Source organism: Centruroides vittatus, unplaced genomic scaffold (assembly GCF_030686945.1).
Source record: "Centruroides vittatus isolate TY-2023 unplaced genomic scaffold, ASM3068694v2 contig_717, whole genome shotgun sequence".
In the NCBI taxonomy this organism is placed as follows: domain Eukaryota; kingdom Metazoa; phylum Arthropoda; class Arachnida; order Scorpiones; family Buthidae; genus Centruroides; species Centruroides vittatus.
This window is the reverse complement of record NW_027122456.1, coordinates 5093544-5219269: the sequence shown is the minus strand read 5'-3', so window position 1 is coordinate 5219269 and position 125726 is coordinate 5093544. Positions and strand designations below refer to the sequence as shown.

Below are 125726 nucleotides of genomic sequence, written 5' to 3'. Positions count from 1 at the left end.
CGGGGAAAATGCCTACTTTTTGATATTTTCAAACGGTGACGTCAGATATTGTCATGTGTTTGTATGATGAATCGTTGGGCCAATATTGAGTACGAAAAGCTGTAGTTGGCTACCGTTACCTCATTTTCTACATCTGAGAAGAATAAAAGCAAGATAAGAACGAAGTTTTTGTTGCGAAATGTTTCTAGAATCATTTTAAAACTAAAAGTTAAAATAGAATTTATTAAAAATTGCGGAATTAATGTGTGATGTAGTTAAGGTTCTAAAGTTTCCATTGTGAGGTACCGCCGATCCCGATCAGACATGCTAGAACACGTACAACGTAGGTATCTTACCCTGACAAATGGAAAAGATGCCACATTTTTCTTGGGGTAACATGCCTATTTTTTGTTAATTGAATTCCAATATGCCCATTTTTAATGAATTTTTGTTTTCTCGTTTTATTGCAGGACATGCATAGAAATTATATAAGGACTTTTCAAAAAGGTTTTTGGACTGAAAAAAGCTTTCAGCTAGCTATAGAGCACGTTAGAACGGGCGGAAACTTAACAATACTTATACTGTGCTGTTATACTTACTATGAAATACTTTGTACTACATATGCAATAAATTAAATTTGGTTAACATATTCTAAAATTAATTTTTGCAATTATATTTGTTATCTTACCCTAATGGTATTTGGCATCTCAACCGGATAATAAGGGTGAGATGCCTAAAATGCCAGACAGAAAAAAGTCGTCATTGCAAACGCAATATACAATTATTTTTCATATACTCCAAAGTTTAATTTGAAAAAACATGCTCAAGAATATGATATTTTCGTTAGAAGCCTCCAAAACCCAAATTATCGCTATAATTCCTTTATAAGCATAATGTTAGGCATCTTCCCCCGAATCACTATACATAACTTTATTTCCCCCAAACATATTTATGTAGCTAAAATTAGTTTTAACTAATGTTAAAAGTTAAAACTAGTTTTATCTAAAATTAAAACATGTACAGCAGTAAATTAACTAGACAAAACCCGTTTTGTCTAGTTAAAACTAGAATTTACTGCTAGTCAAAAATGAATTTGAGTTAAAACTAGTTTTAACTAGACAAAACGGATTTTAACAAAGACATCCAGTATAAACTAGTTTCAACTAGTTAAAATGCGTTCTAACTAAAAACGGGTTTAGACTGTAACATATATAACCGACGAGGAATCATTTAGTCCAACAGACTAAGCAGTTCCGAAGAACCGTTCGTCGGAATAGTTCCCATCTGTAGTTGGTTGGTTGGTTGGTGATGATCTGGTCGAGCTTGAGCTACTAGGCTATACGGCCCAGCTATATTTCCACCTCTAGAAACACGTAGGCATGGGCACCGTCTGGCTCTTAATAAATTTAATTTTGATTTAAAAAATAAATAAAAAGCTTTAAAAAAACACGAATTTCAATAAGTAAAAATTACAATATATATCAGGCTCATGACAAAGTATTTAGGGCTAAACTGCAATAAGAGAAATAAATTATTTATTTGAAATAAGAAAATATATTGTACCAAGATCGGACAACGTCAATATTTCTCTTCGTCTGGTGTGCGGCCCACCAATGGCCAAGCAGTCTTCGTTCCCTGAACACTGGGAGTTCGGTCGTGGGTTCACGCCTCGCTCGGACGGGCTGGCCACGTGGAATTTTCCGGGTTTTCTCTACGTCCGTAACGTCTAAATAGGGGCCAGTTCCCCTTAAAAAGACCTCCCGGAAGACACCCCCCCAGGCAGATCGCCTAAGTGTTGCGTTGCCATAAATAAACAAACAAATAAACAATTCCCTATTTAAATGGTAAAATTGCATACTTATTTCTAATTAAAAGTATTGTATCAATGATTTGTGCTTTATCGACAGGGTTCCTGTAGATTCGGAACCAAAGTTTCTGTTCAAAATTTACTTCAATATTGTTAGATATATAGCCCCTGCCAAAAGTATTAGACAGCCCTTCAAAAATGTTGATTTTGTAGTTTTTATTGCATTTAACTATTTTCAGTTACGTTTTACAAATTTCCTGTATTTTTTCTTAAAATTCATTATTTATTCAGCAGAAAAAATTCACGCAATAGAATTTTAATATGTTTCAACAATAGAAAAATTTAAATCATTTGCATATGTCAGACAAAAATTTTAGACCGGCAAAATTCCTTGACAAAAGTATTAAACTATATGATGTATATCCAAAAAGATTTCACAATAAAACTTGATAATTATTAATAGAATATATCTGAAATATTCTAACATGTTCAGGGAGCACTAATGAAACCAGAAGTAAACCATTTTATCACGTAAACTGTAAGTATACAACAGCATCATGGTCGTAATAAGAAGCTGAGAAAAGATTTAAAACTTCAAATAATAATATTATTTAAACAAAACATGTTTGAGAAGAATTTGCAATTCTTCTCAAACATGTTTTGTTTGAGAAGAATTAAGTTTATGTAAAAGTGGAGTTCAAAACATTATTAGAAAATTTAAGTTTTCTGGATATGTCAAAATCAGCATTGTTCTGGCTGACCTAGAAAATAAGCAAAATTAGAAGACAAAACCCTTCAGAAAATTTACAAAAGAATGGGAGAAATTTGAAGTCAAGTGTCTTCAAGAACAGTTATTACATGTTTGGCTTCTATGATTTAACACTCCAGAAAAGTAAAAATTAAACCAACGATTACACCCAAACTTTTGAAACTGCAACTAAATTAGGCCAAATATATATACCATATATATATGGTAGTTTTCTCAGATGGAAAGTCTGATTTGTTTGAGATATTGTGACAACATAGGCAAAAAAATTGTGGAGGCAATCAGAATAAAAGGCAAAGCATGTCTAAAGTCAAATGTGAAATTTCCACTCAGCATAATGATTTAGGACTGTGTATCAGCAAATGGAATAAACAAAGTTTACATTTTCAATGGTACTGTAACAGTGACGTATATTAAGATATTTTAAATTTCTGTTTGATTCCACCTTTTGAGGAAATATTTGGAGACAATGAATGTTTTTTCAAAATGAAAATGTTTCTTGTCACCGAAGCAAAACAGTTGAGGAATGATTACTGTAGACTGGCCACCAAACAGTCCTGATATAGATCCAGTTGAAAATTTGTGATATTTATTAAAGAAAAAAATATTTACGATAAAACAAGAAGGAATTGAAATTAGCTATAAGCAGATGTTGGGAAGGAAATTACACCAAATGAATATCAATATCTTGTAGATCAAATGCCAAAACGAATTGCAACTTTAATGAAAGCCATAGGTGGTCCTACAAGAATTTAAACAAGTGTGGTCTAATATTTTTGTCGAGGAATTTTGCCGGTCTAAACTTTTTGTCGCACACACGAAAAATAATTTAATTTTTTTTTTGTAATGTTAAAACACTTTACAATTTTATTGTGTGAATTTTTTCTGTTAAATAAATATTGAATTTTGAGGGAAAAAAAGGAAAATTTGTAAAACATAACTGAAAATAGTTACAGTATATGCAATCAAAACAACAAAATCAATATTTTTGAAGGATGGTCTAATACTTTCTGCACGAGGCTGTATAGCGTTGTCTCATAACGTTTGTGTTTAAATAAATCGGTAAAAATAATCTTTTTTCTGATTACATTTATTTGTACGTGCAATTTTCGATTCTGGTATCTTTAAAGGGGCTTTGTACAACACCTTATCAATCCTTTCATTATATATTCTCTTTGTCGACCTCATCACCTTTAATACAGGTATACCTCGTCTTACGTCGGTAATTGGTTGCAGGAGAGGCGACGTAAGTCGAAAAACGACGTAAGTCGAATTTACTTGTGTAGTTACGACGTAAGTCGTAGTTTCGACTTACGTCGTAACTAAACGCCAATAATGGAGGAAACGCCAATAATGAGCACTTAAAGACCGCTAAATAAGACGACAACAGAAACACAGATGTTTTCATGTTTCTTTCTTTAGGATTTATGATAATTATATTAACATTTACTGTAAATATCATATTTTAATATGATTTTATATGCTTTTAACGCTTTTATAGTGATATTACGACTTCAATATTTGTGGCGGACGGATGTAAAGTCGAATAAAATGACATAAACTTGATTTTTATTTTTCCATATACTTTTTTGACAAACGACATATAATCGGGAACGACGTAACTCGAGAGCGACGTAACTCGAGGTATACCTGTATATGAATTATGTATGTACAAGAAAAAGTTGTCAATAATAGTTAATTATTTAAGAATGTGAAATAATTTTAATAGGTAAATAACAACAACGCTTTTTTGATATCGAATCATGGAAAGTATATAATTTTGGCTAGGAAATATGTCCTACGTTACAGCCCATCATTGAAAAATAATGACTTATCTTGTTTGGAAAGTAGTATTATTAAATTTAACGAATAATACAGGAAATACACTGTTTTACAAATTCTTCAACAGGGTATACACTATGTTGTTATTAATTTCAATAAATTGAAATTAATAACAACAATGAACTCTTATGAAGAATTTAGATTATCGAAGACAGTTTTGGACACGCTTTTACTATCAGGTAACCAAAAAAGTTCTGTCGTTTTTTGTGAAACTACAAAGTTTAAACAGTGTTACACGCAATACACAATAGATGGAACTAAAATTCCAGCAATATGTATATAATGTTAATATAATATGTTAATCAAGATTTAATGGTGACTCATCTTATATAAAGAGAAGTGGAAAGGTTATCTCTTAATATTATAAAAATTGATCTGAAGATGAGTACTCCAAACTCTACAATTCATGCTTGTATGTTGTATGAGTTTAAACTTGGAACAAATGCTGTGCAAACGGCTCAAAAAATATGCCAGGCTTTCGGACAAGGTTCTGTCAGCACTCGCACCACCCAAAGGTGGTTTAGAAAATTTTCTTCCGGCGATGAGTCGCTTAAAGATGTGCCACGAGAAGGGCGGCCATATGTCATTAATGATGATGAATTACTGGCTGCAATCGAAGAAGATTCTGCTCAAACTTGTCAGATGTTAGCACAAAGGTTCTTCGTAAATGATGAAATTGTCCGTTTACATTTACATAGTCTTGGGAAAGTTTACAAGCTCAGCAAATGGATACCTTATCAATTGACACCTGCCAATATTGTGCGTATGGTGGACTGCAAATGGAATTGTTCACTATGAACTTATACCATCTGGTCAGACTATTACTGCTAACGTCTACAGTGACCAACTCCGTCGAGTTCACCAATCACTTTTGAAAAAACAGTCATCTTTAGTGAACCGTAAAGGCATTCTTTTCCTACACGATAATGCTATAGGCCTCAAATCGTGTGTGTGACCTCTGACACAATTCAGACCCTTGGATGGGAACCTCTTTTGCACCCTCCTTATTCCCCTGACATTAGCCCTTCTGACTATCACCTATTTTTAAGCCTAGATAATCATCTGCGAAATTGACAGTTCAGAAATAGAGAGGCTATGGAAACGGAGTTAGAGAAGTTTTTCAACTCTAAAGATGGTGACTTTTATAAAAATGGAATTTATAAGCTTGTTTCCCGTTAGGAAAAGGTTATTAAATGTTGAGAGTGGCTATTTTAATGAATAAATTGTGTTATTTCCTATACATTTTTATGTTTGTTTTCTTTCAACAAAAAACGACAGAACTTTTTTGGTTACCTGATAGAAGAAAAGAAATGATTGGAAGTATCAAAAACAGTGTCGAATGCAATTTTTTTTTTTTTTAACTCTTTCCGCCCTGTGGGCACTAAGAGGGCCTCTTTTAGTAGTCCCATTATGGGTTCGGCCAGGCCCACAATGGGGCGACCGGGTGGTGAGGGACGGGGCCCGACATATCCGAACGGACCACCCCCCGAAAAATTCCTGGGGATTATTCGACCCGTTCGGATTCGATCCCGGGTCCCCCAGAGCACTCTGTCAAGGAGTTTTGATATAAATGTATACTAACTTAATGTTATATAAAATCATTGATAAAATTATTTAGTTTAAATAAAACAGTAAAATACAGTCAAACCTGTTTTTATGCGGTGGATAGGGACCGCATAAAAAACGCATAAAAAATCGCACGAAACTTCACGAGTGGCTATAAAAAATAGTTCTCGCAGCACAATTTAAAAAAATTTTATTTATGCGGTGAATAGGGACCGCATAAAAAAGTCTCACATAGAAAATAACTCGTTTTAAAATCGTAGTCTTAGTCTCTAAGGAAATTACCTTCCTCTTCGCTTTGTTTTTGCCCTTATTCATTTTCAGGGATTATATCTAAACATAAAATAAAAATCCTAAAATTTTATATCTAAATAGAAAAAAATAATATAGTACAGTACATTTACCTTCAATTTACGCTTTGAAATGAATCTTATCTTAATGGTCCAGGAATGTGAAAGCACTTTAAAGGTTTAATTAACGTAATTAAAACACACGTAGAATTTATTGACAACAGATGTCAGCACTTGACTGCATCGTCTCGTCTATCGTCTGTTTTACATATTTTTGTCCAGGTGGTGTTTTGTTGACTTAAAAAATAAATTATTTAATTTTTCGCATATTCATGCAATAATATTACTATAATAAGTTTATTTAGCTATAATAAGTCAACGTGAGACATGACAAAACGCATGAGACTAGTCGCCAACTATACCGCACAAATAAAAAATCGCACAAAAAAACCGCACAAATAAAAAATCGCATAAAAAATCGCACAAAAAAAGACCGCATAAAAACAGGTTTGACTGTATTCTTGGCTAATAGATCACACAACTTAATAATAAGGAAAAAATCGAATTTTTATTATTGTGATATCAGCACAATATAGGTTATAATTTTAAATCATATTTTAATTTAAAAAATCATGTGACTTTTTGTCTAGACTGCAAGTTCGTATAAAGTTCCTTCGGTGATACTGCTCAATGATGCTCTAACGTTCAGCCAAATTATTGTAGGTGCAACGATTTTGAGGCAGAAAGTAAAGCTCGAAACCTTTTTCTGTGGCGATACTTGTTTTCCCGATTTATTATCGTAGCAGCATTGCTTCATCTAAAACTTCCCGTGGTTGTAGTCTATGTAATGTGCACTTTATTCACATGTTAATCTTACTGTCTTCCAGTATTCCTATGCCAAAACTTTCAAAAGTTTTTTCTTTATTTAGATGTATCTTTGCGGATTTGTATCGTTTATTACATCAATTTGTTTACAATTATTTAGAATTTATTTTTTTAACGAACCACATTTGGAATTCTTTCGCATTTTGTCTTCTTTTCCCTAATTATTCGTCAAAGGGATTATCTTCGTTGGTGTCAAAAGTAAAGGCGATCATTATACTGCCAAATCAAATAAATTAAAACGAGAGAATTCAATAAGATTGAAACGTGTAATCATTTTATGAATTATGTGATGGTAGAAATTATTTTAAAAATATTAAAAGTTCAGTGTTTGTAACTAGACAAACAAATACGTTTTTGTAACAAATTTTTCTATAAATGAAGGTATGCAATAAAATGCCTTTAACATAACAATTTTTTTGTGTACAAGTGTTATTTGTAACTTGTTATAACAGATTTTATATGTAGGCTAATGGATTTTTCTGAAACTTGTAGCTTGTTACCAGTGGCGTGCCGTGACATTTGATGATAGGGCAGCTGTGTTTCTGTAAGAAGCCGACTTCCAGGGGCAATCGAGTTCACTTGCGCGTCGATTTATGGTTTCTGCCTGGCAGTTTGATATAAACAATGGGTGTCCGACTACAAGCGACTTTTACTTATGTTTTTTTAAACTAATAAATTTTTCTCTAAATTAACCGTTTTTTCGCGTCTTTCGTGACGGGTCAGACCTGTCCGGTACATGACATTTCCATAAAAGTTTTAAACAAATACTGGAAATGACAAAAATAAACAATTTATGTATTTTAGTTCTAAAATACAAATAATACATAGGCCACTAATACAAATTGATACGATACAAACAATGATAGAAAAACTTTTTTAAAATTTTTTATAAAACTAACTTTATTCGGCGATTTTTTCCGCAAAGTCGTTAATTACTTTATCATAAAAGTCGCTGGTCGTCGACTCCATCAACGCATTTGAAAGCTCTCTTTCTATCGAAAGCAACGCTAGCGACGACAATTTTTCCTCCGACCGAGTGTTCCTGGCCAATGTATGAATTTGCTTCGTGGTCGAAAAACTGCGCTCAGCAGACCCACCGGTAAATGGTACCGTAAATATTAATGATATTAAATCATATAATTCTTTTAGTACGTCTTTGTTCAGATCGACATTAATTATAATATGTTTTATGTTTAAGAGTTACTTGTCGATATAGTCCGGACACGAATATAAATACTGCGATTCGCTACGTAATTTAGATAAATCAAAAAATTTCCCATAAAATTTACTTAATTTAAAGAATTAAAATACGCTCGGAAAAATTGTTAATAATTTTAATATTATGAAAAACATCTAAAAGTGATAAAAATTCTAAAGATTTTGTCTGAAAATCTGTCAATATAATTATAATTTTCTTTTAACTATACTGTAATTAAATATAACTTTGCAATAAAACGTGCATAATGTACAAATGTACAAAATGTACATAAAAATAACATTGAATACTCTTTACTTTTTTAAATCTTAAACAATTCACTTAGTCAGATAGCTCCCTACCAAGTGGCTAAGGGATAGAATCGTTGGAAGTGTTACACGTGTGTAGTTTCCACCGGCTAAACCGACTGAGGTTGGTGCTCTGTAAAGCGCATGCGCCAATGCCCTCTGGCCGCTTTACACCATTCAGTTATCCTCGCCTTGAAAGCTGTCTTGGAAGCGCTTCCATTCCGCCACTGACATTCGAATATACAATAGCAATCTTATCGTTTTTTTCACATATAGTATAAAATTTTTTAATAAGATACATAATGCAGTTATAATGAAATATTAATTTTAATTAATTCAAAGTACGTTAAAATATGAAAATTTATATTTTAGAAAATACAAGGGAAGGTCATTGGAAGGTGGATGCGGCGCTTCCACCGCTTCCAATGACGGCACGCCACTGCTTGTTACAGATTATAAGTAACTTTATGCAAAAATTGCGTACGACTAGTAGCTTGTAATTTTTTGCAAAACTTTTTATTCGATACTTTTGTAATTTGCAACTTGTAAAGATTGCATCAAGTACAGCCTGTACGCGAGTATAATGCAATAGTATCATAGTAACAAGTTCACCATTATAAATAGAAAGAAACACACGATTGACCGGTACCACTTCTGTCTGATTCTAACGCGGCATCGTCCATGTTTCTGATCAAATTGATTAACGCCGTCTATCGATGTATTGTAGAACGTCGATCTTATTCTTGTGTTTATATCTCCTTACATTTCAATATTTGGTAGAATGTGTCATCGCTTCAATTTGCGCAGAGTAACGATGATATTGGTTCTGCTAATCAAGGTTTGTCTAAATTATTAAGCATAACTTTTCTTTCCTTGCTCATTTCACTTAGAAGAGATTCCTCAATCTGGTCCATCCGATTAGCCTCGTAATAAAAGTCGCTACTACTTTCTCCTTTGAAGTAGAGGAAGGAAATTGATAATGATCGATCCATTAGATTACTGTCTGGCAAGGGCGTCGCCAGCCAATGGGCCAGGGGGGGCAAAATGATATAAATTGATAGAGGATATGAATTGTATGTAGGTAAAATAAAAACGATTCATAAATTTTAAGAAGCTTAAGAAGATTATTTTAATTAAAACATAATTTTCTTGGGTTTTTCGCGCGGGAATTATAAATCGGACAATAAATGACAGCATTTAAATAATTTTTTTCGCATGTCTAGGGAGGGACAACTGCCCCTCTGCCCCCCTCTGGCGACGCCCTTGCTGTCTGGTACTCTCAGAGGGTCATATTTAATGCTTTTACCACTGTAGACATAGATTAAAATCCCGGTTTTTCTGACAAACATTAAATTACTAACTCGGAGTTTAATTATAGCATAAAAGTGTTTAAATTTAGTTCATTTTTTAAATATGAAAATACACTGGTATCTCGTATTTCGAATAACTCTAACTTCTAATGTTTCACAGTTCGAACTCTAAATTCCAGAAAAATTTGCTTCGGATTTCAAACGATGCTTCGGAGTTCGAACTGTGCTTGCACTAAAAAAATGCGCTCAAACGCAAGTCATCTCTCGCTCTCGCGTTACGCTCGTATGTTTTCGGTACGTTTGGTTCTATATGTTGTGTATTTTTTTATCTATTTTTAACAATTTCTTCCTGCAACTTTTCTCTGTCGACATTTTTTGAATTGTTTGTCCGTTAGTTTATCCGTACATTGTTTATCCGTTAGTTCAAAACTTTCTGAACAGAACTTTAGAATCCACATTTGCATATTCGAAGCTTAGGATCATCTTCCCCATACACATTACGGACCTTTTTACTATATGTACGGTGTTATATTCTTTCTGAGATTCATAAAGCGTAGCATTTTATCTAAAGACATTTCGACTGTATTTTATTCAAATAAAATATGAAGTAAAAAGTTTAAAATAAGCTTCTAAACAAAGAATATGATCTCTCATTAGCAATAATGTGTTAAATTTTACGACTGTTACAATTAAATTACACAACTACGTTAAATAACGCCACTTTGAACAATGTTTATTGTAAAATACTATAAATATTGCATATAAACATTGGAAAACATTGAAATTTTTGTAATGTTTATACAATGTTATACAATGCATAAGATTTAAACCCATTTATAATGAAAAAGATCTTGTGTAAATATCGTTGTAAAATTTAAATATACTTATTATAATAAATATATTGTTAAGCAAATAATACACAATAACAACCGTTTTTAAATATTGTATGTTTATTTTAAGTTCTGATTTCGTAGTAAGTTACATATTATGAAACAAGAGTTTTTAAGATATATTTTATACAATTCAACAATTTATTGGAATTAATGATTTTTTACAAACTTGAAAGGATTGATTGAGTTTGATTTCAGTTTTGAAAACTAAAACGAATGCAATACGCAATATATTTAAATACATTTTTATAATTTTAAAACGTCGACAGATACTGAACATTTTAAATGAATACGAACTTTTGATTTGTACCGGAAGTCATGTTATTTCAATTCAAAAATTTTTCCCTGAAAGGAGTTGGGTAGATGACAGTCACGAGTCTATTTCTAGCAGGAAACTATGATGTACAGGGATTCAGAGATACAGGGTCCACACTCGATCCCGGGTAAAACTGACACCTTAACCGCAGTGGGGTGTTATAACTTCATGGGCGCCCAGGCAAATTTCAATTAAGTGTTCTCCATATACAGTGTTGACTTCAGACATTTCTCTTCGAGGGTATTTTTGGAGGAAAATATTGTCTTATAAAAGATTGGTTTTGGGCTCCCTGTTGGTGGGGGTCCCAGGCAATTGCCCCGTTTTGCCCATAGGATAACGCGCACTGGCCATCCGGCGGTAAAGCTTCTGACTTTGAGATCTCCCGGAAGAATTTTCAAACGTTTTATTTCTTTGGCGTTTTTTCTTATATCTGTCCTTTCTTTTCAATCTCTACAAAATAAATGAACACAACACGCGTACTCATATATTGCGAACAGTTTTGCCAAACTTAGGAAAAATTATTTATTTTCTGAATCAGCCTGCGATTTCTTTATATAGTTTGGATTATTTTCTAATTTCTGTACTGCAAAGTCTGAAATCGACTTAAAACTTTTGTTGTAAACTAAATTCTACAATTTAGACATTACAACTTTTGCAAGTTGTAATGTCTAAATTGTAGAAATGACGACAAAACTTAGTTAGTTGTATTTACGCTAAACATGTTTTTCTTTTTAATGCCGTCAAAATATACGAATTTAAACTCAAATTCGTCGAGTTTTAGATCGAGTCCGAGTAAAAGTAAAAAGACTAGATGAATCAGAGTCTTAGTTACAAGAAATCGAAAAATCCTATGTAAAACATATTATAGTTCAAAATGTAACAATATATATAAGAAACAGAAAAGTAAACAATAAAAAAATGAACGCTGGTTTGTATTTATAAATTTATTTCCAACTTCTACGTAGCGCCGGCTTCACCAACGTCCTACGAGAGAATTTTCTAATTAGTGTATAAATTTTAATTTTAATAATAAAATTTGTGCACAATTATTAAAAATTACTGCGCAGAAAGAATAATGTTTATAATTTAAATATATTATTAACTTGTAGAAATTTTACTTCTATATTCTGTGCACATGCGTTCGATTATGCCTAAAGCTGGCTGTTCCCTGATCGTATCATATGTATGTGCATGCTTCAAGAAACTTTCTTCTCAAAATTACCAATTTTGAAGAATTAAAAAATTATATTTACTTTTTACAAATTATACGCTAATTTTTGTGGCAATGAGTGTAATTATTATTTTTAGGTTTAATTTATTTAGTATTAATCTAGTTTTTATAATTATTTTAATGATTTTTACTTATTTATTATTATTTAGTTATTTTTGCTTGCATTCTTTTTAAATCCGTAATTACAATATTTTTAATTAATTACAACTCGATTGTCTTTTGCGACAAAATTGTAGAAATTGTTTGTGTTCTTTGGCACAAAAGGTAATAAAATTTAAATTGATTTTAATTTTTTTTAGTAATTTCATTAATTTTTGTTTTTGAATTTTAAGATTCGTTGAACTGTAGGGCTATTTAGTATTGTTAAATAGGTAATACGTAAAATAAATATACAAAACTTTAAAACTAATTTCGCGGAAAATTACATCATTGGATAGGTTAATAAAACAATAATTTCTAAGATCTGTTTTATGCAATTTCACACTCACAATTAACCATTTGCAATGATTTTTCACACACACACTTAAAGAAAATGGATTGAGTTTGATTTTGATTGAATAAATTAAAGATTTTATTTTACTGATTATTTCCTATTGAGTACAATGGTTCTATGCATAACAATCGCTTTTACTCGTGCAGAAGATATTATCGTGCAAAATTTAATAATATATGCAAAATACAGAAGCACACAATAAAAAGTAAACGATGATTTGTATTTTAAAAAATCTACTCTTGATTTTTACACATTGTCGGCTCCAGCCTTGCCGCACCAGCGTCACATGCGAGAATTTTCGGTGCGTGCTCGAACTTTCTAGTTGTACAAATTTGGGTATTAAAATGTTAGTATATAAATTTAATTTTAATAATGAAATTTCTATTACAATAATTTTTTACAAGACGTATTGAATCTAACTATAATAATAACTTGCAGAATATTTCTTTTTTTTTTTTCCACTCTCTGTTCTCACGGTTCGATCGGTCCTATCGTTCACTATTCGTTGATCGTATGACATTCTTGGGCATGTTTTATCAGTGTTACTTCTCAAAACAATCACTTTTAAGAAATTAAGATATTACATAAAAGACTTAAAGATGTAAATAAAAAGAAGAGAATTTCTTGTGTTTACATTGAGTGCACAAATATATATTTGATCTATACTGCTATGAAACAGGTCTAAATAATTGTGTCGTTGGTAAAGAGGGTCGGATGTAGTTTCGAAGTACATTTGTTCTTGTCAAGCACTCCTGTTAGTTCAATTAAAGTCGAGAATACCGAATAAAAACTACTGACTGCCTGTAAATAGCATAAAGAAATATTTTACTACAAATTTTCTATAATTATTTAAGACATTATAATATTTCTATATGGTATTTTATATCAAGAAATAAACTGGTTTTGCCCAGACAACTGAGATCTTACCCGAATCAAGAAGTTCTTTTTCACGAAGAAAAATCCTCCAATGGATATTCCAATGGGCATTCCTCCGAATATCTTCATGAAACAAACAACCTAACATCAATAATTTGAATTAAAACATAAATAAAACAAAATAAAATTTACAGTATGATATAATACTTTTAATTTATATGTTGACGTCAGAGGAGAGGAGAAATATTTTTCCACAGAGATGAAATTGTCGTATATCTGAAACAATATTATTAGATTCTAATAAAAAAAAAATAAATGATTTAAGTTGATTTTTACTTACGATTGAAGTTAAAGTTGATAATCCCCAGGAGTTTAGTAAACTAAAACCTAATAATATTAACGCAAGTGTAGCCATGAATAGGCGTAAGAAAAGATTCATTTTGGCAAAAATGGCTTCGTATAAAACAAAGCAAGTTTCGTATACAAAATGGATGTAAATGAAAGGCAAAAGCAGCTCCCATTTTTCGTTCACTTGTTGAAAAAATTCCCACAGCTCTATAAATTTTTCGATTAGATCTTGGAGATAATATTTTGTCGCTTTATTTACGGTTTGTAATTCCGAAGAGATTTTAGATAATCTTTTCGATACGAGTAATGTACAGAGCATGCTTATGAATAACACAGAGACGATATGAATAAAGGTAAGCATAAACCAAATTTGAATACTGACCAAACATGCAATTTGTCTCATTCTGTACTGTTCTCCAAAATCAACATATGAATGGCCAACAAACGGCATTAAAATGGCAATCAATACCATTGAAAGGACAAGATGCAGAAAGAAATTCCGCAAATATGGTTGAACTTTATCAAAATATTTTTCGTCGCCTTCATAACTACTTTTGGACATAGAATGTACTTCGAACTTTTTCCTTCTTATAATGCTGAATTGCAACGCAACGTACAAAGAACAAGTTAACGGCAAGAGTTTGGCATAGAAAGCGTGTTCTTCAAACAAAAGAAATATTCTAGCGCATGGAATATCGACTACAAGAATTACGGCAATATATATTACAGCGAGCCATAAATATATTTCAATTATTCTTTCGTAAATTGAGAAAAGAGAGGCAGATATTTTACTCTTTCGACATTTACAAGGTTCTACGAGGTTCAATCCGAAAATTTCATATACGGAAATAATAGGATCAAATAGACCAACGATGCAAATGTTACTAGGATAAGATTGCGTACAATTTGCCATAATAGTTTTTCTGCGAATAATTCGAAAAATATTTATAACATCAAAAGAACTTGATCAACGACTCGAAAATTATTATATGAAATTTTAATCTTAAAAACTCACCTCACTCTACAAATGTAAAATGAAACTTTTGTTTAACGATAAAAACTAAAAGCAATCATATCTAAAAAGTTACGCGTAAAATATCTTTCCTAATTATCTTCTACAATTAGTCCTACTAAATGAACTCGTAAGCAGAAAACACACTGTCTGATGAGGTAACATTTTTAACTTTTAACTTCAACTTTGTCTGTACAGGTTTACATCAGGTGTATACCTATCTTTAATTCTTTATACTGTTTAATAATTCATTACAATAATTCATTACTGTTTAATAATTCATTCGAGTGTTAATATTTACTTTTTAAATGTAAACGCAACCGGATTGTAATGTTTACTTCTCTTCAATATATTACAGAGAATTTATTTAAATCAATCTGAATAAATTGAATGTGCTGTAAAAATACTTTTTATTTCTTTAAATTGTTTTATTACGCTTAGACATTACTGATTAATTCATTATGATAGTTATTGTCAGTGGCGGATGAGGCACTCGGTGGGCCCCAAGCGCAGCTTGGTTTAGAGGACTCCTTGTTCTGAATACTAAGTAATACTATGAAATCAATTTATAACATTAAAAAGATTCAGTAGTTGTATAACTTTCCCGGCAAAAACGTTAAAATTGTGTGTAGCCGTCTGTTATGCGATTTTATTAAAAAGTAACTTTTACATTATTATTATTATAAAATGGCAAAAAGCTTAATTTTGAAAGTAGAGAAGAGTTTTATCTCTCTCTCTCTCTCTCTAATATCGTAAATGCTCAACGAGGAAAATCTTGATTAAGACCGATCCCACTCGAGATACGACATATGACCCCATTTATTTCCTTACGACCTTGACCTTTAACCACAAAAAATTAATAGCATCAATCTACATAAACCTCTCTGCAAAATTTCTCAAATTTTGGATAAAAAGCACAGGAGTTATTAAGCTTCAAACAAAATCGTGCCCCCACGCACGCAATCCATAAAAAAAAAAAACCCGAATTTTTCTTTTCGTTTCTTGACATTTTAAGGTGTCCTAAGTCCAAAAATGTAAAAATCTTGGGAGGTCACTTTTTGACCGATTGCCATATTTTTCTTCTGTTAAATATAACAGCTGGGAAAGTATTATTAATTAAGCGTTATTGACATTTATATTATCATAGTGATCATTTCAACATTTAAAAAAAATAAATAAATTATAGCTGAAATTTTTGATTATTTTTAATTTTAAACAAAATTTTGCATTAGTTTTCAATATTCAATGTATAATAGAGACTGTAAAATTTAATAAAATTAATCGGAATTTTTTTCTGAAAGCGAAAACAATAATACTTCCTTTGTCGGAGCGTCTTTATTCAAGTTTTTGACGAGATCAACGGAATTTAGAGAACTTCTAACTCCACGTAATTGTTTCATCTTGTTTATATGTTTTTTCACTTCCTTCTCCTTTTCTTCAACATAATATAGGAGCATAACGGAAGAATCGCTTTGAGATAAAGTCAGTTCTACTTCTGATTCATTTTTCTTTTCTCCATTATCTCTCTGATTGGAAGTGGCCACAAGCAAGCTATGAAATGATTCGCATCCGCACCTTTCGTTTCTATTTTCTCCCTTTCCTTTTTCTTGGAGCATCCCTAATCGTTCCGCAATACTTACTTTCTTATTGGATTCTTCAGTTCCTCCGGACTTCAAAATCAATTCTTGACCGAAATTCTCTCGAATATTGTTACAAGCTATTTCTGCTTTTTCTAGACGCTTCTGCAACCGTTGCCTTTCCTCAGAAACTTTAATAAGATCAGTTTTTTTATTTGAAGCTTTCAGTTTTTTGCCCTTTCGCTCTCGATATTGCTCTAGTTTGGTCTGCAGGGCAAGCAATCTTTGACATTTTCGGTATAAATTTCCGATGATGCATCCAATAAACACCTCTACAAGTAATCTACAACATATAAAGTCTGTAGAGTACCACGGAATGACCAAATTCCAAAGCTCTGCCATGTCCAACAAAAATCAATTGTTATCTTCACGCTACAATATTTGCAGTTTATTGTTTACTTTTATCATTTTAATAAAATAATTGTAAAGTAACTTATAATTAATTTTATATTACATTTTTTAAAAAATTATTCAATTGTTTTTCGATTACATTTAAAATTGTTCAAAATTTTTAAAACAAATTTTTGAAGTACAAAACCGAATTAAGAAATAGTTTCCTGATAGAATAACTTTTGTAATTGTGTAAATGATATACTGTATGTCAAAACATCCAACTTTAATTTCGTCTGTGTAAGTTTAAATTAGATGTGTTCTTTGTACTGTTTCTTAATACACGAAACATTTCATTACGAAAATGTCAATGTTTACATTTTAAATCTATATGCAATGGGATTGTAATGTTTACTTCTCTTCAATATATTACAGAGAATTTATTTAAATCAATCTGAATAAATCAAATGTGCCGGAAAAATAAACTTTTAAATTGCTGTATTGCTCTTAATCAAAAATATTATTTGTGATAGTTCTTGTATAATCGAGATACAATAGCCAATTATTTTAAATCAATAAATGTGTCCGTTATGGTCAGGGCCGCATTAACGTAAGCAAGATGTGCTTAAGCTATCTAAAATTTAAAGAAAATAAGTATTAAACAAAATTGACAGTGTAAATCACAACCGTATCCAGCAGAATTAAATAAAAAACTTAAACCAACACCTTAATGTTCGCTGAGAGATTTTTTAATGTAACAAACGTTTTCGATCTATTCGTTAGATCATCGTCAGGTTAAAAATCCATTTAAGAAATATTCTTTTTAACCTGACGATGATCTAACGAATAGATCGAAAACGTTTGTTACATTAAAAAATCTCTCAGCGAACATTAAGGTGTTATTTTAAGATTTTTTCTCAAAATTGACAGTATTATTCAATTAAAATACAATCAATGAGCACAATCAATGTGGCGTGCTCAAACAAAAATCGTCAGTACAGCAAGTGTTTTCTTTCCTTCTGCAGGCGATTCGCATCTACCTTTTCTCCCATGCCACGAAGCTTCTTTCAATTTTGTATACAGGTTCTAGGATTGGCATCCATCAATGGGCAGTAAGTAATGAATTGAACGGTTAGAATCATGTTTTGGTCTCATCTTGGAGTAACGATAAAACGAAAACAGAGATTGGCGCTCAAAGTTGGTAGATGGCGCTGCCATCATTAACACGTAATTAGCAAAAATAAATAAATAAATAAATAAAAATAGCAGAAATTCATGAGCAACGGTTTGATAAAATACTAAATCGTTAGACGGCGCGCGAGCACCTTTGCCTTCCCGTAGACTTCACAGATATCATCTTCATTCAGACATTTTACTACTTAATAACAAAGCTTTTACTACTTAATAAGTGACAAATAAAATTTCCTTTTCGACCTTGAGAAAATCTTACACAAAGAATTTTAATTATTATTACTTATTTAAAATACCTAGTGTCCGTTCAAATAAGCGTAGTTGGTCTTCCCTTACAAACTGTGCGAACAAATGAAAAAGTTCTTAACTGCATGCGTTTCTATGGTTAGTGTTTTTAGTCGCTTTTCACTTTCCCGGCTGTTATATGTGTAAGTTCGCCGACCTTTAGGGGGGAATCGTTAATCCCGCGACAGGATGGTCTAGGGTCGTTCGCGTGTGGGTGTGAGGAAGGTGACACAGACGACAAGTGTCTCACAAAAGTCGTTTATTTAGACATAAAATACCTCGAACGATATCTCGAACGATAAAACCTTTCGAAAAGTCTCAGTCACCTCGGCGTTTTCCTGACGTCTTCTACTGTAGGCCCCGGGGCAGCAACAGGTGGAGATGTTCGCCTCTGGTCACTGGTGGTCTGTCCTTAGTGGCACTAATTTGCAGATCGGCCTGATGCAGGAAAAATAAATTGTCTTTGTGCTCGTATTAGCCGTAAGCAGATTCACAGTTTTTTGTCCGGCCTCTCCGCACGTACAAGGAAGAAGACTCCTCTTCTTCCTCGCTCGGCGATTATCTCGATCTCCCTTTTTTGAATTGTGCATGTTGATTGGCTCTACGTCCCTCCTTTCTCGCTTCTCGATTGGTCCCTCGCTTGTTTTCAAGCGAAAAACGACCCCTGTTCGAGTCACGAGAAAGAACCGCCTCGACAAATCTACTTGACACCCTCCGTTTACTCAGGTTGGAAAGAATTGATGGAACTTTGAAACTTGCGCTCATATTTTCCCCATTGTTGGCTAGTCTGAGAGATTTTTGAAACTTAATGCTTTGATATGATGTTTCTTTTTTATTGAAAACTTTTTCCTTTTTTCAAATTTTGATGATCTAAATTTCGTACACGAGCGACTTATCAAAGGTCCATCTCTGCTGGAGGACGTTCGTCTACAATTATTAATCATTACAATTATTGCGTTTTATTTTACATTAGGCCCTTTTTGCCTTTCGACATCCTTCTCCTTTTTTTTCATGCGTCGCGGTTTCAAATGACTAACGCGTCTAATCCGATCTTTGATCGGTTTTTGTCCCCTGTAACAATGGACAATTTTCTACATTCGTTTTAACAATCTTCTAATATAAATAATTAATGTTAACCCGTTTTTGGGACTTCACATATGTACAGTACATACAGCGCCGGATTAAGCCTCTAGCGGGCCCTAGACAAAATTTAAATTGGGGCCCCATTTAAATAAGTTGCTTCTAAACAAATCGTATATAATGTGACATTAGCGTAGTGACATGGGTGACACCCGAATGTGACATGGGTGACACCCGGTGCGGATATCGTGGTGTCACCCCAAGTCACACCGTAGGGTCACCCTTTTTAACTCTTTTATAAAACACAATTGAATTGTAATATCTTCGCACTCGAGCAACTTGAACGCTATATCGAATATGCGATGTCGCGACGTATAAGTGTAGATTTAGAAAATAAATCATAACCATCCATACACTAGTACTACCACGAGACGTGGCCCTAGGAATATTTCTAGATGGCGCGAGAGATCCCGTGGCGTGTGAGGACCCAGACGAGGTCCGAAATCGCAAAAATGCAGAATTCTGTTGTGAAAAAAATAACGATAAATTATATAAGAGAGAGAGAGAAAAAAAAACTCTTAATCAAAACAACGTAACGAAAAATGTAAACAACGAGTCTCGGGATGACGTCAACGCGTGTTAAACGACCTGTTAATGTTTAATCCAAAGGTAGAACTCTGACACACGCACTCATAAAGAGGTATAAGTTTGACACAAGTATTCAAAGAAAAAAATTGAACTTAGGAAAACAATTTCAGAAAAAGGGAAAAATTGGAGAGATAGAAAAATATCGCGTGATCGTTAGAATTCCAGAATGACATCAATTGCAAACAACGGATTAAGTTATGAGTGCAGGTGTTGTGGTTCTATCAACAATCTTGGAGCATAGTCGACAAAGGGTGTCAAATAGACATCTCGAATCGGACCTTTCCCGCGACCCGACATGGTCTCGTTTTGTGTTTGAAAACAAAGGGGAGACCAATCGGGAAGCGAGGAAAGGGACGAGAGACCAATCCGCAAGGTGGATAGGACACGAGAAAAACGTATAAAAACTGGGACTTCAAGGTCACAGGAGGGAGAGTTTTTCGGAATGACGGACATGCCTCTTGTGGATTAAGACAGTGTGTGTAGTGTCGTCGCTCGAAACTTTAAGTGTGTCACCGCCCGTCAACATCGTCCAACGGCCCTTCTCGTCCGCCCGGGACTGGATAGCTCTACCTGCCAAACTCTCACGTTCTGAAGATCGCCGAGATTTGGAACAACCTAACCGATGTAAGCATGTATTCGTCCAAATAAACGGTTTTCCGCATGTAAACACTTGTCATTTTGCCTCCTTCGCAACCGCCCACATACACGGGTTCCCTTAAGCTCATCCTGACGCGGGATAATTTAAGCCCAGTCTACACCAGTCCAAATTTTACACTGGTGTCAGTGACGCGGGATTAATTGTATCCAGCGCCGGATTAAGCCACTAGCGGGCAAAATTTAAATTGGGGCCCTATTTAAATAAGTTGCTTCTAAACAAATCTTATATAATGTGACATTAGCGTAGCTAGCATCGGTGACACCCGGTGCGGATATCGTGGTGTCACCCCAAGTCACACCGTAGGGTCACCCTTTTTAACTCTTTTATAAAACACAATTGAATTGTAATATCTTCGCACTCGACTTGAACGCTATATCGAATATGCGATGTCGCGACGTATAGGTGTAGATTTAGAAAATAAATCATAACCATCCATACATCGGTACTACCACGAGACGCGGACCTAGGAATATTTCTAGATGGCGCGAGATCCCGTGGCGTTACTTTTGACCCACGGGAGGCTGTTGACCTTTTTTCTTTTTTCTTTTCTTTTTTTTTTTTTTTTTTTTTTTTTTTAGGCAATGGCTAGTCGAGAGGAGCTTAGTAAGAAAAGAATTGTTAAGTACAGCATTTTCTGTCCTATCGAATTTCTTAAATTTAACTCATTTTCAAACAGAGAAATCTTCTGCACTGAAGCCGGGCCCCTCCGACTTACGGGCCCTAGACATTTGCCTACTTTGCCTATTCGATAATCCGGCCCTGATTGTATCCCCCTTTAAAGTCGGCGAATCTTACAGGCGTACTGTATATAACTTCTGACGCACGGGTGGCTGTTGTTTTTTTTTTCTTTCAGGTAATGGCTAGTGGAGTGGAGCTTAGTAAGAAAAGAATTGGGTGTATACTATAGATTACCACCTATGGAATTTCAGAACTTTGATTATATATTTCAACTCAGGGGACCGAGACGAGTTCAACGGTATCCTATTTTTGGACCGGAGACGAAAAATAAAAAAAGTTATCATACTTTTTAAGTTACCATACTTTTTTAATGCTCTCATGCAGACGGCACCGTAGTTGCTAGTACTGCCATCTTGCAGTAAAGTCTGCAAACCATGACGTCGGACTACGGTCATCTCCAGTAGGGTTAAACACGCGATACGAAAGCGGAGAGAGCGACGCGACTTCCGATCATCGTGCGATCGCCATTTCGGTTAATGTTACTTATGGCAGCGAACATGGCGGCCGTTCCCACTGTTCGTGCTCCCGACTGACCTCCCGGAGGGGAGCCGCCGGCAGGCCGCCATGTGCTAAACGTCACTAGTTATTGATTCACGATAGTTATTGAACAAAGTAAAAAAAGGGGGAAACGTCTACTAAAGGCAATTTTAACGGCAAGCGACGCGACTCCCGATCGCGATAGCGAGGCCGACTTAGCGGAGAGAGCGACGCGACTCCCTATCATCGCGCGATCGCTGGAAAAAAGTATGATAACTTTTTTATTTTTCGTCTCCGGTCCAAAAGTAGGGTATCGTTTAACTCGTCTCGGTCCCCTCAGTTCAGATATATACTCAATGTCCATAAGAAATTCCATAGATAGTAATCTATAGCAGTGGCGTAGCGTAGTAGGGGCGGCAGAGGCGGCCCGCCCCAGGCGGCACTTTTAGTGGGCGGCAAAATTTCACAATAAATAATATTATCTTGTAAAAATACCTAAATAAGGGGGCGGCGAAATTTTCCTCCGCCCCGGGCGGCTGACACCCACGCTACGCCACTGATCTATAGTATCCCCAAAGAATTGTTAAATACAACATTTTCTGTCCTGTCGAATTTCTTAAATAATTTTTAACTCGTTTTCAAACAGAGAAATTTTCTGCAGTGAAGCCGGGCCCCTCCGAATTACGGGCCCTAGACATTTGTCTACTTTGCCTATTCGATAATCCGGCCCTGAGTACATAGGGAAAGTATGGCAATCAGTCAAAAATGACATCCCCAAGATTTTTACATTTTTTTTTTGGTTCGGTTTTGGACGTTTAACACGTCGAGAAATGAAAAAATAAAAACATGGGAGCAGGGCCGGATTTACATAAGGGCATTTGGGGCCTGTGCCCAGGGCCCCCACAAAACTAAAAAAATTATGTTTAAACATAATTTTTTTCTATTACCGCGACAGCCTAGTGTGGCCTAAGCATGAGGGCAACAGGCAGAGAAAACCAAACCCGGGAAAAAACCTATGAAACAACGGAAAATTTCGGGAAAAAATTTCACATAGGTATTTTTCAGTTAAATTAAAATAATTAGTTTTACGCTATAAAATATATATATGTTTACAATAACCTTATATTTAAATGAAATTTACAACTTCCTAGTTCAAATCTAATTGAAAGTACAGTATTTTGTGTAAACTTTCTAAATCATCAAATTTGCCTACTCTTAAAGAGGGGGACCCCCACCGAATTTGTGCCCAGGGCCCCTGGATTGGTAAATCCGGCCCTGCATGGGAGTATGGAAGTTAGTGTGTGGAGCACGATTTTATTTATCCAATTTGAAGTGTAATAATTCTTCTCTTTTGTCGACATTTTGCAGGGAAGTTCATATATTAGGAGATTGATGCTATTAAAATTTGAAAGTTAAAGGTCGAGGGTGGGAGATGGGAAGTGTGTGATATCTCGAGTAGAGTCAGACTTAATGAATAATTCATTTGTCATTAACATTTATAATTTCTTTCTTTTTTTTTTTTTATAAAACTCATCCCTACTCTCAAGATTAAGCTTATTGCCATTTTGTAATAATTGTATTTAAAAACGTATATAATCTCATAACAGGTGGCGCCACACGCAGGTTCAAATGTTGCCGGGAAAGTTAAATAACTCGTTGCTGAATTTTTTGTATTAAAATATCGTACTATTTTAACATCATTCAAAATTAGAATTAAAATTTTCTTAAATGATAACACCCATTTTTTTTTAAATTGCATATTCCGATTCTATATGAAAAATAAATTTTTATCATCATTTTACATAAAACTTTTTTCAAAAGATGCATTAACCTTAACCCGAGTTATCTCGGGCATGGGCCTTATGGGGCCTCGACATAACTTTTCCAAAAATGTACGGATCAGCATATATACATCGTTATCTATGCAAATTTCATGAATTATTTTGGTTGCAAAAATATTTTATGACGATTTTTTAATTAGATAATTAATCGCGCTATTATTTTTTTATGGGAGTTTTTAAATCAAATTAATTTAATCGTTCTAAACTTCTATTTGACCGATTTGACTTCTGTAAAATTTTTTAAAACGCTATTGGATGTTTTTTATGACATCAGCAGGTTTTTTTGTTTTTTATTCAGTAAAATTTTTTCCCATACCTTTTTTTCGGTCTCCTCTTATTTTAATAGCATAAAAATCGAAAATATTGTTATATTTGAACAGATGCGGTAAGTTAGCACCCCTCCAGCTTTAAACCGTATTCCCCTGAAGTATACATGAGAACTACTCGGGAAAGCTAACACCAGTTGTTCTCAAGGTCAACTGGTTTGTAAACAATGTAGACTGCACGTGTAAAATTTTACGCCTTATTAAATGAAAGAATCTGTGCAGCTTTATTTTTCAAATAAAAGCATTCATTTTAAGTTATTTTTAATTTTTTATATAGTTTTTCTGTAAAAAAAACTTTCGGGGGGTGTTTATTTCTCGGCATTTTTTTTAATGTCAGATTCGCATTTGAGTGGAAATAATTATTTAATATAAAAAATAAAATCTTACAGGATTTCAAAGTGCCATTAGAGATTAAATAATTAGGCCAGAGGGGTTAATCAGAAGTTATGGGCATTTGAAGTTTTGTGGTTACCACATCGTGCATATCTGAATCTGTGGATGCCTGTGAATTTCACTGGAAAAAAAGTGCTTAAAAAGTCATTAGGAAACTTCAGATTGACCATTAATCCAGCACTAATTTTGACTAGCATAATTTCAAATTTTCTATGTCACTACACCAACCTACCACTGTTTGAGAAACTCAGATGTCAAATTATATACATTGGCTATGCTATGTTCATTTAACGTTTTTTCTTTATTAACCAACTTGTACTGATTTAGTGTCTTTTAAAGATAGGATGAGAATGTTAGCAGTTGGGTTATGTGTATTCTAATCCAACTTTCAGTAATCTCAGCACACTATTGGTCCCAATGATGTCAGATTAGTCATGGTAAACCTCTATTACTTAGTCAAATCATTTTTTTTTCTTTTGTTCAAATAATGAACTGATGCAAAAGAATGTTAACGCATCAAGTTTGTAATAAAGAGAAGACATTGATCTTTGTTCCAAGTAATAGCTTTAACTTTTCCTTGATTCAGTGAAATTCAGACATCCATAGATTCATGTGTGCATATGGTAGTGGCCTCATAAAATTTCAAATGCTTGTAACTTCTGAATAATGCATCCTTTGAAACAAATATTATAGAAAAAAGTTTATTTTTTATGTAGAATCAGAATATGCATTAAGAAAATGAAGTTGACCCCATTTTCACTTATTCTAGCACCATCTTGTGGCCCTCTTAAAGGCTAACAATATTTGGTTTGACTTTTCTTATAGGATGCATATTTTTCACATTATTCCTTTGGATTAATTAAAATAGTCCAACCTGTAGACCTAATAGCTTCACAATGGTAAAATCACGAATACATCTTTATATTTGCTAGCAATAATCATTACTGATCTTATTTTGTCAGATTTTATGTTGGTTTTAAATATATAAAACTGAATGGTACAGTTTGGCTAAGTGGACCTCATGCCATTAGACAATGTGACCAATTCAATCCTGCTTGCATCATTATCCTATCCACATAGTTGCTATTTCCCATATGGCTGTACCATTCATAAGCATTCATCAACACATTCTCATTTCTATGTTTCAGGAAAATAGGACATATGAGATGGTAGTCAGGTCTGCAATCATCTATACACTTTACTGACTCTGCTTTATTTATGAAACTCGTAAATTAGCTAATAAGTATCTTGCATTACTGATTTTATTTTGTGGAATAATGAAAGTATTAATTAAAACAACACACTTTAATATATTTTTAAAAATAATTTCATCCAAATTTCACTTATTTGTATAAATTTTGTATTGAATGAGCAAAATGATTTTTCTATCTCAGAAATATCTGATACTGACCATTAGATATATCTGTTTTTGACAAATTTAATGATTCTTTTAAGACTAAATTGTAGCAAATAAATGATAACACACCCAGCAATTAGGAAACTTAGAATTTTCAGAAGAAAATTACAGTATAGTCAACTAACTGAATACAAAAAGAGCCCCAAAAGAGACACGAGTTTTTATTGAAACAAAGAACTGTACAAATCTAAATGCAATTTAGCTATTGATATTTAAATATTGAAATTAATCTTCTTTATCTCAATTCACATATTCTCTAGCTCCTTCTGCTTCCTCTTCTGTTGGAACAGATGCTTCTTTTCGTCCTCTTCTCTGAGGCTGAGATAAAAATAAATAAAAATATTAGATTCTAGAAAAATAAGTGAACAAGGTACACGGTTCTTACTCAAATTTTTATTCTAAATTCCATGACTTTCCCTGACCCTCATGTCCCTTCAGCCGTGTTCTCAATCTTTTTGAAGTTGGGGAACACTTACAATACATCAGCTTTAAAGCAGAGCTGGCAAACCTTTTTGAAATCAAGCACACTCAGTCTAGTATATGACATCATTGACATTTGCTGATTACATTCCAATACAAAAATTATTTTGCTTTATGCTGACATAATGAAGGCAGGTTATTCATCTTTATTCAGTTAGTGAATAAAGATGAATAACCTGCCAAGTGTTTGAAAGAAGTCACTTCATTGTGTCAGCATAAAGCAACATAAATCACAACACGATTTCATTAGTATCAAAAATAATTATTTTACATTGTAGTGATTTTTCTTTTGCAACAATTTCTAATTGTATATTTGATTTTTTCACGGAGCACCTGTGTTCCATGGACCACAGCCTTACAGTATGTATGGCACATTAACAAAATAAAACATCACTTGACTTATTATGCACATATACTATTGCTTCTCTACTTAAGTTATATATTTTAATTTTACTAATTCATGAATTATAAGAAACTAAAATAAAAAGACACGATAATGGCATGTCTTCTCTACATAAAACATTTTAAACAGGATAAATTATTTTTATTAAATAAAACTTCATGGCTCTGAAAAAAGAAAAAAAGCCATTAATTATTATTAAAAAATTCTGTATAATCCATGTACAAAAGTATGAAATTATTAAAGTTGTCCCTTAATAAATTTTCCAAACTGGGAAAAAGTTTCAGAAATTGTTTTGTTAGGCAATGAAAAAAATGATCATATTAATAATTTTAATCAGTTCATTAACACCTTCTCTCAAATTGAAAGTAAATATTGTGAGAGATAAAATATTTCAATAAATTTTTAACTCACTCTTAATAATTTAATGTTGATAATTAGATTTTTCTCTCTAACTTATAATACTGCATAATTAATAGTGTTTTAAAATCTAAAATATACAAGCATACAATGATATCAATTGTTATTTTCGTGTGCTATAATTATGGGGAAATTTTGTGTATGTTTCAATTAAATTTTAGATCCTGAAAATATTCTTCACCCCTTTTCATAAGTTGCATTGTACTACAATATTTCTTGCTGCCTGCAGACAGCTATACTTAGTCAGACATACTGTCAGCAAACAAAATCAACAAGGCAACCAAGGAAACAAAGTCCCTGACTTTTTCTAAACAATAATGAAAATCCCTGACTTTCCAGTGCATAAGAACCCTGAAGGTATCTTCAAGAAGTTCCCAGAATTATGCTGTGTTAGTCAATTAAGGCAATGAAAAAGGGAACAGGTAATGTATGTCTTAGCTAAACATGTCAGGAATAGAGAAAAGTGTTTAAAAAAATCCATAATCACTGCAAAGATGACAACGATTACCATTCACTGAAAGCCATGTTAGTGAGACATCATAAAATAGTCTGGCAAAAATGTCTGTGAAAGAACAATGTGTGTTATTGGGGAAAACACCCTCTGAGACCTTGAAGATGCTTCAGGACACCAATGTTAAATCTGCCGTGAAGCATTCTCAAGTTTATGACTGGCAAAAATGCTTTTGTGTAGTATTGCTGATGATTTGCAAAGTGGTTGTTGTCAACATCAATGTATGAGGAGGAAGTGTCAGTTACATGCAAGATTGTGAGATCAGACAAACAGCAATCAATTGAGAAGATTGCCAAGACAGCAGGAATTTCTGTTGGAAGTTGTCATTCCATCCTGCATGATCAATTGAACATGTACTGTTCTTGCCCAATACACACTGCCACGAATACTCATGGCAGACCTCACGTGATTTCTACCTTTTCCCAAAAGATGCCATCAGGGGGCACCACTTCAATGAGGTTATACAGTGTGTGACATCTGTGTTGTAGGTGCTGTCATGAGATGCAGCTGCTGAAAACATACTTGGAACTATCAGCATTCTTGACAAAGGACAATACTTTGAAGGACATGTTGCTTAATTTGTGAATTGTACACATACTTTTGAGTAACAAACCAATTCTGGTGTACATAAGATCTGCAGGTGTGATACTGTATTTGCCTAAATATAAGTCAATGGCTTTTTTTTCTGAATTTTAAACCCAAAATCCATTCTCAACCTGTATGCAGATACTCAACCTAAATGTGTGTGTGAAAAAAATGATCATTTGGTGCACAATCATGTTCCAAAAGTATTTCTTTTTACATTCTTCTCTAACTGCACTTCGTTTAAAAAAATCAACCTCAAACAAAACCTTAAAATGGCTGCATATTAAATTTTGTTTGAGGTTGTTGTATAATTATTTACATATAAATTATGATATTCTAACTTTAAACTAGGTTATAATATTCTATGTTCTATATTTTGCTCTCACAAGATTATAGGAAATCTGCATTACAGCATTATGAGCAGCTCACATTTTTCTTAATTAATGGACAGAAATCAATTGTCAAATAAAGGTTAGGCCTGAACAAAAACCAACCTAGTGAAAATAAGTATTTGAACATCCCTGCAGAAACATTGATGTGAAATTTAAGCATGTGCATCAAATACAATGGGTACATTCCAGTATGCACCAGTCTCAGCAATAACTGATGCATTGGTGAATGGCTTAACAAGTTTTTACTAGAATGTCTGGCAACCTAACAAGATAGAAGAAGCAAACAGCAATACATTGGCATGTGCAGGTGTATTTTGTCAAAATAACTTTGGATTAATACAGATGAGTAGTAAACATGATGATAAATATTTTGCTATGATAAAACCGAAGAGAACTTTTCCCTATACAAAAATGATAATGTTTCTTACCACTAGTGACACAGGCTATATGTTTCAATTAAATATATTAAAAAATTTTTTAATTGTCAAATAATCTATATATTTAATTATAACATATTCATCTCATATGCTAATCATCTTATAATTATTTTATAAAGTTGCTAAATATAACTGCCTCCATAGCTATATTGCTTCAGAATCCACCATATCCACACCCTGATTAGTGCAATGTGAATTGGTTGCTGCTTAGGTGAACAGCTTTTTGCACATCACAGTTCACCAATGCGCTGTTTGATGCATACTGAAATGTATATACCCAATGAGAAAAACATGTGTGAATGGAGAATAATGAACACCTTATTAGATACAGAAACTGCTTTGTGGGCCTAAAGCTAACTACTTTGTAGAGTTTTTATATGAGAAGCATCACAAAGGCATAGAAATAACAATGAAAGTCATGCAAACATACATCAAACAAGTCACAAGAGAATTTGACATTCCTAGGTAATGTCAATTTTGCAATTTAAGTGTTATACAGTCAAACCTGTTTTTATGCAGTGGATAGGGACCGCATAAAAAAAGTCTCACATAGAAAATAACTCAAAACCGTACAAAATAGAATTTATTGACAACAGATGTCAGCACTTGACTGCATCGTCTCGTCTATCGTCTGTTTTACATATTTTTGTCCAGGTGGTGTTTTGTTGACTTAAAAAATAAATTATTTCATTTTTCGCATATTCATGCGATAATATTACTATAATAAGTTCATTTATGCTATAATAAGTTTATTTAGCTATAATAAGTCAACGTGAGACATGAGAAATCGCATGAGACTAGTCACAAACTATACCGCACAAAAAAAGACCGCATAAAAACAGGTTTGACTGTACTTATCTTATTCCTGTTTAAACATTTGATTTTTATATTAATAGAGAAATTTGAGGCAACTAATAATTGGTAGATTAGTCTAATGAGAAAATTTAGTCTAACCGTGAGGCATAGAATATCACTTGCACAAAGATTACTGGAAGAACATGCTGACAAATTGTAAGAATTCCAATAATTAATCACTACTCTGAGAAACATTATTGTAGGTTAGGACAGATGAGAAATGGAAATGAAAAACCCATATACTTTTAGATACCTGCAAATACAACAATAGATGACAAGAAAGTTAAATCAGTTATTGTGAAAGCATCAGCACATTTCTTGCTGTGTGCGCTTGGAGATGGCAATGACTGGAGGTTTTCTGCCAAAAAATTTTCCAAATATGAAATAATTGTTAAGGTGCCACACAAAAAAAAATACAGATGAATCTCTGACAAAAGGATTGCTTAATGCTGTTTGGAGACAGCAACTTAGGTCACTACTGGACCAGAAGAATCTTCCAATTTTAGATGATTTCAGAGGCCATTCATTTAACTGATGCAGTGAAAACAAAATTAGGAACCTGAATATAGACTTGGCCATAATCTGGAGGAATGGCATACTAATTACAGTTAAGTTTTTGTTTTGCAGTGTTAGTATGAAACTATTGGTAGAAAAACAGTACTCAATAGATTAATGGTATTTAATAATTTTAGGTACTAGATGTTGAAGTAAATAAAGCCTTTAAAAACTGTATATGGAGTGGATGATGCTCTGATTACCAATGGAAAAATTTAAAAGCTTTCAATATCACTGCTATTAGAATGGATTCCGATAGCAAGGAACAAAATTAGCAATGGGTCATTTTATTATTTTTACAGTACTTTGGCCAAGTTGTACCATAAAATGAAATAAAGTGACTTTTGCACCAATAAAAGTTAACGATAAATATTATTCAAATAAGATGCAATTTATAAAATAGTATGAAAAATCTGTTATAAGAAATTTAAAATCTAGTAAACAATTACATATTGACAGTACTCATCTAAATATTATGCACAGAATATTTTTGATCTCTAAAGCTCTTTACAGGATGTATGAAAATCTTAGTCAATTACAACTGTTTACTTATTAAAAGTTATTTCCTTTTAAAAATAAAATAGTTAAATACAAGTAAAATAAAAATATACTTTGAAAACTACTATAGAATTTTTCTTAATGTAAATCTGTTATTGACTTCTTATTGAAATCATTTATTTTTCTACTGTTTTGAAGAAAATACTACTTTAATTTAAATTTATTATTATACATACCTTGGGAGGAAGTTCAAATGGAACTGTTTTATCTATTGAACGGAGACCAGTATAAAGATTGTAAAGTGTACTGTAGAAAAAATTTGTCAGTTCCAAACCCAATTCTTGACCTTCTTTGAGAACTTCAATGGCTTTGTCAAACTGTTTACCTTGAACTGCAAAACATTTTTATATTTTTAACAATATAAGTAAAAGGTGTGTGAAGAAACAAAAAAATATATATTTCTCAAAAGAATCTTATTAAGATGCCTAAAAGTCAAATTTACTTTGACATTTAGTACATAAATAATAATAATCTGAATGTTTAAAAAGAAAAGAATATAAAAATTAAAGCATGATTAAATAAGAAACAATTAAGATATAGTAACTTCAAAAATGATAAAATAGAAGATAAAAATGATCTAAAACAATAAAAGTTTTGCAATTTCTATATACATATGAAAATAATTTTGCATTATTTAAAATACAAACATTTTTTAGTAATTCAATTTTATTTAATAAAATAAAAAACAATTCATTATTTTTCTGATTTTAAAATCAATAAGAAAAAAACTATATTAAACATTATACAGTGGTGCTGCGTATTTTGAACACTTCAGAGTGAAGCAAAATTTTCTCAAATTTGGCATTCAGAGTTTTAAATGCACAGAATGAAGAATGCATTCAAAAGGTAAAATAAGCTTCTGAACAAAGGATATAATCCCAAATTAGCAGTAATGTATTAAAATTCGCATCTATGTTAAATAACTAATGCTTTTAAAAATACTTAAAAATTTCTGTTCAAGCTAGTACAGTGAAACAGGCAAGGAACTACTAGTTTTTAGTTCATTGTATCCAAAGTTCATTATAACCATGTATCAAAAGAATGATTATGATTCATTTAAAAATTTAATAATTCACTCAATATTCAGTAGAACTGCATTTATGAAGCATTTTATTGTCCTTTATGACCATCTAATTTTGTACAACTTTGAAAAAAAATTTCTAATTCACTTTTGTTTGTAATTTTTAATGAGATTTTCATTTAGCACTCTTCAATTGACAAACATTGTTTGAAAATATATTTGTATCTGATTCTTCTTGATATTTGGCAAGTCCCCACATTCATATTATTTCCAGTGCCTTCTTGGCCTCATTATTTCCTTTTTCTTCTTCCATTTTTTCTTCCTGGGCAATCACAGATCATAAAATTTCATCTGTAAGGACTCCTGTAGCAAGATCATTGTCAAAGTTAAGAATGTGAGTGAATACAAAAGAGTGAATAATTCTAGGTTAATGGATAAATGTGAGTCATTGGCTATGTTAATATCAGTAACTAATATAGTACTGTACTTCTAGTAAGCAACAAATGTTTTCTAGGAAAAGGAGCAGCACATGGTTTACCAGATGTTTTGGCATTCACTGGAGGCAGTTCACTGTAATTGAGGTCTTTCAAATAGAAGTTCAGAATAATTTGGTTCACTATATCCAATGAAAAATGCATTAAAGACATAGCAGATTTTCTGGAACTAGACTGTTCAGTTCAATAAAACAGAGGTTACATTATATCAGAGTTCATTGTATACAAGTTCCACTGTATAACCTTTAATTCATGGTATCCAAGAAGTGTGTGGAAGCTACAAAGTCTAATTAGTAAGGGAAAGGCTTGAAAAAGACTAAGATGAAAAAAGAACTTATTGTGAAGCATGAAAGCAGTACACATGTGCCAGATCCGGCAGCCATGTTTAAGATGCCAAAGTTGATGGTGTGCTACCAGTGAATTTTCATTTTATTATACATTATTTATGTATTTTATTTATTGTGTTTCCATGATTTAATTTATTACTAGGCATTTGCTTGTGTTATTTTTACCTTAAATTATGTGTATTTGCAGTTTTAAGTTTATTGAAATGGGTATCGTTTAGGGTCTGCGAATGGATTAACTCTCGTTCTATTATTTTTAATGGGAAAAATTGCTTTGGACTTTAAATGGCCTCCTGGAATGAATTAATAATGCAAACCATAATTCCATTCTATAATGCACTATATGAGTTAATTAGCAAAACAAAATATAATTCAAACATTAATCATTTGTGTATTATATTTTAAATAATTTTTTCTTAAATCACTTTTCAATTTTGAATTTTTAACATGGACATTATAATTTATCCAGGGAACACATATATTAATGGTTGAGTCAATGAGTCTTCAGATTCACATGGATGAAGAAAACAAACTTTTATTAGTAAAAAATTTAATAAAGCACTATTATATACATTTATTTTTCAATGTAGGAGTCATTTTGCTCTACACAGTGGCAGTGTTGGTTTTTTTTCAGAACATTTTTCCAGTGGCAGACAAGGTCTTCAAATGCCTTTTTGAAGAATATTAGGAGTGCTCAGAAATTGGTCACTTCTTCCCATTAGTTGATGAAGTGAAGGAAGTGTTATTTAGCCAGGTTTTTTTTTCAGCTTTTGAAACAGAGAAAAGTCACTGGAACAAGATTAGGGCTGTTTGGGTGGTGTGGAAGCTCTTGAAATTTGCTTTGTTCAACTGTTGCTTTTGAGACAAGGCTGGTGTTGACCAGTGCATTGTTATGAAGGGAAAAAAACAAACTGTTTTTGATTTCCAATGCAGTTTGTAGACCTGGGTTACTAGTTCTGAGAAGTAGCTGCTGTTCTGAACTGAAGGAAAAAGTAACAAAATTTCCAAGCACTCTTCCTCCAAAATTCTTCAAGAATGCATTTAAAGAATGTTATCTGCCATTAGAGAAAATGTATATAGCAAAATGGCTCATACATTGAAAAATATACAATAATGTTTTCATTAGATGGAAAAACAGAAAATTATTAAACTCTTTACTATGTGAGTCTAAGGACTTATCAATCTAACAATATATTTTTAAAATACATTTTAAACTATTATTATATCCTTTAAAAGGATTTATGTTCATTTTTGCAAGAATTTAGGATGGTAAAAATACTTGTCATTATTACATAATCTTCAATATGATACATTTCCTATCCAATTCTTATTCTTCATAAAGCTAAGAATTTGTTTCTACTTTTAAGAAGATTCTCAGTTATTATATTGTATTGTAGTTGAGACTTTCCATAAATAACTCAAGGTTTTGAATAGATAGTTTATTCCTAAGAAACACCCTCTCAAGTTTCATATCACTTCACATAACTAAGACTTTTCTTAATTGGTTCCTGAACATTGATTTTTCCTAAGTAGTTTCTTGATAACATTTGAAGGTTATCAAGAAACAATACTCCTCATTCTAAATAAATCTAAACAGTTTGCTGATATACAGAAGGGATTGCAAACCTTTTTGAGTCCACATGCCTAAAGCTAAGTATGCTTACTATATAACAGGGGAGAGAAAGCAAGAGTTCAGTGGGAGCCAAAATGTAGGTTTTGCAAAATGCATGGGAGCTGCAGTTCTGTACTGTCGTGGCAAATAGTATGGTAAGGCGCGCAATTTTGTTATAAATATGTTTATTAAAAAAATTCAATATTTGTTTTATATTATATTTTCACAAAATTATAAAAATAAAATTGTAATAAAAATAAAGATAAAAAAATAAATTAACACTTTCAGCAAGAGCTGCATTTGCCCATGTCTGCTATATAAGATCTTTATCTGAAGTTTAAAGCTTTGGCATGCATAATGATATTTTAAAAAATTAAATGAATATACAGTCAAACCTGTTTTACGTACTTTAATTAGAATAAATGTAAAAAAGGATGATCACATAATAAACTGAAAGGATGATTGTCACTTTTTGGTAAATAAAGCCAACAAATGGTAAAGTATTTTAACATAGTTTTAATTTTAATTAAGTTTACATTTATGTGTTAAAATACTTAGTTTTTTCTTTTTTTACAAAAATATAGTTAATTTTTTTGTTGCACAAAACAATTAAAAAATGTTCTCTCTTCAAAATATGCTTCACATTTATTAAGAGCATTAAAACACCATCTACATCATGTAAATGCAAGTTCTAGCATCTTTTCCTGTAGGTCTTGCATCATTGGCTAATTGCAAAACAGATTTGCAATTTATTATTATGTTGACTAACTCACAGACATTGTAGCAAAGTTTGGAATTCCTATTTTATTCAGTCTTTATTCCCATAACACAATAATTTTTTTATTAATGCTGAAACATTATATTAACAGCTCTTCAAGCTCCAACTGGACGACTTATTAAATAAAATAAAATCTTACAAACCTCAAAAATTAGTCCAGCAGTTGTCAAAATTATCGCCTTTCTAACATTTTTCCACATTCGTTAATTGTAAATTGTTTATCTGTCAATGAAGGCATTTGGACCTCTCTTTCCCTTCTTTACAACTGACAGCTTTTAAACCATCATGTAATCTGTCCCCCATATGGCTAACAACCAGTTTTTCTCACACCTAGGCCACAGTTTTATAAAGAATTTACAGATTGATACCTGACCTAGAGGGAGTAATTGACTTTTAATGGTTGACAGCCCTTCTATATAACAAATTTTCTTTTATATGCAAGTTTAACTTTGCTCTTTCAGTCGAAAATATATGAAAAATTGCTTCTAAATAACAGTGTACAATTCAAAAATTCATTATATGGAGAAATTCATTATATAGAAGTTTGACTGTAATTATGTACTTTATTGGATGGATTTGGTAATAGATGCAATATCTATTGTAAACTTCTACAACTGCAGTAATGTATTTACCTTTGCACCATGCCTTGGTAAAATATGTTAACACAAATACAGATTATTATTGAGAAGATTTCTATTGAACATAATATAATAATTGCAAAATAATAAAATGTAGTAGTACTCACTGAATGCATTCATCAAGCCACTAAAAGCAGCTCCTTTAGTCATTGGGGAAGTTGCTGTTGATTTAACTACTTCAATAAGTTTCCTTCCCATAGTTTCCTGCAAAAAAGATTAATGTCACAATGCATTTAAATTTTATTACTACTCAGCAAGTTTGTCAATACAATTCACAAAGTACTTTTAAATAATAAATATATTTAAAGTTGTTTGTATGTTATATTTATAACAATTGTAACAAGAGTAGCACAGTATAAAAAATTATGATCTTAAATTAAAATAGAAAACTGAAAAATTTCATTCTTTAGCAGTTTAAAAATATTAATGGTAAAAAAAAAACAAATTTAAGTATATATAAAGTTTTGGTCCAATTTCTGATTTAAGTGGGAACACTATTGGCCAGTGCTTCCCAAAGTGCCACCCCTAGAATAGTGAATAAATTTAGGGGGTAAAAAGAAGTAAAAGAGTGGCAGGGAGCACTGGAGGCAGAACCAATAGGCAAGGGTTGAGGTCACTGACAACCTTTCCCTTTCCTCTGTTTAAACAGGTAAGAAGAAACATTGCATTTAATGATTTTCAGATGTTGACAACAATGTATGGGTTGTAGAAAAGCTTTTATATAAGAGTTTTTCCAAGCCTTTCTTACACAAGAAAAAATGGGTTGAGAATGTTGGGTATGAGTTTATGAAACCAAAGAGATAGTGGCTCAAAAAAGTTTGGGAATCATCACCACAGGCCATAGTAATGTCCTTTCTAAAATAAAAATATTTATACAATGAATATTCAAACATAGTTCCTGTAGTTAATAGTTTCTTACTATAATTTTTTAACAGCCAAATTAAGATTAATCAAATTTATGTTACATATTTTGAACACATGCAATTAAATCAGTGAATAAAATTATATGGATGAATTTATGTTATCATCTGCAGAATACATTCTTTAATAAAGCCTAATGTGTATATACACTGTATGTATATATATATATTATTTACAAGTTTTAAAAATTATAAGTAAATTGCCAATTAAACAAATTTCAATCACATACATACTAAATCAATTGAAACTTTTATAAAAACATATTATGTATTTATTTTTAAATATTTTAATTATTTATATGAATAAAAGTTATTTCAATCATAGATATATTTAAACAAACATTTTATAATAACTATAAAAGAATTAAGATGTATCAATTATGTGTGAGAACCAGGGACTCCAGAATAACCCTGTTCCACATTCAGGATGGACATGTGGAAAGATAGAATGTGGTTAAATGTATCCTAACTGCTGTCAGGACGCTTAAGAGAAATATTTCTCTGATCTAACTCACACTATCTTTCCAAGTGGAAAAAGTCTATTAAAAATTTGCTGGAATTTTTAGGAGGATTTAAGTTAAATTGTTGATAATCATGAGATGTGTGGAAATCATGGAAAAATGACGGAGTTAGGCACTAATCAAATCAATATATAATAATTAAAAGATAAATTTATTAATAAGGGATGAACAAAAACTATTATAAAAATGTGATTATCATATCATAGAAATAAACCTCTAAAATATAAATGATTGTCATCATCTTATTTCCTTTTTAGAATATATTCCGTAAAGCTTTTCTGAGAGAGAGAGTTTACAAAAATTCCTACTACCTTTAATACATTCATCTTAGACATGGAGCAAGTAAAAGTAAAGAACTGGGGATAGGGATGAGAGAACTGGCTAATTGCAACGGCAAGGATGCTGACAAAAAACGCTTTTGAAAGTGAGAAGTCTCACCTTTATATGAAAATTCCATTCAATTAGATTGTTAGAAAATAAACCCTCCATGCTTCTGACATGTGGTGGGAGTCATGCAGTATCACAGATAGTTAGTGTGAGACATCTTACATTATCATTTTTAAAACTAAACTGTTTTCTGCAAGTTGAAGAGAAAGTTCCTTTTTCAACTTTATCAAATTTTACGATATTTATTTTCGATAAATCATTAATTTATAAAATATCAATTCTCTAATATCATGTACATTCAAAAGTAAAATGTTCATTATTTCTTTTATCTGTACAACATACAGTAGAACTCTGTTAATCTCGAATAAGATAAATAGTTCTTTTGCATATATAGGTTTCTGTATGTCTAACTTGTAAGTAGTACATTCTTGCCTGAGTATAATGTTACAGCTGTAATTATACTGTTTTTCTTTGGCTCAATGACAATTTTGAACATCTGTAACTTTATAACCAAAGATCTGGTAACAAAAATAAATATAGTACAGTATATCAAAATTACTTCAGTTTAAATACTTTTGGTTTCCCTACAGATCATTAAGCCAAATTATTGGTTGAATTTGAAAAAGGTCATAAAGAGAAGTTCTACTCCACACAAATGGTCAGGAAACTATGTACTTGTGCTGTACCAGCTGATAGAAAACAACTGTACGTAGATATGCATTTTGCTTTATACTGTTAATATTGTTGTAAAAGTATATGTAATGTGCAATAAATAAAATATAATGTATGTACATCTAAACTGTGTTATTTATGTTAATGAATTTTCCAGATTAGGCCAGTTCCATTTGAGCTGGATAAAGGGGTTCTGCTGTATTTGGGAAATCTAACAATCAAATCATTCTTAAGAATTTGAAATATGGAACAGTCTCTTAGTTTTTAAAAAGTGTCTGAAACAACATTAAGTAATTAATGTTATGCTTCTTGTCCCACTATTATTAATTAATTATTTGAGAACTATAATTAGCACTTATTTAGGACTTATCATGCACTGTTAAAAAACGCACTCTGGAATATTCAATGTTCATCAATTGCTATGTTAATTAAGGATTACAATTTACATTGAATATTCAGTGTTAATTAACAATTAAGTAAATTGTAATCCTATTCTTAATATGCTGAACAATTTTATTATTATTATTCTGACGATAAAAAATTTCATCAACCAATTCATTAAAAATTTTTTGTGAAGCTTCAGAAAATGACAACTGCTACTATAGTTTCAGAAAAAGTTTTATTTTGTAGGTTAATTCAGAAAATCATATGAGTGATAAGCAAACATAATAGATTACAAAAAATCACATCTTTAAAAAATCCAGCAATAAAATTTACTAAATAACATTTTTGATTCAGCTTTTGAAAGCTGAAAGTATTCTCAAAAAATAAACAACAACAGCCAACCCGTAACATATAAAGCTACCACCAACCAAAGCCAAAATCATCTTGTAATTTATAATTAATATAGTTGTTTCCAGCCTGATAATTTCGGCTTTGGTTGGTGGTAGCTTTATTCTCAAAAAATTTTACTACTTTAAAAAGTAACAGAATTTCTTAAGAATAAATATCATAATCAAATATCTATGACTGATAAATTTTTTAAGGTAGGAAAAGATTTGAAAAACTCCAAAGTTTTTCAAAAATTCCACAATTCAGACAAAATTCATGTTTATGTATAAATTGTATTATATATTACTTAAAATGTTTACTTACATCTTCATTATCTCTAATCTTATCCAATATGTTAGCAAAAAGTAGTTTTTCCGTCATCTCAGGACATGACTATTAAAATAAAAGACTTTGATTATATTTATAGTTTCATCATATCAAAATACAAATATTTACTTGATTTTAATAGACATTTTGAGATTATTATATATTACAAATGTACCCAAATTTATTAAATTGGCACAAACTAGAATATTATAAGTCTCTAGCACATTTCTGACTAATAAACTGGCTATTTAAACTAAGGAATTTCATAAAATTTAAATGGTATTTTCTCATGAAAGCATGGCCAGTGCCATATAATCATTTTTCAAATATGACCTATTTTGTTTCAAAACACCAGCAAAATCTGTTTCCTCATCAGATTCTCTCCTCTCAGTATAAATTTAAAAAAATAAAAATAAAATTACTGTAAATAATTTCATAAAAAGTCCCCAAATTTGTTTTTTTTTTTTAATTTTTTAACAACAAACTTTATGTAGAGTTGAACTGGAAAATCAGTAAATATTTGTACAGGTTGCAAACTTCCAAAATCCAGAAGGTTTTTTGATTGCTGACATAATATACCACAAATGGAAAAATTTCACAAAGCCCTGGAAATATTTCATCATTCACACAAGGTCTTTTTGCCAGTCACCTGGATGATAAACTTCATGAGAAGTGTATACACACAAAACATGGGACTTTTTTGGTACTCTAAATATAGTTCCATCCAAAATTTTGGAATATGTTCTGGTAAACAAATACAAATCAATCAATTAATGCCACTATGTGAATATCTTTTAAAATTATTTTTACACATCTACAGTACATAAACAAATTTTCACACATTGTTTCTAGTTTTTAGTATGTGAATATAATGTTTTATGGAAATTAACAAAAATATTTAAATATGCAAAATATATTAGCCTGAATGACTTATTGTTTTATCAAATAGGTGCAAATATACCAAAATCTGAAACACTTCCATTCACAAGGATAAAGAATTCTCAACCTGTAAAGGGTCTTTTTCTTGAGAGGAAAATTTTTATTATAAGATGAATTTAATTATTTTTACATTACAATAATGAACTTTTTAATTTATTAATTTAATGAATATTAAATTTATTAAAAATTAAAATCAATCAAAACATTTGCAATTAGAATATTTCCACATGTGACTCATATCATCAATAATTATTTACATAAGAAATGGATTCTGCTAATTCTTTTGGACTTGTTTAAAGAATGACTTAATACAAATGAACAATTCATTAAGGAATGTTCAATAATAAATTGCCCTGCTTTAAACCACTGAAGTCATGTTCTTTCTTCTGATTGGTCATCAAAGAGTGATTTTTGTAAAGAAGTACTTTTTCCACATCGTTTTTGAGTTGGCAATAAAATATTAAAGCATTTTTAAGTTCTTGGAAATAATGAGAATTTTTTTAGAATGGAATAGTTCTCAATTCTTGCATTTGCATACTTCCATCTTCAGATGGAATCATTTTGGATTAATTCGGCCTGAGAATTAATTTTGCATACAAAAAAATTATATTAATTATAAAAATTAACATAAGTTGCAAAGTTTATCTCGTGTAGTTTAAAGATAAGATAAAACTACTAAAACACCTGCAAAAACAAAAAATTCAGTATAGTGCCATTCCAATTTACACTGGTTTTCTATAATACATATAAAGACACAAAGTATGGCTACAATATAAATTCAAATATTTCACAAATAAATAAATTTAGTTTGGAATTTAAACAATACCTGTAAAATTTCTTCTGCTTTATTGTAATTTTCATTAAGAAAATAATGCATCCAAACCATATTCTTTGGTATTACAAAACCTTCTTCTTTATGATACCTTTCTGCTAATTTCACAACTGTAATAACAAACATGAAGAAATTATAGAAAATCTAATTAATAAAATATTTTACTTTAAAAGTTTATTGATATAAGATATCAGATTAAATTAGAAATACATATACTCCATTTCAAGACAAAGGCAAACTGTTAAAAAATTAATTCAAATTTATTAGTTGAAATTTTATAATTAGAGAAAAAAAATGATATGTGCAACTTTTTAATATAAAAAACAAAACCTCTCTTCCACACATTTCTGAGTTTTGAACAATATATTGAAAAAGAAAAAATTGCAGAGAGAAGGGAAAAATCATTTTCTTAATACTTTGATATATTCAAATAGATGCAACTACATTGTTTTCTTTTTTTAATAAATGTTATTTACACAGAGAAGTTGATTGTTAAACTATAGATTACCAGAAGTTGTATTCTGTTTAACATAAAAACTGTATATACTTACTTCTTTCCTCTATTTCTGGATGATCTTTGAGAAGACCCAATATTCCTCCAGCAGGAAAAACTAGTTTGCTCTTTCCAAGATCTTTCTCTAATTCTTCCAGCAATTCAAGATGCCGTCCACTTGAAATTACAACAAATACATATATATAGAAATTTTTAATTCTTTCAAATCATCTAAAATAATAATTCACTTCATATGACTGAAACTTTCTTTCAGTCTATATCAATGAATATAAGGAAGTATATTGCAAATTCTGAAGAAGAAAATCAGATACATTAACAATTACATATTTCAAAACTTTTACAGCACTTCTATTAGAAAATTTAATTAATTTAAATGTCATTCAAAAAATATGAACAAAACTATTAAATGTAAAAATATTTTTTCATTATGACTTATGCTAACCTATTGGAATACGCATTGCAAAGCAGATTATGATACGAAACTACTCTTAGCAGCCTGGCAGGCAAAAGTTTATTCATGGTGGAAATGGTCTCCACATCTCCAGCTTTGGCCAATTGACTGAGAAGGTACTTTATTATTCTCTCTTGAGGATAAAGTTTTTGTGAGAAAAGTTCTTGTGCCAAATTGTTAGCCTCTGAAACAAAAAATTAATAAAATATTGGAAGTGATAAATTGATGAATACTTCAAAAATTCTTTGTAACATATACATACCAATTAATCTATCCTTTTTGACCAATATTTCTATTAGTCCTGAAGTGAGACTAACACTGATCTTTTCCCCTTGATTTTCCAAACTTAAAAAATAATAATATTGTTATACATTTTAAAAAATTTCCTGATTATATTACATGAATTATACATAAAGACTTAAATTACAAAAATATAAATAATCAAAAGATAAATGATTTCTAAATATAATTTTTAGTTTTAAAAATAAATGATATTTCACTAAATTCTCATTTAAAAATGTTTTTATTAAAATAAAGAAAAACAGCAAATATATACATTTTAAAAATAAAACAAACTGAAAATTGAAACAATTAATCATTGTTAATTTATTGTATCAATAGTTTAATCATTATTTTATGAAAAACTAGCTGACCCGGCCACGCGATGATAAATCTTGAACCAAACTGAAGAAATATTAACAATATGGAAAATGATTAATATTTAGATTGATAGTTCTAAACCTGTTATAAAATCACTTTTAAGTATACCAGGAGAACAATTACAAAATTGAAATGACAAATATTAAAATATCTACAAAAATAACAAAATGTTCTACACTTCAACTAATTTTAGAAATTGTACCAGCCAGATATCATGAATTTGGAGAACTCCTGCCTAATACTCCTTTGACTGCATGATTAATTTACTATAACCATCTTGTAACTGCCCATTTAATGTCCACAGGATAAAAAGAGTCATGTGGAAAAAACCTCCTCTTAATTGCTATCTTGTTTTAAATTTAATTTTTCCATAATTCCTGTTGTCATAAATAAGGTAGTTAAAATATGATACAAATTCAAATGTTTGGCTTCAATTACAATTTTGCTTCAAACTTATAGTGTCTGCAAATAAGGAGAAAGATTTCCTTATCAGAAAACTGGAAACAGCTATGCCACTTTTCTACAGAAAATGTGAACTAGGCTTATAGTATCAAAATTGAATGTTATCACGTATACATTACCTGGTAAAGAGGCCTTAATATAGCTGGATAAGCAAACCAATGACATACTGTAGTTCATTTCAAATAAAATGGGTTGTCATTGGCTTACTTATTCAGCTGTTCTAAAACCATTTTAACAGACAAGTGCCCATTGCAACCGTGTTAATTCTGAATAATTTAAACATTTAACATTATGTAACGTTGAGTAGTTTAAATATTAAAGTAATTTAATGTAATATATTAAATAAATATATTAAGTTAATTTATAATTAGATATTGCTTAATGCTTAAAGATAGGTAATTTCTTTTAAAGACTTTTAAAGACCTTAAAGACAGGTTGTTTACTTTCTTGATTGTTCCCATTCTTACTTTTGTCAAAACATTCATTTATTGATCTTTGTTCTCCCTTTTGGGTTGGCTTAGCTTGATTTGAACACAGTATTATATCATCATATTTGAAATGGTTGTCTGATTAACAGATAAAGTGCTAATTTGACAATCAATATATTTATGAATATATTATAAAAATACAAATAGAAATATCAAAGTCTTCCTTGTCATCCATTTCATTATCATAGGAAACATGATCCACATTGGCAGAGTCTGTGATGATGAAATGGATGACAAGAACTATTTCAATATTCCTTTATTATTTGTATTCTTACAATATAAATTTTAAAAGTATATTTCATCCTGGATTTTTTAGGAATTTATTTACAATATATTTATGTTTATAATTCTGCTGTCCGAGTGTTTTAGTGTTAGTAACTACCCTGAATTTTATGACTATAAACTGCAGACCCAAATTTAGATCCAAGTTTATTTAGATATAGTTGTTTTATTACCACAAAATCTCCTGTATTCACTTAGAATTTATTTCACCATCTGTTGCTCCCACATTCTGCATTATGTCTATTAGCCTTCTCAATGTTCTCCTTACCTTGTTTCTGAACTTTACAGCATATGTTTTTTTCCCTCAATTCTGATAATTTGATTCTGATCTTTCTGTTAAAAATGAATTCTGTTGGCAAGATCGTGATTGTAAAATGAAAAGTTGTTTTATATGCATGTAAAAGAGTCTACAAGAATGCATCCTCTGCCATATCTGTTTCTTTTAATCTAACAGCTCTGAAGGCTTTGAAGAAGACTACTTATTTGTTCTACTTGCCACAAACTATTTATTCATTTAGATTATATCACCATTTATGATGATAATATAAAACGATTAGGGAATTTTTGAATGGAAAATGTGAATTTTCTTGAGAATTGCAGATGTCATAATTTATAACAAATGTGTAATAATAAAAGAAAACAACATTACAAGGATTGAAAACAAAAACTATTAGTAACTAAAAAGAAAGTAAAGATGTTTTAATACTATGAACAATACCAGAATACCATCTTGTTCCTTCTAGAACAAATATCCAAACAATAGTTTATAAATAGCCCAGAAAAATAGCCGATATATATAATATATTCAATAATCTGGAATTGATATTATAAGTTTAATATATATATATATATATATATATATTTTTTGGTTTATATAAAATATTTTCTAGACATTTAATACTATACTAGAATTTTCTAAAATAAAAAAAATAATTCTTCAAATATGTATGTATTGTTAAATGTTATTGTTAACACACAAACAAGAAATGTTGCTATTACAAATATAAACTTTCATATTACAATAATTACATCACTTTATATTATTGTATTATACAATATAAAAATATTTACTTTCTTTTAATTTCCAATGCTTGATCAGCATCTTCTGCCTGAATACTCTCAAGTAATGCATTTGTCTCGTGTTCACCACTGCTGACATCTGTAGGTATTGCAAATGGAATGGGTTCATTATTTTTCTTTAAATATTCTCCTAAAAATGACAGTGTCTGAACACTAGGTTGTACATCTTCTTCTTGCATTGCTGTCCAAACACCCAAGGCTTTTTGCACATTGTTTTCTTTTGCTAAATGAAAAATTCAACATTGAACATTAAATTAAATTTTTTGGAATAAAAAATATACTTTTTTGTCTTGAATGAATAAAGTTATTATATGATGTATGCTATAAAAACAAATTTTTAGTTTAGTGACTTAATTATAGAATGCAGTACTAAAAGCAATATAATCAGTAATGAAATTTTACAATTTAAGTTTTGATTAAAGAAATAATATTAACTCATCACAACCTTTTCTGAGAATATTTATATTGTACTTTATTTCTTATCATAATTTTGACAAAATTTTAACTAACATTATCCAACATTTGTTAAACTTTCCTAATATTTGAAAAACACTAACAGAAATAAAAATAAAACAGTAGTCTTAAGATTGCCAATTTGCAAGCTATTTAATTTTAGATTTAAGATCAAGAACTATTCCTCGTAAAAATCAACACATCATTATTTCTCATTTTCAATTAACAACATTAAACAATTGAAATGATAAGATATAAAAATATAAGCCAAACAATCTGCTGGATTATTTTCAGGCTATAATGCAATTTAACAAGAGTCAAATTATCTTTTATCCAATTATTAAAATTAGTCTTATGTTAATGAAATGTGGTCTATATAATGTTAATATATAAAAATATACTATATTTTATTTGCAAAAGACATTTAAGAGGCTTAATATTAATAGTAATCTGAAAATTTGCAAAATAGAAATCTTATTATTCATTTAACTTTGATAATTTTAACATTATACATTTAAATTGTAATTGGGTTCATCTTTTAAAATTTTGTTTAAAGGAATTTTTTGAATTTCATTTCTAATTTCAAAATAAAAATCTCAATCTCTCTTCACAATCTCAATCACATATAAACATTATGGCTACATTTCATTAAAACTGAATCAAATTATAGTGAGTACCTCTATTTTATAATACTTATACTTTACTAAAATTTTTATTACTAATTATTTTTGCCAATCTGTTAAGTCTCTTAAATAATGATTTTTCTTTTATAGTTATTGTAACTACACTTACATTGTTTATCATCAAGTTATATTTATTTAATCATCATTAGTTTTCTTCTATACACATTTTTCTTATATTTAGTCTAACAGAATAAATGAATTTATATAATTTAGAATTGTAGTGATATTAAATATCATACAACAGTCAATAATAATCTGGAGACATCAGTTTCTATGAAAAACCTTAACTATTTGAATGGACTAATACATATCTGTACTATACACATCCTAAGAACAAATGTATGTTAAACTGTCTTAACCATTATTATATGAGTCTATTCTTGTTTAAAAATAAACTGGACTTTTAATTAATTTGTTCATTTAATATAATTACAGTAAATACTTTCATAAAAAACTTGCACACTTACCGTAAGCACGAATTAAATAATAATACATATTATCTCTGTTGATATCAAAGATATCTTTAGTCAATTTAATAAATTGTTCTAGTTCATTGACCTGAAATTACAGTATTATAAATTTTTTTATAGTTTAAAAGTTTTAAAAAATAGTAAAATTAAATTACCATATCAAGTTGCACAAATCTTTCACAAATTGACTTTATCTTCTTATGATGTGCTCTTATACCTGGTGTCTTAAAAAAAATTATTTCTTTAATAAGTGAATAATTATGGGCATTATTTATAAAGTAAATTACACTTACTTCAACAATCTTACGAGCCTGTTGAATCCTTCCCGCTTCAATAAAAATGCAGATAAGATCAAATAGTGTATTCAATTCTCCATGTATGGAAGTATTTAGATCCACCACTAGAATTAGTTATATAGAATTAGTTAATTCTCCATGTAATGTAAATCCATATAGTCCAAAGAACTTTTCTGAATCTATATATAATTTTTTTTTTATTTAATTAATACCAGATAATAATTTTGTCAAAAATCTCTGGAATAAAATTGGAATAATGAAGTTATTTAATAAAAAGATAATTTGTATTAGAGAGATGAATATGTCTGTCTGTAGTAGTAATAATTAGTAATTTCTAAGGAATTTAATTAAAATACATATAAAAATAACTAAGTTTAAATTCAAACCCATTACCAGTTACATAAATCACCGTTATCCAAATATACATTAACAGCATGATTATTTACTATATATTAATTATAACTCAGATTTTTGGTCAAGTTTCTAGTATTTGGTATTTCAATATTCAAAGTAATAACCATCTTTTCTATATTTTTAAGATTTTAAGCTATCAAAATAATTTTTAAAATTATATAAGTCAAATCGTGTTTTTTAAAATACTCTTCTGAATATTTCTACTCTACAGCAGAATTCTCTGAGAGCTTGAAAATTCCCTTACACTAGAACTCCATTTCAGTAGGCCTACCGTGAAAAAACTGATGCACTGCTTTCTTGATGTCCACTGTTTTGTAGTGTTTGCTTTCGTGGCACAAAAAAAAAAATAAAAATAAAAAAAAAATAATCAGAGCTGTAGGCAGGAAAGAACTTCCTCCTTCCTCCATGGTGTAATGAGCAGTGTGGGGCTTCATGTTATGCTGCAGGATGATCATCTTCCCAGAACATTTATTATGCAGTGCACAACAGAGCTTATAAAGTAATATGACATACCAAGTAGCATTAATGGCTTTTCCAGGTTCAAGAAATTCCACCAGAATCACTTCATCTGCATCCCAGAAAATAAAGCCCATAACTTTTCCAACTAATGGAATGCCTTTGCCTTTTTTCTTGTTGGGAAATTGAGATGGTGCCATTCCATACTCTGCCATTTTGTTTTGGGTTCATAATGGTGGAACCAGCTTTCATCAGCCATCACAATACTCATCAATAAACAAGCAATTTTTTATTTTGACATCATCACAATGCCAGGCTGCAATTTTTTTTAATCATAGTTTTAATTAATTTAATTTAGAACATGTTCTTCAAATTATGATGTATGGGGGCTTACCCTCGAACATCGTAATTTGAGTCTGCATTGGATGTTCCTATAATCAGGGTCTCCTGCCCACAAGGTTTCCATATATAGTCTCGGATTCCATCTATCTAACTCCATTCTAGAGATTTAAGAAAAGACAGACAAATGACAGTGGAAATTTATAAGTCTACAATTTTTTCAAATTACAGCCCAATCATCCCCTTCATTTCCATATCTCAAGAAGTTCTTGAGTGACGGTTTCTCTAAATTTTGTTATCATGAGTCAATAAACAGAGAACCCAGCAGGCACATGCTTTCCAATATCCTAAACTCTTGATCATCTCCTTGATTGCACTGTGGCCTATACCAAAATTTGCTGAAATATCTTCCAGAGTTCTTAATGATCTTATCCACTTTTTCTTTGCTGCATTCGTCAGAGGCAGCCCACAGATGACGGCCAAGAGCTTTATCTTCGATGCTTGTGTTTCCATCTTTAAAATCTTTTACCCATCTCCTAACACTGCTAGTGTCCATGCACACATCTCCAAATGCACTCTGAAGTCTCTGGTGAATTTCTGCAGCTGAGATTTCCTCTTTAAAGAGAAATTCAATTACAGCATGCTGGTGAAACAAAACATCAGTTGCAGCCATTTTGTGATAGAAACTAGTGACAATATTCTTAGTTTTTCATAATTAATAGAATATGATTTATAAAAAATTGTTGCTCATGACTTTTAGTATGACCTAAATATATTTATGTAACTTCTAACAGATTCAAAATAATTTTAATACAAAAGATATATTAGTATCAATAGAAAAAATAAAAGGTAAAATGTTAACTATATTTATATTAAACACAAATTCTTTAAAATATCAAATAGTTTATGACAGTTACACACAGACTTATAATAATTTTACAGTGTAATAAAACAAAATAAAATGATAATCATGCAAATATTTTCAAATTATCTTCATATATACAGTAAAACTTCAGAGGGCTGAAATATCCCTAAGACAACTTGTAAAAAACAAAAACTTTCAGAGATTTTGCAATTACTGTCAAATTTTTCTATACCAAATAACCAAATAACCTGTCTAAGGCAGAATCTATATGACAGGGATAAACAACCTTTTCTCAAGAAGGGCCGGGTTAAGATTAAGTTTACTGACCAGGGGGAACCAGACCATTTTACAACTCTCTTTGTTGACACAAGGAGTCTAATTACTTTAGCCACTGACAGTGTTGATAATCATGGGAAGTTTACGACTCAACGGGGTTTGAAATAATTATTAAATCCAAAACTTTTTAGTGTAATCGGCTTCCTTTTAGTTGTATGACTATTCCAGCTATTAATTTTCTTGGTCCAACTTAATAATTAAAAATTTTTTCTATTGATAGTCTATGGAGACACTTTGTTGTAAATAATTGGTTGTTATAGCTTTTGTACATTCGATTTTGAACTCCAGTTGGTATTTTCTAGTTTGAATGACATTAGGTTGACAAATAAGTGTCTTTTCAGAAAAGATTGATCCAAATTTGACTATACCAATCAGAATCTAAAATGTAAACAAATGCTAAAAAATGCCTATTTTAGTGGTTTTCAGTGCTATTTTCACTTATTTTTATGTTATTTGACGTTACTTAGACGAAAAAGCAAGTTTTCCCAAGCATAAAATTGAAAATTTCCCGCCAAAATAGAAACTTCCTGATAGCATCAGAAATGACGTTCTAACATCATTTTACTCTATTTGATTCTTCAAAAAATCGTTATACTATTATGTATTAGACTTAAAATATTCGAAATCTAAACCAGAACGTGTGTTAGCTAGAAATAGAACTTCAATCCCCCCCATTTCTCACCTCAGGGAAAGTCATAAAACAGTTGGGTGCTAATGACTTTGTGAAAAGGAAGAAGTTCTATACTCAGAAACTTTGAAAGAAGGGATTTGGCCTGTACCATCCGCGGGTCGCATAAACATTGAAAGGGGGCCATATTGGCCCCCGGGTTGCAGGTTGTGCATCCCTGTATAAAACATAAATGGAAAGCTTTGTAGTGATAACTCCATTATTAATTTACATTAGCTATAACCAGTCAAAGACAAACACTTAAATATTGAACCTAAAAGCTTAAATAAGAACATTAAAAATAAATTAAAAATCTATAAATGTTTATTTTCCTTATAACTACAAACCTGTCTGCAATTTTTCAGAATCTTCTAAGTCGATCAACTTTTTACAGATTTCATTCTTGTAAGGTGTATGTTTATATTTCTCAGCACATCTTTTAAATTCCTCAAAAGCATCATTCAAGTTATCACTGCAAAAAAGAATTCCTATAAATATTATTTCATTAATTATTTTAATATTAAATGTGAGAACTATAATTTGGCAATTCACTTGTATTCAGTGAAATAGTTGAAAGAATACAATTTTAAAAACAAATATTAATATAATAATTTACACCATTACAAAAAATAATTTCAATAATGATCATTGATTATGATGATAACGTACGAGATTAATCATTTGATGAGGTTAATATTGTAATTAAGTTAAAAAGGTACATATAAAAAGGTGAAAATCTTTTCATAATGGGATAAAATTTATTCATTAAAAATAAATTGGTCATTTTTACTGCATTTAACAAAACCAGACAAATGTTAAACTTAATGCATTTTAAAAATCATATTTCCTATTTCAATCATTTTTTGATGAGCAAGGTTTATAATTTTTTTAACAGTCGTGAATTTATATTCTGCATTTTACAGGACATGTGGATCTTGCATATGTAATGTTTCCATAATTCTATGTACTTTTTTTCTATCACAGTATTTCTTCAGTTCATATTCTGGAAGGTAAGTCTTATTTTTGTATATTTCTATGAATGTATTAAATATTTAAAAAGTTGTTTTAAATTTGTATTTTTTAATGATTATTTTATACAGATATTTTGTATTTATTTAATAATATGATTTTCTTAACTAATTGGCTAAATATTTTACTTAAAAAATACACGAAATCAAATTTTCCATCTTTTTATCGTTCTATAGAAATTAAAAGATTTGGTTTCGATTTTAGTTATTATAACAAGAATTTTTCTTACTTTTCTTAACTTTACCATTTCATAAATAAATTATTATTAATATTAAAAAAAGTATAACTTACTTAACAAGATGTACTTTAACCAAAGGACCAAGAACAACATTGCTTACATCAGCATAATTATATTTGGTAACTAACAAATCAAACATTTTCCTTGTAAGATCCGCATCTCCTTTGTTGGCAATAGTTGTAAGAAGACGAGTGACATTTCTTTCTAGACCATCTTCAGCTTTTCTGTTTGAACCAAACTTTTTGTAATGCTCATCTAAAATCTGAAAGGCATCTATATATTCAAAGGAAAAAGTAATGCAAACTCAATAAAATAAGTAACAAATTTCAATTAGTTAAATCTATTTAAAAATCTTTAATAATTTATCATTTCATAAACTTACCATCTATTTTATCATTTTTGATCAACAAATTAGCAAGATTTAACACTTTGTGATCATCAACAGGAAAATCAGGTTCTATCTTCTGTCTAGGTTAAAAATAGTTTATAAAAATATTAATTTGAAAAAGCCAATAAAATTAAGTTCTACTATGAAACCATTACAATTTCAACTTACAGGAGGGTTTTGTAGTGAAGTGCTTCATCTAGTTTCTCATGATACACAAACAATTCCATTAACTGGGCATATATGGATCCAGTATAAAAGCTATTTTGATCATCAAATTCTTTCTTAAGTTCAATTACTCTCTCTAAATTCTGAATTATAAACCAAAACAACACAATAGCTTTCAAACATTTTATAAATAAATCAATAAATTTTTACTAATCTAAGAAAAATTGAGACCACAATGTATTTATAACAAGAACCCTGTTAACTGAAACAATTAACCAGTCTTATTTTAATATATCAAATAGTTTTGATCTAAAATGCTTTTTGAAATAATTATCATCATATAAGATTACATATACTAAGGAAAATGTTTCATTTTATTAAAGTGTTGTGTGTTTTAACTGATTCAAGTCCAATAAAAGTTTTTTGTTTCACTTTTGGTATGTTAATGAATATTTTATTAATTTTTATTGACATACAGTAAATAAAAATTTAATCCATTAATTACATTCTAATAAATAAATAAATATATTATTTATTAGAATGTAATTAATGGATTAAATTTTTATTATAAATTTTTAATATATATATATTATTATTATTTATATATATTTATATAAATTTCTTTAGACATTAAAAATTCAATATATACAATATTAGGTATTCTATTTTCTTTTCCATCCTGTAAATTTATTCTTTTTTAACACGAAATAAACTTCTAAACTGTTATGTTTAAAAACAAGTTTTGTGTCTTCCTCTAATAAACAGAGTTTTATACAAATTAAAAGTAACCTAATTTGAAACTGACAATTCAGTAAGTGTCCCAAGCTATTACTCTGTACTTATATAATTAAAAATTATTATTTAAATAATAAACTTTTATTATTTAAATGTACATTTAAAAAAATAATTTTTAACTTGTAAAATATTATTTATAAGAAAACACCTCTCTCAATCTATTTTTCATATTATTTGTATTTGTAATAGATATTAACAGTAAACCAATGTTTACATTGCAATTTGCAGATGATCAGGTGATAATGGCAGATGATAAGAATGATCTAGAATACATGACAAGAAAAATAAAAGAGGAATATTTTAAAGGAAGTTTATATATAAACATGAATAAAACAAAATATTTATGCATAGGAGGGACTAAAACAGATATGGAACTGGAAGAAGGAGAAAAGATTGAGAGATGTAAACATTACAATTATCTTGGAATACAAATTTATCAAGATGGAGAGATACATTAGAAATTAATACAAGATTAGCACAAGGTAAGAGAACAGTTAAAAGATTAAATGGAATATGGTGGAGTGGAGAAATAACTAGATCAAGAAAAAAATAAATAAATATATAATATATAATGCTATTGTTAAAAGCATTCTGTTATATGGGGTAAGGACATGGAGAATGACTGGAGAAGAGAAAAGAAAAGTAAGAACAGTTGAAATGGATGCATTGAGATTGTGCAGAATCTCAAAAAGAGAAAGAATAACTAATGAGAAAATCAAAGACCTAATGATAATTGAAAGAGATGGTTTTGGAAAAAATAAAGAGAAAACAACTTATTTGATTTGGACATGAGAAAAGAACGAGTGATGAGAGACTCCCGAAAATGTCAATGGAATGGAATACATTCCACAAAAAAAAAAAAAAAAAAAACAAAACAAAACAAAAACAAAAACAAAAACAAAAACAAAAAAAGAAGAAGAAGACCCAAACATTATTGGTACGACAGAGTAAAGTTAGAATGTAGTAAAAAAGGGATTAAAGAGGAAGATGTATGGATAGAGAGAGATGGAGAGGGTTCCTGAAGATCAGAAAGAGACGTCAGACGCCATAAATCGAATATAAATAGATTTGTAATTGTATTAACCTCAATCAACAAAGTCAAAATTTATCACTTAATGTTCCTATGATATTGTATAATATGTGCAGTAACATTCAATAAAACTATCACCTAAATAAAATTAATATATGTTGCATTTTCAGACTCATTATATTTGTGTGTTGTAACTAAACACATGTATTGCATCATACATCATTTGCAAAAATGTGTTACAGTAGTAACTGGTGACATTGCAATATCTATCTTTCTTAAAAGCAAAGCAGCTAATTCTATATTCAGTGATTTGTTTTGGCCCTAGTATATAAAGAGTATATGTATATACAGTTAACACAAAGAAAAAGTATGTGGTTGCTATTTTGAGTAAAGAAAGTTTTTTTTTCACATCAGTTAGTTTTTTATTAATAGTTGACTTTCAAAAGTGTCTTTCTTGCTATCTAAGTTCTCCATAATAAGTTCTGTAGCCAGAAGAGAAACAGAAAATAGTCAAAGAAATGCATTTACTCCAATCCAGGCTAGTTTTGAGGGATTTATGTCTCAAAAAGTAACATTTTTCATCTATAGATCTGAAAATTGACTTGAAAAAACAGTGGAGTAAAACCAAGTTCACTAACATGAGGAGGGGATTATTTCAAGCAGAATTTAAAGATTATCATCCCAGAAAAAGCCTCTGAAAATGTAGCAGCTTCAACAAACCAAGGAACATGCCATTTGGTCTGAAGAACAGTTAAAGAAAGTTACTTTTTAGTAGAATTACAATTCAATCTACATGACTCAGATGACAAACTACATTTCAAGATGGCAAGAAAGAATTCCAACCTGTAGAGTTGCAAGTGAAACATGTTTTATGTCAAATAGTTTAGGGCTGTATTTCTCACAAAGAAATTGGCCAACTATATTTTATGAAGAGTTCAATGAATTCAAGTCCTACTACCTATAATTTCTAATTACTTTGACCTATAAATGCATTTTTCAAAACATGACTACTCCATGCCACAGAGTCCACACAGAGTTAAAATGGTAAGTACTACTAAACAAAACAGCAAAAAGCAGCTGACAATGTCAGTTGACTCAAGAAGTTCAATTATACAATTTAACATTCATTGAACATCCCAATTTCTTCACGCTAACATGCTAATTTCAAAATTTTAGACATTTTTGGATAAATGTTATATATTTAATTATTTAAATTTATATCATAATTCTCTATGAAATGAAATATAGCTTCAACAAATAATAGTACATTAGCATTACTGTAATATTATGACAATTTGTAAAAATACAATAATCTTAAACTGAAGAAAAAATTATTGTGTTGAATGACAATGATTTGGAAAAACTCTCTGAAGACTAATAAAATTATTCTGATTGAATGAAATATTTTTTTTGTAAGTCAAAATTTAGTTGATGAAAAACTTCAGATAAAATTATAGCCTACATTCAGGCAAATTGAAAACAATTGACTGATGGCTATAGTTTCCTTCTGTTATATATAACAGCCAACAAAGTAAAAATAATAAAATATAAAATAATATAATTTTCTTGTAAAATGTTTTCAGCCTCACTCTGGGTCATCTTCAGATGTCCAAAATGTTTCAAAATAATTATTTTTGGTATTTTTCAATTATTTCAATGTATAGAAGTTCATAATATGGAAGTTCGATTGTATATTTTATTAATACCAAAAATTATTGAAATATTTTAAAAAGATATATGTCACTTCTCGAATTTAATCTAACATTTAATGAAGATACGCAAAGAAACACACAATTAAATATTAAAAAAAAAAAAAAAAAAACAGGAATACACAAAATTATTTACCTTCATGCGACAGTGTAGCATCAACAGACGTCTGAGAACACCTCTTGTATTCAAACCTTTACTCTGGAGGGAGGAAAAAATATCTTATTCTTTCTAACCCTAGTTATACAATATACTTTCATTTTCAAACTTTTTAAAACTAATCTTATTTTTAATAATAGTATAAATTTTAGGTTTAAAATTGTATGTAAGATCTTTTTATTTACATCATAGACAGTTCTCATTTAAATTTTTGATTTTTTGAAACTTTTTCTTTTTGGAGATTGAATATTTCTTTAAATGCATATCTCTCAAAGTTATATACAAAAATTGTAATTTAGTCAATGTCTTTAATTTACATTATTATTGTAAATACAAGTGATCTCTTTATTTGTTTTGTATGTTTAAAGTTTACAAGCATAACTGTCTCAAACTGAGGAACAGAGGTGTAGAGAGCAACAGCATCCATTTTGTAGAAACTGTACCTAATAGGGGACAATTTATCTAACACAACAGATAAAGATGCTTTAGCCACAATGGAGGAAGATGTAACAAGAAAGGAAGAAAGAAGGAGCCCACTTAGGAGCTTGGCAAATGCCTTTTCAAGGTGGTAGGTTGGGTGAGTCCTTTTGTTAACCAGCAATCTCAGTGGCCAGCCCTCCAAATATAAAGTTTACAAACATATTGCACTCAATATTTTTAATAAATGAAGTTTTCAAGTAATAAAAATCAGCAAATTACCATTAAACCAGCAATAATTGTCATCTAAACAAATGTTTTCATCTGTTTTAAACAGTCATCGTCAGGTTTAAATGGAATGTTCACAAAAGAACATGAAATTCCAAAATTTAAAATGTCACACATCTTGAAGATATACACATGCTCAATAATGTGTTTAAAAAAAAAAGTCTTCTAGCTGGATTCCAGTTTTAAAATATTAAGTTCATATAAAATGTATAAAAACAAACTTGACAAGGATCGTACATCAAAGGTAGCCACTAACATGTTCATGTCCTTAAAATTAATAGCTGTTCCCCTCTTAAATGCTTTAAATATCTCCACTTGTTCGAGATATTTGATGTTGGTTGGGTCCTCGCATTGTTATAGTATTCGGGCATTGTCAAAGTCAATCCAGACATCATTATCGACAGTGAAACAAGCCAATGCTGTAGTGCAAAGACCTTTCTGAATGGTGTATTTATGTTCCTTGATCTTTATATTTAGATTACATGCAGTAGCACCAATATATTCACCAAGTCGATCTACTCTATGATCGTAAATAGGGATGGTATAGACCCCTGGGATACTATTTCGGTCCAGTCAGTCCTTATTGTTTCTGACACAAGAGAAAATAGTGGGAGATCTGTAAGTGATTCTGTTACTCGTAAAGTGGGATATTTCTTTGTAGATGTTGGTAAGTACCTTACTGTAAGTAACAGGTAGAAAGGACTTGTCTCTCAACAGTGTTGTCTCTGTTGGATGTTCCTGGTGCACAATCAGAGCATTAATAAGGCGTGCAGGGTATCCATGCTGGCTTGCTATGCTTGTAATGTACTCCAGTTCCATTTTTCTATTGTCCACCATCAAACAATGGGTGTAAGCCCTGATTACAAGGGCCTTAAAAGCAGAGATCTTATAATTATAAGGATTATGTGATTTTGCATGGATGAAGAGCGGAGCATACGAGGTCATACGAAACACCTTTGTTCTCAATTGGCCTTGCTATAAAGGCCTGGAAATATTTAAAGCATTTAAGAGGAGAACAGCTATTAATTTTAAGGACATGGACATGTTAGCAGCTGCCTGGAGGGCTACCTTTGACATATGATAGATTCTTGTCAAGTTTGTTTTTATATATTTTATATGAACTTAATATTTTAAAATTGGAATCCAGCTGGAAGCCGATTTTTTTTTTTTAAAACACATTGAGCATGCGTATATCTTCGTGATGTGCAACATTTTAAATTTTGGAATTTCACGTTCTTTTGCAAACATTCCATTTAAACCCAACGATGACCATTTGTTTAGACAACAATTATTGCTGGTTTAATGGTAATTTGCTGATTTTTATTTATATATTAACCAGTAACATCATGGTGATTGTTTTCAAGTAATTTTCATTTACAATACTTTCTTAATTTCTTCTATTATCCTGTACAGTTTTACATTATTTAAGTAAAATAATAAATATAAAAAATTACTAATTCACTAACAAATTTCATTGAAATTCTATTGGAAATCCTGAAGAATACAAATAAAAATATAATGTATATATTATTATTTGTAATTCTTCTAATGTTCCTCAATCTTTTCATTTCTTGCCCATTTATTACAGCAGATTTAGTCTTGTTTATGAAACCTTTAACGTTCTTTATAATTACTTTGTAGAACAAGCATAACTATTAGGCTATTTTTGGGCTACAAGTATTCTGATTAAATGAATGAATAGGGACTACAGGTCTAAAGGAATATGGACTACAGCCATGCCACAATCTTAAAAGAATATTAATAGTTAGAAATTAAAATGAATTAATTAGTTTTATTAAAAACTTGGTATACCAATTAATCTTATCAAAAATCCTTATTTTTTTAATATAATTTTAACACATTACAAAACAACATAAATGATCTACTTATTCAGTAAGTGAAATATTAAATTTTTAATTTGAATACCAAACACGGAATTAAATCTTCAGACAAATAAAACTTTCTTTTCTTTAACTAGACATTATTGTAATAAATTTTACATGAACTTAATATTAAAATTACTTGAATAATCCAATTCAAAGAAATTTCATTAAAAGGAAAGTCATCTAGAAATATAAAGAAATGATAAAAAATAAAAATCAAACCTTTAATTCGATTAGATGGTTTTCTAACTCTTCTCCATCCATTGTTCTCTGAAAAGGTAAAGGAAAAATTTATAAAAAAAAACTATATCTTTAAATAGTATTCAAAAATTTCAAATTAGATATGATATGCCACCTTGAGATTTTTTTTTAACACTCTGTACTTATCATATCATCAAAAATTCATAAAAGCATGTTTCAAAAATTTAGTTCTTATACCATGACAAATAAATTTCTCATTTAAAGGGATACTTTTAAAATATTCCTTTTCTAATATAGCAACAAAATATTTTCTTATAAAATTTAAAAAAAATAATAAAATAGCTAAAATATTTTGAGTCTTTCCTCACTTTAGATTTATCAATTTATGTTTAACAGAAATTTTATGTTAAACACATTAAATTTTATGCTACTATACTCAATTTTTTATTTTTATAACTTAAATAATTGATATTCAAATTAATATAAAACTTCCACTTTTTATTAAATCTCTGCAAGACTCATCCATCAGTAGTTCCAAACAACATAAATAACAGATTATTTTTTGTTAAAATAAAATTACAGTAGCTTGTTTTTGACTACTTTCGTGAGTTTACAGACATTTTACATTCTGCTTCAGAGTATTTACAGAATTTTAGCCACTTTTCTTATTCAAATGGCAAGCAGTTCCTTTTCTGGAATGAATAAAAGAAAAAAAAAACAATTATTTTGATAGAGCTGACGAGAATACACAAAAAGATAAGATCTTCAATAAAACGAAGAATTAAAATCCCACAGGTATTCGTGAGCCTGAATAAGCTCAATCAATCTCGATTCTGTAAAAGTATAAATCCTCTAACTATCCGCCATGAGGATGAACTATTTTCAATGTTGTCACTGTATGACTTGGCACAAAGTGTTTGCTGATTGGATGCGTGTTTGCAACCAGCGCGAGTAGAACAAACTTTTTGTTTCTAGCTGCGGTTGCAGTCAGTTTTCGAAGCAGGTTTACTAGTTAACAGGAACAGCCGTCACGGTTGCAGTTTCCTGCATGGCTGGAAGTCACATGGTGTGACCACGGCTTTAGAAAGAAGGATTTTTTTTAGGTGTAATAAAAATTTTAGTACCAAAATAGCTACATTTCTTGCCATAGATGGTGCTGTAAAAAACTGAAATCATTTGTCAATTTATTAAAGTAAGAATAAAAAAATTAAAATGTTCTTAGTGTAAGTTCTAGTAACAACTTCACAAAATTATGTAATCTTATTAAGCACCATCTATGGCAAGAAATGTAACTATTTTGGCACTAAAATTTTTATGACCCATAAAAAAATCCTGTTTCTTTTTAAGCATTTCTGTAAAAACTGCATCATCTTACTGTAGTTTGCAAGTTATTAATTTTTTAAAATTTCTGTGACTTTTGAATCACCCTGTACTTCATAATAAATTGCTAGTTGCAAAATTGGTAGATAAACAGTTCCATTGCATGAACTGTACCCGATTTCAAACTAAATATTTTATATGTATAAAAATACAGATAATGTGTGTCAATTATATAACTAAAATTTCATATTATTCAAGACATCATCATGCCTGCAAGATTTTGCAATTACTTCATTCTGAATGCGATGATAATGTAAAAAATGATAGCCTCAGTTAATTGGCTCTAAGTTTGTAATCTAATACTGTATTTTATTACAAATAAAATAGCTTTGAGATAAAATAATCATAAATAAATAAATAAATTTAAAGTAACTTACTGGATGTGGAAGAACTGTGTAGTCATCAGATTCCTCAATAAAAGAATCAGTTGCAATTTTCTCAAGAAGCTACAAGAAATGTATAAAATAAAAAATATGTTGTAAATTCATAAAAAATTGTTATTAATATTTTAAAAAATTATTTTACCATACAAGCTTGTTCTGATAACTCATTTTTTAATTTTCCAAGTATAATATCCGCTGTATTATTTGAAATTTTCAAATCCTAAAAATACAAATTTTAGTCAAAATTATTATTACTAACAAACTTTAACATTTGTTAAACATATTCAATTATATTAACATGTATTCTAAATTATTTTATAAACACAAAAATATACAAAGGAATCTTTATGATTCACAATTGCACAGAACAAAGAAAGTTAATAAGCATACTTAAGCAATAAAAAGTTTAATGCATACTAAAATTTATATTAGAGAAAAAAATAAAATTATGACGACACCACTTTTTATAATTGAGTGAAGGGTTAAGATAATGTGATACTAATGGCCATAGCAATTGTAACAGACAGTATTGCTCATCGGTTACAAATCCATCATGAGCTTTTATCAGCTACAAATATATGGAAAATGCAGTGGAATCTTGCTTAATGAGCAGCTCGCATAATGAGTGTTTCGAATTACGAGTAAGGTTCTGGAACGAATTATGTTTGTTAAGCGAGGTTCCACTTTATTTGTTTTGTATGACTTATGATTAAGAATCTATGCTGATTTCTTAACTTTAATAACAAATTTCTTGAATTTTTATAAAATTAATAACAGAGCATTTGTCACATAGTGGTCGTATCAATTTTTTTTCAATAAAAATGTCCACATATTTAAATGTTTAGAAAAGCAGTATTCAAATTGTTCTGTGAATTTTTGGAAAGCATTGGCTGTTTTACAATACATGTTTCTGAAAAGTTGTTTCTGATCATCATCATCATCATCCAAAAATAAAGATATGAAAAAATTTTATTGTTAAATAAGGAACACAAGGTTTATTTTCAGCAGGTTCATATAAATGTTTCATTCTCCCCTTTTATGGTTTTTTACTACGATTTCTGTAGAGCTATTTATACTAATGTATTTTATTCTTTAGTAGTTTAATATTTTTACACATTAAAAGAATCAAAACTAAATAATTCAATGCTCAACATTTTATGATGTACCTCTAAAAGCCTGTTACCGGTGCATATTTAATCATCAAAAAACAAAAAAATTAGATTTGATGAACATTTTCAAACCTTCCAATGTTCTTCATCAGGTTGCTAATTTTTTCGTTTTTTGATGATTAAATATGCACTGGTAACAGGCTTTTAGAGGTACGTAATTGACTATCTTCCGGTGTTGAGTAAAAGGAAGTTATTTTATGATGTAATTCAAACCAAACAAAAGCTACAAATAATCTTTGTTTATTTGTAGCTTTCTTGAAACTTGCAACTAACTAGCAATACCAGTAACAGATGAGAGTCTGCAGTCTTTTTGCAAAAGTTCATAGCACAGAAAATTTATAAAAGATGTATTTTTATAAACTCAATAAAACCTAAGAAAAATAAATTTATTTTTACATACTTTGTATTTTAAAAAAACATGTAAAAAAACATAAATGTAAATTAATTTTTATTAAGTTAAAAATTCATGAAATTTTAAAATCAAATCAATGGACATAGTGAGTTGATTACCAAAGATAATCAGATCTTCGGTAATTGGAATAGATCTGATATTTACTAATGTGAGAGTCTGAAAGAAAATTTTAAAAAATATCACTCACCATTTTATCCAGTTCTTGTAATAAAGCTTCAACTCCAGACACATTATTTCGACTAACAACTAAATAATTCAATAAAAACTGGCCAGCAAAATCTATTTTAAAAATTTTTAATAAACAAATTATCAAATATTTTAAAATATGAATTATGAATTAAATGTTCTAAGAATCTTATTACTTAAAAACACTTTTACAATGTTTCAACATTTTACAGTAATCTGTTTGTTAAAAAAAAATAATTTTGATTATAAAAAACTAGAATTTCAAACATACTGCATATGCTGGTGTCCCTCTCTAGATGACACATTAAAAAAACAAACAAGTTACATCACACAAAAACAAATGAATTCTGTTCTAAAACTGTGAGCATCAAAAGCTATGATTATATCTTTAATTTCTTAATTTTGTCTTCTTTTTAATGACATAAAATACTTGTGAAATTCCAAAAGTGCTTTTTTATGTGTATTTTATTATTTGATTCAAAAAATGCAAAAAGAAACATATTAAATTTAAGAAACTGGTTAAATTATCTCAGCCTACACCATTAACATCAGCTTTTGTGTAAAACTTGAGGGGAAGATGTTATATTTTATTGTACTTAATTAAATGTGAAAGAAAACATTCTTTTAACAACTGTTTTGTTAGATTCAATTTATTTTATATTTTAGTTGCAATTTAACCGACAAGTCAGTAACCTTGGGGTTTCTGGCATGCTGGTCTCCTCCATTTATATGCAGCATGCCAGTCATTTCCATTCCTATTCCACAAAAATACAGTAATATACTATCCCATGTGCTTTTTTTCAACAACTGAAATGTCAATCATACATATCTGATACAAATGGCACAGTATAAACAAAGGTGTAGTATAATATAACAGTGCTATCATGATAACATGCTACATAAACTGTTAGAATTTTATCACAAGTATTAATTTTGGTTTTAATATTTACCAGTAAACCTGAAATATAATTTAGTTCTTACCAAGATGATTTACTGAAGATTTTTAGTAGTCACTAGATGTCCTATATAGATAAATGCACTAAATACTGGATAATATTCAAAGCACACAACCAAAAATCCAGCTTGTGAAACACAATGTTGGAGAAAAACAAATGTTTCCAATTGCTTTTAGCAATCATCCTCAAGTTAAAGAACTTATTCAGAAACTAAACACCAACCAAATGCCGGATAGCATAACTGGCAACGCATCTGCACAGTAAGCAGGAGTTGTGGGTTCGAGTCCTGCTCCGGGCCAATTTTTTCTCCCAGTTCTAAATTATTTAAATTATTTAATTAAAAATTATAATTATTAATGTTAATATGAGATGGTACCTAACGCCTCTCTCTAAAGTCAAATTGCTTACGTAATTTATTTAGTAATTAGCCTTAAACTAGCCTGATAGAATTTCGGCATTTGGTTGGTGTTTAGCTTTAATATATCGGGTTTAGAGATGTTGTTTATGTTTATTCAGAAACATAATCAGAATAGAATATATGATGGATAATTTAAAATATAAAGCAAACATCTGATTGGCCATCAGATCTCACATGCTTGTATCAAGATATAATTATCTACATTAAATATCCAATAATTTCCTCCAAACTGGGGATAATGTATTGCTGTCCTTGTAGTTGATAGCTGTGTTGTTTCTATTGGCCTTGTAAATTTCCAGCATTTCCAAGTACTTAAGTAGAGGCGACTCCCATTTGTGGTGAATGAGATGTACATTATTGATGTTTACCTGCACATCCTCATCCAAGGCATATGTGGCTAAAGCTACAGTTTGCCCTTTCTTAAATAATATAAGATGTTCTTGTGGATGCTGTTTTAATGAACATATTATGTGTGTCGACAATCTCTGCTATCCTGATGTGGTATGAAGTATACTCCTAGAAGGAACATCTCATTTTCAGGGTCCTTGATGTTTCTAATAAGCATATAGATGGTGGGATTCTTTCTGTAGGCCAAGGAAAGGTTGTCTTCTCTCACTTCTTGGTATATAGGCATCAGGGTCTTGTTATACTGCACAACATTGAACTATTACATTTACATTCCTGGTGCCGCAATGCACAGCCAGGATTACATAGGAGCATTGTTTTTGTACATTTGGTAGAAGTTACAATGGTTGAACAGATGACAAGAGATGAGTGGACTTACAAATCTCTGGAATGCACAAAGAATGGCACGTTACATCTTGCGGTTGAAGAACAGCAGCAGTCACTTGTGGCCATACACTACAAAAGGTTTGAAAAGGCATAAGGCAATTAGACATTGGCAGTCATTAGTTCACTATATTTCTTAGTAAGGTTATAAGAAGCAGCTGTAGATTTCTTTGTTGCTCACAAAGTCAGTGTAGTTACAAGGTCAGGAGCATCTATGGTCATGTAGAATCATTTTAATATCATGACGTTTGCATTCTAACATAACATATTCATAAATATAACGGTGACTGCCGTCACAACTTTGGCAGGTAGTGCAGAGTTGAGTTATGTTCTGTAAACATAGCAAGATAGCTGTGAAATTTGCCATGGTTCATAAAGAATTGTGAAGAATAATGGTCTGTTTCATCCAATGATATTTGAAGATTTCTCTGACATCAGAAAAAAATTTATATGTGATTTTTTCACTGTGCTTATTCCAGCTCTCCTGCCATTTATTCAATAGTTTGCTTCAAAAGATTCTTTTAATGGTATTTAGGCTTAGTTTGCTGTAAGCAACTGGGAGCTGGTTGTTGTTTGCTGCTGTTTTTGCAAGGGCATCTGCCCTTTCATTGCCAGTTGTTCCTTGATGCAACTTTGTACATATAAGCTGATATTTATTTGTAAGTTGTTTGTAATTTCTTTGATGTTTGTTGAAATTGGGTGGAGTTTATTGGTTTTGATACAGGCCAGAGATGAGGCACTGTTGCTGACAATTTCAATGTCTGTTGATAAATTCGTAATCTGCCCAGAGAAGTGCCATTTTGATGGCTGTCAGTTTGGTTTGGAGGATTGTAGTTAGTTTGCCTAATTGGTACTGTTGGTGGGCTATTTCAGCACCATCCAGAAAAGCAGCAAAGGTACAGCCAATGTTATTAGAAATTTTGGAACTGTCAGTAAATATTCTCAGTCCCTCTGTGGCAGGATGAGAGTCATCATACTGTATGGGTGCTCTCATATAGCTGGAGAGATGGTAGGGTGGAGGGCATTTGAGATCTGTAGCAGATATGTTTGTTTCATTGGTTTCTATGTTTTCTCCCATTTTATTTGGCAAATCTGGGTGTAGTAAGTAATCTATCACTATCTTCAATTGGTGGCTTTCGGGCTATTATCTGGAGAAATGCATTAGAAGTGGCCCGATAAGCTTTAGTGAGAAGAATAGTTGCATTTTGTTGTGCTGCTGTTAGTTTTCTGTTTGGATGGCTTTGGAGGCTGCCCATTCCCAGGTTCCACAAGTGTATGTAATTATAGTCTATTACTCACTATTACTCAACAACAACCATAGATTTGTACTGGCTGTCAGTTTAGATATTAGCAAAGCATTTGACAGTGCGTGGTGGCCCCTCACCCTTCTTCAACTACAGCACAAGAATTATCCTGCAAACATATGTTGGCTTCTAAAGGACTACCTTAAGAACAGGAAAGCAACTATGCACCATGATGAACATGCAATTCAAAGCAAAATAGAATGAGGATGCCCACAGGGCTCAGTGATAGGTACACTTCTATGGAACATCACCATCAACTCTTTCTCAGGAATTTGGACATGACCACATGGTCACGTACACGGACGATGTGCTTATCCTGGTGGGGGCCAATCCAGAATGGAACTTGAACACAAAGGTACAGTCCTGCATTTGTCTCATTGATTGGAGGCAGAATATCGCTTGTTCTACCTCGTATTTTTCTACTAGAAAAATTCTTTGATAGTTTGTCTATAAGATTTAATCTAAATTGGATTGGCTTTAAAAACTGTTTATTCAGTGGATTGTTAGTTAATTTATATAAAACATAACTGTTTTGTATGTCAGTATCCAGGTAAAACCAAAATAAGTAGAATCATCATTTAACAGATTTTCTTGGTATTGAATAATATTTTCGATTTTGATCAGATAAGTCCACACCTCCCATATTTTTATTATAATTTGACAATATGAGTGGACATTGTACCTCATTGACTGTTGCTCCTGTTCATCTTTTGGTGTTCACTATCATCATTTTTCTCATTTGTTCATGCCATATTAATTTGTTTTTTGTCATGATAAGCCAAACATAGCAAATTTCTTTTTTCTACAAGCTACTGAACAATGATATCATGTTTGTTTGTTTTCAAAGTTTTCAGACCAGACAATAGATACTTTTTATTTACTAGTATTGTGCCACACGCATAATTTTTTTCTTTAGTAAATCAAGCAACAGTGGTATGCTGGTAAATGTGAGGACCGTATTAGGCCGGTCCGATTTTAGATTTTAATTATTTCGAAGTCCCCTCGGGAGATAACGATCGAGATCTGCGATAACGATCAAGTTTCGAAGGATGTACAGTCTTCCGCCGTCAAACTCACTTCCCTCCTTCTCAGGATCCGACCTGAGTCACAGAATTCAAGTCATCATCCTCTATCGCAATTGGTGATCGTGGCGGAAGGGACTTAGAGTATAAATAGGGGGGAGATCTCTAAGAACGGGATAGCTGACGTCCGAAGAAGACGAACTGCCCGGCGACACCATATCCGACTCGAAGGCCAAGTCGAGACGCCGAAACCTCCGCCGACAAGCCAATCCTGCCGCCCACCTGTCGCTCCGCCAGGAAAGACATCCGAGTTGAAGTATATTCTCGATCAAAATCGATAACCGAGAGGTATGAATCCCCTAACAATTGTGAGCTCTCTCTCTCCCGCGATTAGGGATGGGATGCGTAGCGTTTCTGTAGGAGTTCCTATGTTCCAATAAACCATTATCTGTGTTGTCCTGTTATACGGATATTGCCTTTCTTTATCGACGACCCCACACACACTCCTCCACTCAACCTGACAAGTAACTGACCGATCCCAAGTCGGGATATCGCGCAAAATTAGCCATCCTTGACAGTGGGGCGGGTCTTGCCGACCTATTCGCCGAGAAAAAGGAGGTCCGACTTCCGTCCTACCTCCTGGCGTTTCCCACATAAATAATCAGTCAAAATACAAGTGATGATACTGGTCATGCAAAACTTTTGTTAAATTCATATCATCATATGAGAGCCCCTTTTCACTTCTAGGGATTTTATCGTTTTTTTCCACAATATACACTGAAATTGTATATGTAACTGCTATTCGAATTGCATAGCATCCACATTTAGCTGGTTTTAGAGGCATATATTGCACAATTTTAACATGACCTTTATATTTTAGTAATGCCTCATCAATTGATATATCACAGAAAGGAGTCATACATGCTTGACAGTATTTTTCAACATCGACATGAATGATTCTACTTTCTGCACTAAATAATAGTTAGGATCATTCCAACTAAATTCCTCTTCTCTATTTGATAAATGTAAATACTTTATTATCTGACAGAAACAATCACGTGTCATTATCCTTTTTATCTTATTATTCCCGAGTCCAGGAGGATCACTAGACCAATACATATACATAGCAGGTAACTTATTTATTCCCATTAGAAATATAATTGAAATAAATGCCCATATTTCAGATATACTTGCAACAGGTATCCACAATTTATCATAATATCCTGTAGTTCGAGCAACATATTCTGCATATTTGTTTGTATTTTCCTTTATAATCTCTAACATTTCATCAGTGATAAATAATTTAAAATACGAAGAACATGGTGAGCCCAGAGAAAGATCATGATTTGGACCAGAATTAGTTCGAAATTTATGTATAACAAACTTGGAATTGTCTACCTGGGTTGTCCAAGACAGTTTAGCAACATCAACCAACGTACAATCTGATTCCAATTGTGAATCTGGATCATCTTTGTCGGATGTACTCAATTCCATTATATTTTCATCCTCAAATAATAAATCACCATCGCTATCATTTACATCTCCAATTTCCTCATCTGTATCACTTTAATATATAATTTTTTCAATAGCTTCATCATTTCCATATATGCGATGAGTCATGTTGAAATTAATATTACATATATAAAATAACAAAAAACATAAAAGCACAGAGAATCACCACATAACAGAATAGCCAGCTCACTAAGAAACAAAAACCTACAGTTGAACACGACACCTGATACTCTGTAAAGTCAATAGAATTGTAAATAAATTCTTGACATAGTAGATACATGGAATAGTTTGCTATTTCTAGAAGACAAGTTAATAATATATGATTTATTTCATATACAAAGCAAAGAATGAGCATTTCTCATTATATACAAAAGATAACATTTATAATCATGTTAATTTTTAAAAAAATTGACAAAAAACAGCAACAAATATCACAAAACTTCACAAATGGCAAACTCCCCAATAATATATTTGAACTGTTCCACAACTGGAGAGAAACTAAACCACATATCCCCCACTAAAGTATATCCTTAAGGTTAAAACTATTTAATCTACAAATACATAATAAAAACAAAAATTTTAGTGCTTAATTTATCAGTACAGTTTTGTTATGAATCCCAAAGGGCTCATTGACACCTTGCTGCAGTAGCTTCTCCAAGAGGTCATCTTTGATTTCCTCCTTGTACAGTTTTTGGTGTGTTAAATAGTTATTTCTGAGGTCTGTCATGCTGGCTTGTGTCTGCATTTCTGGTAATTGCGTCTCAGTCAGTTGTTTACCTTGAGAAGATCAGTGACTGTGAAGTCCATCAGGGGACTGACCACCTTCTCATTGGAGTTTTGGGGATATACTTGTCACAAGCAATCTGTATAATATCTATATTCTGGATTAGTTGTTGTCTGGCTTTGGCAGGATCACTGATGTTGTAGTTCACAAGGTTTGTGCTAAGATAAGAATAAATGTTGTTCCAATTGGCATGAGATATATTATCTCAGGCTCAGGTCATAATTCCTGGCTGTACATGTTGTAGTTATTATGAATTAATAAAAGACAAACTACTATGGCTTTAGCCACAAATGCATGCACATCTCATTCACCAGACATAGGAGCCTCCTTTACTTAAGTGAAAATGCTGGAAATTTACAAGGCCAATAGAAACAAACTGCTATCAACTACAGGACAATAATATGTTATCCCCAGTTTGGAGGAAATTATTGGATAATTAATATTACTTTTACATGTAGATAATTATATCTTGATACAAACAAGTGACATTTGATGACCAATTAGATATTTGCTTTATATTTTAAATTATTATATTCCATCATATATTCTATTCTGATATATGTTCCTGAATAAGTTCTTTAACTTGAGGATGCTCAAGTTAAAGAACAATGTTGGAGAAAAACAAACATTTTCAATTGCTAAAAGCAATTGAAAATGTTTGTTTTTCTCCAACATTGTGTTTCATGAGCTGGATTTTTGGTTGTGTAAGTCTTTTGTCTCCTATATAGATTCTAGTGTTCACATTCCTTTTTGTATGATCTATATAACGTGTATATCATACATTAAACAGTAGTATGATTAGTGTTTCAATGAATATATTGGTGCCTTATATATAAATTTATACCATAAGCTACCATATACTCTATCTGTATGTAGTTCTAGCCTATCAGCTGCAATTGTTTTGTCTTTAAATTTTTACAATCTATAAATGTTTCATCCTAAATATCAATTTTATGCAGAGCCAATCAACAGGAATAATTTAAAATAATTCTTTACTTTATTAACATATACTAATTCGTAAATATACTTAAAAATATTTAACTGTAATGAAACCAATATAATCCACATTGCAACATAAAAGGAATTTAACACACAAATTATATTATGTATGTATTAACAGCATGATTGCTCCAAATGCCTGTAGTATTATAATAAACAAAATTTGTAACTCCACACTTAAAAGAAAGAGAGAAATAGACAAAATTTGTGGAGTCATGTGTGCATGACCAAAGTTTTTGTGCATGATTCTGAATTGTTAAGCATGATATGTTTGTGCATGTAAACCATCAGGATCATAGATCTATCTTTAAAAAAATTTAATGCACAGCTCATTTTCTTAAAAAACAAGAATTGAGATTATATATACTGGCAATTTAACACATTTTATATTGCTTATGAATAAGTGTTTTTAATTTAAGCAAATATAAAAAATAAAAGTCAATTTAAAAATAAAAAATTTAAAAACACTAACCACTCTTAATAGGTTGATCTGTACTATATTCTGGATGATGAATAAGAGTTTTCAAAATCTAAAAATAAATCATTATACTGTAAAATGATATTAAAATTTATTAAAATTACAATTTAAAGGAAACATTCATTACCTCTACAGTTGATTTTGCATCTCCCAAATTTTTAAATGCAATTGGAAGAGAGCGAATAAGGGAAGCACTTAATCTAACAGTATATTTCTCCACTAAATTAATACAAAAATTATTACAATCAAGAATATAATTGTTAATAATAATTATTTTTTATAAAGACATGAGATTTAAAAGATATTGCAATAAAATATTGATAAATGCACTAGAAAATATATAACTTGAATCATGTTCATTTACAGATCATCTACATAATACAGCAGACACTCACTAATCTGGTCATTCCTTGGACAGAAGATACCAGAATATTAAGAGTGTATAGCCTAAAGCCTGCCTAAAGATGATGAATGACATGATCTATTGCCCTTTGGCACTTATTCTTTTTGGAAGCAGGCAGGCAAATAAGATAGCATACTGAAATATAATACAGTACACAGAAATGAAACCCAAGTAAACAGGATGTGTGACATGACTAACATTTTCATGGAAATGGAAGTACATGGGCAATCACACTGAAGAGTTTTATGATAGATAACTGAAAGGCCAAATTAGTGAGTCTACTGCATTGTATTTTTCATGCATAGTCCCTTCTAAATTTTGAATATGTTATATTAAATTTTATGTGATGATACTTTTAACAAGTCAGATTATAGAACAATTTGAAGAAAATTTCACAAATGAATTATAATGCAAATTTGATACTATAAATATCAGGCAATTTTAATTAAATACCCCTATTCATAACTGCTTACCACTATTTATCTGTCCAAATACAATCAAATTTGGCATAGTAACATTTCAGGACATACAAAAGACATTTCCGCAAAAAAAAAATTTTATGGAAATAAGCTACAACTGTTGAATGTCATTCTTATCACCTTGTTAAAAAGCACAGTTCTAGTGAAGTTGTTTTATGAAAACAACAATAATGCTGTGATGCAATTTGAGAATTTTGCTGTTGTAAAAATTTATGTCTAGGATCATTGATTCCACAAACTTTCGGAAGAATGATCACTCAAATTCAGGGAAACTGAATGTTTAGGACTTCAACTCAGTTGAGGGTTGAACTCAGACATCCAATCCAAATTATCACTTCACAAGTGATTGCAGATATAACTACACCTATTGTTGGTCAATGAATAATACTGCAGTCTCCATAGTGCAGGTACACTGTCATAGCAGTTGGATGTATCCCATGGCACAATGTAGAAAGTACAGTACTTATACAAATAGCAATGCACCAACTTTCTAAGACTGGCCACAACCAAAAGTTGTTTGCAACTAAAGCTTAGTCCACACTGAGCGAATAGCAAAATCTAATGAGAAAAGCAAAAAGCAATTGCAAATTTTAAGGAGCCAATCATTTGGAAGCAAGAGAAAATGTCATCTCAAAAAACAAAACGTCTGCTTCCGTTGTTAACCATGTTTGTTTATTTATAGAGAAAGGAAGATACATCAAAAAGAAAATGATGCTGGGTGAGAGGAATATTTAAAATCTGTAATTACAACATTTACTTTATTGCGTGAGAGAGATTCTGTAGCCATCTTGAAAACAAGAAGAACCTTGTGACAACTTAACAGGAATACAATTGATGGCAAAATTTTTTCGCTAGCAAAAAAGCTTGACAGTTCTGAACTTTGAAGCAATTTGCGAAATGGTAAAATTCACAGGAAACAACATCATGTCTGATGTGTTATTCGCTTTTGCCACTGAATCATGCACAGTGTGAACTAAGCTTAACAGAAACCCAACAGATCTTTGTATTGACCTTACTTACAAAATGGAAATGAATATGTTGTGACCACAGAAAGATCATGCAGAGCAACATTTTCACCTCAGTGAAACAGTGAACATCAATAACTGTTACACTTGGATCATAGAAAACCTTTATGTTTTCCAGCAGATTTTCCTGCACTTGCCTAAAGTTGCAGTATGGTATAGAGTCACAGCCACATTTATCCTTGAACCCTTCTTTGAAGAAGCTAGTCCCAATGGGCCTGTGATATACTCTATAATCACCTAGAGATATAAAGATATTGCAACACTCGTACAAGAAATGCAAGTGACAATGCCTTAATTTCATGCAAGGTGGAGCACTTCCATTTATTAAACACTAAATACAGTAGTTTCTGTAATAACATTTCACCAATAGCAGAGTGATTAGTTGTACATTTCCTCCCACTTGGCTATTTTGTTCCCTGATCTTAATTGATTTTTGATTACGAGGGCACTTAAAATGTGTGGTTTATCAAAGATATGTTATAAATTTAGCACACTTGAAGAACAGTATCACTGCATATAAGAATCACTTATGGTTGACCATTGAAGATACTAAACATTGCCTTAAGGTTTAATGACTTAAATTTGCTTTACTTTCCTAGCATAGTGTCTGCGAAAGATATAAATAATCTTTACAGGAGAATGAGAAAATTATTACTATTATTTATTCTTAAAATTAAATTTGTAAATTTAGATAAAAAGTATATTAATGATATAAATTAATGATATAAAAATAATTGTAATTGAAAACTTTACCTAATTTTTTTGCTTTTTCAATATCGGTTTTATTTAAATAATAATTAATTAATGGATTCACAAATGTACCAACTGACTGACTAGAAACTTCCTGAAAAATTATAAGAAACCAATAATTATAAGAAAATGTACAAAGCATAAATTTGATTTAATGATTCTTTAATACTTTCATACCTTTAATTTTTCAACGACATAATTTTCATCTGATGTATTTATTGCTGGAAATACATAGTCTAAATATGTTTCATAATTTGGAGGACATTCTAAATCTTCCATCACTTTCAAAGTTCTGTATATACCTAACATATTAAAAAAATTATAAGTATTTTTATTTACTGATAGGTAATATATTCTTTAAACTAAACTAAATGTATTATTAAGCATAATAATACACTATTTTAAGCATAATATTGAACTCTAATTGAAATTTTTCTTAAATAAAAAAATCCAAAAATTTTGAAAGAAAGAAAACTTAAGAATATATGAATATATAATTTCACACACATACACAATATATTTATTATTACTTTTGAATATATTTTATACAAGTTGCATATAAATTTATTTTAATCACATTGAAATCCAGTAAAAACTGTTTATGTACAAAATTATCATTGCTTTATATTATTTTAGAATATCAATTCAAATTTTACATCAAAAATTTAAAAAATTTATTACAACTTATAATTTAAAACTTTTCATAATCAAACCATTTTTCTCAGAAAATCATAGCACACTGTTTAAAAAAATTCAGATTTAAATAATTAAGAAAATCTTGTACCCAAGATTTCAGTCAAAAATAAAGTTATAGTTTCTTTATATAATACATAAATTAGTATAAAACATCTATCAAAAATAAAATTTGTTATATTTAATAACTGAACAAATAAAACAAACATTAAAAATCAGATATTATTATAATATTGCTTTTTAATTAAATTTATATATATATATAAAAATTTACTTAGCCATTTTCCAAAAACACTTATAGTTTCATTTCTTCAAATATAATAGATTTTCTGCATTGTAAAATATATTGTCATTTTATTTTGTGCTGTTATAAATGGAAACCCACTGGAAATTTGTTTCATAGTAGAATAATCAAAAAATATTTTGATTATGTTTAAAATGAATTATTTCTGTTATTCACCAACATAGCAAAGTATTTATTCTTAAAAATCTATTAAAGCAATCTATATGCTTAAGAACTGAATAACTGATGCTAAAATTTAAACTTATTTTTTAGATAAATAGAATATTTTGATAAACTATAGATATTTGATATATATGTTACAGTAAAAACCCGTTTTTAGTGAAAACACATTTTAACTAGTTGAAACTACTTTTTACTGGATGTCATTGTTAAAACTAGAATTTACTGCTAGTCAAAAATGAATTTGAGTTAAAAACTAGTTTTAACTAGACAAAACGGGTTTTAACAAAATGGCTTAGTAAAAACTGTTTCGACCAAGGTCATTCAGCTAACACGTTCCTATAGTGTATGATGAATTTCACATCGCTTTAACCCTTTTCCCCTGACATCTTGTTTATGTTTATTTTGCGATCCCTCCTAGGGCAATATAGGTCAGTCAGGCGATATTATTTTAAAAATTCACCAAAAATCAAATTATCCTTATATCTATATGAAAAAAATCACTTACATTTATTAATATCTTTAGTTTTAAATACGATATTTTTCAATGCATTTTATTAGAAAAATTTATAAGAAAAAAAATAATACACCTATCCCTCGTTTTACACGGTACTTCTTTTACACGTTTTTGCTTTTACACGGTTTAAAAAATAAATGTAAAAAATAAACTGGCTATGATCAAAAGGAACAATTTTTGACTCTAATCTACATCTATATTCCAATCCACCTTAATTATATGTTATAGTTGATATTTAGGATACTAGGTGACAGTTTTATTTCAATCCGTCAAACAGTAACCGATAAACCGATATAGGGTACTCCCCCATACGCATGGAGTTGCATTCATTGCACATAGTTTTAAACCAGAAAATTTTAATTTTTCATATTTATAAGTAACAAACGATTACATTATTTTTAATTACATTTTTTACATTACATTACATTACACAATTACATTACATTTTTATGAATCTTTCAGATTTTATTTTTGTTCCTTTGTACTTTGTATTTAATTAATAAAAGAATATATATTTTTTTCTTTGCCTTTCAATATTTTTGTTTGATTTATGTACCTTTAAAAAATTGAAAAAATTTCATAATTAATAAACAACGAAATTATGCGTTTCTTGCATACTTCTCGATTTACACGGTTTTACATTCAAAAAGATACAAATTCGATTTACACGTTTTTCTCAGGAACCTATCTTCTGTGTAAATCGAGGGATAGGTGTATATATCAGAACTGACACTTAAACTTGATAATTTGTAACATTTTGTGAAAATTAACATTGTCTAGTTACATAGTTGTTTGCTGGCACTGAGCCAGAAAGACGTAGAATATTGTTTTGTACAATTCGATATAACACTTATGCATGTATGTTTATTCGTTGTGAAATTATCACACATTATATCAAACATTTGTTTGAAATCAAAATTTTATACTGCTATCAACTAATATAATAAATTATTATACTTTATTCACTTCATATTGAACGAGATTATATCTGTTGTTAATAAATTTTACAAAAATCGATATTTACCAAAGTAACGATGGATCGGTACCCTCGAAGTTTTGCTTAAAAAGCCAGGGTACCGATCGATCGGCGCCTTCAGGGACAAAGGGTTAATTAATGTTAATAACACAGATGTGTGACCAATATTTTCAATAAATATCGTATTAAACAATACAAATGTTTTAATCCCAATCATCACTTTATTTATTTCTCCCAAACATATTTATGTAGCTAAAATTAGTTTTAACTAATGTTAAAAGTTAAAACTAGTTTTATCTAAAATCAAAACATGTACAGCAGTAAATTCTAATTTTAACTAGACAAAACAGGTTATAACAATGACATCCAGTAAAAACTAGTTTCAACTAGTTAAAACGCATTTTCACTAAAAACGGGTTTTTACTGTAACATTTATATATATATATATATAACAAGAAAGCACTTACACAAAAAAAAAAAAAAAAAAAAAAAATTATTATTAAGTTACATTTTAAATAAAATCATATAATTGCTTTCTTATGATGTCAGACTATAAAATGCAAAATATTCATTTCAATATTTTCAATACATTCATTTATATAATCAATGTATAAATGTAGAATTCACAAATTATATAAACTGATTTATACATTTTGTGAATTCTATTCCTCTCTAACTTTCAAGGCTTTAAACTTGTTGTTATTCAGTCTTGTATTTCAAGATGTGCTATGAACTGATTCAGCTTATAAAAACAAGTAAGATATCTTATTTTATTTGTGACTGCAGTTTATAGCCTTCATCTTATCACTTAATCACCTTATGTAAAGCTTATAACTTTGCAACTGATTTCATTAATTCTAATTAATTACTAACTCTAATCGTAACTGATAATTAAGTTGTCTGATGTTTTTTTAATTTTATATTTACATTATATGAATTACATTTACTAAACTACACCATCTAAAATCTCACCATTTTCATCATTTTTTCTTTTATAATGTAACAGAATTGGCCAAAAATAATGACTTCGTATTGGCAAATCCTAAAAATAATTTAATCATAAATTTAAATTATATATTTTTGTTACTGCTGAAAATAACACGCTATTCTAAATAATTAAATTTAACTTACTTCTTTTTTCATCTCTTTCAATAATGCAATTGCATGATCTATAAAAAAAAATATTTTATATAAAAGACAATTTATTTTAAAAACAAGATAAATGTTAATTAATTGGTTTCAAAATAATATAAAAATATAATAATTTCAATTTTAATTAAAAATATTATTTTTACAGCAAAACGTAAGATGTTCAACTTTGTCAATTTAAAATATATGAATTTCTTAACATAGAAAGTTAATCATATATATTATAAAAATTACAGTAAGACCCTGCTTAATGCAGGAGATGCGTTCCTAGACAACAAAGCGCTAAGCAAAACAGTGTTAAATGAAGTCAGTTTAACACAGAGGAAATTGGAAAAGAGGAACACGCAACCAAAAATAAACAAATTTTACTATAATTTTAAGTTATTTTTATATTAATTTGCATAATAATATATGTTAAATAACACAAACATATCGCTTTTTTTCTTTCCTAAACAAATGTCGGTAGCAGATCCCATCCCATCGCCTCGTTTTGCTTTTGCACTCCTTTCAAATTCTGGATCACCCGCTACAATTTGATCAATGATTTCGGTTATCATTACCAAACTTTTACTAAGGAAATCTGTAGCAAGTTCTTTGGGTACTTCGTTTTCAGAATCTTTATTTTCAATTCTATATCAATTCCTTGTTATGAAGATCATAATTGGTCCAGAAACCTGCAGTAACTCCTCAATGTCCTGCTCATCTACATCTCCTAGTCCTGCTGTATCAATTAGGTTGACAATCTGGTCAACCTAACAATACAGCAATAGGCTCTTCTTGTTGAGAATTCTTGGATACCTTCAGTCATAACTTCTTCCACACTTTGTTTGTGCATTTATCAGTTAATTCTTGCCAAGCAAAGTCGATATTGCATATGGCATCCATGATGTTATATTTTTTCCAAAATTGCACCAAATAAACGTAGATTTAAGGCTGTGATGAATTGCCACCTTTCACTGATTGGTTTGTGTTTGGGAATAATCTTACTATATACAAATCAATGAAATGCCACATTAATTTGAATCAGTGTAAATTTTGAGCGTTTTTAAGCTTCGGGCAGACTGCGTTATATCAAATCAGCATTAATTGAGGCAGCGTTAAGTGGGGTCTTACTGTATATGATTAACTTTAATTAATAATTAACAATTTAATTAATTTAAACTGATTAAATAATTGGAAAATTGTTTTCAGCTTGACTGTAAATTTTTCATTATATCTAATCAATTTATATATATGTAATGGCCAGGACAGTAATACACATTAAAAATTTTCACAAATTAGAAGAAACTAAAAAATTATCCTCATATCTTGTCCTTTGTCAACACCTCAGAAACGAGTCTTTATGGGTGGAGTCAAATCAGCCTTTTATTTGAGGCTATTTGTCCATCTCAATTTTATTAAAATAATTGAATCATCGTTTTATTATTTTATAACAATATGAATTAGTATGTTTAATACAACTGTAACTTAAATAAATACTAAAATTATCACAAAAATTTATAACTAATAAATTAATTAAAATACATTTATTTATTATAAATTTATGTGTAAGTAACAGACAGGATATATTGATAAAATAATAATAGTGAACCCATCCCTTTGGATTACAGAGTCATATTATGGGGTAATTTTTGATAACTTTTACATGTTTTATGTTTAATTGACAATAGTACACCAAGAACAAGAAATGCAAGCAAACATGTAAATAGGTGCAATTGTTGTTATAATGCTTGTATACAACTATTGTATATGCTTTGGTAGATATATGTCCAATTATGCCCCAGGAATTACAGCGTATGCAAGCAGACATCTGAAACTGCATTACAAGGTGTCTTTAGAATGGTTAACAGTATCTCAATACTTTGAACATCTGTCATACTAGACAAACTTATTTTCTAGTACTTTTAACAAACTTATTAACTAGTACTTTTACTAATGTGCAAATATTTTTTTATTATATTTCTAAAATTTTAATTATAAACATATATTAAAAAATTTGTTACTTACCAATTTTTTGAAAATATAATGCAGTGTCAGTAGCTTTCAATAATCCAATTTCATTTAGCCCTTTATTTTTCATATCTTGACAGAATTCAATTATTTTTTGAACAGGCTAATAAAAATTTTATGAAATTTTATATTTGAATTTTTAAATTTTATTATTTAATTACTTTATCATAAGCATATGATTATTATACCAAATAAATTGTTAACAATTTTACATAATGAATTCAATATAAACCAATCTATAATCTCTTGGCTAAACAATCATCCCTATTTTCTATTACTTTAAATAGGAAAAATTATAATACAATCTAAAACATTAACAATTTCCTAAAATATAACTAAAACACAACAAAATGCCTACATTAAATACTATTATATAAAAAATGAACAATATGATTGCTAACAAACAGCTGTTTTACGTGAAGTAGCATGTACAGTTTTGGTTTGCTGTACCATAAACATTACATTTATGATGTCGCAAGATAAAAAAGAAATTTGGTAGAAAAAAATCTAGACAAAAATTTAAAACAAGAAAAACAAGGAATAAATTTCTACACATCTAAAATAATTTCTCTGATATTTCTGTAAACAGTAGAATTGACTGACTATTGTTAACAAGTTCTCAAAAATATAATTAGACTTCCTTTCCCATGGGATATTGATATGATGATGTGATGCCTTTCCCAGTACTAGCAATATACAAGATACAAATCTTGTTTGTTGATATTCAGTACATTTTTCAAAACATCTAAACATAATTTTGATACTCTATCAAGAATATTTTAGAATGTAACTTGAGACTTTTTCCACACATCATTTCTTAAAACTGTAGTACTAATGCAAAAGTAGGTTTTCCTTGTAGGCCTCAAATATGCTGCAACATTTTGGAATAAAAGTTGAGTGTTGATAAAAGTTGAGTATGCAATTTGCTGTCAAGTGTAAAAATTATAAAATACTACAGGTATATACAATTTAGACAGCACATCTGGATAGAAACTTTATATCCAGGCAGTTTCACATTTACACTTATTATTGCAACATACATGCTTTCAACTCAGATTCAAAAATAAAAAGCAGCAGTGATTATTTTAATTGGAAAAAACACCTTGAGACTTTATATATATATGAAGCGTGCAATGCCATAAGGTTATAAATGCCATTTTTATCAAAATACATTTTATTGAAGAAATGAGTTTTAAATGCAATGTTTTTTCCTACAAAAAAAATATTGTGGCGATAGTAGTGCTCTAAGTGGCTATAGTTTGGAGATGAATTTATGTGCAAGCCATAACATTTTAAGCGCCAAAGTGCAACGTGACTTTTGGCACGTAAAATGTTATGGTTTACATTTACATCATTTTGTTATTCCAATTTGTAACGCAGTGAATTTTTTATGCAGAACCGGATAATCTGAGGGTTTTTATGCAGAACTGGATAACAAATATTGCTAATAAAATGCCAGTTTATTAGTAGTTAACCTGTATCACCTTATTATTTGATATTTCAAAATGATATTCAGACTTCCATTAATCTTTCAAATTTGAAGTTTTTAAATACATTTTAACTTTTATTACACTAAATTAATACCTTATTGTTTATATTTTCCTTTATTTATCATAATTATATTACAATTGATAAAGATTACAGCTCAGTTCAAGTACCAAAACTGTGGGCCCAACATTGTTGAAGTCAGGAAGCAGCCACTACTAGATTATTACCAGTTTTTAATGTTAAAATTAATATTGAATTTGTAAATTGTGTTTAATAATTTAAATGTAAGTTTTTGGTATTCAAAACTGTTTTTCAGCTGTAGAAACATTAATTTTATGATTGCAATTCTTTTTGGCATTTACAACTTTATGCACTTGCACAATTTTGGCATTTACAACGTTATGGCTCTAATCCTGTTTTTAAACTTTTTTTGTTTCCTTACCATCATACTTAGGTGTTTGAAATTAAACCCAATGTTTTATTCCAGAGTGTAAATTGTTAAAATAATTTTTATAGCATTTGATTAAAGTTTGTTCATTAGAAAAAGTGTTTTTTCTCTCTCCTGAAAAGTTTGTTTTTTGGCATTTACAACATTATGGCATTGCATGCGTCATATATAAACATCTTAAGATGTTTTTTCCAAGATTGATGAGATTTTCTTCTCATCAATCTTGAAATTTCTGGTTTATAAATTTTACATATATAATTTTTATATTTTGTATCATCTGCAGTATATAATTAAAACTTTTTTACATCTAAATACAGAAGAAATTTTTACAAAATTTACTGTGCAATAATGTTTTTTTACTGTAAGATTACAATTTTTTCAGTGACAGACTATCATAAAAGAACATTTCTTTTAATGAAATCACTTCCATAGAACTATAATTATGGCTTTGACAGAAAATTTTTTCAAAGACATATTCTTGTTAATTATTTGCACAATATATTTTTTATTTGAATTTATTGGAATTCAGATTTTAATAGTAAACAATAATGTAATATTTGTGAATACAGTAGAGAACCGAAAATCAGAATCAATTGGGGACTGGGGTTGTTCAGATTAGTGATTTGTTCCGATTACCGATTATGTACAAATAAATATATTAACCTGTCTGATGTTCAAATTTTTCTCCGTTGCGTGTCGCTTCGTGTTGAATTTTCGTCGATTTTAAGCCTAACAAAAATTTTTATAATAATAATCGAGGCTATCGTATTGTTAAAAATTATTTCTGCATTTTGTACAAACAAAATAAATATATTGAAGAATATAAAAACATGAAAATTATACTTTAGAAGTAAATTTAGTATCAAAAACGTTCGATTCAGCACGACACAGTCCGACTGAAAATTGTTCCGATTACCGACGATTCTGATTACCGGGGTTCCGATTAACGAGTCTCTACTGTATATTTTAAGTTGTTAATACAGATCTTTTGTTATAAATATGAAGGCTGTTCAAAAAAAAAAAAAAAAAAAACTGAACTTTTCCTATGAAAATTTTATTATTTATGTACAAGTTTATTAGGTCTTACCCTCTCTCAACTACTGACAATATATCATTCCCAATGTTTATTCTATGATTGGAACATGTTTTCTGGGATAGTGCACAGATCTCCTATAGCATTTTCCTTTATCTCCTGTGGTTCAAAGGAGATGTCCCTTCAAGGTTTTCTTCAACTTGGAAAACAAGAAACATTCTGCTTTGGGTGATATCTGGAGAATAAAAGTGGGTAGAACACAATGCTTGTCTTGTTTTCTTTGTCAAATAACTGCAGCTCAGCAGCAAAACATTGTTATAGCACAACATCAGTGCTCTTCCTGTGCACAGCTTCCTTCAAATGCCTTAAAACTTCCAGATAAAATTTTATACTGGTGTCTGGTCATGGTCTTCAAGATATTTCAATTTCACTTTGTCAGAAATCCAACACACACTATGCACACATGTTCATTAAAACAGTCTTATCTCAACTTCCAATACTATATACAGTAAGACCCCACTTAACGCAGGGGATGCATTCCTAGGCGACAAAGTGCTAAATAAAACAGTGTTAAACGAGGTCATGTTAACACAGTGTAAATAGGGATAGGGGATTATGCAACCAAAAATAAACAAATTTTACTTTAATTTTAAGTTATTTTTATATTAATTTGTGAAATAATATATCTTATACAACACACAAACATGCACACAGAAATGTTAAGTTCATTTTTTGTGATGAAGGTCCTGACTTTTCTGAAATTCTTATTTTTTTGCAATAAAGTTGTGAAGTTTCATTTGTCACTTTTTTCTTTCCTTAAGCAAATGTCAGTAGAAGAAGATCGCATCCAAAATACCTCGTTTTGCTTTTGCACTCCTTTTAAAATTTGGGTCATTTGCTACAATTTGATCAATGATTTCGATTATTGTTACCAAACTTTTACTAAGGAAATCTGTAGAGAAATTTTTTGGGTTCTTCGTTTTCAGAATCTCTATTTTCCAGTTCTATGTGAATTCCTTGTTCTGCAGGTTCTTGAAGGCCGTCATTGGTAAGACTCTCACCAGAAATCTTCAGTAACTCCTCAATATCCTGCTCGTCTACATCTTTAAGTCTTACTGTATTGATTAGGTTGGCTTTGTTCAACCTAACAATACAGCGATAGGTTCTTCTCATTGAGAATTCTTGGATACCTTCAGCCATAACTTCTTCCACACTTCATCGTGCATTTATCAGTTAATTCTTGCCAAGCGAAGCCGACATTGCCTATGGCATCCATGATGTTATATTTTTTTTCCAAAATTGCACCAAACAAACGTAGATTTAAAGAAAGTACACCTTTTTCTGATTGGTTCATGTTCGTAAAGAATCGTATTATATACGAATCAATGAAATGCCGCAATAATTTGAATCAGTGTAAATTTTGAGCTGTTTTTTAGGCTTCAAACAGACCATGTTATATCGAATCGGCGTTAAGCGAGGCAGAGTTAAGCAGAGTTTTACTGTATTTCTATCTACTTTCTGATTAGCTCAAATTTTTTTCAACACCCATTGTTTATTCAAAGCTTATCTATCCAAAATAAAAACTTATACAATTCAAAATTTAAAGCTTGCAGTCTGCAACAAATGTTAGACATGCAGCAAAGTTAAAAAACTGCCTTTTTTCTTTTTTAAAATGGGAAAATCCTTTTCCAAAAATTCTCAAAAGCAAAGTTGACAGAACTAGTTTTTTTGCATCAGAATCCTATTTAATTCTTCTATTAACACACAGTTCAGGACTTTGATTTTCAAATTTGTTAATTTGAAAGTAATAGAATCAAACAATTTTTTTTTGTCAGAATCATGTTTAATTCTATTAACATATCATTCAGAATTTGACAAAAAAAATTGTTTGATTCTATTACTTTCGTTTTCAGAAATCTTTCCAAAAGTTTTCCCCTAAAAAAGAACATTGCATTTTTAATGCCATCTGCAGGAAATCACATGCATAACCAAAGAAAATGCAATCAGTCTTAATCCAATAATCATTCTGATCTAATTATGTCAAATAAGTGTTTCAAGATAGTTATTGTTATATTAAATAAAATAAATAGTAATTTTTGAGTTTGTTATGTTAAATAAACAGTAATATTTTTATGCTTACTCTTTCAGCCCGAACAAGCTGTCTTATAAAAAACTGTCCAATTTGAGATTTGGTGCCAGGAGCTACTACTGGTTGAGACATGCTAAAAAGAAGTTTATAACCAACATCTTCTAATTCTTTATTTACTAATTCCAATATAGTATTAATACAATCTTGATTATATCCAGCAACTTTTTTAATTTTTACCAGAATCTAAAAAAAATTTTATTTTAATTCATAAATTATAATAAGTTATTTAATATAATTAAATTTAATAAATATTAATTAAATTAACTTATTTTCCAATAAATTTTGTAAGTAGTATTAAAAAAGAGCTAGAAAGTAAACCAAAAAAATATTTTAATATAAAATTAATTTATTAGTTGAATTTACACCATTAATTTATTTTTATGAATTGCAAAAATAACTGGGAAATAGTTTACAAAAACTTACACTTTTATAAATCCATCAATAGAATTTAATAAAATAAGAATGTTTTTGATCAGTTTCATTGATCTTCCTCACTTACAGAATACAAAAAATTTAATGGAACAATAAAAGAACATAAATACAAATTTAAAAGAACAAGAATTTGAATTTAAGGGCATTATCTTAAAAATAATAAAAATATATGAAAAAATAAATAAATACAACAAGTATGTAGAAAATTAATAAAAATAGAAATAAATGAATAAATATCTGTTAATAAAGCAACAAAATAATTAAATTTTTTAAATGGAATGCCATGTGTTAGACAGGTTGTCCACATCCCTATGGTTGATGCACACTGATTGTTTTTTATGATCCTTATAAATTTATAACTTTTCTAGATATCCTGTAGTATGTATATTAGATTATTTGATTATCTGATGAATTTTGCTTGCTCCCAGTTTACTCGTATGTCTTGAAGTTGCAAGTAAGCTGTCAGTGTCGTGTTGTTGAGATTTTTTTCAATTGTGTACTTATCGTCGTCATCATAAATTATGTCCAGTGGCATCTGTGTAACCAGTTTTGATTTGAAACGTTGGTCATTTATCAGGATGGAATAAAACCCCGAGTCTGAATTGCAGTTCTTGGGGCTTTATTCCATCCCCATAAATGATCGTTTCAAATGAAAACTGTTCTACACAGATGCCACTGGACATAATTTATGATGACGACGATAAGTACACAATTGAAAAAAATCTCAACAACACGACACTGACAGCTTACTTACAACTTCAAGACATACGAGTAAACTGGGAGCAAGCAAAATTCATCAGATAATCAAATAATCTAATATACATACTACAGGATATCTAGAAAAGTTATAAATTTATAAGGATCATAAAAAACAATCAGTGTGCATCAACCATAGGGATGTGGACAACCTGTCTAACACATGGCATTCCATTTAAAAAATTTAATTATTTTGTTGCTTTATTAACAGATATTTATTCATTTATTTCTATTTTTATTAATTTTCTACATACTTGTTGTATTTATTTATTTTTTCATATATTTTTATTATTTTTAAGATAATGCCCTTAAATTCAAATTCTTGTTCTTTTAAATTTGTATTTATGTTCTTTTATTGTTCCATTAAATTTTTTGTATTCTGTAAGTGAGGAAGATCAGTGAAACTGATCAAAAACCTTATTTTATTAAATTTTGTGCTGGGTTTATAAAGGTGTAAGTTTTTGTAAATTAGTTTTTTATATAGCAAGTTACAAAAAAAATATTTTTTCTTTTTTACAAGAAATATAATACATTAACTAAATTAATTATTATAAATTGAAAATTTCAAAATTTAATTTATTAACCATATGTAATCCTAATTCATAAATTAAAAAATAAACCATCATCTTATTATAAAAATTTACCAAGAAAAAACTAAATAGATAAATAATAATCATACACTTGCAAAATTTAAAATTTTTATCTAATAGAAAACACAACTTCAAACAGCAGAAAATTTTTAATAGTCATAATTAGACTTCATATCCAATATAAATACTTAGATTCAAAGTCCAATGGTGGCTGGCTAGTAAAACTAAAAACATTAGCCAATTAAAAATTTTTCCAATACTTAAAGATGTGTTTCCTATTAGTTTTAACACACATTGGCTCCTGATTTAATAATAAATTTTTAAAAGCAATCTAATAAACTTTAATAAAATAACATTAACTTAAAAAACAAAAACATTCAAAACAAAATTGCAAAGGACAGTTCATTTTACGACTTATTGTAATCTTAGTTAGTTTTCTCTATCTTTTGAATCATTATCAATAATTGTATCCAATTATTAACAAAATTGTCAATGCATCAGCATGGTAAGCAGGATTTGTCCCCTATTCAGAGCAAATGTTTTCTTCCAGATATTCTAAATTTAAACTGAAAAATTAATTTATTTCTAATTGTCAAATTAACCAAGAGATGGAGGCCTAACCACTTATCTCTAGTCAAATTACTTTATATCTAATTATTAAAGTAGCCTTAATATAACCCAACAAATCCAGCAAAGTATTTGGCATTTGTCAATAACTTTTTCCTGTAACTACAATTAATTCTACTGTATTTAGAATATAATTTTAAAATAATATTGAAAAAATTTCAAATCTAAGATAATTTTTTAATAAAATAATAAAAACCTAAGCTGAAATTTCATTGCTTAATTTTGAAAACAGGCTCAAAATATATTAATTTATAATCTCATGTACATTAACATCTGATAATTAAAAAAAATGCCATTTGTACTGTACATATTGTTAGAAAACTCATAATTTGAAAAACTATCATTTAACCTTAACATGTTAATTATGATGATATAGTTTGAATAAAAAATGCTCATGACAGTAATTCAAATCATCACATTGCTTAACCCTTTCCATGCGGAAAACCTTTAGCATTAAGTAAATAGGTGGAATTCATTATGCGGCGCATTTTTGCGTTTTTTGGGTAATTTTTTAAATCGCGATATTTCGCTTCAATATCACGCTATATTCAATCTGTTTTTTGTGTTTGATTAAAAACATATCATAGTTTACGATTGTATAATTTTTAGTTTTATACATATTTAAAATAATATGAAGTTTACGAACAAATTTGAAGGTTACGAACAAAAAAAAAATTAATTTACAGAGAATCGCTGAACTTTGTACATCTGTTAGATAGAAACATCTGTCCTCTATTAAACAAAACAAACTGCAGCTTTCTACCTAGAGCAGGGGAGAAGTTATTGCCATTATTCACACTGTGTCTCTAATTACTTAGCTGGGAGAGTAGTCGATTGTTATCGTGAAGCAACACCGATTAGTCAGCCAGCTGTACGACTGTGTCAGTCGTAGAGCTTTGCTCATACTTTTGTAAAATAATTAAATGTATTCAAAATATATATGAATTCATTTGACAAAAATTTTAAAGCCAAATTAACAGTGCGAACACCTTCCATAGACTTACTATAAGAAGGTGGAGTTTCCCGGGAATATTTATCGCTAGATAGTTTTAAAAACATATTTACTCGCCTAAATATTGTCGAATTAGCTAATTTAATATCTAAGTGCATTAAATTAGTTAATTAGAATTAAAAATCGATTTAAAAAGCGAATTTACAGTGATTGTTTACATTTTACTTCGAAGGTTGGAGGCGGAGCTTTTCGCGGCAATTTTTTCGTTTCATAAGTCTGTGATTAGTTAAAGTAACGTCAACAAAAACAGAAGAGACTCAATAAAACTGTAGAAGGAGTTTCCCTTTGATTGTTTTCAGCCAACTGTGTAGTTAACTGCAAAGATTTACTGTAGAATAGTAGGGGATGTATTTACCAAAATATTTATGGCCCAGAGGTGGTAACAAAACGTTTATGGCTTAAACAAAGTCAATCGACATACAGAACAGTGAATCAAAGCTAAGATCTCTGGAAAACTCAAATATAGCACAAATTAATCAAATTTTTTAATTGTTACCGATCGGTAAGTTTTGCATCACCGATAAACGAAGAAGTCACGTGATACACACCGATCGATAGCTAACCGCATGGAAAGGGTTAATATATACATACATAATTTTTTAATAAAAAATGAAATAAATTGAGTAATTCTGTAGGACTTTAAAACTGAAAATTTTATTAAGTATTTATTATGTGAGATCCCAATCATTACTGTGAGAAAAGGGTCACATTAGACATAAACAACACCACTTTTCTGTCAACAAATGGTAACTCAATACACAAATATGAAACATATTCCTGTGAGAAGACAAATTAACTGTCACCTGCATCATATGAAATTATTCAGGGGATTTGATGAACATGAACTGGCCATCCAAATGGTCTGATGGACTGAAGTAAAAGTTTAGGATCTTTATAGATGTGCCAGAATTATATGTTCAGAGATTTTTAAGTTTGATAAAAACAAGAGTTTTAAAGATTTACTGGTACGTGCAGAGTAAAACAACAAAAATTAGAAGCTTCCAGAGAAAGAAGAGGAAAGAGACTGACAAGCTAATTGACAACTCATCTACCTGCTAATAACTGCAAGAACAAGTGACATATAACTCTCTCTGCACCATAATAAAGAAAAATGTATAAAACAATACTTTTAATTATTTTTAATCAACAAGGCTTTTTTTTATTAATGTTAGATTTGCTGCTCTGTCATCACAAGATGATCAATGTATAGATTTATTCTACACCTTAAAAATTCCCTAAGATTCTGAATTTTTATGCAAATATAAAATTCTGAGAATTTGTATTTTCCTGTGTTTTAATAATATTTAATGCAAATTTTACCTCATCAATATGTTCTGAATGTCCATTCACTGCAAGTGCAGTTATAATTTGCAAATAATTTTTATCCATTAGAAACACATCATAACATTGAGCATCCATTAGGATATCATTGATTCCTTTAATATCACCATTTTTTGCGTATCCACATGCTAATGCTGTGTAAGTGTCTGCAGTTGGTTCAAGTTGAGCATTTCTAAATTAGAAAAATTTGCACTTTAATATTAGAACAACAATATTTAAAATTAAGATTACTATTGTAATTAATTATCACCATCTTAATTACTACTGTAGAAGTTCATTAATACAGCACCTACAGGAAGATAGTAGTATAGTAGTATTGAATTACAGAAAATGCCAGATTACCACGTCTTTTTGCATTTTCACAAAATTCATTAAGTTATATATGATCAGAATGTTGCAAATATTATCGTAAATTTGTACCAGTACACACTACTGTATGTCTCCAATTCTTTTACGCACGCTTTTAAAAAGTCTGATGATGATATAGTGCCTGACTATACTGATTGAAAAACTTGCAAAAACAGTAACAAACACTTGTGTATTCTGAAACTGTGTCTTCTTTTATCTGTTTTTATCTTCATGACTAGGTGCATAAATAGACACAGGGCATTTCTACATGAAGAGTATATGCTAGACACGAAGAGTATATGGTAAAAGATGTTTGATGTTAAGTCAAGAAACCTTAACTGTAATAGTACGTTTAGTTGTAAATATATTTTAAACTATAATGGTATTTTAACATAAAACAATTTTAACTGTAAATAAGTAATTTTAAACAGAATGTATACATGTCAACACCACCTACAAGAAATCCCAGAAGTCATTCTGACAGATGAGGGGCTTATGCCCGAAACACATATTGGCCTATAGGAGATTCCAAATAAAGATGATGTAAAAATGCCCTATGTCTATCTATGCACCTAGTTGTGAAGATAAAAACAAGTAACAAACACACTATTACCCAGGATCTTTACAGTACAAAATGTCTAAACAAATTCTGATTCACAGAATACAGAAAATGCAAGATCCATCATTAGACAATTCCAAATTACTGGCTACTCTTCAGAGCATGCCAAATTAATGAACTTCTACTGTATGTAGAAAACATAATTTACAGTAATAAATTAATACCACTGTTTCATTTTAACTACATAAATAAATTAAAACTCTTCGGTGTCTAATTAAAATTTTTTATATTATTTATTTCATTCTACATTAAATCAGCTATTAATGAAAAATCGTAAAGTAATTTTTTCTTAAAACTATGTCAATAAAATTATCATCATCAGTTATTGTGTATTATAATAATATTTTTATTTAATTATATAATATAAATGATATATGAAGATTCTGTAAAAACTTACTTCATAATATCCAAAATTCCTTTTGCATTTTCCATATTACTGAAAAATAATTCAGAATTAAAAAAAAAATATTTCAAAATCTTTAAAATATATTATAATACCTACCCTGATTTTACATATCCCATTACAAGAAAATTAAAGACAGTTTCATTAATAGTTAACTCCTTTGACTTCATAAATTCAAGTATTTTGCTTTAAAAAATAAAATCAAAAATGTTTTAAAGTTATCTTAACTTAAACTATTTCATAAATTTAGTTTTAATAATGAATATTTTTAAGTTTATATTAGTAAATATAACAGTAATGACTGGATAGACTTTATTTAATCAATAAATAAAATATTTAAAATTAAATCATAAAAACACAATCATATGGTTTTCAAAAATAATTTTTAAAATTTACTTAAATTAATAAAGAGATCTGGAAAAAAATCTGTATATTAGAAAAATCTCTTTGGTTACTTATAAATAGATATAACATACTGATAGACAAAAGGGACTTCAAATCTATATATATAATCAGGACGAGTTGATGATGACGATGATGATGATGATAATAATAATAATAATAATAATAATAATAATAATAATAAATTTCCAATACACTGTTAACAGAACACACAACTGGAAGACACCTGGTGTAGACAACATTCACAATTTCTGGTACAAAAAGTTTACATCACTGCACCAGGAACTAGCTAAACATCTAACACACATCATCATCAATCCACAAGACATGCCAAATTTTCTTACCCAGGGCATCACCTACATGAAACCTAAAAACAACAATACCACAGACCCCACACAATACAGACCAATTACATGTCTTCCAACACTCTACAAATTATTGACATCCTGTATTGCAAACAAAATATACAAACACGTTGAAGAACACAATATTCTAACAGAACAGCAAAAAGGTTGTTGTAGAAACCACAGGGGATGCAAAGAACAGTTACTCATAGATTCAGTCATTCTACGACAAGCACACAAACAACACAGAAACATACACATGGCATATATAGACTACAGAAAAGCATTCGACAGTGTTCCACACAGCTGGCTGCTACATATTCTACATATGTACAAAATACATCCATCACTCATTGCATTCTTTCAAAACACTATGCAGCACTGGAGAACAACACTACATCTCAGGGTTAGTAACACTTCCATACAAACAAACCAAATTTTTATTAGGCGAGGAATTTTTCAAGGAGATTCCTTGAGTCTTCTCTGCTTAGCTCTGAACCCATTATCCAACATGTTAAACAACACGCAATATGGTTACAATATCAGACACGAAAAAACAACACAGTTTACACTGTCACATCTCATGTACATGGATGACATAAAACTTTATGCATCCACACAAAAACAACTTCATCAACTCCTACAAATCACACATTCATACACCAAGGACATACAAATGGAATTTGGCCTAGATAAATGCAAAACAGTTCACATAGAAAAAGGAATCCTGAAGAAAGAAGATTTTGCACTTGGAAATGGAGACGTTATTGAATCCATGGAAGAGGGCGAGTTCTACAAGTATTTAGGATTCCAACAGGCCAAACTAACAGAACATACACAAATAAAGCAAAGATTAATTAAAGAATACCAAAGTAGGTTAAATGCTATTCTCAGAACACAATTAAATGCAAAACACACAGTTAAAGCAATAAACACATATGTCATTCCAGTACTCACATATTCTTTTGGAGTTATACATTGGACTCACACTGATCTTGAGCAACTCCAAAGGAAAACAAGAACAACACTTACTAAGCATAAACAACATCATCCTAAATCCGCCACAGAAAGATTAACCCTTCCACGTAAAGATGGCGGACGTGGCCTGATCGACATAGTTAACCTTCACTACAAACAAATACAGTCACTGCGAGAGTTTTTCTACAAAAAACAAGAAACATCACAATTACATAAAGCAGTAATTCTAGCAGACTCGAATAACACACCATTAAACTTACACTCACATCATATGGACACAACACAACATATAAAAAGCATAGACACCATTAAGCAATCGTGGGCTCGAAAGGCACTCCATGGCAGGCATCCTTACGATCTGGCCCAGGATTTTGTTGACAAAACTGCGTCAAACAGCTGGTTAGCTCGGGGATGCCTCTTTGGGGAGACGGAAGGATTCATGATTGCCATACAGGATCAGGTCATAAATACTAAAAACTACAGAAAACACATACTCAAAGATGCAACACTCACAAATGACACATGCAGAAAATGTCACATCATGCCAGAAACTATACAACACATCACCTCTGGTTGCAAGCTCTTGGCACAGACAGATTATTTACACAGACATAACCAAGTAGCAAATATAATACACCAAGAGCTTGCAAAGAAACACAAATTAGCAGACATCCACGAACCATATTACAAATACATCCCACAGACAGTATTGAAAAACAACACGCACAAAATGTACTACGACAGAGCCATAATCACAGATAAAACAATTTACCACAACAGACCAGACATCACACTCATTGACAAACACAATAAAATCACATACATTATAGACATATCCATTCCAAACACTCACAATATACAAAACGCATGCACTGAAAAAATTAGCAAGTACACAGAACTCGCCCAGGAAATAAGGCATCTGTGGAGGATGGATAAGGTGCTTATTGTACCTGTTGTTCTCTCCTCTACAGGTGTCATACCACACACACTACACAAAAGCCTGGGCACATTACAATTGAATAGAAACACATACATCACACTACAGAAGGCCACTATATTGAATACATGTCATATTGTGAGAAAATTCCTGAATACAGACACACACACTGATACACTTCTTTAATTTCTGTTTTGGTTACTATGCCTTGACTTTGGTCCGGCATAGTACACAGCCACCGGTGTTAACCGAGTATATCTAACTTAACCCATAATAATAATAACTCTCCCGTGGTCACCACCTGGTCGTGGTGGGAGAGCCCAGTAATTTTACTGATCCATAGGGCAATGCAGGCTGGAGCATAAGCTCCTGGTAGGGACACCCATGCCAGTAAGATCTATGGGGAGAAATGAAGCTAAGATTGACCACACCCACATTCTGTGGAGATATTTATTATGGTAATAACTAGATCAAAGTGTGATACCGGCTCGGACGTCGCCCGGGTTAACAAGGTCCGCGTTCGTGGGTTAGGCAGAAGCTCACGTTCGAAAAATAGGTCACAGTCTCCCTTGGTTACCGGTGGCGAAAGCAGCACCGGCCCAAGCATGGCTACTGCAATGCCCTCAACAGATGTGAGGAACCAACCCAGCCTTGGTGTTTCTGTGGCAATGCATCCACAGACCACAAAGACTGGAAAACCACGCCAACGGATGAAATGGACAGTAGAAATGAACAAGTTTATCATCCGTAGTTACTACACCATCACAAAACTCAAAACAAACATGACAACATACAGACAACTACTACACCATAGATTCACACAACAGTATCCTCATCTCACTGTCACCGAACAAAGGGTTGTTGATCAAAAAAGAACAATTATACACAACAACCTTATTCCACAAACAACACTTGAACTTATCAAACAACAGGTTGCTGATCAAATACATCAACAGACAGAAACATCTCACATTAATGAAGATCATGTAACCTGTCAGGATAATCCAGCAACAAGCATTGATAATAACACACATACAACAATTACCACTAATGATACTACAGACACTTCCTCATCCATCACTGATAACATACACAGGGATTTAGTTAATACGCTCTCACTTATATTTCAGGAAACACTCACTAAATATATAGGTACAGATCCCACACAACGACCACGAATACCAAAAATCAACACGTCAAAAGTAGTAGGAAAAACACTAAATTATGTAAACACTCACTTAATACCACACTACATTCATTCAATTTCTACACTTGCAGACATTCATACATTAGTTTATGCTGGGGCAGTCACAGTAGTGACACACCATGGACTGAAAGTACAATCACAGACAAATACACAGAAAACCCAATTCTATCACAAGCCTGCCTGGCAGACAAGAACAGAAACACAAATAAATGACATTAGACAGCAATTAGGCAGGTTGACACAATACACTAAAAACAACATAACACCCAAATTAAGGAAACAGCTCAAAAACATTTTCAAGAAAATAAAAACACACACAAAACATGAACATCACAACACACACATTACAGAATACATTGATACACTAAAACAAAAACTTGCTGCCAAAGCACGTAGACTCAAACGTTACAAAACATGTACACTACGAAAACAACAAAATAAATTATTTACAAACAATGAAAAACTCTTTTACAGACAAATTAATAACAAAGCAAACACTGATACACAGCACAGTGGCACACCAACAGAAGAAGAACTCACAACATATTGGTCTTCTCTTTGGTCCAGTGCTGTCACGCACAATGCTGATGCAGGCTGGATCGAGGAGGAGAACAGAAACTTGCACAACATACCAATTATGCCCTGTGTTGAAATAAACATACATGATTTCCAATACACTGTTAACAGAACACACAACTGGAAGACACCTGGTGTAGACAACATTCACAATTTCTGGTACAAAAAGTTTACATCACTGCACCAGGAACTAGCTAAACACCACACACACATCATCATCATCAATCCACAAGACATGCCAAATTTTCTTACTCAGGGCATCACCTACATGAAACCTAAAAACAACAATACCACAGACCCCACACAATACAGACCAATTACATGTCTTCCAACACTCCACAAATTATTGACATCTTGTATTGCAAACAAAATATACAAACACGTTGAAGAACATGACATTCTTACAGAACAACAAAAAGGTTGCCGTAGAAATCACAGGGGATGCAAAGAACAGTTACTCATAGATTCAGTCATTCTACGGCAAGCACACAAACAACACAGAAACATACACATGGCATATATAGACTACAGAAAAGCATTCGACAGTGTTCTACACAGTTGGCTGCTACATATTCTACACATGTACAAAATACATCCATTACTCATTGCATTCTTTCAAAACACTATGCAGCACTGGAGAACAACACTACATCTCAGGGTTAGTAACACTTCCATACAAACAAACCAAATTTTTATTAGGCGAGGAATTTTTCAAGGAGATTCCTCGAGTCCTCTCTGGTTTTGCTTAGCCCCGAACCCATTATCCAACATGTTAAACAACACGCAATATGATTACAATATCAGACATGAAAAAACAACACAGTTTACACTGTCACATCTCATGTACATGGATGACATAAAACTTTATGCATCCACACAAAAACAACTTTATCAACTCCTACAAATCACACATTCATACACCAAGGACATACAAATGGAATTTGGCCTAGATAAGTGCAAAACACTTCACATAGAAAAAGGAATCCTGAAGAAAGAAGATTTTGCGCTTGGAAATGGAGACGTTATTGAATCCATGGAAGAGGGCACGTTCTACAAGTATTTAGGATTCCAACAGGCCAAACTAACAGAACATGCACAAATAAAGCAAAGATTAATTAAAGAATACCAAAGTAGGTTAAATGCTATTCTTAGAACACAGTTAAATGCAAAACACACAGTTAAAGCAATAAACACATATGTCATTCCAGTACTCACATATTCTTTTGGAGTTATACATTGGACTCACACTGATCTTGAGCAACTCCAAAGGAAAACAAGAACAACACTTACTAAGCATAAACAACATCATCCTAAATCCGCCACAGAAAGATTAACCCTTCCACGTACAGATGGCGGACGTGGCCTGATTGACATAGTTAACCTTCACTACAAACAAATACAGTCTCTGAGAGAGTTTTTCTACAAAAAACAAGAAACATCACAATTACATAAAGCAGTAACTCTAGCAGAACTCAAATAACACACCATTAAACTTACACTCACATCATATGGACACAACACAACATATAAAAAGCATAGACACCATTAAGCAATCGTGGGCTCGAAAGGCACTCCATGGCAGGCATCCTTATGATCTGGCCCAGGATTTTGTTGACAAAACTGCGTCAAACAGCTGGTTAGCTCGGGGATGCCTCTTTGGGGAGATGGAAGGATTAATGATCGCCATACAGGATCAGGTCATAAATACTAAAAACTACAGAAAACACATACTCAAAGATGCAACACTCACAAATGACACATGCAGAAAATGTCACATCATGCCAGAAACTATACAACACATCACCTCTGGTTGCAAGCTCTTGGCACAGACAGGTTATTTACACAGACATAATCAAGTAGCAAATATAATACACCAAGAGCTGCAAAGAAACACAAATTAGTAGACATCCACGAACCATACTACAAATACATTCCACAGACAGTATTGGAAAACAACGCGCACAAAATGTACTACGACAGAGCCATAATCACAGATAAAACAATTTACCACAACAGACCAGACATCACACTCATTGACAAACACAATAAAATCACATACATTATAGACATATCCATTCCAAACACTCACAATATACAAAATGCATGCACTGAAAAAATTAGCAAGTACACAGAACTTGCCCAGGAAATAAGGCATCTGTGGAGGATGGATAGGGTGCTTATTGTACCTGTTGTTCTCTCCTCTACCGGTGTCATACCACACACACTACACAAAAGCCTGGGCACATTAGAATTGAATTGAAACACATACATCACACTACAGAAGGCCACTATATTGAATACATGTCATATTGTGAGAAAATTCCTGAATACAGACACACACACTGATACACTTCTTTAACACGTTGACTGCCATCTATGAGATGACTCGTAGTTACCGTTTCTGCCTAGGACGCCACCTACGAGTTATATCGTAGTTTGTTTTTTTGCCATATTTGTGCAGCTACAATGTAATTCGTAGTATATCAGTGTAAATATGAATAGATAGCTTCAGGGGCAAGAACAAAAAATCAAGTTTGGCTTACATGAACAGAACATTTATTAATAAATGAACAGAAAATATAATAAAAAGTTTATTCAAAATCAAAAGCAAAACGATATTTTTATTGTTTGTGATAATTTTTAAAACAATCTTCTATGCAAAGGGCTGGCTTGTCTAGACAGATTGGACAGAAATAACGCGTTTCTCGGCGTATTTTAGCTTTGGTACAAATTCGACATGGCTTTGTCGGATGTTGTTTTTTCTGAGTAGGTGGGATACTCTGTAAATAGTGAAGCTCTTGCAATTTAATTTTTTTTGAAACTGGTTGAATCTCTTTTCCAATCAACGCTTTGACGAATGCTTCTCTAAACTTTATAAGTTTTATTTTAGAATAAGTTGCTTTTTGAAAGAGTTTTTGCGCATTATGTATATATATTTCTATAATATGTAATGCAACCTTTTTGGGCCATCTAATAGTCTTTCTTAGAGCTGTGTAGTACGATAGCATTTTTTATTTCTTTATGTTTTGCAATTTCTTGTGCAGCATACAAATTGGTTTGTTCGACCAGTAATGCAAGAAATTCTTCCGAAAAAAATAGGTCTACCAGCATTTGCACTGTAAGGTTTGTCGTATCCAATTTCAAACCAACATTTTCTTGGAAAATAAATAGTTCAGGATTTTGTTGAGTTTCTGTCCACAAATTATCGTTTGGATTTGATGTGGTTGCTTGAGACGCATCGTCATTGCCTTCAGGTTCGAGAATAGTCTCATCTTCAGGTTCGGAGACGACGTCATAATCACTGTCCTCACTTGAATCCTCAGATGGTACATAATCGCTACTGTCGTTACCATCATCACCAAAAATTTTGTCAGATTCTGAATCACTTAGATTAGTGTAGTAATCAAGTTGTTTTTTAGTCAGTGGTCTTTTCTTATCCATATTGGGATATTTATAATTTGATTATAGAAATAAATAAAAAATAACACTCTCAAAAAAGACGTAAATGTGATGTGCTCGCCTCTATATCCGATTTATTACTAATGAATTTAGACGCACATCTCCGATTGGCTGTAGCGAAGTGACAGGACGAATCGTGTCTGTGCACGAATTAACTCGTAGTTTGGCTTTAGCGAAGAGCTTTCTGTTACATAAGCCAACTACGAGATAATTCGTAATACCTTTATTTTAAGAAAAACACATTCTATATGCTTTTTGATTATTACTATGTACTCTGATTAGAGTTTTTAATAATATAATATAATTAAATTAAGTTGGCGTTTTACAACAGAACCGTGAAAAGTCACGTGGCAGTCAACGTGTTAATTTCTGTTTTGGTTACTATGCCTTGACTTTGGTCCGGCATAGTACACAGCCACCGGTGTTAACCGAGTATATCTCACTTAACCCAACATAATAATAATAATAATAATAATCAGCGCAGAGCCCAAACGGTTAGGAGTTGAAAGTTGAAATTTGGTACTCAGTTAGGGTATGTCACGAGAACACACGCTAAGAAGGGATTTTTTGAAATTCCTCCCCTTGGGGGAGAAGGACAAGATTAAGTCTTAACACTTCCATCAACAATGGAAGTGTTATGTAACAATGGAAGTGTTACGTAACAATGGAAGTGTTAAGAGAAAGCAACGTGCAAGATGCAGATGCAGTTTTTTTTCGTTTTTGCGGGAAATCGAAATATTTTTAAACCCACCAAAAATTCTGTAATTAGTCTGGAAACAGGGGAACCCAATTCTTGCATTCTGTGAATAGGTTGACTATAACGTAATAATCTTAATCTTCGCTATCGTTACTTTTGCCCAAGCAATGCCGGGCCTATCTGCTAGTTAAATATAAAGTTGATTACTATTCATTAGTAATAATCTTCAAACATAATAAAATCTGTCGAAATAATTATAAAACAAAATATATCTTTGAAAAACTGTATTATAAGTGGCAAATTCTATAAATAATAATAATAATACAGTATATCAAGATACATTTTATAAATCCAAATTTTAGACAAGTGAACCAAATCAATCATTATTCACAAACTATTTTAAAGTATAATTACTTTTCTGGCTCTGATATAACAGGGAAAGTATGGCAAATCTTGGGAGTCAAACAATGACCCCAAGATTTTTAGTTTTGGACTCAAGGGACCTTAAAATGTCGAGAAATGCAAAAACCGTTGAGGGGTTCTCTCTATCTTTCTCTCTGTGTGTGTGTTGGGGGAGCACAACTTTGTATGCCCTCTTTGAAGCTTAATAACTCGTGCTTTTTCTCTAAAATTTCTGAAATTTTGCAGGGAGGTTTGTATATTAGGCTATTTAATTTTGAAAGGTTGACAGTATAGAGAGATACAGGGGGTCATGTCATATCTTGAATAGGATCGAACATAATGACAATTTTTCTTGTTTTTAGCATTTATTTTTTTATAAAACCCATTCCTACCCACAAAATTAAGTTTTTTACCATTTTATAATAGTTAAAAATATAAAAAGTTTTTAAAATAAAACATAACAGATGGTGCTGTCAAAATTTTAAATGTTGCCAGGAAAGTTAAGCACTCATTGCTGGCTTTTTCAATTAAATTACTAACAAACTTGGTACTACAGATAAACAGTAAACTACAATTATCTGGAATGTTCTCTTTGTTAAAAATAAATAAGCTTGTATGTATATTATGCATGCATAAAAATTATTTTATTCTTAATTGTTTTTCATATTGAGCAATTACAAGCATGGGTAGGAGGCTAAAAAAATGAGCTGTCATTGACTAGTCATTTCTAACTAAAGAAAATTGTGCACCTAAGGAAATCCATAACTGGCTGAAGAGTGTTTATGAGAATGCTGTTGTGGCATTAACAATGTGTGACACTGAGTGAATAGGTTTCAAGAAGAAACTGAAATTGTAGATAAGCCAAGAATTAGAGGCTTCTGTAGGGCACCTAGAGGTCCAACATCAGTCAGTGATAAGAATTGACAATATGTGATGAGTTGATTCGAGGAGACACTCATCACAATCTAGAACCAATGAAGAGACCACATAGACATTTGTTTCATACGAGCTTTATGGAATGAATGCCATGTAAGATGATACACATCATTGTTTACAACAATTTGCCAAAGAGAAGTGGCCTTTGGTACTTCATCCACTGTACAGCCCTGATTTGGCACTTTTGAATTTCTATCTGTTTGGACCAATGAAAGACAATGTACATGGTTACATATTCAAAGAAGTTAAATCAGCTATAAAGTCAGAAAACAACTCCAGACTTTTTCCAAACTGGATTTGATACTTAGGTTCAACAATGGTATAAATATATTAAAAGTAATGGTATGTTGAACAGTGGCTTCATGTGCAGGAGACTTCAAGCTAAAATATATTACTTTTACTTCAGTCAAAACTTTCAGGATTGATGTTTTACGCATCATAATTCTATAAAATAATCCTTGTTAACTTTTTTGAAAATTGCACAATTTTAAAATAAATAACTTTATGGGTATTATTATTAGTTTATACTATAAATTGTTTTTTCTCCATTTAAGTTGATATGTGATAAGTAAGGATTTACTGATACAAGTTTGATTACAGATAATTTAAATTTAATGTAAAAGAATGAAAAAAAAAATTCAATTTTTTTCTAGCTTTTTATATTATATAATAAAAATTGAAAAATTTGAACTTGAATCTTATAGAAAAATGGTTTTGTTTTCATTCTGTTGGTTGTTTTATACCATCTGACAAAGATTTATAACAATGTGCTCTACAGAAGTTTAGTTTTTAATGTTTTTTTACTACGCCTATCCACATTTTCATAGTGCAGTGGGTGATCTGTTAATGAACACAATCTGTTCAAAGACAATGTTCACTACCCGAATTGTTCATTAACCAATTATCATTTTATCGGCACATCCATGAAAAACCAGAGATTGTTATTACATATAAATAAACGTGGTAAGAAACTATATAATTATTTATTTTTGGGGTCACCAGAAAAAATTAATCAAATTTCCATAAAAATCTATGGTAAATCGATAACTGGTTAATGAACAATTCGGGTAGTGAACATTGTCTTTAAACAGATTGTGTTCATTAACAGATCACTCACTGCACTGTGAAAATGTGGATAAGCATGGTAAAAAACATCAAAAACTGAACTTCTGTAGGGCACATTGTTATAAATCTTTGTCAGATGGTATAAAACAACCAACAGAATGAAAACAAAACCATTATTCTATAAGATTCAAGTTCAAATTCTTTGTTTCTCAGATGTGATTTTTGTTTATCTGCTTGAGTCATTTTGATTATATCTTTCTTAACTAATATTGTGCCTACTGTAGACCCATTGAAGCCATACTGCCAAGCAACATTAGACATCTGCACACTCTCTACCTTGGCTATTATCTCTTGAAAAGTTTCTATAGTGAACACAGTGTTTGACAGTCAACTCTTTTTAGATCCCATATTATTATCAGTTTATATTTTTTTAAATAAAAAGTTCAGAAAAACACTTACAAAAAACAAAAATTTTAAAAAACAAAAACCTTAATGTTTCCAGCAATAAAAACTATTTAATAATAACGTTTTCGACTGTTTTAAACAGCCATCATCAGTTAAAACGAACTTAAACAAAAAAGAATGCAGAAAAAATAGAACCCAAGCAATACAAATATCTAAAATTCAAAAATAATTCCAAGGTAAAAATGTCGTTGTATATTAGAAACTAACAAAACTGCGCATGCGCTAAATATCGTAGTAAGAATAAAAATAAAAACAAATAACAAAAAATACTGCCGCAAAAATATTTCTATTACAAGAAAGAACGTTATGCATTTCGGTAAAACGACTTCCATGCCGTGGATAAACCATCTGCGTCCCTATGGTTAATGCAACCCGTGTTAACGTGGGCTTTGTAGATTTCCAGCTTTTCTAGATGTTTCAGCATTTGTTTGTTGGTCGTGGCCCTAATAATAGATGCTTTGTCCCAATGAACGTCGACATCCTGATGCTTAGCGAAAGCTGCTAGCACAGTAGTATCCAAGCTCTTATTGATGGAGTATCTATGCTCCTTAAGCCTCTGCTTTAAATGTCTCATAGTTGCACCAACGTATACCAGATCTGTATTAAACCGGCGATCTTTTAAAGGTATAGAATATACTCCCGTCTTAAAACTCTGGTTCTCTTTCTTCTTGTTGTTTCTCAATAATCGTTGTTACCAAAACTGAAACATCTTTGCCTTAACAAAGCCGTCAGGTCTTCTAGAAGGCGTTATTATGCCTTATTGCATGAGCTTATTCGCTTGGAAGATCACCTTTACGAGCAAGACCCGTTGCTTCTGAAGGATGTCAACAGCAGGGTGGTCAACTTAACGTACTCCTTCGAAAGAAACTTAAAGCGTAACTATGTCAAAAAACTTAAATGGTTATTACGTGGGCAGAACATCAAACCTCGCTTGATAAAATACATTTATAACAACTTGGGATAACATCACTCCTCCAAAGTGTCTTTTTGAAGCTCTAAAATATGGCCCACTCTTTGCTCCTACTACTGTACCAAGGCCTGAGAATATTATTCCAAATATTGAATTAATTATTAAGGATATGAATGCTACCGGACAAGATTACATCAGATGGAAAGCAAGGTTTAGCTCTGCAAATGAAAGAAAGTCTAACTTAGAAGCAAGACGATTCCACAACTGCATTGAAATGTCAAGGCAATGGCTACAAATGAATGATATAGTACTTATTAAAGCGGATAAGTCTAAAGGTATTGTCCTTATTAAACGTGACTTGTATAACCATAAATTACATGAATACATCAGAACCACCGAATGTCAACATGCTCCCGACAAATACATGGAATCGCTGCAACAAAGAGTCAAGAAATTCTCTTTAACCCCGTTGGCTCGTATTTTGTGTATGCATAATTCAGTTTTACAGGCTCCAAAAACACCTAGAATTTTCGCCTTTGGTAAAACGCACAAGCCTGGTTAACCAAATACGCCCGGTAATAGAGAAGTGCAGATCTCCTACATTTGCCATTGAGCAGCTTGTCAAGTTTATCCAGCCAAAGATTCAAGAATACCCCTATGCTATACAAAACGCAATGCAACTAGTGGAAAAGCTCAACAAGATTACACTCAAGGATAAGGAATATATGATGGTAATGGATTTTAAGTCCTTGTTTCCGTCTATAAGACTGCCGCCGTGTTTTTGTGAACTGAGAGACTTTCTTTTTGCTAATATAGATAATGCAGCGAAATACCATTCCAGCATTTTGGAGCTTGCAAATTTAATATGTTACACATCGTTTTTCGAATTTGAAGATGAAACATATTTGCAAGAAAGAGGGGTACCTATGGGGAGCCCTATGTCCTCTATTTTATGTGAGCTTGTATTACGTCGCTTGGAAAACAAAGTCATACCCTTCTTTCAACATCAAATCGTTTTATATACAAGATATGTTGATGATGTTTTCATCCTTTGGAAAAATGATAGTAGCGCTCTGCATTTCCTTCAAGAAATCAACAAAAACCCATATGGTTTGACTTTAGCGCTGGACCAAGAAAGTGCTTCTAATGTAAATTTCCTTGATCTTTCAATCACATGCAAGGAGGGTCAAATATGGACGGACGTTTATAGAAAACCCAGCTATCAGCCCATTATTATACCAAAAAATTCTTTCGATCCGATGAATTTTAAATATGCAGCTTTTCATGCCTGGATCAAACGTGCTCACACACATTGCACCAGTGTTATTGACACCTACAAGGAATTAAGTTACATCCACACTACAGCATTACAACACAGATATCGGAGTAAAGAGATTGATGGGCTTATCGACAAATTTCGGAAGGCAAAAAATCGGCAGCTTCCTCCTATGAATCAAGGAAGAAAAGTAATTCTCAATTATTTTCCATTCTTGCACATGATGATTAAGAAAGTAGCCAGAAATAACAACATAAAGTTGTTGTATCGACGTAATCCTACAATATATCGATTATTGAGAAACGACAAGAAGAAAGAGAACCAGAGTTTTAAGACGGGAATATATTCTATACCTTTAAAAGATCGCCGGTTTAATACAGATCTGGTATACGTTGGTGCAACTATGAGACATTTAAAGCAGAGGCTTAAGGAGCATAGATACTCCATCAATAAGAGCTTGGATACTACTGTGCTAGCAGCTTTCGCTAAGCATCAAGATGTCGACGTTCATTGGGACAAAGCATCTATTATTAGGGCCACGACCAACAAACAAATGCTGAAACATCTAGAAAAGCTGGAAATCTACAAAGCCCACGTTAACACGGGTTGCATTAACCATAGGGACGCAGATGGTTTATCCACGGCATGGAAGTCGTTTTACCGAAATGCATAACGTTCTTTCTTGTAATAGAAATATTTTTGCGGCAGTATTTTTTGTTATTTGTTTTTATTTTTATTCTTACTACGATATTTAGCGCATGCGCAGTTTTGTTAGTTTCTAATATACAACGACATTTTTACCTTGGAATTATTTTTGAATTTTAGATATTTGTATTGCTTGGGTTCTATTTTTTCTGCATTCTTTTTTGTTTAAGTTCGTTTTAACTGATGATGGCTGTTTAAAACAGTCGAAAACGTTATTATTAAATAGTTTTTATTGCTGGAAACATTAAAGTTTTTGTTTTTTAATAGTTTATTTTTCCAGTAGCTGATTTACTTATTACACTTACAAAAATTTGGAGAACAGAAATCAACTAGTGCAAAAAACGTTATGTACACAACTGTGAAAGTTTCATTCTATAAACCATTCATCAATGCCAATAAAATATAATTTTATAAATTAAACATAGTATCGCTTTTTCTGTCAGATGTTCATTATCCAAACATGTTTGTTGTCTGAACATAAAAATCTTTTGCGAAAGTGTTCATTGTTCAATTTGTTTGCAGTCTGAACTGTTCATTAACCAATCACCCACAGTAGTTAGGCGTAGTGCTCTGTAAGAAATACATTAAAACTCCAATAATTGTGTTGTTTTTGTTATTGATCTGATTCTCTCTATAGTCTTGCAGATGTTAAATATATGTCATTCCTCTCTCCAGAAGAAACTTGTTACATGACATCATCTCTCCCCTCGCTAAGTCATGTGACCTTAGAAAATAATAATTAATAGCAGCATTCTAATAAAGATACAATGCTGAAAGCTTAAAACTTTTATATATAGAAACCTTAGGGCAGGAGGTTAACTATATACAAATCTCCAATGCAAACTGGAAAGCATGTTATTTCAATTCAAAAATTTTCTCTGAAAAGTGTTACACAGATGACTGGCATGACTAATTATTAAAGGAAAAGTATGATGTACAGGAGCAAGCCACTACTAATATGAGGCAGAGACCATATATTTTAAATAAATTAAAACTTGCAGTCTGGCATTGTGACAATGTCACAATAAATAACTGCTCATTCAATAGCAACATTAACAACTATGATAAAAAATTTAAAAAAAAAAAAGATGAAAAAAACTATTGTGGAAAAAAATTCAATAAAAATTGAAAAACTTAGAATATTCTATTTTAAATTTTGTCAGCAGATGAAGCTAGGCGTTATTACTAAACTGAAAGTCTACAGCCATAGAAAATTTGAGCAAACATGTTTAAAACAAAAGTAACAAACATCTATAAGAGATATGGGTGTTGTCCTGGAGTGGTTGAAGTCATTTCCATATCTTGTATGGGAGTTCAGGTCAAAAGTATTAATAAAATTGTAGTGACTGAGGTGTTGTTTTTTGATTTCTTCATGTAAATACAAATGAATCAAACAACTAGAATAAATAATTTATAATTCAAAATGAGCAATTATTTATTTTGACATTGTCACAATGTCAGACTGCAATTTTGAATATTTGTAATTTAGTTAATTTAAAATATATGCTGTCCACCTCAAATTAGTAGTGACTTGCTCCTGTACATCAAACTTTTCCTTTAATAATTAAGTCATGTCAGTCATCTATTAACTGCTTTCAGAGGAAAACTTTTGCATTTAAATAACAACTTCCAGTTTGCATCAGAAATTCATACATAGTTAATAGGAGCAGGAGGTCCCAATTACAGTTTCCATATCTGGTTTCACCTTTCATCTATCTAACTCCATTCTTGAGATTAAAGAAAGATGGACAGGTGGACAGACAATGAACAACAGAGGAAATTTATAGGTCTACAATTTTTTTGAAAATGCAACCCAATTATGCATACATGTAAAAGATCATATCAGAAATCTGCAGAGTTAGGAACAGAATTGCCTAGTTTGCAAAGGTTGAAAGGTTGTAAGTTAAAATTCCATTCTGGTTAATCTTCTCTTCCAACATTTTAAAATTTCTTTATTTATTAAAATAATTTACAGCAATAGCCATCTTAAATTACTAATAAATTTAATATAAACTTAATTTATAATTTATATATATATATATATATATATATATATATATATATATATATATATTTTTATAAATAATATAGCTTTAATTTCAGTTACAGTTAATATTAAAAAAATTTACCTTGCACCATCTATATCTCCTTCTTGACAATATCGTCCAATAAGTCTCTGATATGTTACCTAAAACAATTAACCCTGAATTAATAACCCTATATTTCCAAATACTAAAATATTTGCCTTTAAGTCCTTAACAGTAGTACCCTATTTGGCTGAATTCCTTTCTTTTCCATATCTGCAAGAAAATCAGTTGGTGAAAACTTGTGTTCATTTTCCAAATGAATTTTCAACAGTGTGTTGTAATGACTAACATCCATAGGACATTCTGAAATATTTAAATAGTTCATTTATTTTATTTATTTACTTATTTAGAAAATGAAAACTCTGATAATTCATTTTATTAACTATAAAATTGAAAAATCCTAAAATTATCAAATTTAAATCCTAAAAATTAATACTAGTAGTTGGTATGATATACAGGATGAGTCAAAAGTCATTTACATCATTATAAAATCAAACTAAGTTGAGCAGGACAAATTTTGATATGTGTTATGCCTAGAGGCACTCATCTTTGTGTATGTTAACTGAAAGCTGTCATCTTGGAGGCCATCATCTTGAATTCATTTCAAAATGTTTAATGGAAATGAGGTCATGGGATATATATGAAATGAGGGTAGAATTTTGAAAAGAAAAAAAAAATAAAATGCAATGGTGAACTTTTTTCTACCTACCGTATTAGCCCGAATATAACGCGATATTTTTCGACCATTTATTTTCCGTTAAAAAATCGACTTGCGCTAAATTCGGGGTTTAAGTAATGGAATGTAATATAAACAAGGACATTTTCCTACAGAGGTTGAAACGCGACTGAACGTCCGTCCAATTCCTAGCTCGACCGACCACTTCAAAACAACCATGTGAGCTAGTTAGTAGGCCTGCGCTTTTATTTGCATAGCACTACTATAGTAAGGCTATGTCTCCACTTGTTAACGTCTCACGCAACTGTTTTGTTTCATTTGTTTTTTGCTCTAGTGACTAGCGACGGTTACTTTACTTTTTTCTTTATTGCCCATAAAAAATGAGTGTGAGTAATAAAGGTAGTGTTGAGAAAAAAGGCTCATCAAAGAGTCAAATAAATAAAGGTACCAGGAGAATCTATGATATGAATTTTAAAATTATGGTTGCAAACGAGGCAGAAAGAACGAACAACTTGAGAGCTTCGAGGAAATACGGAGTTCCAGAAGTAAACATCCGCCTATGGAGAAAAGATTTAAGGAAATATAAGAATGCAAATTCTTCAAGAAAATCTTTTAGTGGACCTAAAAAAAGAAGGTTTAATGAAGTTGAGCAGCAAGTGTTAAAATTCGTAATAGAAAAGCGAAATGAAGGGTGCCCAATATCCCGTGAAGTCATAAGATTTAAAGCGTTAGAAGAGGCTGCTAATTTAAACATTCCTAGAAAGGACTTTAAGGCAAGTATGGGTTGGTGTAGAAGAATGATGAAATGGAACAGTTTATCACTACGGTTTATCATTCTGAAAACAGTTCAGATTCTGAATAAACATTTCCGTTTTTTGTTGTTACTTACGTAATATTAATTTTGTTTTACATTACTTAATTTTATTGACATGAATGTAACCTGTATTATTAGCTATAATTACCTAAATAAATGCTTATCTGATTGAATTTTACTTTCTTTGAATTCTTTTATGAGTATTATTATTTTTTTCTAAATATCTTTATGAAAATTTCGGAGTTGCGTTAAATTCGGGGTCGCGTTATATTCAGGCTGATACAGTAACTTCAATCAGAGATATGAGACAAACACTCATAATCAGATTCTCTCTGACAGATCCAAATCACACCTTTCAATTTCAAAATTAATAAATTTCAAATAAATTTTCCTTTATGGAAAATTAATCTAGCCAATTTCACTTTTCCCATATATGTTAAACAATGCTGAGATGTCTCTAAGGCTGAGTGCACACTGAAGTGAAACAATAAATGATCTGGCAGTAAGTTGGCAGTAACATGATAGTGACATACAATTGATGAAAATCACAACTCAAATGATCTAACAGCAATTCATTTAGTAACCACAACTGTTTTCAAAGAAAAAAGTTGCTTTGGATTTATTGAACTTAATGATTATTATTAATTACACTAGTTATATGGAGGTAAATGATATTTTTGGGTGCATCCTTTTTTTGAGAAAATATCTTTCTATTAATCCAGCAAACTATATACTGAAATCTTGATTATCTTTCATGTTTGTAATGAACTAAGTTTGCTATTTGTTTTTAATCAATATTAAAAATTGAAACAATTTTCTTTTGAACTAAGCTGATAGTAACACCTGACAACAGTTGAGTTAGTGTCAGACAATTGCAGCAATCATCTGACACTGATGTGGTAGGAGCTGCATCAGTTCTATGTTGTGTCACCTCAATGGGTATTGGCATGTTTCCATTGGTTCCATTTAAAGTAGCAAGTCAAATGGAATCAATGGAACCAACCTCTATATTTTCTAACTAAAGGCATTTAATTTAAATTATTTTACATTTTTTAGCAGTTTTCTATATAAATGCATTTTTAAGGGGTATTTTTATCACGGCAATTTCTTTTTTTTATATTGGATGCACTTTTACATTGAAATTATTATTATAAAAAAATTAAAAGATTTTTTTCTGAGAAGTTTTTTAAAAAAACAAACATAAAGGGGTTAATATCATCTAGATGTTTGCTTAAAATGTATATGTTACTGTGAAAGACAGAAATCCTGCAAATGTCAACATTCTCCAGTGAATGTCAGCATTCACACAGGCGTTTCATGCATGTACAAAATATTTTCTAAATATCATTATTTCTCACTTACATGGACATTCAGCATGCACTGATGTGGACGTTGAATAAAAATTGTTCCTAGCATTTAGTCGTATAACAATTTTTTTTGCAATTACACATGTATAGCCTTCCCTTCCATTTCTCGAATTAGTTGCAGCTGCTTGTCTGAAGTACATTTTTTACCTAACCTAACCTAAACCTATACTAACATAACATAACATTAATAATATCACCAAATATTTGGTCTTCCACCAATGGGCTGTCGTACGTGTCGACATTCACTGGAGAATCTCAACATTCTCTAATTTTAACAGTAACATATATACTATATATATAAATAAGATGTATATCTTAAGAAATTAATTAAATAACAAAATTTAAATACATAGATGCAAGTTCAGTGTTTTTTTGGGGGTCACTATTATTTAAGTCTTAATACAAAACAGACAAAATAATTTAGACATTCTTACTGGTATCTTTATTGGTTATTCATTTAATCTTGAATTTAATAAAAGCTAATAGTATAAAGAATGAAGAATTAGGAATATTTTAAATATTTATACTTACTCAATTTTTCTAGTAAGTTCCATACAGACATAGCTAATTCTGTTCTCTCATGTTGACGTTCTTCTGGCAACAAAGACCCACAACACCTTAGTAATATTAAACCTTGAATACTGGTAACATTGCCTATAAAGAATAAAGAAAATATTACTTATTAAAATAAAATTATTATTATTATTGAAACATTACAAAAATATCAACAAGTGTATTATATATATTTTTACAAGCATTTAAATTGTAAGTTAAACTTTGTATTATATTAGGAAATAAATTTTCCAAATTTTTAAAATGATCTGTGAATACAAATAAAATAGTTTCAAAAAACTTTTTATAGAAAAAAAAATTAATTCCAGACAAAAAGTCTCTTAAGCAAAGCAGCACACCATTAATGTGCATGCTGGTTTGCTATAAAAGCTTTTTAAAAGACAAATAATTGCTGACATTTCCTTCTATTTTCAATTTAATTTTTTTTTATCTACTAATGAAACATATTTTTAGGTTAAGGTACCAGAAATTTGTACCTATAATTTGGGGGTATGGATATTACTCAGATAGGGATTCCTCATAAGTTCTACACTTTTTAGGACTCCATATGTTGAAATAAATTGAGAATAATTGTTCTAAATAACAAATATTAATTTCACTTAAAATTATCAGATTACAATTAATTCAATAATTATTCAACCAATTATTAACAATTGTAAAACTCTAAATATTCATGCTTATTTGTTTGTTTAGTTATGGCAACTCAACACTTAAGCAATCTGCCTAGGGGATGCCTTCTGGGAGGTCTTTTTAAGGGTAACTGGCCCTATTTAGGTGTTACAGATGTGGAGAAAACCTGGAAAACTCCATGTGGCCAGCCCATTTGAGCAAGGTGTGAACCAATGATCAAATTCCCAGTGTTCAGGGAACGAAGACTGCTTGGCCACTGGTGGGCCTCTAAATATTCATACCTAGTCAAATTTAAAATTTACTTCATGAAGGATTTATATACAGTCAAACCTGTTTTTATGCGGGGGATAGGGACCGCATTAAAAAAAACGCATTAAAAAAAATCTCACGAAACTTCACGAATGGCTGTAAATAATAGTTTTCGCAACACAATTAAAAAAATAATTTTTTATGCATAAAAAAAAGTCTCACATAGAAAATAACTCAAAACCATACGAAATAGAATTTATTGACAACAGATGTCAGCACTTGACTGCATCGTCTGGTCTATCGTCTGTTTTACATATTTTTGTCCAGGTGGTGTTTTGTTGACTTAAAAAGTAAATTATTTCATTTTTCGCATATTCATGCAATAATATTACTATAATAAGTGCATTTATGCTATAATAAGTTTATTTAGCTATAATAAGTCAACGTGAGACATGACGAATCGCACGAGACTAGTCGCCAACTATACCGCACAAATTAAAAATTCACATTAAAAAAATCGCACAAATAAAAATCGCACATAAAAGGAGCGCATAAAAACAGGTTTGACTGTACTATATCGTATATGCATACTTTACACACTAATCATATAATAAATATTTACCAATTTTGCTTATTTGATTGTAAATGCTTTCCACATCTCTTCTAACAATGCGACCTGTTCTTCGAACTTCAGAATCAAGTCGATAGAGTGTTTTATCTAACTGATGAGAGGAAATCTGATTTGAAGGTGTCCCTTCAGACAAATTTCTTGCTACATTTTGTGTACTTGACAACCTGAAATAACAAGAATTGAGTCTACAATCAACCAAAATGGTAGTTTACTTAATTGTTAACATCTAATTTCATATACAATCTACCATTTTTTCAAATCTTAAATTTCTGTTTTAATATAAATAAGTCTTTGTAATTCAGCTTTATTTTATTCATCTGTCTAATATAACATAATCTTTTTTAAGTCCATACAAGTCATCTAAATTATTTTATCATTCATTTATTCTAAAATAATACTCCCAACTATAAAAATTCTGTCATAGGCTAAACAACTAAATAAAAATATATCTGCTTTAAACATATTCTAGTTTTTTTAAAAAATAAAAAACTGTAATGAAAATTCTTCATTTTGTAAAATATTAATTCATTAATAATTTAAGGTAAGAACATTTTATATTCTACGGAAAAAATTACTTTATCAAAAGAGGTTAGATAGTTATTACAACCAATCATATCTCATATTTATTTTTATCTTTCAATAAATAGCTCAATAAAATAATATTCGTGAAGATCTTGAAACTTATGCATTTGATATTTATAGTTTCTTATAAAACATAAACTGTTACAAATTGCAAGTAAGATTAAAAGAAATAATAGAAATAAAAGCTGGCAGAATGAGTATTTTATTTAAATTTTTCTCCAAATTAATAGCCAAGATAATTTGGCAATTAAAATGAAAAGCTCTACATTTAACTAGCAAGTAATAAAATTTTAAAGATACACAATAATTCATCAAATTTCTAACAATTACAATTTTGAAATGTAAGCAAGAGCTACTGAAATATTACTAGATATATACAGTGATACCTCAGTTTTTGTCGATAATCCGTCCAAAAACAACCGACAAAATCCAAAACTGACAAAGACCGAGGCAATTATTTCCACATGAATCAATGTAAATCCAATTAATTCGTTTTAGACCCTCCAAAATACATACCAAAGACACATTTTATAGAGAATAAATATAGTATTTAATACTAAAAACAATAAGAAATTAATATAAAATGAATATAAAAGACTAATATGATTATAATTCTGTATAATAATAATAATACAGTAGAGCATTGTTTAACCGAAAGCTTTCCAGTCGGACTGTATCGTGCTGAATCAAACGTTTTTGATACTAGATTAACTTCTAAAGTATAATTTTTTGTTTTTATATTTTTCAATATATTTATTTTGTTTGTACAAAATAAAGAAATAATTTTTAACAATACAATAGGCTCTATTATTATTATAAAAATTTTCGTTAGGCTTAAAATCGACGAAAATTCAACACGAAGCGACACGCAATGGAGAAAAATTTCAACATCGGATAGGTTAATATATTTTTTCATATCGGTACATAATCGGTTATCCAAAAAAATCAGTTATCCGAACAACCCCAGTCCCCAACTGATTCGGATAAACGACACACACTACTGTAATAATAATAATAATAATAATTCTATTATTCTCTTACATTATTCTATTATTATTCTATTGTATTATAATAATTCTGTTTTTGATTGATCTAAATTAATAATAACTGTTCGACATCTTCAATTGTTTGCGATCTCATTCACGCCTTTCACTACATTAACTTTCTTTATTGCTTCCTTTTTTGCCACAATAGAATTTATCGTGGATTGCAACTTCATGCAGCCAATTTCAGCAATTTTAATTCTGCTCTTGTATTTTTCAACAATTTCCTTCAACTCAAGCATGTTCCTGACCTTCCTCAAAGGACTGCTGCTGGCTCTGGAAACTTTCTTTGGTTTCATGATGGAGCTAAAAGGAAAGGAAAGCAATGTTTGGCTAGATGCATGGGGTAATGCTCACACAACAAGAAACAATACCACACTGAGGAGGAAAACACATGGGTCACCCTTTGTTTTCACAAAATTAGCAGTGAAATCACATGGGTATGCTGATGAAATCTGAGGCAACTGATAAAAACCAAGACAAATTTTTTGCAGAAAAAAAATCAATGAAAACCAAAACTGAAATCAACGAAAACCGAAGTATTACTGTATTGTAAAAGACTTTGACAATATAATAAAGCAAGTTATATGTTTCATTATAATCATTAACAAAGAAAGTAATGTGTTTCATTATAATCATCATGTATAAAATAAAGTCATTACTATCAATACCTGTGCAGCTTTTAAAGAATAATTTTTAAAAAAATTGTGTATTAAACTAGGTGTTAGCATACAAAATGATTAACAATATTTTTGACATTATTTACTAAGTTTCATATTTGGTATACTGAAATGTATAATGACTTAAAATATAAGCCTATGTTTCAAATGTAAATATCATTAAAGATCATCCATTTTGTATTTTAAATTATTACAAACTAGGATGTAAATTATTAGTGCTGAAATAAAAAAATAATGCCCAATTTACATAAAGCATAAGCAGCCAACATCATGTTGCATGCAAACCTGTGTTATCAGTGGCTTAACCATTTATGTGAAGTGTATTCAAGCAGATTCAAACTTTCCTGTTCACTGTCCAAAAGTGACAACCAAAGCTTGGTTGTTAAGTTTATATCATATGGAATGTCAGTCACACAACTATCACACTTTAAATGTTGATTATAATCATAAAAAGACACTTTACACCAACAACCATATGAAATAATTAACAAGTGAAGTGGCATTATAAACACGATTTATTAGCTTAAGATGTACTTGGTAGTAGCTTACAGCCACCATCCTTGGCGAAAAAGAATCAAATACAATTAATTTTTGAACATTCGGTTATTTGAACAGACTTTTTCAAGTTATCCAAGGCATGTGAATAGAATACAGAACAAAATTAAATTAAAATGTTTTTCAAAATTATAGAAATACTTTGTAACACAAATGGTGATTAGATCACTTACAGTAAGTGTCATCAGTAATGCCAATGACATAATATTTCAATATTCAGTAATCAGTAATTTTTGTAAAGATGGCTGATACTTTTCTGGTCAGTTCTTAAATGTAGTTACAAAAATCATGAATCACCAAATATTGAATTATTATGTCACTGGGATTATCAGTGACTTTTCAGTAACAGTAGTTAAATTACTAATAGTGAAATATCACTCATCACTAGTACATAATTATACTTTTAATTATGACTGTATTAAATGCCATAAGTACCATACTATTTTTGTTGGTCACTTCAATATTGTATTGTATCAAAGTTCATTTCTGAGAACAGAACCAATGAGAAATTCCTATTTGACTTATGACAGCTTACTTAAAAGTTTTCTAAAAACTAATTAAAAACTCAGCAGAAACTGAAAAAGTTCTACTAGAAAATTCTTGTTCATTCACCATAGTTCAGCAGACTTTATATTATCAGATTATTTTCCATGTAATTCTTTGCAAGGCCGTCTTACAGTAAATTGAAATAAATTTAATGAAGTCAAAACATGCATCAAAGGTTTCTTTGAATTAAAAGTCTAACTTCTTTCACAATAATATAAAATTTACATATATCACTATCATAAATTCACTTACAACCCCATTTGCAATGAATTTCACTTTATAACAGTTGCAAGGCATTCAAGCATGGAAGATATAAATTTGTGCAACAACTGAATGGGAATTTTTTCCCTTTCTTCCCGTTTTTTCCTTTAAATATGTATGTAATTGTTCTAACATGCCAGAATGGTGTTGAGTCATCTTGCCTTTCAAAAATCTTGCATTTTCTATCAGAGACAGGTCCAGCCTTAATGCTGGCCACAGGAGTACAATTATCCAAGGCATAAGCCAACCCCAAGAAATCAAAAATGAAAATAAATAAAAGATGAAAATCAAGCATAAGTAATAAATTTTACACCATTTAATTTTTCAGTTACTGTCATAAGATGACTCAAATTTGTGTCACTTGATTCTTTGTCACTGTATTCATACAGAGCGTCATCATCAGTGCCTTCAGGCACATTCCGAGATCAAACACTTTTTAAATGCCGTAGCGATGACTTCTCTGTAAATATTTTTCCACACGTGCATACAAAATTCATGGAAACTTATCTCTGGCAGCTTATGATATTTTTTCCAAACTTTTAACTACATTGATAAAGGCCCATTTTACCACCATATTAATGGTGGTAAAATGGGGGTCATTTTTGAACCACAAAAAAATTAAAAAAACAGTCAGCTTGCAATTGGGTAAATAGGATACATACTGTATTTTACGGACTATAAGACGCACCTTAATTTTTAAGCAATTTTTTTTTAAAAATACCTATAAGACGCTACGGACTATAAGATGCACCTGAATTTTGGAGGCAATTTTTCGAAGAAAAAAGTGCGTCTTATAGTCCGTAAAATACGGTATATATGATTAGACTGCAGTCAGACTTTGGTTTTCCTAGCATTCTGTAGACAGGTATTGTTGTGCTGAAAAATACAGACTCATCTTTAGAAAGTTTACATTTTGATTTGCATAGATGATGCTGAAGGATTACAAGATAGATTTCAGAGTTCACAGCACCATCACAGAAATACAGGTCTCCAACTTCCTCTGTGCTCATGCATCCCCAAACTATTAGAGACTGTGGTTCTGGACTCATCTTGAATAACATGCTAAATTATTACCTTCATCTATAGTAAAAATAAATTTCTTGCCTATATTTCCATGGTTTGCATGAAAATGTTTCATATGACCATAGTATTTTCTTCCAAACAACATCTGTCCACTTCATATGAGTTCTGATCCAAGCTAAACATCTGCATTTACATGATTCATTTGAGAGAGATTTCCCCTTGTATTTGTATTGCTTCTATACACATCATAAGATAGATCTGCACACTGTGCATTCAGATAATAGGATATATTCCCTTAACCTCTTTGTCAAATCTTCTATGAAAACTTGCCTGTTTTGGGGAATATAGCATCAAAAGGACTATAGGTGTCTGTAACTAAGAGAGAGTTTTCTTCCTAAGGCTTTTCCTGGACTAGTGTTTCCCATTTATCAAATACATTTTGATTCTCTGAACTGGAGACAAGATATCTGCATGTTCAATACTGCATTCAGAGAGATTTTATTCTTCTGGATAATAATTTTCCTGATTGGTTCCAGTACTGCCTTACCTGTTGCCATTTTTCACAGACATTAATACAAACAGCTCAAGATGACTTGCTTTTTATATGCAAGGCATGTGACATAAGAAGTTTTGGAGAATTTCTCAAAGTTTCTCCAAAACTCATTGAATGAACTTCATTGCAATGTGTTGCCAAGTGGTTACAAAATTTGTATAGCTATATATAGCTTTATTCTGAACTAATGAAATCCAAGGTGGTAAGTTATTGGAATGAACTTGTTTATTTACAAAAGGAATCATTATAGCACTTGCAGAGGTCACTCTAGAAAATTTTAAAAAATCGCCAACCATTTCACCAGTTTTAAATTTTTTTGCCACTTCAAATTATTTATCACCACCAGTTTTACTAATTAATGCAGGTGCTGGTAACCCAGTGGTGTAGCGTAGTGGGGGCGGCAGGGGCAGCCAGCCCTGGACGGCACTTTTAGAGGGCAGCAAAATTTCACAATAAATAATAATAATATCTTGTAAAAATTTGAACCTGTACAATACACAATAATGATGATTGTTCTTGCTGAAAAGTTCTTTAGAATTACTGTATATTTTAGTCTTTTAAATTTGGATACGTAAATAAGGGGGCTGATACCCACACTACGCCACTGTGGTAACCTTATCGGTTTGGAGTCTGGAATACAAAATTAACATATTAAGCTATTACTTAGAAATATGAATCATTATTGAATAATTTTTTAATGAATAATTCTAAATAATATATTTGATCAGAATGCTTAAATGGTATTTTATAGGTTCTGTCATATCAAAACTTTTATACTTTGGTCTACAGAAAGAAGTGAAAAAATGTCACCCAAAAAATTCCCCAAATTTTCTGTCAGTTAATAAAAAAAATTACTAATCTAGAAACATTGAGCAGTATTGCACAAAAACTACCTTCATTTCCTCAATGTCCTGCTTTCCTGTCCAAACTTCCACAGATGTCATGACATCAATAGGTGTATGGTGGTGTGGGACTCACATCACACAGGTGCTTGACATTCTGCTGCAATTCCTGAAGCGTGCTTTATGATTCAATTTCATGTTGAATGTCAAAATACGAGGACTACAGTTTTTACTGCTACTATTATATTTTTAATAAAAATATTTCCAAATAGAAATTTTGGCATTATGCAGTGCAATCCCTGAACTTGCTTTAATATGTATGAAAGGGTTTCTAAGTTTTTGTAAATTTCTAAAAGTTTAAATAGTAAATGAAATTTATTGCAAGTGGGGTTGTATATAATATTCAAATGAAAAATTAACACACAAAAACTTAATTTTAAAAAAAATTAAATAGAAAAAGTAACACAAAATTACAAACTTCTTAATAGTTGTTGTCACTTATGTAAACATGATAATAAGAGTAATTTTAAATACTGAGTACATAACATTTTTATATTTTTCATACATCAAAGGAACAGCCATATTCCTTTATCAGGTTACCAAAGATAAAAAATTACTACATACAATTGTTCTATTTGAAAGTATGATGATCAAATGCTGTTAAACTGAAGGTGAGATTGAAAATCTGGAAAAGCACTTAATCCAAATAAATATTCCAATTACTTTGTAAAGTACTATTTTTTTTGTAGCTTAGGAAACCGACTATAATTACGGTCGGTGAAACTTCCGTTAACCTAACGGGTACTTTACACGGATTCGAGATTAGTTTGCCAGGCCTGGGCTTTTACGCGTGCACCAAAAAATTAGTAATAATAACGATAAATATCAAGTCAGATCAAAAGTTCAAATATATTTAATTAGCAACTAGAACGTACTACGTACAAATGTCAATAATCCAAACAAAATTTATTAACGAAAATCAACAAGTCAACCGACAATAAACTCAGCTACTTAGCTTAACTTAATATTAATTTCCCCTTTGAAAATTCGACAATCAAATACTTAGAAACTATGAACAAAATCTCTTACTAATTAAACGTCTATCCGTCACCTCACTATACGAAGAAACTATTTCCTCAATACTTTCGATATCGTCAAATCGTCAATCGAACTCCTCTTTAACACCTTGGATCGTCCAATTATCAATCTGGACTTCTATCAGAAAATACTTCGCTTTCGAATTAACCTCGCTCTCACAGTCGCCTCGATTTGGAATTCACCTCGGTTTGGAAATCACCTCTCCTTCTTCGGTTAACGTACGGGTTTTATACTGTGAGGTGACGTCACACTTAAGCTGGGTTACTCCTCTTATTTACATACTTAGTTGCTAACATTAACTTTCTGTTCTGGCAGCTTTAAGTTTCCGACAAAGCTTATAAACCGTTTACAAAATATTTATCATAATTTTCTGGGATGTTTAAGACGGTTTATCAAGTATTTCTCTACTAGTGATTGTGGGGACTCCCCCCTCCATTTTTTTTTCTGCGGACTGTTACTTCCGCCGGGCAGCGCAAGTGCACAAGATTTTTCCTACGGCGCTTATTTCTCCGTGAGTTGTTTTATCTTCATTTTTCATTACTAACAAGAGAGTGGTGGGGAACCTTCGTCCTAAATAAACATAAACCCCAAACAAAAGATAATAAAATGGAAATAATAATAAAATAAAAATAACGTTCGGACTCAGTTCCTTACAACTTTAACAGTTTTAAGTTTCTTTCCAATGTTCTTGCTACATTCATTGTTTTAAGATATTATATATAAATTATAATGCAACTAGTTAGTGTACCCAAGTGATGCTTGGGGCAACATTGAACAGGTTCAAAATCTACATTATATTTCAAGAATTAATTACAGTAGAATCTTGTTTTAACGGATTGCTTGAGGTGCCAAAAATCATCTGTTGTCCTGAAAATCTATTATGTCACGAACAACAGATTTCTAGCATTCTCAGGAAAATATCAGTTATTTGAAAAAATTTTAATTTTTTAAATCCCCTGTATAATAAAAACACCTGTACTCGAAATTATTCAGTCTCTTGAGATTTCTATCCTTTATTTTACATAAACACGTATATTACAAGATCATACATTATGCTGTAACAAAGCTGACAGAAACTGTATACGTTATAAGCCAAAAAGCAACAAAGTACATATGATCATTACCACTTCACAATATGTTAAAAAAACGCATCCATCTTGGTTTACTTTGATGATGTGATGACATGTTTCTTTTGTTGGCATTGTCAGTACGAAATGTGATGTTATATGAGTATGATTTTAAGGTACAATATTCCCAAACACGTGTCTGCAACAAGAGTGCAGTGCACCTTTGTTGCAGACAGCTGTTTGTTGTTTCCAGCTTAACACTTACAGATATGCACACACATGCATATCTGTAAGTGTGTGTATGCATATCTGTAAGTGTTAAGCTGGAAGTTGTTTCCCTCCACTAATCAACACACTACAGGAGGGCACTAATGCATGGCTGCAACATTAGCAGTGTGAATCATGATGATTATACATTTAATTTGCACAGAATGTAATGTATTTTTTTTTAATTCAGTATGCAGAAACATCCAATTATTAATTAAAGGTTGAAAAATATGATGTTTACCAAAGATGGAGCTAGAAAAAAATCCATTATTCAGAGTTACAAACCCACCAAAAAAAACAGATAAAATTACATTGACTTGGCAAGACTTGGAGAAAAAAATCAGTTATTCCATGATCTGTTAAAATGAGATTCTAGATGTATATTTCAAAAACAATCAAAAGTAGATAAAAATTCTTACTAAAATTATTTTCTAAGTAAATACTTTCAAAATATTCACACATCAGTAAGTTTTATGTCAAAAGCAATAAACTAAATTACTGATATTCAGGTGGAGAGATACAATAAAATGGTAATGAAATCATGGCTAGTTTTAGCCAGAAGCATCATTATTTTAATCACATATTCTTAATTAAATTGTTTCACTAATTTACTATTTCCAAAAGTAAAGTAACCAAACATGAAATATAATTTGTGGTGTTTTTCATGCAGAATATCACAGATTTGTTTGATAAAATAAACTTTTATCATTAATTGAAAGAAATTTGTAGGATTTTATGAATTTTTCTATAAAATAGAAGGCAAAGTATATAAATAAAAAAAAGCTAAATTTCTTGGAAAAAGTTGAGATAAATATTGATGCAAAATAACAAAACTGCCAACAAACACAAATGTATCCATGAAAGCCATTGTTTGTTTGAGGAAATGTTCTAACATACTAAATTTTCCTTTTATTTATTACATTTAGGCTTTGTCAATAATTACAAAAATTCAAAGTAATTGAGATCAAACTGCTTACATTTTGAAGATATGGGCCTTCAAAATTTTTAGTTTCTCTTGTTAAAGAACCTTTAGTTAGCTTAAGGCAATTTAAAGGTCGACAAAGGATCATCTGTGTAACTCATATACTAACACTAAATTTACACTTGGAAAAGTTAAACTCATTCAGGAATAATCATGTTCAAATTTAAACAATTACAATTAAATGGCTGACAGTATTTACACAGTAAAAAGTACACAGAAGAAACTAAAATGTCTTCACATTTCATCATGTCCAATCACCAGGAACAAACAGTCTTCCACTACAGAGATGACTTTTTAAACTGTTCTGCATAATTTTAAAGGCATAGCATCTAATAAAAGATGGTCTCTGTAACAGAAGACAGTTCCTGGTGATTGGGCATAATGAGATATGACAACATTTTAGTTTCTTCTATATACTTTTACTATGTTACACATAGTTAAGTACTGCATCATTCACAATAATATTACTAAACTAGATTAAATTAAACCAAATTATGGTAAACATTACTCAAACTATAAAATAAATTTAATACATATAATAAGGAAAAATATGTATCAGGGGTGTCGAACAGGTTGCCCCAATGTGATTTTTTGTGGCCCTTGCCATGATGCTCTGAAATTAAAATGGCTTACAGATCAAGATTAACTGATAAACATCTATCTGCCATAATGAAGATTGTTCTGTCTTTGAATCCAGATATTGGAAAACTAGAAGGAGGAAGATAGTGCTGGCAAGTTTCCAGTAAAAACAATTAATTTTAGTTTTATAAATATGTACATTAAATAAAATAAATGTTTAAATAAAAGCAATACTATAGCAATTATATGTTGTTGAGTTGAATTTACTAAACTACATTAGATAGGGCAATTAAAACATTAATTCCTGCATTCTCACTTCAAATAAAAACAAAACCTTTAATAACCAATAACGGAACTTTAATAACAAATTCCAAACATTTTCAGCCTTCACCAAGGCCTGCCTTGGTGAAGGGTGAAACAGAATTCCAAACTGGAACGTTAGAATGATAATGTTCGAAACTTCAAATTTTAAAATTTCAAATATCTCACAACATATGCCAAATTCACACAGTAGCTAGACTAAAAATCATAAAAATACGACCATGTCACACACACACATTTTTAAGCTGTACACAGTGTATGAGATGTAATTAATATAGGTTTAACTTTGCCCGAATTTTCCATAAAGGTACTTCCACAAGTGATACTGTATTGCAGTCCTTAAAGTTAATACACTTGCCAATCAGGCTGGCTTTATATATTTCCAAAGCCTCCAGGCTACGAATATGGTCCATTTGAAAGACCTGCCTAATTAATTTGGTGTTCTGGAGGTCTGCATGCACTTCTGAGTCGGTGGCATATGTGAACAAGGCAGTGGTATGTCTGCTGTTCATAAGGTGGTATTGATGTTCACATACCCTTTTTCATATTGATCATTTATTTGAGGCAATATACACTAAGTTCCTTCTTAACACCCAGACTACTTCCAACAGAAGCCAACAATGCATCCCAGGTTCCAAGTGCACTGTAGTACATTTCAATCAACATTTAAACTCCTTATACAAAGATATTGAGGGCCATAGTGGTACCGAAATCACATACAGGAGATCCAATACCATATATAAATTGCTATGCAACACAAAGGATAAGATAGATCAAAGCAGAGCCCCAGAAGTGTACTGTGTACCAGTAAGGGATGATAGATTCAGATAAATAATAGAAAAAATACAAATGTTTTTTTCTTTATAAAAATTGTCATTCTTTCCTATTGATCTATTACCCAGTAAATTTAAATAATAGTTTTAAACAACAAGTTAAATGGGATAAAAAACAATGTTGTAATTAACAAATGCTTATACATGTTACATACAGGGTGGTTATAATTAAAGTTGTCCTACTCAGACCTGCCTAGAGCACATTCTCGTGGATGCATTTTGATAAAACTTGGTATATATGTTATATCAGGGGTCGCCAAAGTGGTCAATGTAACATTATTGGGGGTCGATGTGGCTAGTGGGTCGATTGGGGGGGTCGATGCAGCTAGGGGGTCGATTGGGGTAGATAGAAAAATTGAAACTAAAATACTACTGTAGTTTTAGAGAGTGTGGGGGCTCAACCCTATGCAGAGCAATGATCAAGGCAAACAACACTGAGTCTTCACCAACATGGAACATGAAGAATAAGAATTAGTACTGGTTCAAGGTAAAAACTGTTTTCTATTGGAAGTTAATGTATAGGATTGAAATGAAAGTTTGTTCAGGTATTTACATAATTGTTTGTTTGTGTCACCTCTGTTGTGCTTATCAAGTTTTAACTTGTTTAGCAAACAATTGATTCCAATAAAAATTGTCTCCACCTGAATGAACTGAAGGCTGCAGTACTTGAAGAATGTCCGGAACTTGTGAATCAATAGGGAGCAATATTCCATCATGATAATGTAGCCACACATATCATTGAACATGCAGCAAAAACTTCTAGAATTTGGAATGTTTTGAATCACCCTACCTGGATATTGCTCCCTCAGACTGTCATTTTTTTCATTCAAAGCAGAATAATTTAAATAGTATAGAATTTCAATCTTGAGAAGGTAAAAATCACATTGATAATTTCTTCAATCAGAAACCCCACCCAATTCTACAAAATTATGAAACTACCCATCAATAGCGTAAGGTTATCAAACAGAAGGGCAAATACATTGTGGATTGAAGATTTTTATTTATTCCAAAATAGAGTATTTTATTTCTCTCTAAAAACCGAACAAACTTTCGGTTCAATCCTATATTTATTATTTATGCTTTAGGCATGGAACCAGTGCCTATAACATAACTTTCTTGCAAACATGATGTTCACAAGCAAGATGGCTACTGGAAATGCAACCATTGGGGTTCCACATTTGGAGGAAATATCTCACAAAGGATTGTCTGTTGAACTTTTCTTTACTCTCTACTTGATAAATATCGTTAGAATGCTTGACCACCATGCTGGAATGTCTGTTAAACATGCAATAAGCTTAGTGGAATATGCAGTGTGACTTCTAATTTCACTCTGAAAGTAGGCTGATTTCGGGTGGCTATATCTCACAAAGGGTCACACGTAAAGGTACTGTCCCTTTGACTTTTTTGCTTCTATGAGCATGGTCTACAGCTCTGTTAAGATCCCAAGTGTCATTCACATCTGCAAGCTTACCATTGATTTTATCCTTCTACGAAAGCACACCCCTATACTCTGATATAGGAACATGCTTTTACGTGCATGGAAATGCTATTAGTGTTGTGTCAAATATATTCACATGGCCACTGACCAAATCTTATACAATAAACAATTATCTGTCGTAATCTGTATCCAATAATCATTGGGTAAAGTGTGAAAATAGTATGAAATAGAAGAGGTCTCAGTATTTTTACATTCTTTGTTACTCTAACAAATTAAAAATATAATCAGACTGCCATCCGTATTCAAGAGAAACTAAATCATACTATGAATCAATTGAAATAAGAACTAGTGAGGTCTCTTAAGAAAGCAAAATTAAGAAAAAACATGTAATGAGGGAACCCTAGAGCCCATAAGAATTCAATGAACACGCGTGTTCATACCTGTATGGAGTAATAACAAAGGTCTTCAACGGGCTATTCACAACTTTAGCGGATCTAAAATTCCATGCATAACGGCTCATACATCTTACTAATTTAACTGTTCGTAAAATTGAAGACATTTTTAATTTATAAAATAAAATTCTGTACAGGTAACTTATATCACATGGACTTCTTGCAATACTAACGTGTTCTTTTGTAAGTTTTCGAAACAATAGCCCAAACCCAATCCATTTTCAAATTTATTTTTAAAAATTTTTTTTAAATTTTAAATGATTTCTTTTTAAAAACATATCATTTGAATTAAAAAAATTATGATTTATTGAATTGTTAATTTTTCATAACAATTCAAGTGATATTACCCAAAGTGCATTTTCTTGTAATATCAATAATGTCTAATTTCATCATAAGTTCATGTAAGAAAGATCAATAAAAAAGCGATTGAAACTGAAAGTGTAAAAGAAACGGAACAAGAAGTTAGAATAAAGAACAAGTGATTTTAAGTTGAAAGAAAATTTAAAAACTGGGATTGTTCATAAATTACATCCGCACTTTTCTTCAAATTTTTACTCCCTCTCCCCCTTTTCTCTCAATTTGTCTAAGTTTCCGTAACCCCCTCTCCTCTTCGGACGTCTATCAAAACCCAAACCCCCAAGACCTTTATCACTTTATGAATGATAGATACTATAAGTAGAAACGAAATATACAAGAAATTTTGAAATACTGTACAGTAATCTCATCATTCACACTGTTATTTGGCCCACCAGTGGCCCTTACACACAATGATCTTCTAATTATTAACAATCCACTCTCTCCACCAACATTCACTTCACATAGAGGTGAGAGTTGGATTGATGTTGCTGTGGGATGCAATAGTACTTACACTAAAATTTCTAACTGGAGAGTTCTGACTGACGACAGCCTTACGGAACA

General features: G+C 30.7%; 1 protein-coding gene across 1 annotated transcript; it reads right to left on the bottom strand.

Annotated features, from left to right (window-relative positions):
• Nucleotides 1-26253: 26253 nt before the first annotated feature.
• On the bottom strand, nucleotides 26254-124985 carry bsf (bicoid stability factor). The gene is made up of 37 exons (XM_067276931.1): nucleotides 124797-124985; nucleotides 111678-111850; nucleotides 110135-110257; nucleotides 106928-107049; nucleotides 106789-106847; nucleotides 90400-90486; nucleotides 90295-90333; nucleotides 88910-89102; nucleotides 84164-84355; nucleotides 79052-79157; nucleotides 77027-77064; nucleotides 76868-76937; nucleotides 73424-73548; nucleotides 73250-73340; nucleotides 70717-70808; nucleotides 70584-70641; nucleotides 62329-62420; nucleotides 60703-60780; nucleotides 60555-60623; nucleotides 58819-58866; nucleotides 55988-56050; nucleotides 52321-52460; nucleotides 52147-52232; nucleotides 51818-52037; nucleotides 50845-50969; nucleotides 47418-47524; nucleotides 47280-47348; nucleotides 47122-47212; nucleotides 45510-45741; nucleotides 42809-42891; nucleotides 42538-42730; nucleotides 42133-42251; nucleotides 41576-41691; nucleotides 39808-39876; nucleotides 36320-36416; nucleotides 31502-31656; nucleotides 26254-26450 (listed from the first exon to the last, which is right to left on the bottom strand). Exons 1-37 carry the CDS (start codon nucleotides 124913-124915, stop codon nucleotides 26373-26375), a joined length of 4017 nt encoding a protein of 1338 aa, XP_067133032.1. The 5' UTR covers nucleotides 124916-124985; the 3' UTR covers nucleotides 26254-26372.
• Between the last annotated feature and the right edge of the window lie 741 nt (nucleotides 124986-125726).

What these genes read in the sequence shown, in the direction of transcription:
- bsf (XM_067276931.1), bottom strand. Translation starts at nt 124,915, where the DNA reads ATGTCTTCAATTTTACGAACAGTTAAATTAGTAAGATGTATGAGCCGT. An exon ending in GGAGATATAGATGGTGCAAG is followed by an intron (nt 90,487 to 106,788) that starts GTAAATTTTTTT and finishes TATTTTTTAAAG; the next exon opens with CAAAATACTTGAATTTATGA. An exon ending in TGAAAAAGCAAAAAAATTAG is followed by an intron (nt 70,809 to 73,249) that starts GTAAAGTTTTCA and finishes GTATTAATTTAG; the next exon opens with TGGAGAAATATACTGTTAGA.